This window comes from Thunnus thynnus, chromosome 5 (assembly GCF_963924715.1).
Source record: "Thunnus thynnus chromosome 5, fThuThy2.1, whole genome shotgun sequence".
Taxonomy (NCBI): domain Eukaryota; kingdom Metazoa; phylum Chordata; class Actinopteri; order Scombriformes; family Scombridae; genus Thunnus; species Thunnus thynnus.
Window position 1 is genome coordinate 32,759,225 of NC_089521.1, and position 107,848 is coordinate 32,867,072.

The window sequence follows — 107,848 nt, forward strand, 5'->3', positions numbered from 1 at the left end:
AGTTAAAGATTTACCATTATTATACTTTATTATTTTCTCTTTTTTTCAGTATATTTTTATTATTATTTTCCATTTCATCAAACTATCGATACTGTAAGCAGTGCAGTTCACACATTTCATCATTATTCATTATCTTTAATTCATCAAAATTCTGATTTGGTGTTGAATTAAATAAAATAAACAAGTATTTAATTGAATTTTAGTATCTAGCATTGATTTTGCTAGATACTGCTAGAACAAGAGCTTGTTCATCCCGACTGCTGTGACATAGTATTTATGAATTAATTTGAAATTAGCTTCTTCTTCTTCATTAATTTTATTGCTAGTAAAAGGGAAATGAACTCTGTTACATCCTTTACTATTTTCAATCCACCCTTTGAAGATTGTCTTTTGATCAGAGCTGCAACTAACGATGATTTTAATCATCGATGAATCTGCTGATCAGTTTTTTTTTGATCATTTTGTCTATAAAATGTCAGAAAATGTGGAAAAATACTTGTTATAATTTACCAGAGTTCAAGGTGACTTCTGACTAACAGCTGTTACCATCCTGTATGACAAAGAAAACTCACATTTATGGAGCTGAAACCAAAGAAAGTTTGGTTTTATAGTTTAAGAAGTGACTGAAACGATGAATCGATTATTAAATTAAATTAAATTCAATTAATCAACTAATCATTGCAGCTCTAGTTACATTGGATTTGATTTGGGTTTAATGTTGATGTTTTTCACTATAATGCTGTATAGATACATATAATAAAGTAAATGTCATTGTTATAAGGACACAGCGTGATCGTGATGATGAAGTCGGTCACGGCGAGCAAGGTCTGATCTTCTCTGACACTCTGATGATCTATTGATCACTCTGTGGTTATTCTTGTGACTCTGATCAATAATAAATGAGAGTCTGTGAACCATGAAACCACCAAACTGTTAGCAGACCTGCACGTAGAGTTCAGTGTGATTTGTTTTTTTACATCTGAACACATGAATGAAGTTCTCAGAGAAGCTCACTGATAAGACACTGATAGGAGGATTTATTCTTTATTCTTTATTTGGATCCTTGTTAGCTTCCATAAAGTGGTCGCTAGTCTTCCTGAGGTCCACAAAATGACCGCAACAATAAACACAAAACACAATTTCAATAAAATCAAACTGTTTCAAGTTCCTTCAGCCAACCTGGTGGAAACAATACATCACATACAACACCAGTGCAAACATACAGGAAGTAGCATGCAGTAGCCTACTCTGCTCCATGTACCCTACAATACAATTAGACCAAATTTAGTGTGTTCATCAGCTGCTTTGGGGAAGAAGCTCTGGGCGCTCAGTCGTGCCTCCTAGTGACCTTGTACCAGATGGGAGACGCTGAAAAAGATGGTGAGCTGGGTGGAGAGGGTCATCTGTGATCCTGATTGCTTGTGAGATGGTACGTTGTGTGTATATGTGAGTCCAGTGTGGGGAGTTATGATCTGGTGATAATTCTATCCATATTCTTTATCGTGTGCTTAGATGTGTTTCTATACCGGATACTAACTGATGAATAAAACAAGAAAAAGCTCAACAAGCCAAATACGTAAATATATGCTGAAAAGGTTGAAAATACAAACTTACAGGAAAAACAAAAAGAAAATTGTCAAGATTTAAACTAAAAGAATGGAAAAAATAATCAAAAAGGTTCCAAAACCACAATAATTAAAATTAACATCTATGATAAGATTCTTCAATCTTTGTTTTAATGATTTTTTGAAAGAAAATCTACTTGTGATGTGTCTCATAATGTCTATAAGGAGAATATTCCAGGCAGCAGATGCTCACCTGATGTGTATTATAGAGATACAAAAACCCAGTATGTGTTTCACAAAACAAGTGTGGTGCATTAATCCAAATGATATTTTGCATAAATAACAGAAGACTAGAGCTGTGTCTCAAATCACATACTAAAGTTCACTTTCATGTAGTACACTGTGTACTTACTGGCGTAATGTGCAAATTTCTACAGGGTAGTGTCGTCTCAAATCAAACACAGCCGTTGTGCACTTACCAGAAATGACGGTCGCAAATTAGCATTAGCTAGCATTAGCATTCACGCTACCAAATCATTACAGGCTGCTAAATTAACCCAAAAAACACACTGATGGCTTATATCCAACAACAGTATAGTGGTGCTCAGTGCTAAAAAACATATATATAAGTTACATTTGTATAATGTGGCGATGTTCACCGTAGTTACAACGTACTCGGCCGCCATTTCCAGTTTGAAAAGTGGTCCCTCCCCTTCCGCTACGTAGCCAAGATGGCGACCGTTGAGGGTGAGAAATGTCCATAGTTCCACACTCAGCTTTTTGACTGTTTTGAGTGCACCATCCGGGTACTCACAGTGCACTGCATTTCCCATAATTCTCAGTGTGAACGCACTTATGCGCTCAAAATGTTGAGTGTAAGTACAGAAGTACGCGATTTGAGACACAGCATAGATTTTAATTAATTTAGCCTCCACAGATAGACACACACTTTATTCAAACAGCATTTTGTCTCAGCTTGTGAGGACAGTCCTGCAGGTCGGATGTGTTTCTCTACTGTTGATGATGACACTGAGATGATGGTGAGCATTAACTGGTCAACAGTTTTGCCTCCAATTGAGTTTTTTTTTTATCAGATTAGATTTAAAATCCCAGATTGAAACCTGGTAATTTGAGTCTCATTGTAATTTTTAGCTTCATCACACAAAGTTCTGTTGTTTTTGGTTGCTGATTCGTTTACTTCCAAACTGTAAAAGGACACATTCTGCACATTTTTAGGGTCTATATTTGTACAATAGATGCTCTATTGGAGTATCTTTGCATGATTTACAGTTAAATTCCTTATTTATCTTATACTGGAACCTTTATGCAGCCTCTCTGCAGCCAACACTGAATGATGACGACGAGCGATATATACACGCATAGTCAGAGCTCAGATATAAATCAGATAAATAAACATGGAGGCGATCAATAACAGTGACGGATCAACGGAGAGACGAGGAAGTTTCAGATTTGTCTGACATTTATGGAGAAGCCAAAGTGGAGGGAACTTATCGTAACCGGGTTCTAACACATCATCCGTGTTTATGATTTGACTGTTGCACAAATGACTGTTTGTGCTTATTGTTGTTGTTATTGTTGTTATTCTTGTATGCATGCAGCTCATGTTTCAGTTAAATCTGCCTCCTGCCGCTGCCGCTGAGCCAGGCACCGACCTCAGATCCGGTGCTCCTCTGAGGGTCAGATGAGTCGAACACAGAGGACGAATCCCCCTGCAGGACTCAGTCATGTGTCATTAACATGTACACAGAGCTGTGTGTGTGTGCTCAGTTATTACCATGTGATTATTCAGCTTATTGCCTGAGTGTGTGTGTGTGTGTGTGTGTGTGTGTGTGTGTGTGTGTGTGTGTTCAGGCATCATGTCACTCTTGGCCGCTCTCCCTCTCTCTTTTTCTCTCTTTCAGCCAAACTGAACTTCAGGGTTTCGTTTTTTTTGTTTTTTTTTTCCTTTCGGCGGCTCTGATTGGTCACAGGAGAGTCTGTCTCCAGAAATCGCTCTAATCCTCTTAGATAAAACAGAGCTCTCGTCCAATCCCCTGCTCCAATCCCTCCCCTCCCTCCCCCCTTCTCTCTCTCTCTCTCTCTCTTCCTCTCTCTCTCTCTCTCCGTGGGGAAGAGGAGTTTTTAATCCAAGTGGATTACGTTGCAAATTGGGCAACAGTGGAGGCGAGCGGCTGCAAAATCTGCTGCAGACTGCCAGCGTTCTCTTCTCTTAAATATCTATGAGCTGGAGACATTAACCCACTTATTGGTCCTTGTTTCATGAGGAGCAGCCTGGAAAAACCTGGAGGAAACCTGGAGGAAACCTGGAGCAGGTGTAGAGGAAACTTTTGTCTGTCAACCTGCAGAGTTTCTTTCTCTTCTTGCGCCAAAACTAGATTTTTCATCTCCATCAGTTCCTCTTGAATGACTTAAAAGTCATGAAAGATCTTCAGGAGGATTCTCTGAGAAGGATGAGCAGCTAAAAACAGGAAGCGGTGAGAAGATGCCGGCAGCAGGACAGGTTTATCTGGACATGACTGAAAGCCTTCAGGGTCAAAAACTCACCGCCGTGAACATCATCATCATCATCTACTCGCTTTAGCCAACATGAGGAAGCCGTTTCCTACAAACTCTTTATGATCCTCTCGAACTGTCAGAGCTGATCACAGTTTTGTGGGACTGCCTCTTACAATCTGAGCTGCGAGGATCTGAGTTCAGGAGTTGGAAGCAGGATGGAGGGAAAGAGGAAGCTCCTGTGGATTGTGGGAATTTACTGCTTATGGATTACAGTTCAAGCTCAGATGAAGATCCCACCGGAGACGTAAGTGTCCTCCTTCTGTTCTTCTTCTTGGGCCTCAGCTCCGTCTGTCATCCATCTTCTCATATCCATAGAGAAAACGACAGTATAGGTCGTAAATTCAGTCGCCAAAAACGACCTATAGTTAGGTTTGAGTGACAGATGCTATCTAGCGTCAATAGTAATTATGACGCAGTTCAGATGACGTCAGTCTAAGGTGACTTCCTTCTTCAGAGGAGGTGGGTTGGGTGGATGATTAGATAGTTGGTTAGATGGCAAAAAGTGGACGTAGCATGGTGTTGGTGTTTACTGTTGCCATGACGACGAAGTTGCCTAACTTTAAGGAAGTACTAACCACGTTTCAAGTGATCATTTTAACCACAAACCATGATCTAATCACAAACCTGATGAAAAAATGAATCCAGAAATGTTTTATTCACATGAAAACCTTCAGCAGCTGTCGTTGTGATGTTCACTTATTCATTTCAGTCCATAACATGGAACAATGTGGAGCTATTCTTCTTTCAGGAGTCTGTTATGTTTCCGGTCTTGCAGTGGGCTTGTAGAACAGAAAGTGTTGGGTTCAAATCCCTGCAGCTGCTGGGCAAACTATTGTTGATGTGCTTTCGAGCAAGGCGGTGAACCTCCTGGAGAACTACGCAGCTCCCCGTTCAGTCTGTGTGGACGAGAAGCTTCCAGCCCAGACAGGCCTCGTTCCAGATAAATGAAGCTGCAACTTCCAGAGTGCACTGTGTATTCATGAACCTCCTGAGGGAATCAGTGTGTGTCAGCAGGCGGCGGTTTTCCCTCCGGACTCACTGAAATCTGCTCTCTTCTGTCTCTGTCCTTGAATCAGTTACTGGAATTATGTAAATAGTTATTATATGTTACAACACTGCTTCAAATGATCTAATATCTGCTCTCACTGTTAACTGTAACCATCACATCTCCATCACTACCTTCAACTCTAATCTTAAAGCGGCTATAATCGATATTTTTATAATATTAAGGTAAGAAATGAGAATTATCAGTGACTCTGCAGCTCCTCTCGGCTTTACGGAGCTTTATAGTGAGTTTCAGCTCATTGTTTAACTGTCCGGCTGCAACTTTACTGTTCTGGTTCACTCTCAGCGTCTCATAGTGTCGTTTTCAGAGAAAAAGCTGTAAAAAGCTACTGTACACTACCTGCTCAACACCAAACAGACACAGTTACTAGCTGGTGAACATAGTGGAGCATTTAGCAGCTAAAGAGCCAGATATTTCCCTCAGGAGTTGGTAGAGAGTAAAAACAGAGCTAAAAGAGAGTGAATATTGGACTTACATTCACCAGGTGGACAGAAACACGACTCCACATGAATGATAATGTTGCTCCGTAACTGCTGGATGTGGAAATAAGCAACTGTTTGCTAACAAGTTCAACACATCAACTTAAAAGCTGATGATGTGTCAGTTGTTTCTGATGAAAACTAGTGGTTTTAAATCCAAGTGAATTTCTTTTTCTTTTTGTCTACATATCTGCTCTCTTGTGTTCTCCTTTGAGAAAATATAAGAAACCAAAAGGGAAACCTTTGTTTTATAAGTTTCTTCACAGGAAGAAGGTCCTATCTGTCCAAATTTCAAGAAGGCAACTTACTTTGTTATTAGTCCAGGTCGGACCTCGGTTCATTCTCCGGCTAGTTGCTAACAACTGTTAATGCCGCTCATCCGCATCCCCTTTAGCTCAAACTTGCAGCCTTGCAGTCGGGTCGGATCACTTTCCCACCACAAACAACCTTCTCTAGAATTTGTATCTGAGCGGGATGAGACCACCTGTAAAAAAAACAGCCACTAATCACTTCTCTTAATACATCCATTGCTCAGACTGCATCTACTAAATTCTAAAATGCTGTTTTCAAGCATGAATGACGAAGTTCAGCTTGTTTCAGCAAAGAAGAAACTGTATACTATTTCCGTTTCTACAGCGGCTTCCTGACATTTAGTTTATTGAAGAGTTTGAGCAGAGAAAGGTGGTGGATAGCTACGTTTAACGCTAAAGAAGCTGTCAAAGTAGACAATAAAGAGAACAACACTTGCATGAAACCGTCCGCCATTGTTGTTGTTGTCATTGTGTTTCTCCCTCATCCAATAATATGCTGCACTACCATCTGTTTTGTCAGCGATATGACAACATTTCTACAAAGCTTTGTTTTCCCACACACTACAACATTTACACACTCTGGAGGTCTGGACGGAGGGCCAAAGCGGAGAGAAAAAGATGCGTTTACGATTTTAGCCGGCTTAGTGTGGACGTGGTGTCAGTCATGTTGCTGCTCATGCTAACGGCCTCATTAGCCTGAAGCAGCGGCGGTTCCCTGCAGCAGGACGTTCAGCAGTTCTGCAGCTTCCTGGAGGACACACGCTCTCCCTCCTCCATCAACCATCTGTGGTCCAGCATGGCTCGCTGGCCGCCGGCCACCGGCCACGCCCCGTTAGCCCGGTCACCTTCCCCCCATGACCCACATTCACCATCCGAGCGACCGCCACGGGCCTGGACAGAGACCGCCAGATCACCTGGATACAAAACCCCTGCAGAACAGCCTCATCTGCTCCGACACACCATAAAGAAAGATAGAAAAAGTGCGATGAACCTCCAATATTTCAAATAATAAATCTCTACATCAAATAGACATATTTACAGATACACTTTTAGACTTTAATCATATATATCACCAAGTTTGATTGACTAATATGTTATGACAGATGGAATATTAATAGAAACTGATCACTGAAGTTGATTTAGAGTCTCAAAAGAACAATGATGAGACCATGTTGTTGATCTGGTGTTATGGCCCTTTTTGACTAATTTTTATAAATACTGAGTCTATTTTAAACATATCTGTGACATTTTATTCACCAAAAGTTGTTTATATTTCTCTGAATCCATCTTTCCTAACTTGCATTATTAATGAGCGTCTTAATGAGACGTAAGATGGTCTGTAGTGGTCTATGAACCAGAGTCTGACCCTGAATGGGAAGGAGAGGAACCTCACTTTGGATCAAAGTGATGAAATGCAAAATGTAAATTTAATGTCATTTTTGTCATTTTTCAAGCAAAAATATGATTTTTAAACTTTTCTGTGTCGTACATGACAACAAACTGAATTTCACTGGATTTTAGCCTGTTGATCAAAGACAAAACAAGACATCTGAAGACGCCATCATGAGCAGCTTTCACTATTTTCTGACATTTTATAGATCAAACGATTAACCGATAATGAAAATAATCGTCAGTTGCAGCCCCGATGTTCACAAGAATCATATTTCTAAAGTGTTTCGGAAGGCTCTGATGAACAATGTGTATTTTTCCATGTAGTTTAGAGAACTTTTTGGTTTATATTCTGGTAAGTTTATAGTATATGTGGGAGCAAATGATGATATGACTTTATTTCTTCCGTCTGTTGGACAAAGAGCACAAACGTTGGTTAATCTAGTTTCCTCCTGGTAGATATTAATGATATAATCAAAGACACAAGAGCAGTTACCTTAAAATGAGTTTAATAACTGAAAGAAAATGGTGCTTTACTAGATTTTTCATCTTGATTAAGAAAAATAAAGACATAAGGATTGTCTTGATTGATCTTTTTGCATTCAATGGAGACTTTCTCTTCCCAAGATGGCTTCTCTAAACTCTGGACTTCTTCTTCTTCTTCTCGTCTGAACTTCCTGATGATGTTTGTCTTTCTTCACGTTTGAGCCTGCAGGTCACTTCCGTCTGCATGGACGACTGACTGTTTGACCTTCTTTCTGTCGGCGTTCATCATGTTTTGTGTCCACGTTATATAGATTTGGCTTCAATCTGTCGGACAGATCAGCCTTCAGCGCACAGAATCAGCTGATTAGATTTTAGAGGTGATCTTGATGGAGGATTTATTTTTGGTGCGTTTTTTTTTTTATTAAAGAGTTGGAATCGGAGACAGATGGAAGCAGGTATATATTTGTCGTAGGTCGACTTCCTGAGAGCTTAACTTAACATGAACAAAGTCTTTTAGTTTGTGACGTGAAAATTATTTTGAAGCTCTTTCTGCTGTTGAGCTCTTAAGATAAGAGCATGAGATAAAAGACTAAAATGTAAATCTGTAGAGAGCTGAAGGCCACACAGAGGGATTTGTGAGGGATTGTTGAGAGGTCGTCCTGAAACCGAGAGACAACGGGTTCGAGTCTCTTCATTGGCTCCGTGTACGTCGGCCTGCAAACAACACAGGAAGCCCCAGACTTACTTCTCTCTGCAAGTCAAACACCAACATCACTGATGTGTCCACTAGAGTTTTAAAAATGTAAAACATGAAACATTAACCCAACCGCTGCAGTCTTAAAGCAGCTAAATCTAATTAAATGTTTCAGTACGCAGCAGCTCTGAGTCAAAATGAACCCAGATCATATTTATATATTTCTCGTATTTAATTATGAGAGGAAATTAGCAAATTATGTTAAAGCAAAAAGGAAAAAAAATAGATTACTGGACATTTAAATGACAGTATTTCTGTCAGTGCTTTATATTTTAAAACTAACAGTTTTAAGGTTATTTTTCAAGATGTCCATGAATGATAAAATAATTTCAAAGATCTTTATTGTAAATAAAGTCGTAATAGTCTTTTGATTTGATTTATATTTGATGTTATTTTCTTCATTCATTGTAGGATCAGAAATGTGTCCAGAGTGAGACAACATGCAGCTATGTTGTTTTTGCATTTTTGAACAAAAAAATGAATCATTTTGTTTTAAGACTAATTTAAAATTCTCCTTTTAACAGCTGTTTACTGTCACGGCGATGATAAGACCCAACGTCTGTCATTTTATTGAAACCTGTTAAAACCCCACAATGTATTTTTAAACAGACATATACACATAGTGTGTGTGTGTGTGTGTGTGTGTGTGTGTGTGTGTGTGTGTGTGTGTGTGTGTGTACGTCTGCACTGAACTCAGGGGATTAATGTCCAGAACAGATGGACCAATAAACTCCTCCATTCTTCAACACATGCTGAGTGACACACACACACACACACACAGTCATGTTTCCATCACTTCAGAGGACATTATATTGACTTCCATTCATTTCCTGGCGACTTATTTTAACTTTAACCATGACCACCGCACCCCCCCTAATCCTAACCTTAATGTAACCCTAAACTAACCTTAACTTTAAACCAAGTCTTCACCTTAAAACTAATGATTTACATTGGATGGTTTTGCTTTTTGTCCCCATAAGGGAGGCGAGTCCCCACAACACACTTTAAATCGGCAGAGTGTGTGTATGTGTGTGACTTTCTGCTGACTTCACACAGTCTTCATCCTGTTTGTGTAATTATTTAAATTATTTACCACCTGGAACTAAATATTCTGATCATTGTGATCATATTCTGATATTTTAAAACAACAAAATGTTTTAAATGCAACTTGATATATTTTTCCCTGTATTTTATCTTCTTATGTTCTTATTTTTGTAGTTTGTACTTTTTATCAGCTGTGAAAACATTTAACCCATACGCTGTTTTATTTAAAGGATACGGCTGATGATTTTTCTTACTGTCAGCAAATCTCATGTTTGGATCCAAACTAACAATGAACCGATCTAATAACAAGTATTGTTTTGTGTATCAAAGCCTGATATATCTTATGGCTCCACAGATTAATGTTATGTCTCCAGTCTAAAAGAAACCTGGACACAACATGCTTAGAGCCCCCTGCTCTTCCCAATCCCAAGAACGGTCAACCCAACACCCATCAAAATTCACAAGGTAGCAGTTTATTTGCAAAAATTTTGGAGTAAACTTCCCTGACAAAAAAATAAAGTTGAAACAAAAGACAAAGCTCTAACCTAACTCCTAATGGAAAAAAACAGGAGAAAAAGAGTTTACAAAAAGAAAACGGCTTCTCACTCCTACTAACTGTGACTGATACCGAACTTTAATTATTTACAGTGTACAATGATCTACCATCTGATGGTAGGAGGAATATCTAACAAACCTGGCTGACATCTTAGCTGCAAAACGTATTTACGAACACACAGCTCCAGGGTTTAGCAGGAGGGCTGCCGTTGTTGGGAACGGGAGAGGAGTGAGGGGGGGTGGCAGCTGGTGTTTAAATCATCTGCTTTAGCCAATCAGCCGGCAGCTATCCCGTCACCTGAGCCAATCAGGGAGCACCACCTGCAACTCATCACACACAAACAGATTATACACACTAAAGAGAGGAGGAGAAGGAGAGAGAGAGGTTAATGCAGGAGCAGAAACAAATAAATGACACTAATAACAGCATCGAGTTTTCGCTCTCTGGAAAGTATTTTCGTGTTGGTAAGAGGCCACCGTGCATGTGTGAGGATGCGGTTCTCTTTACAGTAAACAAGCACAATTTTTTCACGTTCCTCATATTGATCAGACTAACCAGACATTATAAATTTCTCAAAAAAGTTTAGTACAAAGTCAAGACTTGATATGTCAGCCTGGTCGCCAGAATAAAACGTTGGCATTGTACCTTTCTGCAAACCACAGAAACGTTGAATATCTACGTTTCAACACGTGGAATACGTATCATATTAACATTTCAACAAAACGTATCATATCAACATTTGTGAAGTGACATAGTTCACATGCGATGTATATGAGCTGATCTTTCCTCTCTAGGAGGAGGAGCAGCAGGTGGATGGTTAGTAAATTGGAAATCAGCAGAAAACACAGTTCGAGACCACCTCGAAACCAAAACCAATGTCCGCTTCCCGTTTCAACTGACAAAAGTGGGTGTTTTTAGCGAGACGTCAGGACATTTGCAGCCATTTTACTGGCGAGAATCCGGCTTTTTTTTTAGTGAGACATCGGCCGTTTTTATTTTATTTTTTATTTTTATTTTAACCCAAACCATGATCTTTCCCCTAACCCTAACCCAGTGGACTTTGTGCCTAAACCTAACCAGATCTTAACCACAGCGTTGTCACACCATAAAACATCATTATTCAACAGGTAGAAATGTTAATATGCTACATTTGTAGAAATGTTGATATGATACATATTACACCTGTTGAAACGTAGATATTCAACGTTTCTGTGGTTTGCAGAAACGTTCAACGCCAACGTTTTCTTCTGGCGACTGGGTTGGATACGTAGCACAACAAGCTAGCAGAGTGGCGTCAACAGACCCACATCCTTGCACATGCACAGTGGCCTCTTCCTGACACACAAATACTTCCCAGAGAGTGAAAACTTGACGCTGTTATTAGTCTTTGGAGCCGTTTCTAAACAAACTAACGTGACTAAACTCTTCATAATGAAGGAACATGTCTCCCAGTGCAGCGTTGTGACTCACTGACATGTTGTTAATAGTTTCTGGACAACAACTGTGGTCTACGGCACAGAGGAATGAGATATATCAGGCTTTGATACACACATAATACTTGTTAGTAGATCAGTTCATTGTTGGTTTGGATCCAAACATGAGATTTGTTGACAATAACAGAAACATAGAAGATCACCAAACAAATGCAACATGCTTTTTTTCCCCTTATTTTTTCATCATTATATTATTTTTGTAGCTTTGTTCATAAATTTAAAAATATTAAACCCATAATCTGTTTTATTTAATATTCATGTAACCAGGATTATCTCTCTGTGCTGATGTCTCCTCATGTCTCACCTGAGCAGCTCAAACGCTCCTCTGATTTGACCTCGAAGCTGAACTCTGACCCCTGCACTTGGAGGATGTTCCATCTTTTATTGTCTTTATGTCATCCTGTAACCGTCATATTCAGCACTCAGTAAACAAAAAGCACCAGATCGTCTGCAGCTTCTCTGCTTCAACCACCAGAAGCGAAGACATTAACACGACCATAGCGTCCAGAATACAGTTCTTCATTCTATTATTTACTTACAGAGTGTTAAATGGATTAACTCTGAGCTATATCTCTGACCTACTGAACCCAAACGTACAGGAGCGACTCTGAGGTCAGCCGAAAAAAAAAAAAAGCTCTTCTCGCTGCTCCTGAATCTAGACCAGAACCATGACAGACCACATTTACTGTCACTGCTCCTAAACTGTGGAACGAGTTACTGCTCACAATCTGTTTTGTCTTTTAAACATCAGCGAAAAACTCCTTCATCAGGTGGGAGAAAGTGAAAGTGGAAAAGTTTATTTTCACTTTTATTTAAAGTCTCCCTCCACTCAAATATGTTGTTGTTCTTCTTCTGTTGTTTTCATTTATCTGCTGAAAGTGGAAAGTTTCTCTGAGCTCATAGAAAATCTGATTTTTAAGAGGGCAGGACTATGAACGGGATTTATGACATCACAACTATTTTTGAGCCAATCCTGGTCCAATATTAAACTTAACCAAGTTTGATGTGGAAACTTGAAGTGCACAAACACTGAGAATGAACTTTACATTGAAGGAGGATTGATTGATTTATTGATCGGGTCGGTGAAACATGACATAGTTACATGAAGATGCACCAGAGTTAGCTTGACGCTAGTTTGCATCTGTAGTCCCCAACAAAAAACATACAACAGCACAACAAACATTACAAAGCAAAAAAAATAAAAAAAACACACACAAAACACACCATACACCCACAATGTCAATTAGAACTTGTCCAATTTAAATCAAGACCATAGATGGAGTTTAGACTCACACAGCTGATTGGTCTTTAGTAGATTTTTTAATTTGGCCTTGAATGTATTGATTGAACTACAGTTCTTCATATCATCGGGTAAGGCGTTCCACTCAGTTGTGGCTGGTGTTTTGAAATGAAATATATATATAATAATGAGGGAGGAGGAGGAGGAGTAGATGACATTTTAAGGATTTTAATTATGGTAATTATACTTTTTTTGTGGAAAAAACACATACCAGACACACATTATTGTTCCAAGCAGAGTATTTTTATGTGTTACAACATGTCTGGAGGGAATCTTTAAGTTGTGCTGCTATGAAAACACACCTGTCATGTTTGATGATGTGTCAGTTTTTGTCATGATACAGCAAAACATAAACTTTTGTTGGTTTCAGTTCTTGAGACTTGACTTCCCTGTGATTCAAACACTGTCTGCAGCTCTGTGTAGTTGTGTAGTTGTGTAGTTGTGTTGTTGTGTTACAGTGTGTTGTGTTGTTGTGTAGTTGTGTCGTGTCGCGTTGTGTTGCGTTGTTGTGTGACTGTGAGTTTGTGCCGAGCAGACACCTGCAGCTCTGTGCTGTGACCCAGATGAAGAGCAGATTATCTAAAGCTCTTTCATCACTGTCATATTTAACGGCCTTTTTTCTGTCGTAACTAACCACCGTTGCAGAGCGTTACCACGGCAACAGACAGCCAAAAAATCACAGAAACACAGCCGACAAACAAGCTGTTTACATCCGACATACATACAGTACGCTGTGTATACAAGAGCTTCACCCTCAGTTTAATATCGGGTGACATCACTGCTACCACCAGTACTACTTTATACCTACTGTTGATAGTAAAACTACCATCATTACTACTGTACTGTTACTGCTACTACCATCACTTCTACTACTGTTGTCATGACTACAGCTGCCTTGACACAAATTGTAACTGCTGCTGCAAACATGATATTTTTTTTAACTGAACTTGCTTCCTCCATCTGCAGTTTCATGTTGAAAAAAATGTTTATTTGCAAACTTACAGTTTAAAGGACAAGTTCACAGTTTTTCAAGTGTGTCTTAAACCAGCAGTCAGGTGTCCACATGAACAGTGAAAGAGGTTTTCCTCGCTGTAATCATTCCTCCTGTTCATACTGGATATTAAAAGATCCTTCAAATGTGCTTTCAATGGAAGTGATGGAGGCCAAAATCAATCCACAGTGTGTCCACACAGTCATTTAAAAGTCTGTGTGAAGCTTATATTCAGCTTCATCAGTCTGAGTTAGTCATATCAAGTGGATATCCGACACATTTACAGTCTTTTTAGCATCAATTCCCTCTGGACTGTGGATTTTGTCCCCCATCACTTCCATTGTAAGGTCATATGAAGGGATCTTCTAATGGTCAGTATGAACAGGAGGAATGATTACAGCAGGAAAAACAGGTTTCACTGTTTATTTGGGCTCCTGACTGTTGTTTTAAAACAGATTTGAAAAACTGTGAACCCGTCCTTTAACCTCACAGTGTTTAATCCAATCCAGAGGCAGGAAAAGACTTCATGTTCCTGCTTGTTCTGCACAGCTGAGTCCAGATTTCAGTCCAGTGTTTGTTTGTGTGTCTCCATCATTGTTGTCCTTTGTTGTGCTCTAAAGGGAGGTGTTAGGTTGTAACTGGGTGGAGAAATAGTTTGTATTTTTGTTTAATATCATTCATACAGTATATTGGTGTCTTGTAACTCAATAGATCAACAGAAAATGAATCACTAACTATATCGCTTTGAGTCTTTTTGTCCAAATTCTCTGATTCCAGCTTTTTAAATGTGAATATTTTATGGTTTGTTTAGTTTCTATTACAGTAAACTAAATATCTTTGGGTTGTGGACTGTCGACATGGAAACAGACAGCAACTTTCATTGTGTTGCCGTCCACTGTTGTGTTTACATGTTTGCCATCACTACAGATAGTAACGATGTTGTCTGTCTGTGTTTCAGGGTGCAGCAGTGGGCGTCCGTGTTCTCTGTTCAGCTTCGAGAACTGACAACCAAATACTCCGGATCTCTGCTGCTGCAGAAGGTAAACGGACTTAAACGAAGTAAACTGGAGGTTTAAAAGGAAAATGAGAGGAGAGAACGTTCTCATCTGGCCTTTGTTGATGCATTTTGGTTCTCTTGAATTTTTTTCTGTGTGAAAAGAAACTGAATCAAGTTTACCAACTCATCTACTGAGACCAGAACAAACAAGCTTTAGGTTTGAAAAAGTCCTTAGTGAAGCTGCAACGATTAGTCGAGTGACAGAAAAATAATCAACTACTTTTAATCATTTAAGTCAATTTTAAGCAAAAAAGTCAAATATTTGATGGTTCCAGGTTCTCAAATGTCCTGAAATGTAAGAATTTCCTGCGTTTCTGGGTGTTCTGGTATAATAAATGGAATATTTTGGGGTTTCGGACTGTTGGTCAGACAAAATAAGACCTTTCAAGATGTCATATTGTGCCTCAGGAACTTCACAGTTTTCTAATGTTTCATAGATCAAAAGATTAATTGATTAATAGAGAAAATAATCATCGATATTTAAAATAATTGTTAGTTGCAGCCTTAGTCGTTAGTCTAGAAAAAGAGAAAGTTGCTTCTTACCCAAATCTCAACTTCTGCTGAAGCTTCTCATCATCAGTGGTGGAAAGTAACTGATAAGTTCTGTACTTAAGTACAATTTTGAGGTACTTGTACTTTACTTGAGTATTTCCATGTGATGCTACTTTATACTTGGGAAATATTGTACTTTCTACTCCACTACATTTATTACACAGCTTTAGTTACTAGTTATGTTTCAGATTAAAATTGACATAAAATAATAATAATTTATAATGACGCTGCTTTGTTAAAGATTAAACCAGTGGTTCCCAATGTTTCAGACGTCTCTGAGATGTTTGCAGATCCACCAAAGAGACATTTCCCCTCACATGGTTTCACATTAATAACTGTTTGAGGCCCAAAAAGGTAAAATTCTCCAATATTTCAAAGATTAAAGAAAAGTTCTGAATAATGAATCAAAATTTATGTAGCAGAACTTTGTTTTTTCTTCTTTCTTTCCCAATCTATCATCTGAAGACCTCTCAGATTTATCTTGTGACCCTCATAAAGCAGCTCAAACTGGCTCCACCTGAAGCAGCTACAGCTATAAAATGCTGCTGATGCATCAACTCATCAGTATTAGTAATGTACTTTGTTAAATGTATTTAACATATCAGTCCAATAACAGCCCAATTTTCTGTAAAACGAGCGCTTTTACTTCAGTACTTTAAGTAAATTTAGCTGGAAATGCTTCTGTACTTTTATTTAAGTATGGTTTTAAATGCAGGACTTTTACTTGTAGTGAAGTATTGTTACGTTGTGATGTGTGTGACACATTTCCTTCAGTAAAGGATCTGAGTACTTCTTCCACCACTGCTCGTCAGTTTGGTCAGAACGATGTTCATCTCTCCAGGAGAGTTCAGAGACTGTAGAATCAACAACAAGTCTGATGAACATCGTTCTTCATAAAGATATTCCCTCATCTGGTGTTGTGATGATGGTGGTGGAGAGTAAGGGTGTGCCCAATAAAAATATGTTATTCGGCAAAGCACAAATAGTGGGGGTTTTTTTTTACAAATATTTGTTTCATACAAATATTTTTAAAATTATTTGTTTTCTGGAAGAAAAAAAACATGTCAAATACCAGCGCACAGATCGGTTACATCACTATCTCTCCTCTGCTCCGCTGTGACGTCTATCAGCAGGTCTCAACGAGGGGAGTCACATCCACCTGCTACATGATGCACATTTCCTAATTTGGACATCACTCCTGGCGTTGGGGGTGTTCCCCAGAGATAAAGCTGAGCTACTGACAGAAGTGAAGTGCTCCCAAGGGAACACTTCATGAACACTTATTGTAACACTTAAATTTTCTGAAATTAAAAGCGTAATAAAAACAAAAACAGGATTTTTAAACCTCTTTCCACTTTGAATTCAATTACAAATACAAATAATTTTGCTGCCTCAACAAATACAGATACTTATACAAATACTGGGCCCTCTGCACATCCTTAGTGGAGAGCGCTGTCTAACACGTCAGTCCTAGATCCAGACTCTGAAGGTCGTAACATATGATTCACATCATTTCATACTCATCAAACCATTCAGTGACCCCTCGTGTCCTGTGAATTGGCGCATTGTCATCCTGGAAGAGACCACTCCTATCAGGATAGAAATGTTTCATCATAGGATAAAGCTTATCACTCAGAACAACTGTGTATTGATAAGCAGTGACCCTTCCCTCTAAGGGGACAAGTGGACCCAAACCATGCCAGCAAAATGCCCCCCAAAGCATAACAGAGCCCTCAGACCCCCTCACTGTAGGGGTCAAACATTCAGGCCTGTACATGCAGAGATTCCTTCCTTTAGTAGATAGATAACAGTAAAAGAAACCTCAAACTGGTTCTCCAGACTGGTTGGACTGGGAACAGAGAGTGCAAGGGAGTGTTTGTATGTTTTTGTGTGTGTTCTAATGTGTGTTTGTCTGCTTTTAACTGAGTGTGTGTGTGTGATAGTTTCTGCCTGTGTGGGTGTATTCATGTGTGTTTACCAGGGAACACACACACACACACATACACACACAGGCGCACACACACACACACACACACAGCCTTCAGACAGGGATCATGGTAATGCCCAGATTGAGGACCGAGCCTGCTTTACTGGCGTCAGGATTTGTGGCCTGTTCTGATTTTAGACATTCATCCATTTATCTGTCAGATTTAGATTTATCAGGGACAGTCTGCAGTTTGGCTGCTTTCAAACACACAACCACCTCCCTGTAGTTAGAACAAACAAGCCCACAACACGTCTGGACTGAAACTAAATCCTAAAACAGGGACGCTTTTTTGGTAATGACTTGTGATTGCGTAATTTTCTGCCTTTCTAGTTTTCATGTGGTTGTTTTCTCTCATGTGTCACAGGCAAAGTGACGGTAATGTTTGTCAGTATTTTTAGACCTGTGGACGGCTCTAAACAACATTAAACTGTACAATAAACCAGTAGCAACCAATATGCTTTAAAGGGGACAAATTCTGCACATTTCTACTGGAATATCTTTGCATGATTTACAGTTAAAAACTCCTTATTTATCTTCTACTGGTCCTTTATGCAGCCCCTCAGTTCAGCCTCTGTCTGAAACAGGCCGTTTTAGCTCCTGTCTCTTTAAGGCCCCGCCTCCTGATGAGCCCACTCTGCTCTGATTGGTCAGCTTCAGGAAGCCTCCTCTGGTTCTGGAGGCTACGTAAACAAACTATGGTAGCAGGATTTCACTTCTTTTTTTTACTTTTACTTTTACCATTTTACTTTTTTACACATTCTCTTCTTGAAATGTCAAATCAGATCTGAAATATGAGAGTCGACAACATGAACAACACATGGAAAAACCTTAGCAACAACTTTAGCAACCGAGGCTACAGAACGGACGGCTGTTTATAAGCATGTGTGATGAGCCAACGTCAGCTTGTCAGCAAGATAGAAAAAACTGACACGAACGAAGTATTCAGATCAAGTTGAAGCCCTGACTTTTGACTTACAGGCAGCATTTCTACATACGTTCACCTCAAGTTTTGAAACTTTGACCATGTTTAACATCATAACAGGATATAAATAACATAAAATCACAAAAAGTATATTACCCCTTTAAAGGAAACATAATACTGCCCAGATTATGTTTTCTGTCAACATAATATGAAAATGTTCATAATTAACGTATCTTATAAGTGACAACGTGTCATAATTATATCCAATCTTGCAGTAAAGTATTGGCTGGCTGCATTATTACACTTTTTTATGGTGATGCTTACATTCTGGCAGCACTTGGTTAAGGTTATGGAAAGATCATAGTTTTGGTTTAATACAGAAAAAAGTCTGCACTGTTTCTTACAACCAACTTTTTATTCCTGTTCTGTGTTTCAGCTGACAAATCTCCACACGGGGACAATAAAGTAAAAGTTAGCTCAGTCAGCCATGTTTTTTCAGTTTGAAAAAGTCTCATTTTATCCAGAATTAATGGCAAATTAGTCTTTCTCAGCAACTTTATTTCCTAGAAATTATGTTTATATACTACTGATGAGGAAATTAACATATTTGAATGTATCAGTTGTCACAAACTGGCTCAGAGTCAGTGACAAAGACGGGAATCACACATGAATAAAGCTTCTAAAACTTAATATAAAATATAATAATTTTAGTCAGTTAAATCAGTCATGAATGCAGTGTATGGATGAGTGAAGTATGTGATGCATGCAAGCAAAGCAAAACAAAACAAAACTAAAGTCTAACCCATCTGGCTGGTGGAGGCCTGGAAGGAAGAGAGAGAAAGAGGTTAACAAGAAGACACCTAAATAAGCTGAGATCCTAAACTATCCAGGTGCAGGTAGTTCCCTGACGTCCTCTCTAACCCCGCCCACTGGCTCCTGAGCCAGGAAGCCAAAAGCAACCACCAAAATATCTGATCTTAATACAATTCATAACAAACAAAAAAGGTCTAGAGAACACAGCTGCTCCCTGTGGAGGTCGGCCGCAGGGATTTTGTGGTCATATTAACCACTAAGCTGCTGAAAGACAAACCATCCGACAGGCTGTCAAGTCACTGGCAGAGGTTGCGGAGCAAAGCAGCAACTGACTTTGGCTGAAAAGAAACAACAAGGGGAGCAGGAGGGGTAAAAGCAGAGGGGGGTGCACCGGGACGCCCGAGGTCACCGTTGAGCCCTCTGAAGGTGTCGTGGGCCTGTTAAAGACACACCAAGGAAGGAGGGTTCCCACCTGATGACCCCAGTGAAGCTTCTACCCCTCCCCCCACTGAAGGAGTGATTACTGATTACAATACGGGATTTTAAACATTTTATTCATAGATTGCTTCTCAAGACACTCAAAGACACTTTACAAGACATCTGAATAGAAATTCATAACAAAGAAAAATAACTAAAGAAACTCACAAACAATTTTTTTTGTACAATATCAGCTCGTAGTGACTACAAACATTACACACAACATGCTCAGCCTTAAAGGAACCAAACAGGTCAGACAGAAAAAAACGTATAAATGGAAAGAAACAAAACAACAGAAAGAAAGAAATGTATTTAACATGAGCGACACAGGTTAACAGGACATTACCATAGACTGTATAAAAATATGGACGTAGTTACCGTGACGTCACCTGTTGGTTTCTGAAGAGCGGTTTTGAAGCTCAAAGCGAGCTGCTCCGGCCGTCGCCATCTTGGTAGTGCGTGATGCTGCCTAACTCCCAGCCAATCAAAAATGGGCAAAGAGGCGGGCCGAATGGCTAAATCAAGCCACCTAGCGGCTGGCGGACCTGTCACTCAAAGCAGCCATGTCCTTCATTATGCATAACTTTACGGCTTAATAAAACTTTAACGGGTGAGTTATAAAAAAATTCACCCCCGTACAGTTGCCATGAAAGAGGAAATTAGCTACAGAGACCAAAACCGTTGTTTGTACCAGGCTGTAAACATGTTTATTTCTGCTGTAAAGTTGGGCATTTTAACATGGGGGTCTATGGGGATTGACTCACTTTTGAAGCCTCAAGTGGCCATTCAAGGAACTGCAGTTTTTGGCACTTCTGCATTGGCTTCATTTTACAGCCCCAGAGGTTACTGCTTGGACATTACACAGTAAAATCACAGACATAGCAGCTGAATATCCGGCATTAATGGTGACTGATGCACTGTTGATACTGAACAAATGAGTAAAATGTTCAATGATGACGTATTTCATTTGTTTTGTTGCAGTACAATATCCAGCGATTTTAAACCTTTTGATGGTTATATTTAGGTGCTGGCAGCACTCTAATTACTTTAGAAATTAAATTTGAATTATGCAGAATGTTTCTGTTGTAAATGTGTATTTCTTCAGCAGCTTCAATCCACAAATATGTCAGATTTGTCAACCTGGAAAAAGCATCACTCACAGTCTGATGTGAAGTTTCAGGTGTTTTCTGTCTGAATGATGCAGGTCAGGTGAGACAGCAGAGATCCGCTGAGGTAACACTAAATGTTTGGCTCTGCTCATGTATTTGCCACAGTAATTGGGTTGCTTGGACTAATTGGAATTAGCGAATGACTTAATCGAGTGATTGAGAGTATAAATAACCAGACTGGGCCGTCCCTCCTCACTCTCAGCTGGCTGATCCACATCGAGCTTCTTGATCCAGAGAAAGTGATTACCTCAGAGAGACTCGCTGTGAAAAAAACAAACAAACAAAACAAAAAAAAAAAACCCCACATCCACATATAACAGCAGCTGATTTAATCTGAGAGTGAGTCTCACTGATAAAAAAACAAGCCAATCTGTCAACAGCATGAGATCAGATACACTGTCTCATCTGTTTCACTTTCTGGAAACATCCTGAAATAAAACAGGTCAGATCGAGATTACGAGTCTACATCAAAAGGATTCCAAAAATAACTTGAAAAATAACTTGAAAATTGATGCTTTAAACAAGAGATATCACCACTCACTTTGGCACATCTTCTAGTGACACCAGTTACTTTAGTTTGTGCGTTTGTGCTTTTTAAATGGGTCTAATGTGCACAAAATAATATGTAATGCATATAAGGTAATAGGGATGTGCAGAGATCCCAGTATTTGTATTTGTATCTGTACTGAAGCAGCAAAATTATTTGTATTTGTATTTGAATAAAAGTGGAAAGAGGCTTAAAAATCATGTTTTTGTTTTTATTACGTTTTAAATTTTAGAAAATTAAAGTGTTACAATAAGTGTTCATGAAGCGTGTGTCAGTAGTTCAGCTTCATCTCTGGGGAACACCCCCAACTCTGAGAGTGATGTCCAAATTAGGAAATGTGCATCATGTAGCAGGTGGATGTGACTCCCCTCGTTGAGACCTGCTGATAGACGTCACAGCGGAGCAGAGGAGAGACACTGAGATAGTGATGTAACCGACCTGCACTCTGGTATTTGACATGGTTTATTTTTCTTTTTTGAAATATTTGTATGAAACAAATATTCGTAAAAAAAACACAAAAAAAAACACACTATTTGTGCTTTGCCGAATAATGTATTTGTATTCGGGCACATCCCTACAAGATAATAATGAACTAACAAGATGGACTGAGTATCTTTTTTGCGTGAGATATGGATGTTAACTTGTGCGAACATGACCCATATAAATATTGCTGTGATAATACTTGAAAATATGAGCATACATGTGTCACATGATGTGAATGTGTTTATGTTTCATGTTAGCCTGACACCACATGTACAGTATAAACTGTCTTATATATTCAGGTATTATTGTTTCAATCAATCAATCTGGAAAATCAATAAGGAGGAAAGAATATTTTACAACATGAATACAATAAAATAAGTGATTTAAAGAAAGTAAATAATGTCTATAAGTTATTATTAATGAAAAACCAAGCTAAAGATTTTAAAGCATAAAAGTTATTTATCTCGGTTAGTAAGAGATTATAAGTAAAACCTCATGGTGGAAAACATGAAATAAAAGAAAGACTCATATATTGTGCATGTAAAATAATAAAATATTATTTTTAGGGACTTTGTGGGGCTTAAAAAAACTTTATCTCTAGTTCTGCTGCATCTATTTTGAACCTTATTTTTTTAGTAACTGTCCATCATGAATCTGATAAAGTTAAAGGAGTGAAAAGCTAAATTGAGTTCAGTTCTGCATATAAATATAGAAACACTAAAGAGACAAATGTGATACATTTCACTGACAAATGCAGCTTCTAACATCTGGTCAAGTGGATATAAAATGACACTATATTGTTGAAGTATGTGGACACACCTGCAAACACCGACTCACGTGGAGCAAATATACAAGTGAGTGAAGCTCACTGATCAATATCTGCTTTTGTCTCCTCTCAGAAACTGAAGGACGTGGAGTCCATCATTAAGATCGTGGAGCTGGACGGAGGCGACTTGGTGAAGGATTACTCCGACGAAATCGAGCGAATGTTGGGAAGCAAGATGAAGTCGGTGAAGGTGAGGATGAGGAAGCTCACTTTAGTCTAAATGTATGAAGTTCTGGTAAGAACTGCAGAGCATCCAGATGAAAATCAACATTTATAACTGCTGACTTTAATTATTTTCATTAGTGACTTATTAAATATAACTGCAGACCCTTTATTAATGATTCATAATCATTTATAACTGCAGGACTGATGAGCTGATGCAGTTATAAATGTTAATGAATTGTTAATAACTAGATTTCAGTCTGGATGCTCTGCAGCTCTTTCTGGTTGAACATCAGCTGTGTCGTCCTAAAGAATTAGATTAAGCAAATGTTATGGTGGTATTGAAAGAAAGGGTTTTCCCCCAAAATTATGCTTATTATTAATCTTTAATTAAGCCATTAATTAATATTTATAAACTCTTTATAATGGGTGCTTTATCAGAAGGGTAAATCTGAGAGGTCGAAAGATGATTTACAGATTTTCTCTCAGTTTTACCTCACCAAGCCTCAAATTAAACATTATAAAAACATTACAAGAAAAAAAATCACTTTGGTTTTACTGTTTTCAGCTCATGGTTTTACCTAAATCTTAGAGGACGACTTCACAATTTTTCAAGTGTGTCTTAAACCAGCAGTCAGGTGTCCATATGAACAGTGAAAGAGGTTTTCCTCGCTGTAATCATTCCTCCTGTTCATACTGGATATTAAAAGATCCTTCAAATGTGCTTTCAATGGAAGTGATGGAGGCCAAAATCCACAGTGTGTCCACACAGTCATTTAAAAGTAGATGTGAAGCTTATATTCAGCTTCAGCAGTCTGAGTTAGTCATATCAAGTGGATATCTGACACATTTACAGTCTTTTTAGCATCAAATTCCCTCTTTGTGTTTCCTCGGACAGTGTTTCCCTGTTGAGCTGCAGGTGGAAGTATAGTAACAAAAAGAGGAACTTTGGCACTAAAAAGACTGTAACGTTGAAAGATATCTACTTGATTTGACTCATTTGGACGCTGGAGCTTCATATTAGCTTCAGATAAACTTTTAAAGACATTTTTGTACAGAAGGAGGACTGTGGATTTTGTCCTCCATCACTTCCATTGTAAGGTCATTATGAAGGGATCTTCTAATGGTCAGTATGAACAGGAGGAATGATTACAGCAAGAAAAACATGTTTCACTGTTCATTTTGACTCCTGACTGTTGTTTTAAGACACAACTGAAAAATTGTGAACCCATCCTTTAAATCTGTGATGACACTGAAGTGCATTACCTACAGTAACACAATCCAGAAAGGTTGAGAACCATTAGTCAGAGGCTGCAGAACCTTTTGTGGATTATCTCTCACATGGTACTTACATGTTTTATAATTCTCCCCCAAAACATTTGAAACACTTTTATTTGTTGTGCTTGTGTGGCCTGTTTGGTTTATTATATTATTTTCTGTCTCTTGTCTCAGAGGTTAGCAGAATCAGCAGAAGACGCTGACCTGTACCACGAATTCAACGCTACTTTAGAGGTTGGTGCTTTTCTTATTTTTAAAGGACCGTTGCAGCTGTTTACAGTTATGTTGGTGTCACAGTCCAGCCAACCAGTAGTTTTATGTTCACATTACTGCACAATAAACCTGCAGAGAAACACAACAATGCATCATCACGGTTTTATCATGGTCTGTGTGATTTTTACAGTCTCAGCTGTGCTCTAAGCTGGATGCTAACGTTAGCGCGCTAACTGTGTGTGTGGGTCAGAGGTAACAGCCGGCCAGTCAGCAGAAGCTTTAAAGCTTCAGCTGACACCTGAAATTAGATCAGATCAAACTTCACTGATCCTATGAGGGAACTGGGTCGACGCTACGGCAAAGAAACGACACACAGGACGTACATACTGTAGCACATTAAGGTCATATGAGCAGTTACAGTGTGACATAGATGCGTAATTATGAGAAACTACACTCACCAATCACTTTATTAGGAACACTTGTGCAATCTAATGTAATCTGCCATAAATTCTACTTTTACAGAGCTTATAAATTTTCATTTTTTGTTGACATTTTGAGAAAGGTGGGAGTGGTGGCGTAGTGGGAGGTGGTGATGTACTGGAGTTCATTATATAATCTTATGCTTCGTCATACGCTGTAAATTCCTCCTCGATTTCAAAGACTGACATAACTACAAGTTAATACTGTGTTTGTGTTTCACTCTGTTGGTAACACATGACTAATAAGCTGGTTTCCAGTACCGACAACAAACAAACAGTGACTACCAGATTGTATCCCCTCCCATCTCTTACACTGTATTTACCCTCAGGGTCAGTGTGGAGAGTAGGAAGCGATGTTACAGCGATCAAGACCTATTTCCACCTACATAAAGGCATGTTAGTATTATATGAAGATAGACTTGAAAAAATCTGCACCTATTCTTTAATCATTAATTCTTCTTGTGTTTCCATTGAATGGAGAAACTTAAATCAGTTTACCAAACCTGCAGTTCTCCCTCTTCTGCTAATTAAACAACCTCACTTGTACCTTATCAATAGATTTTTCAAACAATTTGGACTTTGTACTGTTTTATTTTCCTGCTAAGATGTTGCAAACTTCCAGTCACTCTGAAAACCATCCAGTTTGTTTTTTGCAGTTTTAGATTATTCTGGCAATGCAAAGATTGTAATGTTATCATGTGTATACAACATAAAAGATCCCCTTCAGATATGTTTTAAGATGTATATAAAGTACTCTGAATATATAGTAATTTGTGTCTAAAATTCTTGAAATTACATCTACTCCTTCTACCTCATTAAAAATCATAGAATCTGTGAATATCGAAAGTTTTCCTTCAGGACACCAGACGTCTCCTCCTTCACTGTTAAGTCTGTTCTCAGTGTTTGTGCTCTGGAGGTTTGAAGTTTCCACATCACTCTTGTGTAATTTGGATACTGGACCACGATTGGCTTCCAAATAAATTGTGATGTCACAAATCATGACTTAATATCCGGTTTTCACTGAGCACAGAAAAACATTCCACTTTCAGCAGATGAATGTAAAAACAAACTCTGCCCAGAGAAGCTCAAACATCCAAACGAAGTAACACTAAAACACTAAAACACATGTTTGACCGGAGGTTATCTGTTCAACTGAATCAGTTGATGGATTCTTTTAGTTCAGAGGTTTTCGAAGTCCACCCCACTCCTCGACAAACTTGAGACTTCCCCCCCGCAACACCCCCCATCGTTTTAATATAAGAGTTTTTTTGTCTTTTTGTCGACTGGTTTCCAACGCAGGGTAAATATGTGTAGCTTATATGAATGGATGGAGGAGTGTCAGTGTTCCAGGAACATAAAAGTCTGAGCATTAATATTTGATATTGATAGTCTAACGTGAAAAAAGTTAACATTAATGTGTTTTGTCACCCCTATTATTATTTTTTGTTCCTTGACTTACTTTAATTAGGAGGGAAATCATGCTCTCAGTTTTGGAACTACATTTCCCGTAATGCTTTGGGGACCATAAAACGCTGCGGGCTACAGCTTGAGCGCCGTATTTTTAACCTATATTTGTTGATATTTCGGCGAAATGACACCATTTAAAGTTTGCCGAATTAGCTATTAGCACTTCCTGTCTGCGGTGTAACAACTATCACTGGATTAATTTGATACTGAAGAAAACTTAAAAACGAGACGATTCTCAGGCAAGTTCTGAATTAAAAGGAGCGTCTTTTTTTTAAGGATTTCGAAGCAGATTTATGGACTTATTTATTTGCAACGCACATCAGAGATGATGATATTCTCAGGTAGTGTGAGTCACACTGAATCTATAAATATTTATATCATGAGTGTCATGAATACAAGGTAGTTTCTGTTGTACAAACTACTTCTAATGTGCAGTAGAAGTCTCCACTGGAGTACTGTGATCCCAGTATGTGATACCTGAGTACTGCAGGGAGGTTTTCTGTTGGTCCAGTTTTATTTCTAAAGCTTAACCTGTTTTAATTTTTAAAAACTTAATGTAGAAGAAAAGGATGTTAAAGATCCAGTCTTTTCCCTGCTATGCTGTATAAAATCCACATTATTTGATTTGTTTGTTGTTCTTTGATGTCATTTCTTTTGAATCCTATTTTGGAAATGACACCTGTCTCATTCAGCTTTGGGGGTTTTCAGGTAATCCAGGTGGTTTCAGGTGGTAATGAGTGAGTGAGGGGAGATATAGACTCCAGATGATTCATGTCCTCTTCCTGTCTCTCCTCTCAGTTCGATTACTACAACTCCATGATGATCAACACGGCGGACGAGGACGGGAACTATGTGGAGCTGGGCGGAGAGTTTCCCCTGGAGGAGAACGAACACTTCAACAACCTGCTGGTGAACACGCAGCAGAGCAACATCCAGGTTCCCACCAACGTCTACAACAAAGGTCAGAGGTCGACCTTTACACCTCTGTGTGTTTGCAGAATCAGTGTCTTTGTTATAATCCACAAACCTCACAGTAAAAATACTCCATTACAAGTAAAAGTCCTGCATGTAAAATCCTACTGCAGTAAAAGTACATAAGTATTATGAGCTTGATGTAGTTACAGTATTGCAGTAAAAGTACATAAGTATTATGAGCTTGATGTAGTTAAAGTATTGCAGTAAAAGTACATAAGTATTATGATCTTGATGTAGTTACAGTATTGCAGTAAAAGTACATAAGTATTATGAGCTTGATGTAGTTAAAGTATTGCAGTAAAAGTAGTGGTTTGGTCCCTCTGACTGATATATTATTATATATGACATCATTAGATTATTAATAGTGAAGCATCAGTGTTAGAGCAGCATGTTACTGTTGTAGCTGCTGGAGGTGGAGCTAGTTTACACTACTTTATATACAGTTAGCTAGTTTAGTCCAGTGGTTCCCAACCTAGGGGTCGGGCCCCTCCAAAGGGTCAGCAGATAAATGTGAGGGGTGGTGAGATGATTAATGGGAGAGGAAAGAAGAAAAAACAAAGTTCTGATACACAAATCTGTTTTCAGTTTTTGGACTTTTTCTCTAATCTTTGATTTTTGCTGAAATATTGGATCATTTGAACATTTATTGAAATGAAAGCATGTGAGAAGTTTAGAGGGAAAAGTGTGTGAATGGGTACAAATGGAAACATTGCAGTCCATTCTGTTTACTTAAATACAGTACTTGAGTAAATGTACTTAATTACTTTCCAACACTGCACTGGGACTTGTTTGTTGGTGAAGGTCTGATGTTTCCTTCGTGTCCTCTGTGTGCAGATCCCAACATCCTTAATGCCATTTACAACTCAGAGGCGTTAAACGACGTCTTCATCAGTAACTTCCAGAAGGATCCGACGCTCACCTGGCAGTACTTCGGCAGTTCCACCGGCTTCTTCAGGATCTACCCCGGTGAGCTCACGCTGGTTGAAGCTGGACGCCATCTTCATTCTGTTTACAAATTCTGTGAATTTAAAGTCCAACTGAAATTAAATCCCATATTTTTTTTCTGTTACTGCATTCATAGACGCTTTAAGTCGCATGTCATGTGTTTTCCTCTGAGAAAAAAACAGAAGCCAAAATGATGAAATGTATATTTAGTGGTTTTATTACAGAGTCCTTTAATATAACATTAGATGGAGACTTCAGCAAATCAAATTATTTTACTTTAAATAGCTGCAACCAATGCTTATTTTCATTAACTGGTGATTACTTTATTGATAAATCAATTAATCACTTGATCTATGAAATGCCAGGAAACAAAGCAAGAACCAACAGTCAAAGATCTGAAAATATTTATTTATGATCACATGAGGCCAAGAATAGAAGCAAATGAACAGCTGGAACTTGGGAATGTTTGTCATTTTTGCATTAAAAATAACATGAATTGACGATGAATTGATAATCAAAATAGTTGCTATAGTTATTATTGATTATTTTACTGTCTTACTCTCAGGGCTCAGTCTGCTTCTGTTCATTCCTCACATAATAAACACATAAAAGGGCAAAATCACAGTACTATTGATATCTGTGGGAGGTTAAAGTGGTTTTACTTCATGTATTTTATCATGTTTTGTCAAATGTTTTATCATGATCAGTAAAAGTGTCTATCAATGAGTCCAATATAACCACGTGTTTCCTCTGATTATGAGATAATCAGGATGTGGTTTGAAGAGGGTTAGGTTATCGTTTTGTGGACTGACTCCATGTTTTTTTTCTCTGTCAGGTATTAAATGGACTCCAGACACCAACGGCGTGGCAGCTTTCGACTGCAGGAACAGAAACTGGTGAGTTCAGTCAAACAACCGAATCTGAACAATAAAACAGGTTGTTGTTGACTCATTCAACTGTTTTCTGTTCTGACACCTCTATGAGAAAGATCTGAGCAAATAAGGTTAAAACAAATAAATCCTACAGAAGGATGATGGTAAAGTTTTCTATGTTTTTCTTATTGTCATCAAATCTCATATTTGGATCCAAACCAACACTGAACTGATCTACTAACAAGTATTGTGTGTTTATCCAACGCCTGAACTTTCCACCGCTGCAAATTACAAACTAAAACCTCAAACATGACCATTGAGTTGAGTCATTCCCTCTGACGTTAAGAGCTTCATTAAACTGATATTTTACTGCGGAGAGAAAACATTACAACACCCTCTCTGAGTTTCAGTCAGATGGAGACCGTCGAGCCGCTGGCCGTGTGTCGGCTGAGATCCCTGATCCTCTGGAAAAGACGATAAGCTGCTCCTTAGCCGGGTCACTGCAGCCCACATGGCACCATATGCGACTGTTCATGCATTTCTAAATAATACCAGAGCGCTGCATATGTCCCTGAACGCCTCGTCATGCTGCGTTACTGCAGCTGAGCTGGAAAAGCTGCTGCATGCATCTGCTGGGAAACACAAAAAAAAACAACAACTGCAACTCAGAGTGACGCATTTAGACTGTTTAGAGTAACGAGGGAGTTTATTTTTGTTTACATGAGTAATGGATGTGATCTGTACGGGAACATGAGTCTGTACTTTAAATTCTGATCAGTTTAGAAACACAAAATGATCCTTTTTTATCATGAAGTTCTTCTTAAACTTAGCTCAAATGTATTTAAAAATGAAGGAGTGGGCCTTTAAATATAAGTATCTGATGTTGGATTTTTGTTTAATGAATGTTCCGTAATATCAGCAACTACACACTGATCCTTAATATAAGAGTAAAGGTTGAAACATGCTCAATGTAAACAGTAGAAATACGCTGTTATAAATAATAAACCAGGGATGTGTTTGCATGTATTTGATCGGTTTGCATCACAGTAAAAGTTGAGCCTTGTTCAATGCAGATAATAATAAGAATAATAACCTTTAAATATATAACATTGTTCAGAAACAAGTGTACAAAGGGCTTCAGAGACAAATAAAGAACAATGAGAAAACAAAGCACATAAAATACATATGAAATAATTAAAACAATAACTAAATAAATTAAAATAACTACATTAAAAGCCTGTTTAAAATGAATTCAAGGTCAATCTATAAAAACTGTGTGCAGGTACATCCAGGCCGCCACGTCTCCGAAGGACATCATCATCATGGTGGACATCAGCGGCAGCATGAAGGGGCTGAAGATGACCATCGCCAAACACACCATCAACACCATCCTGGACACGCTGGGAGAGAACGACTTTGTCAACGTCATCGCTGTGAGACGATTAACCGTTTGATTCTAGATTTCAAGATGTCAGAAAATAATGTAAAATGACCGTTACGGTTTCCCAGAGTCACAGGTGACGTCTTCAGATGTCTGGTTTTGTCCTAAACGCCAAAAAGATTCAGTTTACTGTCATTCATGACAAAGAAAAGCATTAAATCATCACATCTGAGAAGCTGAAACCAGCTGATTTGACTAAAATGATTATTGGATCATCAGAATAGTTAATCGTCTAATCGTTGTAGCTCTAACACACATATTCTGTATGACAGAGAAAGATGTTTCACTATCCAAATACATGTTATGTTTATGGCTTCAACTAAGGATTATTTACATTATTGATTAATGTGTCAATTATTTTTATGATTAGTCCTTTGGTCCATAAAATGTGAGAGGATGGTGAAAGATGTCGATCACTGTCACCCAAAATCTGAGATGACGTCTTAAAATGTTGTTTTGCTGCAGCCAACAGTCCAAAAAACCTAAAGATAATCAATTAATTATCATTGATGACTGAAGAAACCAGCAAATATTCACATTTGAGAAGCTGGAATCAGAATTTTTGTGTTTTTTTTTCTCAAATTGATTATGAAAATAGTTGCAGCTGTAGTGAAATGACAGTAGCGCTCTGCATGTGATCAGCTAGATTAAAGTGAAACAAACTGACCCCCGGTGTGAAGGATCAGGGGTTTGAACCTGCGCTGTGTGTCTCCTCTTGTCCGCAGTACACGGACTACGTTCGCTACGTGGAGCCGTGTTTCAGAGGCACTCTGGTCCAGGCCGACTTGGACAACAGAGAGGTAAAACCATTATCTGCTTCATGGAGGCTTAAAGAGCTGAAGAGATGTCTTAGCAGCCAACACACACACACACACACACACACACACACGCAGAGGGAATACCCTCAGCGTCATCATCAGATCAACCTCTTGGCCTACTTCTTGGAACGACATCAGAAACCACCGAGTCAACCTGGAGCTCCGTGTGTGTGTGTGTGTGTGTGTGTTTGTATTTATATCTCTGTGAGGACCAGTTTGACGACATTTCAAACCTAGTTTTAAAAGCCTCACCAGGAAAAAGTGCTTAGCTAGACGCCCTACATATGTTGCATCTTACATCCTTATATCATATGTTGCATTCTGTATGTAACAATGTTTATCTTTATGGTTCCTGTTAAATTATGTAAATAAATAAATACATTTTTGGAAAGAGAGGACGTTCTATCTGTCTCTCGGGTCTTAAAAGGGCTGCTGAAGGGATAAAATCCAACTGAAATTACATTTAATCTTTCTTTTAGCAGTCAAAAATAATGTCAACATGTGTTTTTTTTTAATTTAATGTTAACAGTTTTAACAGCTGGACGGCGTGTCGGTGTCTGTGTTTGATTGACAGCAGCTGACAGGCTGAGTGTCGGCGTTACAGTGGAGGGAACGAGAGGATGAGATCAGGGGTTGTGATGTAGTTGTGATGGTTGACGTAAAGGGAAGTTGCTAGGGAACATAACATGCATACATCACACTGTGGGGACAACAACCTGTTCAAACTCTCGTATTGTTGGAATTTACCTCCCATATGGGGACACAAATTCAGTCTCCAACTTTTTAAAAAGACACGTTTTTGTGCTTTTTTGTGCTACATATGTACTTGGTTAGATGGTAAATAACAGATAAATGAACATAAGTGTCTTCAGAGAACAATCTGCTGATATAAAACACTCATCTCTCTCTCTCTCTCTCTCTCTCTCTCTCTCTCTCTCTCTCTCTCTCTCTCTCTCTCAGCACTTTAAGGTGTTGGTGGAGGAGCTGCATGTTAAAGGAGAAGCGAAGATCAAGAACGCCATGAAGGAATCCTTCAAAATCCTCAATGAGGTAACGTGTCGCTCCGAGGTCAGAGGTCAACTCTCCTGCTGAACAAAAGCACGTTTAAGTGTGTGTGAATGACTTCCCATCCTAAACAAAATAAAAGTCGGTTTGCTTGGTTTTGTTCGATTGTTGCTCCTCTATGAAATAAACCCTCAGTTGACTGTCAGTGTGTGTGTGTGTGTGTGTGTGTGTGTGTGTGTGTGTGTGTGTGTGTGTGTGTGTGTTTGCAGGCGAGGGTGAACGGTCAGGGCAGCATGTGTAACCAGGCCATCATGCTGATCACAGACGGAGCCATGGAGGACTTTGAGTCAGTCTTTGAGGAATTCAACTGGCCTGATCGCAGGGTGAGACTCATCCTTTTCCAGTTACTCACCAAAAATAACCAAGAAAATTGTCTATTTTTGAGCCTTTATGTCTGCGTGTGCTGAGAACCGCTGTATGTTTTACTGAGGAACTTTCCCTCTTTGGGCCTCAAACAGTTTGAAACTACACACTGATGTTTTATAAAAGGCCACAAGCCAAAAAGTTTTAAAGTTTAAATTTTAACGAAGCAGCATCATTTATAAGCTCATCAGTTACATTCCACCGTCGGGGAAACGTGAAGCAAATTTCACAGCAAACCATTTAAGAATAATTTCATAAAAGAATTAAAAAGTCAACCTGATGGTGGCGCTAGAGGAAAAGTCACCAAAGTCAGAAGGATTCATCATCTGGAATCCATGAATGTCTGTATTTAAGATTTTATAGCAATCCATTAAATAGATGTTAAGATATTATAAGGCTGCAACCAACAATTATTCTCATTAACGATTAATCTGTTCATTATTTTCTTGATTAAGTGAGTTTCCCAAAGCCCAGGATGACGTCATCAAATGTGTTATTTTGTCCACAACACAAAGATATTCAGTTTACTGTCATGGACAACTAAAAAAAACAGAAAATTTACATTTGAGAAGCTGGAATCAGAGAGTTTGGACTTTTTTTTTTTTCTTAAAAATGACTCCAAACAATTAACAGATTATCAAAGCAGTTGGCGATTAATATTTGACAACTAATCGATTAATCGACTAATTTTGCAGCTCAAGAGATATTTCAATCTGGTCCGAAGTGGTCCAGCGACTGACCGACAGACCCGCAGCGCTGAGCTCAAAGAAATCACCTTAAATTAAGACCATTTCCTGAAAAATTATCTGCAATTCTGTGTAAGTAATTATTTGAAGGCTAATGAGCGCAAGAGGGCCAAATACGCTGAGCTGGTGACAGAGTGCAGGAGCAAAAGGCTGGAAAGCCCGCGGTGAACCAGTTGAGGTGGGGTGCCGGGGTTTCGCTGGCCAGTCATTACACCGAACCCTCAAACTCCTCGGAGTAAAAGGCCAGCTGTGCAAAAGAGCCATGGCGAGGGTGTCTGATGATCTAAGACCTGAAACACCCTATGACCTCAGGTTCATCACTGATGATGTGTCCAAGTAGCACCTAGAAGTGTATTCTAGAGCGAACACAACAACAACAAAAACCCGTCAGATCTAGAGTGAAGCACAGAAACACGTCAGATGAGGTAAACAGGTGTGTTTCTCTGTTCAGGTGCGAGTCTTCACCTACCTGATCGGCAGAGAGATGACCTTCGCCCAGAACACCAAGTGGATCGCCTGCAACAACAAAGGTCAGCGGCCTGTGTGTGTGTCTGTGTGTGTGTCTGTGTGTGTGTGTTTGTGTGCATGCATACATATATCTACTGCATGCTCCGTTGTGTTTTCTCAGGTTACTACACACACATCTCCACGCTGGCCGACGTGCAGGAGAACGTCATGGAGTACCTGCACGTGCTCAGCCGGCCGATGGTCATCAACCACGACCATGACATCATCTGGACCGAAGCCTACATGGACACCGTGGTGAGCCGGGCGGGGCCAATCAGAGAGCTTAAAGGAGCGATTCAACATATATATATATATATATATATATACTAGAGATTCATATTTTAAGCATCTATCATGTATTTAAGTCATTTTCTACATTTACATTTGGGGTCAACTGCTTCTACATCATCATCATCATCATCATCACTTCATCTTCATCTGTGTGTCTGTTTCCTCCCTCATTCTCGCCTCACTCTCCCATGATCCTCTGGGCCTCCCCATTCATCACTCTGGCAGCTTCCCAACACCAAAGAGGTAAAGAAGAAGAAGTTGTAGTTCTAGATGAATAGTCTGTTTTAGCAGCTGCAAATACAGAAACATTTGTTGGAATTACAGAGTTTAGTTCTTAAGTTAAAGATAAGAGTAAAAACTTGTATAGTTAAGTATTGTTTGGCTCCATCTCTTTTAAATAAAAGTGACTTCATGACCTGCTGGTGTGACCCAACAGTCAAGCTGGGAGCCGCTGGCCTACATAGTAGTGATTGTAGTATTTATACTTTACCATCACTGTGGTTTTAAACTCTCTAAGATATTAAACAGTTGTACATCGCCACCTGCAGTTCAACTTCAGAGCTGCAACATACACTGATAATATGTATAATGATTATATTTAGACAACGCACAACATCTTCAGTTTTATTATGTTTAATAAGAAAATATGGACAAAGTCACAAACACCAGACAGTAAAACCTGATATAACACCAAGACAAACTACAGCCTCAATCCTCTAGTGTCAAACTCTGCACACAGTGATGATCAAACATCTGAGTGAGAAAACAAGAAGTAAAACACATGTTTGAGTGGAGGAGGACTTTAAATAAAAGGCAGCGGCAAAACATGAGACCTGACAGGTTTCTGGGAGTTTGTTCCAGATATGTGGAGCATAAAAACTGAACGATGCTGCTTCATGTTTAGTTCTGACTCTAATCTGAGAGGTGTGAATGGTTTATGACATCATATTCATTCATTCATTTACTCCTCTGTGACGACATCTAAACAATCATAGTACTTTGTCTTCACACATTAACACTTGGTAGCAGGAATGAACCTTCAGTAAAGTACATTTACACAAGTACTTCACTTCAGTACAATTTTGAAGTAGTTGTACTTTACTTGAGTATTTCCATTTTATGCTACTTTATACACTTCACCACATTTAAGTTATTGTACTTTTTAATCTTCTACATTTCACAGCTGCAGCACATTTCATTATCGATTAATCTGTTGATCATTTTCTTAATTAATCGATTATTTGTTTGGTCTATAAAATATCAGAAAACAGTGACAAATGTTGATCAGTGTTTCCCAAAACCCAAGATGACGTCATCAAATATCTCATTTTGTTCACAACCCAAAAAAATATTCAGTTTACTGACAAAGAGACTAAATAAACCAGAAAATATTCACATTTTGACATCTCTTTCTTTAAAAATGACTCCAAATGATTAATCGATTATCAAAATAGTTGGCAACTAATCGATTAATTGATTGATCGTTGCAGCTCTACTACATTTGTTTCATAGCTGTAGTTACTAGTTAGTTTTCAGATGTTTGTATTTTATATTTGTAGTTAATTTAGATCACTTTGTAGAGGTCTGTTGTCACATTTAAGCGTCTGTTTCTGTTGATCAGAGTAAAAAAAAAGTCACATTAAATCTTTAATTTCATGTTTTTAAAACAATAAAACATGAAAACATTGAAGAGAGTTGAATACTTTATATTTGTATAGACAGCAGATATAAATACATTTTGCATAAAAAGTCTTTTCACTTTTGATACTTTAAGTAAACTTTGCATTTAATTATCCTACTTTTAAGTAAATGCAAACATTTTTACTTTTGTTATTGCTAATTTTACTTCAGTCTCAATACTTCTTCTACTACTTTATATCAGCGGAGGTTAATGTGAAGAGAAACACTATTTGCAGACATTCTCACACTGAACGTCTCAACTTGAACTTCTTTTATGTTGGATGTATTTTTTTTAAATAATCACACCGTGTGTTAATTGTGTTTCTGCGTCTCAGCTCTTCACCACCAAAGCTCAGAGTCTCCTCCTGATGACGTCAGTGGCCATGCCGGTGTTCAGCAAGAAGAAGGAGACGGTACATTCACTCCCCGCGCGCTTTATTAGGAACATCTGTCAATCTGATGTTATCCAATACAATAGATCTGCTATAAATTCTACTTTTACGAAGCGTATTAAGGCTTATATTTCATAACATTAACTTACATGATAGTAAAAGGATGTTTTCAGCCTTTCAGACGTCTGAACTGAGTTAAATGTTGCTGCCTGTCTCTCCAGTTGTCCCATGGGATCCTGCTGGGCGTAGTCGGCTCTGATATTCCGCTGATGGAGGTGATGAAACTGGCGCCCAGATACATGGTGAGTTCAGTTTAGTTTAAATAAATGTTTAAATCTACATCCTTTTTTTTTAAAGATCTTTTTAAGAGTTTTTACAGTACAAGCTTCATCGTCGAGATGTTCTTCCTCCTCAGCTGGGAGCTCACGGCTACGCCTTCCTCATCACCAACAACGGTTACATCCTGGCTCACCCTGACCTTCGACCTCTGGTGAGTTCTTTGCACCCTTTATTTATCTAAAACCTGTCATGTTTTCCCAGGCGTTCGTTATTTCACATACAGTTGTGCTCATAAGTTGACATACCCTGGCAGAATCTGTAAGATGTGTACCATTCATGGTGTCTATAGTTGTGATGATAAAACTCAGTTTTGGTCTCATCGCTCCAAATAACTTTGTTCCAGCAGTTTTGAGGCTTGTCTCGGTGCTGTTTGACATATTGTTAGCAGGCTTTTTTGTGGCGTTGGCACAGTAACGGCTTTTTTCTGGCAACTTGACTGCGCAGCCCATTTTTGTTCAAGTACCTCCTTATTATGCATCTTCAAACAGCCACATGCAACTTTCAGCTGAAGTTGTATGTGGGTTTTTCTTTGCAATCTGAAGAATTTTCCTGGCACTTGTGGCTGAAATCTTTGTTGTTCTACCTGATTGTGGTTTGGTATCAACAGAACCCTTCATTTTCCACTTCTTCATCAGAGCTTGAACACTACTGATTGGCATTTTCAAATCTCTGGATATCTTTTTATATCCTTTTCCTGATTTATAAAGTTCAACTCCCTTTTCTCGCAGGTCCTTTGACAGTTCTTTTGCTTTCCTCATGGCTCAGTATCCAGTGGATGAAATGTGCAGGAGTCTCTCAAGAGCTGAGAAACTCATTGACTATTAATACATAAACACTAATTACAATCAAACCAGTCACAGGTGTGGAAACTTACCCTTCACAGCCATTTAAACCTGTGTGTGTCAACTTGTTTGTTTATTATCAGGCCAAACATTCAAGGGTATGTAAACTTTTGATCAGCACCATTTTGGTGATTTCAGTTATCATTATGATTTAAAAAGGGAAAACACAATAATGTGAAAATAAATGGCTTCACCTGACCTCCATCCCTAAATAAAAAAAAAAAGTTTTCAGCATCATGAGTCATATTTTCCAAAAAATGGCAAATATTTCACAAATTCTACCAGGGTGTGTAAACTTATGAGTGCAACTGTATATAACAAAACACAATGTGACACCAAACAACAGAACAAAATACTACAAACATAAATTACATCAGACAGAAAGTAGCTGCAGTGCAAATTGATAAATTTAGAGCCCTGCAGCAGCTCTGATTTACTAGATAATGTACTGTCACAATATAGCAGAAGTCCTGAAGGGTACATTAAGGGGATATAGGTATTAAATATTTATAACACACACACACACTCAGTAACAGCGTCTCCTTTGCCCAACAGTACAAAGATGGAAAGAAACTGAAGCCAAAGCCAAACTACAACAGTGTGGATCTGTCTGAGGTGGAGTGGGAGGATACGGAGGAGATGGTAAGAAGTCAGAACCTTCACATGTTTTAACCCCTTCATGCATAGTGGTCACTACAGTGGAAAGCCGTTTTCTTATATATGCATGGGGTTTTGATGGTATAGTTGCACATCAGTCAACACAGTGGACTCTAGTGTGTCATCCCATACACTGCCATCCATTGGCCAGCCTTTGTAAGTGCAACACAAATTTCTCAAAACCAAGATGGCCGCCGGCCGGCTGGAAATGCTCCACAGCTCAGGAACATCTTGCCAATCCTTCTATAGTAATAGACCCTTGCAGGTAAATAAAATTTGTAACATCTAAGGAGTAATAAAATTGTTAAAATGTCCAAGTATTGATTTTATGTTGGGAGAAAATGACGATTAATCATCTGTCCACTAAGTTTGACAAACTCCTTGAAAAATGTGTGTTTTATAATTTTTTTTTCATGCCTAAAGAGGAATAAAAACACTCCTGACTGAGGTTATCATAATTCATGCATGAAAGGGTTAAACAAATGTTATAATATAAGAGAAAAGTATTTTGATTCTGTATCTTGTCTTAATCTTCCAGCTGAGGACAGCGATGGTGAAGGGAGAGACGGGCCGCATCAGTCTGAACATCAGAGCATCAGTGGATAAGGGGGTGAGGAATCAACACAAATCTAATTAATCATATTAATCATAATTGTTTTTATTTAAAGGTTTTACTCCTCTCCATCACATTCGTCAATTTTGATAAAATCTTGGGATGATTCTCTTAATATTGGTTTAATTTTAAATAAGAGTTTTATTACTGGCCTCATTGGATGCTGTGGTTCAACATTTAAACACTCAGTGGTGGAAGAAGTACTGAGAAACTAATGTGTGGGGAAATTATGTTGAAATATATCTCTATACTCTCAGAAACTTGTTTCTGTAAGGCCACTTTCATATCTGCTTCAAAATAACATGACGTCACATAAGAGAGAGTGATCAATAAAGGTCCAGTTTAAAGACATTGCTCAAACTTTTCCCTCTGAATGTCTGCATGTTCGTCTTATATCACTAATAAAATCCTCCATTAACAATAAATCCAGTAAGAAATTCAACCAGGAAGTTGCTCAAGTAACCGTAGCGACACCATAATTAAAAAATACACCGTTACACGTAAAAGTCCTGCACTCCAAATCCTACTTAAGTAAAAGCACCTTTTTTTTGCATACTGTATAATTATAAGCAGAAAAATGTACAGCATGTATTTAAAAGTTTATCTGAAGCTAATATGAATCTTCAGCGTCCAAATGAGTCAAATCAAGTAGATATCTTTCAACGTTACAGTCTTTTTAGTGCCAAAGTTCCTCTTTTTGTTACTATACTTCCACCTGCAGCTCAACAGGGAAACACAAAAAGGGAATTTTACACTAATGTTCAGTATAAACAGGAGGAATGATTACGGCAAGAAAAAGTTTCAGTGTTCATTTGGGCTTCTGACTGTTGTTTAAACACTGACTTGAAAAATAGTGAAGTCGTCCTTTAATGTCTGGACTGTTAAAGGCTCGACTCTGATCATAACATGTTTCTCTTCTCCTCCAACAGAAAAGACCTCTGTACCTCATCAATGACTATTTCTACACAAACATTGATGAGACGCCTTTCAGGTAAATATTATGTTTTTTCTTCAAGTCTTTTTTAACATTTTTAAATTCTCTTTCTAAGAAGAAAGACAACACAGACACAAAAAAGATCCTTCATGTGTCCCGGATGCATCTTTAAAAGAAACAAATTCAAAAAATCTAAATTAATTCTGATGTTAGAGGTGAAAGTTGTATTTTCTCAGAGAATTTCTTTCTTGGGTTGTACTAAAAATCCAAAAGGTTTTCTGTCTATATCATAAGATAAAAGAGCATCTAAAGTACGAGACAGTAACATTTGACATTTTAAGGAAGATTCAGATTAGCGAGATTTATTCAATTCAGAAAAACAACATGTTGAAGTACAAGACAGACAGATTTTAGACACGGAGGTAAAGAAAAACTGGTGATGATCATAAATCAGTTCAGTCAAATCCAAAGTCGAGAACATGTGACGAAGCCAGTTTTTTCCCCTCAGACTGACTGTCAGTGCAGCAGGAGACCGACTCTAAACTCTGGTGATTTAGGAAAAGTTTAACTCACATTATTCTTTTACGCAACAGTAACTCATCGATGAAAACAGGCAGTTCACGTTAATAATAGTCAGTTTTTGTCAATAAAATAATGAGCAACTTGATTTTCCTAATAATGTTAATAGTTGATAACAATTTAATTGGACTTGTGGGGTATTTATCAGCACTCTGAGGCATCACAGAAAGTGAGAACTACTAGTCAGTTAAACATTATACTGTTAACTCAAATTGGCACAGCAGTGATTTGGATTAATGGTATAATGTTGACTATTAGCATGGTAGCATGCTAACATTTGCTAATTAGCACCAAACATAAAGTAGGAGGCTGATGGGGATGTCATTAGTTTAGCAGGTATTTAGTTATAAACCAGAGTTTTGGATGAATTCCTCATCACATGATGGTGACGCTAGATGAAAAAGTCAGAGGAACATCGAAGTTATTACATGAATGTCTTCACCAAATGTCAATTCATCCAATAGTTGTTTCGCTCTGGACCAAAAAGTGATGACCATCTGTTACAGCTAGCATAGCATAGCAAAAAACAAAAACAAAAACACAAATGTAAAGTGTTCTCAGTTTTTTAAGTCTGTCTTAAAACAGCAGTCAGGTGTCCATATGTGTGTGAGGCCAAAATCCACAGTGTGTCCACATTAGGGATGTGCAGAGATCTCAGTATTTGTATTTGTATCTGTATTTGTTGAGGCAGCAAAATTATTTGTATCTGTATTTGTATTCGAATAAAAGTGGAAAGAGGCTTAAAAATCCTGTTTTTGTTTTTATGACACTTTTAATTTTAGAAAATCAAAGTGTCACAATAAGTATTCATGAATAAACTACCTATGAAGGAGGTCCCCACATCGGGTCTTGAACTGGAGTCTCCCAGATCATAGACGACTGCTCTGATTACTGAGCTAAAACTTTACTCATCACCTCATTGCAGACAGACCTCTACCTATTTATACACCCATAACACACAGACAGCACACCATGTAACGTGTAGGGAGGAACTTCAAAGGTGATTCTTGCTTTGCACTTTTCATGTATTACCTATTTTTTACAACCTAACTTTGTGGAAAGGAGAAGAGGAACAACAGGTTATGAAGAGTCCCTTTGGAGCACTTCGCTTGTGTCAGTAGCTCAACTTTATCTCTGGGGAACACCCCCAACAAATTATTTTTAAAATATTTGTATGAAACAAATATTCGTATAAAACCCACTATTTGTGCTTTGCCGAATAATATATTTGTATTCGGGCACACTACTAGTCCACACAGTCACAAACAGACTTGAAAATGTTCATCAAAAATGTTTGTTTATGTTATAAAAAAATAAAATAATATTAGATGGTATTTATCAGATTTTGTAATTGTTTATATATCAGTATTAATATCAGCCTCAAAAATCCAGTTTGTATCAGACTCTTTCATCATCACTTAATAGTGAATTTCACTAAAAGGACACGATAGTTGATGGTTTTTGTTTTCTCTGGTGATACATCCAGTTGTGTCTGTGTGGTTTGACCACTAGAGGGCAGCATGTTTGTTACACAGTATGATTCAGTCTCTCCTCTCTGTGGCTCTGCAGCTTCGGCATGGCGCTGACGAAGGGTCACGGGAGTCTGATGTTTATCGGAAATGTGTCTGTGGAGGAAGGTAGGATTTCCCACAATCCCCTGCATGAGTTTTACTTATTCAGCTATATCACTCACTACACTTCCCTATAATTAACCTACTTTTTCTCTGATGATTTCTGCAGCTTTGATATTGTTTTTTGTTTTGTTGTAAACCTGTGGTCACGTGCCCTCTGAGAGCCATGTGCACATTGGTTTTATACCCACAATGCATCACAGAGCTTCACCAAGCTGCCGTGATAGATGTATTTAGCCCCATTTTGATCAAAAAGTTCCAGGAACCAGAGGAACTAACCTCAGGAACTAACCTCAGGAACTAAACTTGGAACTAAAAGTCACTGTTGTGCATCCTGTTCGTGTTTCCACCACATCTGAAGAACCAGTTAGATCCTGCAGATCAGACCCATGAGGAATTAAAAATGCAATATTAACACATAAGAAAACAACTGTCGTCCTGTTTGCATAATTCTGATGTTTTGAGTTATAGATGTAATGAATGAATGAAAACGCAGAGGAGGAAAAGACTGAAAACTCCACAGTGAATCATCTGTTGAGTGTTTGACGGTTATTTATTTCTGCTCTAGAACGTAACTGCTATGAAGTGATCACCTCTCTCTCTCATTCACTTCCTACCTTTGGAGGCCGACAGCAAAGTCAAACTTTACTCTTACGTCTTAACAAAGAGGATTTTTTTCTCCTCGTCCTAAATCGATACTAGAGCACTTCCTTGGTTTATGAATAAGCGGTACACCAATTACAACTACACCAATCAGTGATGGTCACCCCTGCAAACCCCACCTTCCCCTCTGAGCAGGGACTTTTTTGGGGAGTAAAACAATCTCCCAGGAACTACATTTAGACCCTGGTTCCTCCGGTGGAAACACTGCTGTTGATTGGCAGAAGTAAAAGAACTTCATACACCTGACCTGACAGCTGTAAAAAGGCTTTTTACTCTTAATCTTATATGTTTTCAATTTGAACAGACTTCATTGTGTTTTTTGCTTTCCTCCGCAGGGCTGCATGATCTCACCTCTCCAGACCTCTTCATCGCCTCCGAGTGGTACGTCTGAAACCAGAACACATCATTATGAAACGTGATTTAAGACGTTTAGATTTCATCAGGATGCAGCAATTTGACCTTTAATCTGTTTATTTGTGCAGAAGACACAAATGAATGAGTCGAATAGATCAGCAAATGACAAATAATATTATAATATCGGTCTGTTATCTACAAAGCTTAATTACATAAATCATATATGTGTGATGGGCGTCCAGGTAGTAGAATGGAAGAAGATGAGAGCCATGTGAATAAAGTGAGATTCAGGATTTGCACAATTTTAAATCTCTAAAATCAGTTTTTAATAAACCTTTTTAATAAACCTCTTTTCTTCAGGACTTACTGTGAGACAGACATCGACCCCGCTCACCGAAAGTACTCTCAGCTGCAGGCCGCCATCCGCTACCTGCTGGGGAAGGAACCCGACCTCGAGTGTACGTTTTTGAATTTAGTTCCAACAAAAAAAAACGTATTAAAAAGTCTTAAATTTCCTGATCAAAGGTGATTAACGTCGTCTCTTTCCTGCTGTAACATTAGTTCCATTAGTCTTGGACCCGACAACATTTGAGAGGGTCTGATTTAAAAGTGATCAGTGTGTGGTTGACCTTCATTTGACCAAGCCTTTCCGTTACCTAGGTGACGAGTTGTTGCTGCAGCAGACGCTGTTTGACGCCGTGGTAACGGCTCCGCTGGAAGCCTACTGGAACGCCCTGATGCTCAACGACAGGTGAGACAGGAGACACACTCACACTTATGTTTGACCCAGAAAACAACTGGGAGATATTTTCTACTAAAGATACAAATATTTTCAATATTCAGAGGTTTGAGTACGATAAACTAAATTCAGTTCATCTTTATGATATGGCAGCAGAGACGTAAGAGATCCAAAAAACCTGGACAAATAAATACACAACTATCTGCTCGGCTAGATAACAGTAGACGTAAAGTGGAAAATATGTTTTTTGGCTTAGATATTTTTATTTTGCAAAATCACTGATTTATATATGGTAATTATTTCTGTTATAAAGCTGCAAATCACCTTTCACCGTTCGCGCGTGTGTGTGTCGCACAGGGTGGAGCCAGGGATTGAGACGGCCTTCCTCGGTACTCGTGCCGGCCTGATGAGGATCATGAGATACGCAGGAGTGGAAACCAGAGTGGCAAAGTAAGTAATGTTCACTCACAGCTTGGCAGACGCTGTACGGATTAAAGGACGGATTCACACTTTTCAAGTTAAAGTCCCTCTTTTTGTTACTATACTTCCACCTGCAGCTCAACAGGGAAACACTGTCCGAGGAAACACAAAGAGGGAATTTGATGCTAAAAAGACTGTAAATGTGTCAGATATCCACTTGATATGACTAACTCAGACTGATGAAGCTGAATATAAGCTCCACACAGACTTTTAAATGACTGTGTGGACACACTGTGATTTTATCCTCCATCACTTCCATTGAAAGCACATTTGAAGGATCTTTTAATATCCAGTATGAACAGGAGGAATGATTACAGCGAGGAAAACCTCTTTCACTGTTCATATGGACACCTGACTGCTGGTTTAAGACACACTTGAAAAATAGTGAACCTGTCCTTTAAGACGGATTCTTAACCCCAGATTGTAAATTTTAAAAATGGAGCCTTATTTCTGCCAGAATGGTTGTCTTGTTCTAACAATTTTCAGTTAACTGGCAGGTCAGAAAGTTCCTTAATCTGATTTCCACCATGGCTGCTGTCAAAAGATGCATTTTAAACTATACTGAGCTGGTTTTGATATTTTTGTTCATGTTGAGGCTAAAACTACAGTCTGCTGAACAGACCTTCCAGCCAACTGTAGCTCCAAAAGCCTGGAAGCCCACACTGAGGGGGGAAAATCGCTGAAGTCACATTTCAGTAGTTTGGTGCTCTTTCAGCACATTAAACAAAGGTTGACACGTCTTCAAAGGAAAATGTTGTCTGATGTTGAACTTAAACTCAACAGGAGGTTCCTGACTCCAGCTGATAAAGACAACCTGTTCACCATCGATCACTTCCCGCTGTGGTACCGCCTGGCTGTGGAAAATACTCCTGGAAGCTTCTACTACTACCCCGTCAACGACAAAGGTCCGTCTCCGACCATCTCCTTAGCCCTCATTTATTATTTCTATTAGTATATTTTTTGTGGGAAGATTATTATCATCGTCATTAAATGTATCTCTAATCAGCTCGTCTATAGTAAAGTAAATTCTCTGTCAACAGGAGTGAAGTACGTCATGGCGACGACAGCGGTGACGGTGTCATCTGAAGGAAGGACCGCCATGGCTGGAGGTGAGTTTCAAACTCTCCTTTTCTTAAAAAAGCAGAAAAGCTGTGATTTTCACCTCATCTGTAGGACATCTAAGATATGTTGTGAGTTGCTGTTTTTATTGATTTTGCTTATTGATTTTGTTCTGCACTGTTTCCTTAATTGGTCACATTTTTTATCAACTCATGGGTGGTAAAAGACCAGATACTGTACATGGTATACAGTGTAATCTTTCTAAATTGACAAAAAAACATCCTTTAAACAAGAAAAAAAGATTTTTCATTAAATAAAAAGGGTTTTTCAGGTATCAGACAACTTTAAAGGTGTATAAATTAAGATTTTAGACGTTTACTTTTGATCAAATGAACATCTGATATGTATAATGAGCAGTACTATCACTCTCAGCCACACTGTGCTGCCTGCAGCCTTTCTGTTGTTATCTTGGCCCTGTGTGCCCGCTGTTGTCAAAGTACGGTGCGTAACTCTGCCCGCAATCTAACAGAGGTTATAAAGTGGCGTGATTTAAACGGCGGCCAGACAGACTGTTCCGCAGGTGATGGATGATCCTTCAGCCACTAGACCGAATCCCAAACAATACTGATTAAACTGAAAAGACGATGTTCCTGTGCAAAAAGAGAGCAGGGCGGAGAAAGAACTGAAACAAGGATAAACGGGTTTGGCATTTGGGAAATGGAGAGCATTAAAGGAAGCCAAAGGACTGAAACTAGAGGGCGATGTGATGTCGTCTGCCTCTCCTTCCTCTCCCTCTGCCGGCTCCACCTTGCTGTCTTCCAGCTCCTCTTTGTCTCCTAGAAGTTGTATGTTGTGATGTTGTGTTGTATCCAGGCGTCTGTAGTTAGGAGGGGCTCAGGAAACAGGAGGGGAGGGGTGAGAAGTGACTGATGCTGAGTTTGTTTTGGAGTCTCACTTACCCTCTAGCGGCCAGAAAAAGTTAGTTATAGTCGCTTTAACGTGATTTTAAAAGCATCCAATTCTCCATCCCCATCATAACGCACAGTAGAGGTTACTTTTTTCATATTTTAATAATCTTATTTGCTAATATAACTCCCAAGGTTAGAGTGTATTGATGATATAGAGTGATATTCTTCACTGAGTCTTAGTTAAGTGGGTAGCTCCAGTAGCTCCCAGTCTGAAAAGTGAAGTTTCAAGTCTTCTCGAATACAGCATGATGTTCATTTTGTAAATTACGGTCCCGTTTGGAGTAAAATAGACAATAAAGCTTGCTTTAGGGTGTGGCTACCTTGTGATTGACAAGTTGCTAGCATTGATTATGTAATGTAGCCATGATGTAACCCCAGATTCACAGAGTAAAGGCGTAGCTGCTAATATTTTACAGCGTGTTTTCAGTCTGTGAAAGTTAATTGTAACATTTTGGTCGCCTAAAAAAAGTCTTGTTCAGTGTTTGGTTGTACTAAAAGACCCTATAAGGAGTCAGCTGTTTAGTTTTTCTGGTAAGTACATTGTGTTTTAATGTATTTAAGCCTGTTTTTCACTACCGAAAATTAGCATTAGCATTATAAGAGTTAAAGGTTCTGTATACAACTTTTTGTATCAACCGTGTTTACTAAACACCGGTAGGCTCAGTGAGCTGTGGTCGGGCAGCAACGCGCTATGGTTTTGTTGTGAAATGTGTGCTTATTACAACCTTTGGACTACCAACAGGAAAAACAAAAGCGGTAAGCTATGTTCTGCTATCGCTCTGGAGCTTGTTTTATGCTCCTTTGTTGAGGCGACTTGTTATTGCGGGGATGTTTCATTGTGAAATGTGTAGTGGTTAAGGGAGGCAGCTAGCTGTTTCATTAGCTGGAGAGCTAATATCTGAAGGGTGTTTTTAGTCAGATAGCACCATTTTTGTTATGTCATTATGTCAATCATTTGTTGACGTTAGCAGGAGAGAGGCAAAGCACTCTGGAGCACGCAAAAAAGTCACTTCCGTTGGACTTCTGCAGAAAATTCGGCGCAGATCCTCTATATAGAAATCAGTCCACAGGTTGTTACAGACAACAGAGAAAGTCGGGGAAGGTCTAATTTTTTACGTTACATTACTACCTGTTGACTCATTGGCAATAAAAAACTATTAATACAAGTAAATTTCACAATTCTACCTTTAACCATAGACTGTAAATTCACCATGCTAACCAAGCTAGCAGCTAGCGCTAGGGTCAGCTCCACCCTCTCGTCCAACTATGGTGACTTCTGCCTCAAAAAAATCAAAGATGGCGATGGTCAAATCCGATGATGACAACCGTCAAATCTCCAAACCTAAAGCTTAAAAATGGCCGTCCACAAACCAATGGGTGATGTCACCATGACTACGTCCATATTGTTTCACAGTCTATGGTCTTGGTGTGAGACTGTGATGATCATAGAATTCACCAGGGAGTTGATGAATTTCATCAGTATGGTTCAACGCCAAGGAATAATATATTGTTTTGTCTCAATCCCAAAACATTCACCATTTCATCCCAAGTGTGGACACCTTGTCTGCTTTGGATCCAGTTTATTTTTTTGTTGGTTTGATCCATGTTTTATTGATTTCCCAGCTGCTGTTGTATTATCTGGTTTGGATTTTGTGAAAAAGTCTGAATTTGGGATCATATGAACTTTCTTTTTTGTGTGGCTGGTTGTCAGATTTTGGTGAAGATAAGAAAAAATACAGTTTAGATAAATATAGAGTTTATTATTTTAGGCATGATTAACAGTCCTCAAATTTGAGACCATTTTTCATGTGCTCCTCACAGAAAATGTGGACAAAATAAATTAAAACACACATTTGGAGGTTACACTACATGTTGACCAATAGCCTCACATCTGCATTTATAGCAGCAACATTGTTGTTCAGTTTCTACTTTGCTATGTTGGGACTATAGTTGTTCTCTTAACTGTTTGCCGTTGAGCTTGAGAGTTTGTGCTGGATTGTAAGCTGTTGTAGGTCAAAGCTTGCCCTGTAGGTGGCGGTACAGCTCTAGTATTTGTTTGAATGCAGTTTACCTCAGTGATGAAGCTTAAAGCAGCATTTCCCTGACTGCTGATATAACTTAAAGAGTGCTATTTGGAGAGAATTCAACAGGGCATCCACCTAACAGAGGAACAAAGACTTAATTCTCAAAGTGGGAATATTAAAGGTAACAAAAATACAAGTCACTGATCAAGAGAAAATACATTTTGTGCAGCAAACATCAGGAGAAGTCTCACATTTCACAGATTCACAGACATTTGTACTTTTGGAGCTTGTGCTTGTTGGGCTCAGATACAAAGACAGACAGCTTGAACAGAAACATAGACTCATATTACTAAAGAAGAAATGAAAACACATATGAAGGGAAGTCAAGGTGCAGAAGTGCAAAACAGCAGCTTCAGAGGAGTTTAAAAGCTGGCTGAGAGATGCAGCGCAGGGAATAACAATTCACAGAGCATCCATACATTAAAAGAAGTGCTGCAGCATTCGACTTTCACTGAATTAAGTCCAGTCCATTAGATGTACAATCAGTCCCCGCCCAGAGATTTCCTGCACAATCACAGAGCTGCAGGGTTTCCCCAGGCATTCTTTCATCAATGATGAGAGTGGAGGAGAGCAGAAGCAGCCAGAACGCTCTGGAAGGATCTAAAATCAGCGGCGGGTCAGAAGCTGCTGATTCGATACCCGTGGACGATGCCGCAGGCCTCTTTAGGTGGCGTCTCCTCTGGTGAGGTCGGGGATTGCCCGTCCTCCAGGTCAGTGTCGGCTCCGGACTCGGCCATCAGAGGCTGGCCGCGGCTCTTCATCTCCCTCTGGTAACGCGCCATCAGCGAGGCGTAGACGCAGCCGTAAGTTGCCGCAACCACCATCATGACACACACTGTGCCGCAAACTACGCCCGCAACAATTTGCGTGCCGTGTGCCCGGCGAACGCTGATGGGCCGGTAGCGCTGGCGAACACATTCCTCATTGCTGCTGACCCGGCCGGGCGGGCAGGGAGGCCGGGTGGCGTAACCTGATGAGCCCTCCTTGGTCGGGCTCTGCAGGCAGTAGTTGAACATCTCTGCTGGCACGCTGCGGATGTCCCTGCCCTTCAAATCCCCCGGGAGACTGCACTGCATCGCATCTACCTGCCCATCTATAAAACAGACGGGGAGAGGGGAAACAATAAAAGAGAGGGGGAAAAAGAACAGGGAGGGTGAAGATGAAGTGGAGGATACGAGAAAGAAAGAAACAGGGAAGAAAGGGGAGGATTGAAAGAGATAGAGGTCATTATATTCTTAGATGTCTGTGCTCAGCATACATCTATCCTGCAGAGCAGAGATTAATTGCTTCGATTAGGCAGCTTTTGAAGTACAGACTGGAAATACAAAGTGATTTGCTCTAGTACGATCTTACACTGTAAGCCGGCTGCCAAAACTATCAACTTCAGAGTACTTGAGATTTGAAGAGGCAGGCTAACAACCCCGCTCACCCCTGTAAATCAACCACTCCATCCAGTGCTTGAAGTCCCTCAGCTTGCAGTCGCACTCCCAGGGGTTTCCCGCCAGCTGGAGCTGCTGTAGCCCCACCAGGGGCTCGAAGGTGACTCTGTCCAGAGCTGCGAGCTGGTTGCTGGCCAGGGACAGCCAGACCAGTCTGTGAAGCCCATCCAGCAGGCCCTTAGGCAGCCACAGTAGGCCATTGGAGGACAGGTCAAGCCCTCGCAGCCGCCTCAACCCCTTGAAAACCTCCTTGCTCAGGCCAGTGCTCCCTTGACTTCCATTCAAGCCCTGGGCAGCCTCTGAGCTGTTGTTGGGGTCAGAGGGGGCCAGGCGCGCCCCGAGGTAGTTGGTGGAGAGGTTGAGCCAGCGCAGGCCGCTCAGTCCTGAGAACGCTCCAGGCTGCAGGGTGGAAAAGTGGTTCTGGGAAAGATCCAGGAGCTCCAGGCTGCTGAGATTGGACAGCTCCACTGTGCCCAGCGAGGAGAGGTTGTTCTGGGGTAGGCGGAGGATCAGGGAGTCCTGGTCCAGCAGTGCCAGGACCGGTGTCAGAGAGAGGAGGCCGACAGCAGAGCAGTCAGTGGTATTACCATAGCAGGTGCATCCACCGGGACAGCCGTGGACCGAGCCCAGCAGTCCCAGTAGAACCAACAACAGACTGGACAGGGCTGCACAGACTGGAAGACACGAGAAACATTTAACAAGCATTTAATTTGCATCCTTAAAACTTCCAAAACTCAATACCTCCTTGTTTTTAATGCTTAATGCTTTAATGAATTAATCTATCACTGCACTTTTTCATCTGTGGACTCAAACCGGCTTCCGTCTGTTGCCTGAATTTGGCTTTTAATTGAAGTCTGGAGATTTTTGTCTTATGTAACCAGACGTCTGACTCATCAGCAACTCAAGCTTAAAAGTCAGCAAGATACAGAGCTAATAACTCGTCTGTACCCAGACAGCAACCAACCAAATGTGCTGTTAATGGAAGTGTCCCATTTTGAAGACATGGTTAAATTGCTACCTCAAATTTTCAATAAGTCTTGTTTCCTGATGATTCTTTGTATCCAATTTTTCTTGGAGTAGAAGGACAGCACACAGACCTGCTCTTTTCATAAACCTCTTTATTCAAACAGTTCAGTGTTTTGACTTACATCTTCCTGAGATTTTTCTACAAATTTCATTGAGCTTTGAGAGAAAGAAGTCAGAACAGCACTGCAACACCAAATGGAAAATAGAAATAAGGAAGAAAAACAGGTTACTGTCTGCTTCTTAAACACCTGTGGAGACTATGGAAGCAGATCAACATTTTTTGGACTACAGATGGAATAATGATCTATTTCTGTCTATATGAGAAAGATGAAGGATGAAGCATCCGTCCAGACTCACACAGACTCTCCAGGTGATTTCGTCCATACTGGTCCAGGTTCTTCATGTCTGTCACATCAACACTGCTGCAGCTTCAGGCTGGCATCCAGCTGTCCTCGCTCTCTGCCGGTTCACACTAACGTCCAGCTGTGGAGAGCTTCCTGAAAAACAGAAAAGACAGAAAGAAAGGAGAAGATGTTATTTGGGGTCGTGTTGTGGAAAAGCACAGCTGGTTGTTGAGTTATTTTTCCTGACTGCCACTTGACATTTTAAAGATTCCTTTTAATGATAATCTCTGTGTTTCTCAACATAGAAATAAAAAGTAAAAGTAACAGAGATTTTAAAAAAAACAAAAAAAAAAACATAAGTATATCTTGGCCATTGATACATTTTAAAAAAAGATCCCTTAAATTTGATCAAGATATGTATCGAGCATGTCATTTTACAGCTGTAAAATAATCTTGATTTGTGCAGACAAATCAATTGCAACATTTCATACTCAAACAAAATTGCTTGCCAGACGACAATTTGAAGGGGACCTATTATGCTCATTTTCAGCTCTACATTTTTATTCTAGTAACTCCTTATTTGTCTTATACTGGCCATTTATGCAACTCCTCAGTTCAGCCTCTGTCTCTCAGGCAGTTTTAGTTCCTGTCTCTTTAAAGCCCCCCCTCCCGATGAGCCCACTCTGTTCTGATTGGCCAGCTTTTCGGAAGCCTTCTAAGGGGCAGCCGTATCGGAGTCGTGTTAAGTTACTGCTGATGAAAACCCAACATTTCCTGCTTTTGCTGCTTCATATTAAAAGCTTTTAAATGACTTTTATTGTGAAGAATTTACAGTAAAAGATACATGTTCCTCACTGAGCCTCGTTTATGGCGCTAAAAACTGGTCGACACAACAAGGTATGGAGATATTTGGAGCTGTTTGTTGAGCAGATAAGTTAGAAATAATACAGGGAGGAATAATACAAGCAGAAACAGCCACAGTGATGATGACTGATAAAGAGCTGCAGACGACCAGCACAGCTTTAACAAGTAAACAACTTATTTTACTTTGCTGTGCTGTGTAATGGAGTCATGGTCAATGTGACAACCCCCAAAACAATGGAAAAACACCATAATGTTAGCGGAGCGGAGCAGTGAAGTGGCGTGTTATGCTTGGAGCAAACGACCATATAAAGAAATCCTCACAAATCGACGTCGGCTCGGGCTGAAAGTAGGAAAACACATTGGACACTTTGGCCACATTTAACATGAACATCCGACATTTTAACAATATATATATATGTTTGAAAATAAGGAAAACCATAATAGGTCCCCTTTAAGCTCTGTGATTGGATGTTTCTTACTGAAATGCTGGCAGTTTTTATGTCCACAGGCTTGTACCTTTTTGAGTTTTTATCAAAAAACAGATATTTCCAGTTTGTTTATGATGAGTCAACCAGCAGTTTCATTTCCTCTCAACCTTGAAGAGCTCCAACTGTCAGTCACCTAACATTGTCTATGAGACATGAGAAAATGCACTGGAGTTTCATTCTTGATCCCTGCATGACTGAAATAATTCATCCCACTTCACTGCTCTACTGTAAACGATAATCCTTTGTGAGCTTTGTTTAGATTTACTTTGCTCTCTTTCAGCTCTGTGTGTTGTTACTTTCACTCATCTTGTTGGTAGGAGATGAGAGATTTACTCGTTCACCCTCCATGCTCTGCACTTTCCAGCTGGTCCAAAGATTCAGACTGCTGATTTTCATGTCACAAGCCTGTTTCTCAAACCTCTCAGCCACCACAAAGAGTGCAACTCGCAATATGCAAGATTAAGTGGAGTACGTAGATTAAAAAAACATCAACAGCTTAGTCTCTAGCAGAGCTGGTCTACAGTATATTGGCATTACAGGCTAGAGTTGTGCTTTAATTCACAGCATTTCACTTGTCCTCAATCCTTTTCATTCTTTCTTGCTCAGAGAGAACACACAAGGAGCTTCATGATGAAGTGAAATAATCCTCTGTGTTTTCATCCAACATCACCAAAACAGGAGAAAAAGTCAATGCCAACTTCTGTCTTCTTAACGCCCCCTCGCAATTCCTGTACGCCACAGATACAGCTCAATGTCAGCATTGTTTCACTTATACAATCAAGAATTTGTTTGTTTTTTCCACTTTTCCCTTTCTTGATATGTGGCAGTTTTGGGCGCTCAGATACACAGTGGGGGGAAGTGTGCACGAGAGATAAAGCCGCAGAGGAAAAGAAAAGTGCTGTCACTCCATCATCCGTCTATAGCTGCTATAAAGAGCCAGAAAAACGCTGCCTCAAGGTCCTTCTTTTGTTGCAGGTGTTTCTTTTGTTAAGTTGGCACAAAGATGCCAGTCACTCTGCTGCAGAGTGCGTGAGGCAGTAAGGTGCCTTCAGGCCACAACTGACATTACAGAACAAGAGGAATTACAATGCAGGTAGAGGAGTGAGACACTGGGAGGACATATATGGAGAGACACCAACGTGACTCCCAAAGAATATTTGACGTCAGTTTACGTCATCAAGAGAGTAAAAATTAGAAGTGCAAACGTCAGAGCCTTCGTTCCTGGATGATATTCACAAGCAAATCCTCTACATATGTATAGAGCATAAGTGCTGATGTGATGCTCAGGGTATCTGGAGGTTTAGACTGCTCTCACCACAACATTGGTCGTTTGCTTAAAAGCTTAAAATGACAAAGTTTAGGGACGTGACCTCTTCGTCCTGTCGAAGCAACCGAGGGCGAAGCAGCGTGATATTATAATACCGCAAAACCTCTTATGGAGGAGATCGGGGGTTAGTTTGAGACTGCAGTTTGCATCGACTTTGCACAAAAGGGCTCGAAAATGCTTTCAGTTTGTTTGATTGGTCGATCCACAGTGAGCTGCTGCTGCAAGCTGAGTTGTAAGATTTGGGTGGTATGCAGAGTCATTTTTGTTTTTTGGGGGTTTTTTTTGCAGAAGTTTAGCTCTCACTTGGGCATTTAAGTGTTAGATTTCTGGCGCACATACAATCATTGTCCCAACAGATTCTGATGACTATATTTCAGTGTGTAGCAAGGACCAGCTTTGCGTTGAAATGTACTAATTTAAATGTCACTGAAGCAATTTTCGCCTGGTTTTATCTTAGTTACCTCAACGTCTTTGTAACGAGTGCCTACAGTGCCGTAGGAGCCATATTTATATTATTTATGTTTAAACCTCCGACCACCAGACGCCGCTTCATTGTTTTGGATAATTGACAGTTTTACTAATGGAAGAAGAGTTTGATCAGCTTCAGGTGTTATATGGGTCATTTAAGAAAGCATGGACACTAATGTTCCTTGTCCTATAAGTATATAGGTGCAGCATTAACTAACAGGCTGTGAAAGAAAATAAAAAAAGAAGAAGAAGTGAGATGAGGGACAGCTGTCAGTCATATTAGATCTACTACAGCAGTTCGTAAGAGGATGAGCGGGGTCGTTATTAGACCCCAGAGTATCTTAAAGAGAAGATGACCTCTGACCCCTCTCTGTGTCCGATGGTTGTAACAACAGATGGACGTTGAGAATCATGTCAGAAGAAGGATTTACAGACGAACATGATCTCGCTTTACATAAATCCTTCAGACGAATAATAAACACAGAGTCCAGTGATGTCTTCATCCTAGAGAGTTTTACTTTGGGATTAATGTACACCATCTCACTGTTACTTACACACACACATACAGCCGCAAGCGGAGAACCAAAAACAAAATCAAACGTAGAGGGGGGCTGGTATGTCATCTTCCGTTCATCAAGAACTGAAGTCGCTCTGGGCTGCTTTCCCGCGATCCACCATCTCTCTTCTCATTCGGTCGTCTCTTGGAGCTTCCCCTCCTCTCTCTGTGCCCCGCTCGGCGTCTCTTTCTTTGGATTGGTGACTTTTAAGAACACCGCGAGCGCCAAGGCTGCCGGATGGAGGTCGAAGACGTCAGATCCACCTAAACTCAAACTTTACCCGGCAGGTTTATCTGTAAAGTACAGTCTACCAACCTTTCAAGGCCAAGAACGATCTTTGACGGGTGTCTTTTATATAGATTGTATTTGTTTTATTTTAGGATGTAAGTGACGCTCTTATCTTGAGTAACTTATAAGATGTAACTTAAGTAATGATTAGTTGATTGACAGAAAATTCATCGGCAACTATTTTGATAATCGGATAATTGTTTTAGTCATTTCTTTAAGCAAATATGTCAAGAATTTGCTGGTTTTAGCATCTCAGATGTGATGATTTAATGCTTTTCTTAGTCATAGATGACAGTAAACTGAATAACTTTGGGTTTTGGGCTGTTGTTCAGACAAAATAAGACATTTAAAGATGTAACTTTTGACTCTGGGAAATTATAACAGACATTTTCACTGTTTTCTGACATTTTATAGACAAAAAATTGGCAGATAAATCATTAATGACAGTAATCGTTAAGTGCAAGCCCTAAACTTAGATGATAGTGATTGATTGGTTACCAGCCTACTCACTAGGTTTGGTTTAAAAAATGTTGATACCGTACCTGACTTTCAGTACTGATACCAACGTTTTTTTCAATTCCTCATAAATAGAAATATAAAAACGTTTTTCCTTAAAACCTTTTCTAGCCATGCTAGCGACGAGTCTTTGTCGGTCGTTCGGTTCACTTTGGTTGAGAGTGAAATGTCTCAACAACCATTTGATGGATCTCCATAAAAGTTTTTACACTCATGAATCCTAATAGCTTACAGAGACATTTGAGTTCACTTGGATTTTTCCCTGTATGAACAATAACTGAACCAGACCGGAGTGAACCAACTATAGGTTTGGCCCTGACTTTTATATCTAGCAGGTTTCCAATTATTCTGTGACATATCTCAACATCTGCTGGATGGATTAGCACCAAGATCATCATGGTTGCCAGATGCATCGTACTGACTTCGGTGATCACCTGACTTTTCTTCTTGTGCCACCAAAACATCAGCTGGATTGTGATATTCATGTCCCCCGCAGGATGAATTGTAAAAACTTTGGTGACCCAACTTTCTGTCAGGAGGCGGGATCAGAACCATAAGAAGGAAAAAAGATCTTCGTGTGGCTGCTACTTTTATACTTTTTCCGAATGACACCTGTGAACTTCCGCTTAGATGCAGCCAGGAGAGGCTTGTCCCAGTTTTAAAAGCTCTACCAATCACACAAAGATTCCTCCTTAAAGCACATCACCTTGATTAAAGCTCTTCATTTTCTGTTCCCCAGATTCTATTTAAAATAATCAAATTAGTGTAGTGACTTCCAACGCAGATTTTATGTTGCTCCATGTCTCCTTCTCCAAGAGAACACCTGATTTTGTAGCACACTTCCAGTTGTCCAAAGTGAAGAGAGTAATTTCTTCAGTACCTTTAGAAGTTACTTTTACGGATGTTTTGGGACCAATCGGCTTGTCAAAAGCACCATCAGCCAGATTAAATGCCGCCCACATAGTAGTGACGGGTCACAGATTAAAAACTGTGATTTCAATCCCTGAGCAGGACAGACGCCTGTTCTGGAGTCCAGATGGTGTTGGAACAACTGGTCCCAGAGTGGCCCTCCCTTCCAGCCATCACCAACCTGCTCACTCTTTTTTTTCTGTTTTTACTGTCGTGTCATCATCACACATCTGCTGTTTTGTTGGAGATTTCATTCAAAGGAATTTAAACAAGACCAGTAGTAGTAAATACACTTGCCAGCCACTTTATTAGCAACACCTGTGCAGTCCAATACAACAGTTCTGCCATAAATTCTACTTTTATGAAGCTTTTACATTTTCAGTTTTTGTCGACATTGTCAGAAAGGTGATAATTCTACTTTACGTTGATTACTGAGGTCGTAGGGTCGAGAGTGGTGCTGGTGTACTGGAGCTTTATATTAAAAAGTGTTCCTAATATTTTGCCCCGTCATGTATGTTAATGATGTGGACAAAATATTAGGAACACCATTACATCATACAGCACGTCCTTCATGTGTTATCTGATAACCATCGTAGTATGACGCACTCTCTGGCGGCCATAATTGGAGGTCCAGCAGTGGCTCTGAACAGCCTAACTAACTAACTCTGATGCTCTTTTGTTTGTCCATATTGGCGATATACTGTAGGCAGGATTGAGAAGAAGGGGAACGACACAAGTTGCAAATACAACACTACACATCGTCAGCTTTTAAGTTGACATGTTGAACAGTTACGGAGCAACATTATCATTCATTAGGAGTCATGTTTCTGTCCACCTGGTGAATGTAAGTCCAATATTCACTCTCTGTTTTTGCTCTCTACCAACTCCTGAGGGAAATATCTGGCTCTTTAGCTGCTAAATGCTCCACTATGTTCACCAGCTAGTCTACAGCTAACTGTATCTGTTTGCCGTTTGGTGCTGAGCAGGTAGTGTACAGTGGCTTTTACAGCTTTTTCTCTGAAAACGACGCTATGAGAGCCCTGAGAGTGAACCAGAACAGTAAAACTTGCAGCCGGACACATAAACAATGACCTGAAACTCACTATAAAGCTCCGTAAAGCCGAGAGGAGCTGCAGAGTCACTGATAATTCTCTGTAGGTTCATCACTACGAGCCATGACCAACACATTACACACTGACATCTCAGACAGTGTTGTAAAAATATCGATTATAGCTGCTTTAAGTTAACTGTTCCAAACAACATCTTCCACAACTTCTGTGTTGGCTGAAAATAATGTTCATGGGACAAATACGACTGATCAGTCAGACCAATCCCCCTGTGGGTTAAACTAACTCAGTGGTGAACAGTAACGCCACCTACCTACCCGGTTTCTCTCTTTGCGTTTTCCAAACAGCTACTATCACATGATGTGAGCCAGCATTTTTTTGCTAGCACCTTAATCTGCAGCTCCTCTGATGCCCACTAGCTGCTGCTGCTGAAGAAGTTACTGTCGTCTTCTATTGAAGTGAATGGGGAAACTAATTTCACTTCTTTTAATCTTTGGTTTGTTGTTGGATCTCTCTTCGATCAAATCAGGTTTTTCTTGCTGTAGTAACTGATCAGGATGACCGTAAATCAGCTCATAACATTTTTATTGGTTTTCCAGATGGTTCAGGGATTCAAACCAAGTTTTCATCCTCCTGGTTCCTGTATGTAGGTTGACACTGTGATATAAAAAGCAGCAAAACAGCCATGTGTTTATGTGGAAAAATGTTGGACTATTATCTCGATTTTCAAACTCTGCCGTTTGGATTTTGTCATTGAAGTCCTGCCGACGTGATGTTCCCTGCTTCATCTGCACTGCATCGCTCCAGTTTTCTGGGCTTTAACGTAGCTTCCCGCTAGCTGCTTAATGGCCTCTGACAGGCAGGCTTTCCCCCCCCCTGTGGCTGCACTTTTCCTGCAAACAGCCTGAGAACGAGGCAGCCGAGCGTTCGGTCCAAAAGGCCGAGAGCACAAACACACTGCAGCATCCACGGTGGAGGTAGGACGAGCAAATAAACAACCGACACACACACACAAGCTCACTCCCACATGCTTTTAGAGTCTCTATTTTAAAAGCATACACACACACACACTCTCTCCTTGTACACTACATGGCCAAAAGTATGTGGACAACCATCCGTATGTCGTTTAACATGTTATTGCTGCTATAACAGCCTCCACTCGTTAAGGTTTCATTCTCTCCAGCAGATGTTGGATCCTCTCATTCAGCCACAAGAGCATCAGTGAGGTCCAACACTGATGTTGGCTGATGAGGCCTAGCTCCGACTTAGTGTCCCAGTTCAGCCCAAAGGTGTTGGATCGGTTCTTTATGGAGCATTGTCATGTTAAAACAGGAAAGACACAAACATAAGCTGTTAACACAATATTGTGGAAGCACACTATTGTCTAAAATCTCAGCCGATTAGTTGATTGAAAGAAGATTAACGAACAACTGCTTTGATAATCAATTTATTAAGTAGGTCATTTTAAAGCAATTTTGGACTGTTGGCTGAACAAAACGACATTTTCACTATTTTCTGACATATTATAGACAAATCCTTTCATTGTTTTGATTGAATTGATAATGAAAATAATCATTAGTTGCAGGTTTAGTATGTTCTAGCATTAATTTCCCTTCATTTGAACCAACGGACCCAAAAAAGGAAAAACAGACTCACTCAGACTGACCAAAAGTACACTAATGTAGACAAGGGTGTCCACTTACTTCTGGCCATATAGTTTACATGCACACATATACAGGTGAACAGATGAAAGCAAACACTCTCTCACTTTCACATGCATGTTACTGTACATACAGTATTTACACACACACACACACACTCGCCGCTCACCATCTGCTCTGCTGCTTCAGCCTCCAAACAGAGAAAGAGGAGAGAAACTGTTCTTCTTCTCCTTCATCTGCAGAACAGAAGCTGAAAATCCAGATTTTGTCTGTAAAACCACAGAGTCCTCTTATCAAACCACAATCTGGATTTGTTGTTCAAATCTGAGCCCAGAAACACACAGGTTTTGTCTTCAAGGACAGAAATTGATCTCGACTTAAAAATAAAGCCCAAAATCAAATCCTCGATTCCTCTCTGAAGGTTGGATCTGGAAGCTTCGTGTTGAACCAGAAACCAGAAGCTGGACTGGAGTTTTATTCCGGATTAAACACCGCTTGTTGTCGTCCTCCTCTTCCTCCACATCGCTGCTCTCTCAGCTCCCTCTCATCATCATCTGAGCGCTCAGTCCAACACACACACACCCAGCCACCAACTGAGGGCGAGCGAGCCTCTGTGTATGTCTGAGAGAGAGAGAGAGAGAGAGAGAGGGAGAGAGAGAGCACTAGAGAAGCCACATGCTGCCACTAATGGTGTGTGTATGTGTGTGTGTGTGTTTTGAATGTGTGTGTGCCAGCCCATCCTCTCTGTGTTGTACTGAGTGTGTAATGTGCATTAAAGCGGAGTTTGACAGAAATAGTAACAGAGTGTGATGCAGCTGCAGGCTGAGCTCTGAATGAATGAAGAGGCTGTGTGCACTCCTCTTTCTTTGCAGTATTGTACTTAACTGTGCACACGCCAACAGAGCAAATATGAATTAGACAAAAAGAAAAAACATATGAAAGAGGGACTAAGAAATTTGATTTGCCAAAGGGTAAAACAGTTTTATCAATACAAGCTGGATGTCAGGGTGGGGTTACATGTGTAACTCCGCCCCTGGTGGAAATATACTCACCGTGTTTGCCGCCACCCTGTGGTGTAAACATACCACTGCAGCTTCCAAAGATGTTTTAGTGTTTTTTCTGTCGACCAAATCTAAAATGTGTACAGAATACGTATCATCAAATATAAAGAACCAGCTTCAAAATCATAAAAAAGTATTTTGATCGGGACACAGAAGTGACTCCAGGCAATAAGATATTAGTCAAATTCAGCATTCAGTTAATTCTTAAAACATGTTAAAGAGGACATATGCTGCACATTTCCAGGTGTGTATTTATATTCTACTGGAATATCTTTGCATGATTTCCAGTTAAAAACTTCTTATTTATCTTTTACTGGTCCTTTATGCAGCCCCTCAGTTCAGCCTCTGTCTGAAACAGGCCGTTTTAGTTCCTGTCTCTTTAAGGCCCGCCCTCCTGATGAGCCCACTCTGTTCTGATTGGTCAGCTTCAGGAAGCTTCCTGCAGCTCCAGAGGCTACAGAAACAAACTATAGTAGCAGGATTTCACTATTTTTTATTGTTCTTTGCTCCACATATGAACTTCTCAAATACATCAAACATGTTTGAGCTGAAATCTGATCCAAAATACAAACATGGACAATGCAAATAACACATGGGGAAACCTTAGCAACAACCTTAGCAGCAACGACTATGGAACAGACTGCCGTTTATTGGCATCTGCAAATAATCTGATGTCATCTTGAGGAGGAAGTAGAGGTAACTTTGCAAACAAAGCGTCCAGAGCAGGTTGAAGCCCTGACTTTTGACTTGAAGGTGCCATTTTTAGTTACGTTTACCTCCAAGTTGTGGAACTGTGACCATGTTTAATATAGACATCCTGCATCATAACAGTATATAAATGGCAGAAAATCACAAAAAACATGTTATGTCCCCTTTATGATTAAGATCTCATAGGATACCAGGGAAAATTAGATAGTAGTGACAGAAAAAAACCCAACAACATTTTTCTAACAATAACAATCCTCCCAGCAACACTTCCAGTCTACTCAGTCATGCTGACTACCAACAGCAACACCGCCAGCAAACACATTAAGTTACTGATCAGTTGATCTTTCCAGAATCACCAGGATCTCTGAGATTTTTTTTATTGCTGAGAAACTATTTATAGATGTTTTTAGTGGTGAGTAGTACAACATGTTTAACGCCAGCCCAACATCCAGCTCAAAGTGAGGAGCTGCTGCGTTTCTCCGTTAAGTGAACAACCTGTGCAGCTGCATCAGTCAACCTCATCTACACTTGCATTTTTATGACTTTGGCACAAAATGCAGTCCCCACAGAGCACAACACTAGATCTATTTGGATCTCTGGTTCAGAAGTCTGGAACCAGGCCAAACAAATCCCATGATGAGACCAAAACCAACATGTCTCTCAATACTTCTGACTTCCCTTCTCTGTCTGTGCTCATCAGTTCCTAAAACAGCTCAGTACTGTAGTTTTTAGTGAATGTTACTCAAACAGGAATGAGTGGTGCATTTGTTGGGGACTATTTTCAGCAGCGGATGAATCCACATTTGGTGATCTAGTGAGTATTTCTGGCAGCAGGACGATGTGTGTATTCATGGTGATGAAGGAACATGTCATCCAGAGCAGCGGTGTGTCTCACTGACGTGTTTTTAATAGTTTCTGGACAACAACAGAGGAATAAGAAATATATTACAGACAATACTTGTGGTTGGGATCAATTCCTTACTGGTTTTAGGCTTCTCATCAGATTGGTAGACAATAAGATGTAGAATGTCAGCAGCCTTATCCTTTAATCCCGAATCTCAGGGAATAAGATGAAAGTAGAAAGCAGATTCTATGTGCAGCATATATAGAGACACAATATGTGACCGAGCACAGACAGAACATCCCTAATAATCCTAAACTTGATTTAATCCTCTGCAGCCATCAATTTTACTTTCTGACTGTAAGTTTTATTGTTTTTGGTTTTTTTTGCTAACTGGAATATTATCTGTTTATCTTAAATGTATCTAATGTTTCTCCTCAAAGTGATTGTTTCATTTACTAATGTAAGCATTTTGTATTGTCAGAAATAGCATCTTGTGTTTCCTTCACTTGTGAGATATTTCAGGCCAAATTCAGTCACTCCGGGTTTGGCAAAATACGATTGACTCCAACGCTAACAAATCTGTTATCAAATCTTTTATCTCTCATCTTTTTTAGCATCGCTGTCAATTTCAAGACAACAGACAGATACTGTATACAGAGACCAGAACATCAGAGTCCAAACACCTAACCCATAACCCTAAGCCATAACCCATAACCCTAACCCATAACCCTAACTCCTAACCCTAACCACTAACCCTAACCCTACTTGTGATGTAGAAATGAAAATATAGATCAGTGAGAGCTGCAGGTACAACAACACACACACAGAGAGAAAATAGACATAAAATATACAACACCTTCTCAGTGGTGCACTCAGTTTTGCAGCTTAAAGATCTGACTTCAGCACTCTCACACAGTCGCATCATGTGGGAGAAGTTAAAATAAAATTCACACTGAGACTAATAATGCAGCTGCAGGATCTCTTCGTTTCTAATCATTAATTCCTCATGCACAAAGCAAACCCTGAGAGTGTGCAAATACCCTCCCGTGAATAACTTGCAGGCTGAAAAGTAGAATAAATGTGTCGGACGTGTTTTTGTCCTGTCATGGACTCTGCAGACTGCAGCAGAAGCAGTGCGGCTGCAGCGCTGAAGGGCGGCGATAAGGACGCTGCTGACAGGAAAGGAGAAAAACACAGAAATGAAATCAAACAGCAGAGCAAAGCTGCAGACCACTGGGTCTGCAGAGGCTATTTTAATGGAGTGAAGGAGAGCGATGCCTTAAGAAGTTTAAAGGACCCAAAGGTCATGTCGCATCGTTTCCCTCTCGTGCTTCAGTCTGTAGAGGTGTCCCACTTTCAAACTTGACTCCTAAATGACTGTTTAACCTTTTTCTCCATACTAACAGATATGTCTCACTACACTTGACATCAAGAACAACACATAACGAGTGTTGAACTCTTAAACGTGAAACCGTTAAAACCTGCTATATTGATTTTTGCAGCAGAAACAAGACACATCATCAGCTTTTAAGTTTATATGCTGAACTTGTTAGCAAACAGTTGCTTATTCCCACATCCAGCAATTACGGAGCAACATTATCATTCATGTGGAGTCGTGTTTCTGTCCACCTGGTGAATGTAAGTCCAATATTCACTCTCTTTTAGCTCTGTTTTTGCTCTCTACCAACTCCTGAGGGAAATATCTGGCTCTTTAGCTGCTAAATGCTCCACTATGTTCACCAGCTAGTCTACAGCTAACTGTGTCTGTTTGGTGCTGAGCAGGTAGTGTACAGTGGCTTTTTACAGCTTTTTCAAATCAGAAACAAAGTTCAAATAATTGAAAATGATGGCTTAAATATAAATCTATAGGATTGTTATATTATCCAGGAGAGTCTTGTGTTTCTGTGTTCAGTAATATTGAGGATCTTGTTTGAAATGTGAATATAAAATGTGCTCTCAGCTCTGTTCGGTTACTGAAAGATGGCCGCCTCTTCAGAGTGTGTTTAGAGTGATTACACTCTGTAGTCATGGTGTCATCCAACACTGTTTAGACAAAAATTGTTTCCAGTGTTTTGACCTCAAGTTGAGACAAATCTCAGAGGGACAAATCAAATTCTTTATGTTTGCCAATAAAGAAAATTTAACATTTCAGGCTTTGATGAAGATAAAAAGGCTCAAAACGTTTGATCGAGGTAATGAAGTTAATATCTTTGTTTTGGTGAAACTCAGCAGACAGCGGTGTGTTTTTTTTTTGTTCTGCAGCTTCAGAGGAGAATCTGCAGTCAGTGAAAATCTCATAACATGAAATGACCAGAAATAAAACGTTTTACAACTGCTCTGTTTTTCCAATAACACCAGTACACAAGAGGCTCAACATGTTGCCTCGTATCACTCATCTGTGTGTGTGTGTGTGTGTGTGTGTGTGTGTGTGTGTGTGTGCAGACCAACTACCTGTGTGAAGAAGAGTTTTCATTACTGTAGTGACAAACACGGTTGCAGATATTATGATGTTCTGGGTGGAATGACCCCCGCTGGGCCTCTAACGCTGCCGTCACTAACCAGCAGCTCTGACTGGATCTTAGTATCTCTGCAGGCAGATCCTGTTTTTTGTTGCTCTCATAGTGACTCTTTGTATGTTAATGTACCTAAAAGGTGCTAGATATTTGTTTTTTTACATTTTTATTGTCGTCTTGAATAAAAACAGAAACAAAAGAATTCTTTGTGATGAAACATTTATGAAGAAAGAAATGTTAGGATGAGAAAGAAAAGAAACAACATACCAATAAATAAATCATATAAACAAAAAAACAATAAAAAAAAATGAATATTCAGTACTGTGCAAACGTTTTAGGCACTAAAAGTAAAGTGAGGATGCTTACAAACATAATAAAATAGTTATTATTTATCAATTAACTTGATCCAAAGTTGAATAAACAGCAGAAACCTTAAAGTAAATCAATATTCTGTCTTTAAATCAGCAGCAGTTCTCCTCTTCACAGTGTTTCAGGTACTCGGCAGGTCAGTTGTTCCTGCATCTTGGAGATGTCGCCACAGTTCTTCTTCTTCTGTGGATTTCGGCGTCTCAGCTGCCTCTGTCTCATCATGTTAATCCCAGACTGACTCCATGATGTTGAGATCAGAGACCATCTGTTGCAGGACTCCTTGTTCTTCTGGTTGATGAAGATGGATCTTTATGACTTTATAACTGGATGTTCGGGCTCGTTGTCATGCTGCAGATGGTCAGACGCCTCCCTGATGCTGCTGCATTATAGATAAGAATCTAAACATCTGAAGGGCCTAAAACTGTTGCATAGCACTGTGTATATATATCACCAGAATCGTCATTCTTTTCAGTTAGCATTATATCCAATAATACAAACTCTACTTCAAAAGACTTTACCATCATTCTCCCAGAATGTCTTCAATATTGGGTGATACCAAAAAATATGACTGAAAGAGGGTTTCATTACATCTTCTGCAACGTTTTAGTGTTGCAGTTAAACTTTATTGAGCTTGTTGAATTAGTGCATCTATATTTTCCATGTGTTGTGCAGCTGGATGCTGTAGTTATGTGTGTTGTTCTACATGTTTCCCCCCATTGTTGATTATTCCAGCATATTCCTAACTCTCACTACACCCCCATGAATGCTGCTTCAACATGCTATTGCTGCTCACGTTAGGGGTTTTAACCAACAGTCTGTTAGACAGTAGTGAGTAAAATCTAAAACCCAGCAGTGATGGATCGGATCGGATTTCACACAGCGGTTTGAACTATTTACTGTTCAACATCTCTCTAAACGCTCGCTGTGTACTTCCCTCTGATACTCGCAGTAATAAAGCTGCTACAGTGCATTACCGAACAACGTGTCATTACACAGTCTGCAGGGAGCGAACGCGCCATCAGGCTCATCAGTGTTTACATCCCTTCATTAGCATCGGGACACAACAGAGGTGAACTCAGGGTTGAATTGATTTCCTGTCATCCTCCCTTTTTTTTCCTCCACAAACTCAGCAAACTGTTCAGCTCCGCCTCTGCAGTCCATCTTGTCCTGCGTCTGTCTTAATGCTGCCTGTGTGTGTGTGTTTTCTATTTTTAGCTATCGGGTTGCAGATGTCCTTGGATTTGCTGGAAAAAAGGTTCTGGGCCATCGCCAAGCAGGTGAGCGGAGGAATCACTCATACTCATGCTGATGTCATTTTTGGGGATGTTTCCTTGTTATATGTTTATGCCCAAGAGGCTAAAGTTGACCTTGACCTTAGCTGATTAGTATCAAACTGTTTGACCTTAACCTCTGACCTTAACTTAAAAACATTACTCCATAGTGCTACTAGTGGTTTAAAAACTTCACAGGATACCTTTAAGTTTCTGCAATTTAAACCGGGGACATGAACTTTATCAGTTTTTGCAACCAGAGTTCAACTAATTTTAGCTTTTACCTTAAATATGCTGACGTCCAAAAACATACTGTAGAGAAGAACAAAGGAAATGTTGGAAATCTGAATTCTTAATTCCTCGAGTATGCACCTCTGCTATCTGATCTTCTATTGGAGATGAGGATGCAGGGTTAGAAAATTAATATTGTGATTATGACGCAGCATTTTGCATCTACGCTGCACAAACTATTTGCTTTTTCAGTTTGGTCTTGAAGTCCTGCGACAGTGCCGACCTTTATGGGAACAGAAAGTCCAAAATGGCGGACGCTATCATATTATCTGCGTCATAACGGAATAATGGAGGCAGCCTGGTGTGCAGTCAGTCATCAGACAGGAGTCAGTTGAATGAATGTGTCAGTACATAATCCTCTGGAGTCAGAGGTCATTGTTTCTTTATGTTCATTAGGGAATGGATCCAATTAATTATATGCATTAAGTCTCTTAGACTTTTCATCTTAAGATTAAAGTGGAAACGTTGGACAATCAGGTCCCATTAAGAAGTAAAACAATGGGATTTGACAGTTAATAGACCAAAGTAAAGCTGAATATATTTCTTGTTCTCTTCACCCCGCTCTCATTTTCATGAGTTTTCATAATTTAATTTAAGTGGCCTCTTCTCTAATACTGACAGTTATAGGAAAGCTGAGACATTAAATTCAGACATTTAAAGGTGCAATCAATAATCTAAATCTAAATGAATCAGCCTCTGTTATAAAGAAAGAAAACATCGTGATACCTGTACTCTGTGAAGGCTGAATGGAGAAGAGTAGGACGCTTTATAAATAAGTCTTAAAGGTGCGATATACAACACTCAGCCTCACTAGATGTCAGCAAACAATTATTTTCTAGTGAAGTAAATGGCGTCCTGAGCAGAGAATGAAGTCACACTCCCTCTGTGTGTATTGTTATCTGAGCTTCTCTGTTCTTTGTCCAGCGAATCCCTCCGTTTCCTCCCCACGTCCGTCTTCAACATGGTGGCTGTGTCACAAACTTTTATCATATAACAGCTAAACTGCAACTAAAATATGTTTCTGGAAACATTTGAGGTGAGAAATAGTCGACACAGTAACAGAATCTTGATCCGTCTTTGGTCAGTACTGCCTAGTTTGACAGTTTGATCTGAGTTTCGGGAGCTGTCAGTTAGGGAGCCTCTTTCTTTTTCTTTCTTTTTTTTCCGATGTCATTGAGTAAACGATGCACACAGTTGTTTTGATCTGAGATGCTGGTGCTATAATGTGACATCTAGTGGCTGGATGTCCTATATTGCGCCTTTAAGTCCTACTCTGAGGGTCCTGGGTATTTATCAAACTTCTCAGAATCACTCCTAAGAACAGCACTGAAAGTTAAGTTAAACTAAAAATACTCCAACCTTAGTCGGACTTAAGACTCATTTATGAAGCGTCCTATTCTTACTTTCAAGAATATCTCTGCCTTAATGTGTCTCCTGGAAACTCTTAACCATAGACAGTATAAAAATATGGATGTAGTTGTAGGTGACATCACCCGTTGGTTTCTGAAGAGTGGCCGTCGCCATCTTGGCAGTGCGTGACGCTGCCTAACTCCCAGCCAATCAAAAATGGGCAAAGAGGCGGGCCGAATGGTTGAAACAAGCCACTTAGCGGCTGGCGGACCTGTCACTCAAAGCAGCCATGTCCTTCATTATGCATAACTTTACAGCTTAATAAAACTTAAACGGGTGAGTTATAAAAATATTCACCCCCCGTACAGTTGTCATGAAAGAGGAAATTAGCTACAGAGACCAAAACTGTTGTTTGTACCAGGCTGTAAACATGTTTATTTCTGCTGTAAAGTTGGACATTTTAACATGGGGGTCTATGGGGATTGACTCACTTTTGAAGCCTCAAGTGGTCATTCAAGGAACTGCAGTTTTTGGCACTTCCTCATTGGCTTCATTTTACAACCCCAGAGGTTACCGCTTGCTCTTAACAGGTTAGGACACCTCTGGAGCTCCTAAATATTGGCCAAGATAGTGAGTGAAATTCTTTTACTCTTTGATCTAAAAGGAAAAAAAATCATCTCTGAGAATTTTTGGCCACTTACGAGTGATTTTGTATTCTGGGAAGCTTGATAAATACAACCCCTGATCTTGTTACAAAATGTGTCCCCACATATGACGTAAGGCGGACCAACACTCACACACACAAACACACTCTATACAGGTCTTTGACCTTGTGATTGTGTCCTGTAGTTCAGTGAAACAGACGCAGAGCTGCAGCTGAATGTGTGCAGATGTCCTGTAGAGGATGATGCTGCAGATAATGTTTTTAATATGAGCTGACAGCTGTGACAGGCTGGATTAATGCTTTCACAAGACTGCCTCACTGATGACATTAACTCATGTGACTTCAGAGTCATCCGCTGAACACATTTACATCCTGTCGCCACTGATTTACACTTTCAGACGTTTATAAAATGAAAAATGAGACCTTGAAACTGGATTCAAGTATATTTATCTTCTGTATATGTGTCCCGTTGTATTTGTTTCATTAACTGAGGAAAATGAAGCTGTCGGAGGTCATAAAGTGCTATTTAATGCAGATGAATCGTTTTTTGAAAATATGACCACACTTCTCTGTGACCATTTAAACCAAGTTAAATCCTTAAAGCGACCCGAGTTATATGCATTGTCTGTAAAATAGCACAAAACTGAACTGAAAAAGATGATATAGCGACACATTTGGATTTCAACAGCATAAAGTCTTTTTACATCATTTTATTTCTCATGTTGTTATTTGACATTGAGTGCAGAGGGCTTTAATTCAGCTTTAACTGTCAGAGAGTAATCCTACTTTCACACGGTGTGCTTTTATTTTGAAACACATATATGCCATCTTTAGTTTCCTCAGGTGACAGATCACACCTGGTAGGACACAAACATGGTCCTGTTTTGAAGCTGAGGAAATTGGGAAATTGAGAATGATTTTTGTGATGTTTTTACAGTAATTAAATGTTTCTATTAATTTGTGGTTTAATGATAATCATACAATTATTTTTATTTTGAAATTTATTATTCTTTTCTCTCCAACTTTCTCGACTCTTGTTGCTTCCAGCCCAGCGACACAGACGTAAGTAAATACCAATTATTGATTATAATCAAATAATAACTTTAATCTTTTTTTTTTTTAAAAAACAAAAATGCTAAAAATTTGCTGGTTGCAGATTCACAAATGTGAGGATTTGAAGCTTTTTACAGTTATTTTGTACAAGGTGTTAAAATTATACATCATAGTTTATTCATCGTTTTTGAATTTATAATCATTTTTCAATAATTTCGTTAATAATATATTATTTTTGTTATAATTATATTAGTAAAAATATACAATTATCATATACAAAAATACACAGATATCATCTTTCTTTGTTTGATAAAAACATTTCCTCCTGTGTGCAGTGAACTGGTTTTGGTTTAAACTGGACTTTAAAGCAGCTTCGATGAGTGACTCAGCTTGTTTATGTTGTTTGTGATGATGTCATACATCCTGTTGATGATCTCGCCTCTCAAAGCTCACCACCTCGTCTTCTCTGTCTTCCTCTCAGTGTTCAAACATCGAAGGAGTGTGTCCTCTGAGCTGTGAGAGTGCTGTAAGTATCCAACAGCTCAACTATCAACACTGAAAAAAAAACCTTAACAGACACTAATTCCTGCTGCTTCCTGTTCAGGATCTGAACTGTTTCCTGGTCGATAACAACGGCTTCATCCTGCTGTCGAAAGAGAGAAACGAGGTGAGATCCACAACCTGATCCCGCTCCCCCGCCCCCACATTATATGATGGTTCCGCGTTCGGAAATGTGAGAATTTGCCGCTTTTCTTGGTCTTACATTATAGTAAATTGAATATTTTGGGGTTTTGGACTCAGACAAAAGAGAGATAGAATAGAGATCATAATCACAAAACTTAGTTTAAGTTAGTCTGACATTTTGAGAGATACTTAGGTGAGAAGATATACCGAGACATACCGCTCTCATATCTTGCAGTAAATATGAAGCTTGATCAATATAGATCAGCCTGTTAGCTTAGCTTAGCGTAAAGAATGAAAACGGGGGGAAACTGCTAGCCTGATTCTGTCCTACAAGAGGTGTCTAATCTTTTCATGAAACCAGATTTACTTATTTACACAACTGAATAAAAACATACTGACAACATGTCAGCAACACTTAAGGAACATAGGAAACATGACCTGCATCCTTTAAAATAAAAATCCCAGATTGGCACATCCAGGCTACTGTAGCTTGACTATTTTTCTGTCTGTATGATGCGTCTGCTGCGCGCTACATTCTGACGTCATGACTATTTAAAGGATCAGACTGCTGATTTTGTGTTATTAACTACACTTACAGCACTTTATGTGTTCTCTACATTGCTGAACATTCTCCAAATCATCCATAAATTTTTAGATTGATTTCCGTTCTCCCAGGAAGTCATTACCGTATTTCATCAAATAAAAGACAGTAGCTTCTGATAATGGCCGGAGATGTGGTCAACACGAACAGATAAAGGCCCCTAAAACAGGCCGGAGAAAAAACAAGGATAGATAAACTCCTGGTGCCTGTTTAAATACGGGGATGATGGTGCATATTTTAATAATAATGAAAACAGCGACACTACATGAGCACAGGTAACCAGGGTAACTTGGCTAAACCGGCGAGGATACATCCATGAGCATGCTACCCGCGTGCTATAGCGAAGTGGTGCACTGCCAAAACGTTCCAGGTGGAACTCAAGCGCCAGAATTATTGTACTGCACGTTGGAGTCGGTGGATTACCAGTAATGCAGTAACAACAATGTACCAAAGCAAACGAAAGCGGATCAGAAAACAAGGAGACTTCGTACTAAAATATGAACAAATATACTTATCAAACAGAGGGAATTAGAAATAAAGGTCTCTCTCTAATATCAGCCTGCTTCCAATAAAGCCCTGGCACCCTCTCATATTGAGGCACCGGCCACTATTAGAGGAAATATGGTAATTTCAACATTTAGTGACCTTCATGTTTTCTAGCTAAAAGTTATGTTGTTTTTTTGAAACTTCACCTTTATAGATATCAGCAGCCAGAAAGCTCTACATCCATTATCAGAAGACAAACAAAACAAATAAACATGAATGTTTTCAAAGGAATCGTGTGAATTTAGCAAATTTTATATTAAAAAGAAGTTGGCAACTGAAAAGAAAGTTTCCTTGACGACACCAACAAAAAGAATCCATCCTCCCGACTCCATTACCACACTGCGATAACCAAATTATGACCCCTTGTGACATGTGACAGCTGATTTCTCTTTGAGTTGATTTACATCGTTAATTGAAATTACCTGAAAACTGAAACCTGTTTGTCCTGAAGGAGGGAAACCAGTCTGAAACCTGATGAGATGATTCGGGAAACACATGCAACATTGCACATAAGTTCCTGTAAGTCCTCGGCTGATTAAATGAAAACACTCAGGCTTCTCGGTTTAACTACTCGGAGTCAGGGAGTTTATTCCTTGAACAATCAGGATGAGGTTTCGGTGTCGTGTTGTGGACGAGGAGGTGACTTCTCAGCTTCACTGCAGCTTTCTGGATCATTTAACGTGCTCATAAACAACATCTGGATGGCTCACAGGATTTCAGGACATTTTCAGTATTAATCTGTGTGCATTAGCAGTCAGACGTAGCAGCAGCTGCTGCACCTGCTGACCTCTGCTGACCGTGGGCGGAGCCTAACCGGAATGGAGCGAGCTGCCAAATGCACGCCACATTTGACACGTACAAGCTGAGGTCATACAAATCTGCACCTCCTCGAGGCACGAAACTGTCAAAACTGTAATATCTGCGATTTTTTAATGTATTTTTCTTCATGTCAACAAATCTCATGTTTGGATCCAAAGCAACGATGAACTGATCTACTAACAAGTATTATGTGTGTATCTAAAGCCTGATATATCTTATTGCTCCATTGTTGTCCAAAAACTATTAAAAACACATCAGTGAGTCACACCGCTGCATCAGGTCCCTGAAGATTATGGTCAAATTGTTAAGAAACGTTTCAAAAGACTAATAACAGCAATAAGATTGTAACTCCTGCACATGCTCAGTGCTGTCTGCCGTACAAGGAACTTCTCTCTTGAGAGTTACAGTCTTATTGCTGTTATTAGTCTTTGGAGCCGTTTCTAAACAAATTACCGTGACTGTAATCTTCAGGGTGAAGGAACAGAGGTCTACGGCACAGAGGAATGAGATATATCAGGCTTTGGATACAATACTTGTTAGTAGATCAGTTCATTGTTTTGTTTTGGATCCAAACATGAGATTTGTTGAAAATAAGATAAATATAGAAAATCATCATATCCTTTAATTCATGGAACGTCTGAACAGCAGCAACAAATCATGTTTTTGCTGACCTGTGATCAGTGGTTTCCTCACTACAATCAAAGAAATGTTTTGGTTTATTAAATGTTATGTCATAGTGATGAACCTACAGAGAATTATCTGCAGCTCCTCTCGGCTTTACGGAGCTTTATAGTGAGTTTCAGCTCATTTTGTTTATCTGTCCGGCTGCAACTTTTACTGTTTCAGTTCACTCTCAGCGCTCTCATAGCGTCGTTTTCATAGAAAAAGCTGTAAAAAGCCGCTGTACACTACCTGCTCAGCACCAAACAGACACAGTTAGCTGTAGATTAGCTGGTGAACATAGTGGAGCATTTAGCAGCTAAAGAGCCAGATATTTCCCTCAGGAGTTGGTAGAGAGTAAAAACAGAACTAAAAGAGAGTGAATATTGGACTTAAATTCACCAGGTGGACAGAAACACGACTCCACATGAATGATAATGTTGCTCTGTAACTGCTGGATGTGGAAATAAACAACTGTTTGCTAACAAGTTCAACACATCAACTCAAAAGCTGATGATGTGTCAGAGTTCACAAGTTGTTTCCACTGAGCCCAAGTGCTGAAAAAATCACAACAACCTTTATGTCTCTAAATCAAAATTAAGATTAGTATCTCTTTTTTTTTTACTTAAATCTAAAATCTGACTCATTGCTTCATGACGATCTATCTGAACTATCTGAACATTTTTACAGTCTCATTCAACATATTAACATCAACTCTTCCTGGTGGAAACAGGCCTCCAAACATTGCAGATGAAATTTGTTTTTATGTGTGTAGAGACGAGCAGACTGCGAGCCTGCTGTCCGCCTGACAGCTGCTCGTTAGCTCTGGATTAACTCGGCCTGTTAAGAGCCATATTACCGAGGATTAATCCTGAGTTCGCCACGGTACCCTAAACACACACACACACACACACACACACACACACACTCACACACTCAGCTGAGCAACCACACTCATTTCTTACCCCAAATCATCTCCTCCGCTGAGACGTTCAAGTCCATTTAAGTCCATTTAAGTCACTCTAGAGCTCCAGCATGTTGTTTAGTTCAGAACATAACACGAGGGCAGGATATGGGGGTCAGACTTGTGAAGTTTGTGTTACAGGACATGTTTAGTGACCATGCATAGTGCTGCTGCTGGCTCTGCTGTGGTCAGATAACAGCTTCAAAGCTGATCTACACCAGGGGGCGGATTTAGTGATTTGGAGGCCTCTGAGAAACTCTTGCTTTATTTTCACCTTTTCACTAACTGGGAATGTTGGTATTGCCAGTGGTAGAAGAAGTACTCAAAGCTTTTTCTTAAGTTAAATTATTAATACCACACAGTAAAAGTCCTACTTTCAAATTTTTACTGAGCAGTGAAGAGTGAAAGAGACGAATCATCAGCATAATGCACTTAAATTTACTTTAAGTCTCTTCAGGGTGGAGCTTTTAATGTTATATAATGCTGGATAGTTTAATTAATAATAATGCATCATATTTTAATTGTTATATTTGTGAGTAGAATCTGCAAACATAACCAGTATCTGTCAGGTGAATGTAAGTAATTTTGGTGTATAATGAGTTACAATAATAACATAATTCAATATGTTTCATATCTAAACATCATAGTAAATCTATAGCTGTTCGGGGCCCTTGTAATTGGGGCCCCAGGCAGTTGCCTTCTTTGCCTTTAATGGTAAATTTTTCCCCAGGAGAAAAAAAAACAGCCCATAAATGTACATGTCTGCTCAATAAAATGAACTGAAACAGAAGGGACTACAAATATGGCTGCCAGAGGGGAGCACTATGTCACCTGAAAGTCTGTATTTAATTGACTTTTCATTGTAAAACTAAGAAATCTCACAGCATGAGGAGAATTTCTGTGGAAAAACTCTGATGAGAAGAGGAAACAGCAGCAGTAAACTGTGCTGTAGAGTGACTCTAAACCAGGAATCATTTACTGTAGAAGCTCATTTTTCATTATTTGCATGTCTGCTGCGTTCCCAGTGGCCTTACTAAGCAGATATGATGAAGTGCTTCCTCCGGCGTTTTGCTGAGCTCTGGACTTTATAGGAAGTTTGCGGAAACACCCAGAATCCTCGCCGGTGTTAACGCCGCTGTGGTGTGAAGTTGCAGCTCGCGGTGCGTTGCGAGGCATGGTAAATATTTAATCAGCAGAGAAATCAAGTCAGTGCTGACTAAAAGAAATGGGTCAGACGGGGGGGAAAGTGTAGTGTGCAGAGTGACCAAGCAAAACACAGGGCTTGTTATTGGTTGCTGTGTGCAGAGGAAACGTCTGTTTGATCAATGATGCTGCTGCAGGAGTCCGTTGTTCATCCTCAGGGCTGTAAACAGGTTAGAGTGATGAACATGGATAATAATGTCCTGAAATTAACTAAACTTACAGGATGTAGAGACACTAGCAGCCATGTGAGGCTGTGATGTTCATTACACAGTAAAAAATGACACTAGTGGATGGAGAGACAACTTCACTGTTCTCAGATTTTTGCCACTAGTGGAGTAAAAAGTCTGAAAATAAAGTTTTCCCAGAGAAAAGACATTGTTGTTTACAAAATTAAAAGGTTTTATCCTCTATATGCTGGTCATTTTAGGACATGGTGGACAGATTAGTGGTGGAAAGTAACTAAGTACTGTATTTAAGTACAGTTTAGAGGTACTTGTACTTTACTTGAGTATTTCCATGTGATGCTACTTTCTACATTTCAGAGGGAAATATTGTACTTTCTACTCCACTACATTTATTTGACAGCTTTAGTTACTTTTCAGATGAAGATTTGACACAATGGATAATATAACAAGCTTTTAAAATACAACACATTGTTAAAGATGAAACCAGTGGTTTCCAACCTTTTTGTCTTTTGACGTCTTACAAAAAGCAGTGTGTAGTCGGGGTCACATTTCACATGTCTATGAGTTGTTAACAGCTCCACCAAATAGTGATTTTTCCCTCTAAACTTCTCACATGCTTTCATTTCAATAAATGTTCAAATGATCCAATATTTCAGCAAAAATCAAAGATTAGAGAAAAAGTCCAAAAACTGAAAACAGATTTGTGTATCAGAACTTTGTTTTTTCTTCTTTCCTCTCCCATTAATCATCTCACCACCCCTCAGATTTATCTGCTGACCCTTTGGAGGGGCCCGACCCCTAGGTTGGGAACCACTGGACTAAACTAGCTAACTGTATATAAAGTAGTGGAAACTAGCTCCACCTCCAGCAGCTACAACAGTAACATGCTGCTCTAACACTGATGCTTCACTATTAATAATCTAATGATGTCATATATAATAATATATCAGTCAGAGGGACCAAACCACTACTTTTACTGCAATACTTTAACTACATCAAGCTCATAATACTTATGTACTTTTACTGCAATACTTTAACTACATCAAGCTCATAATACTTATGTACTTTTACTGCAATACTTTAACTACATCAAGCTCATAATACTTATGTACTTTTACTGCAATACTTTAACTACATCAAGCTCATAATACTTATGTACTTTTACTGCAGTAGGATCTGTGTACTTCCTCTGTATTGGTACTTTTACATAATTAAAGGATCTGAGTACTTCTTCCACCACTGTACTTAGGCTCAGCTGTGCTTTAATTATGCTAAAATGCCTGCAGGATGTTAATAATCTCCATGTTAGGATTTATCTTGAGGCACCTGAGGCTGACAGGAGTTCAGTCAATAGTTTTAATGGTGTGCTGATGATTTTGGGGGCATCTCAGACTCAGTCAGTTTAACATCGGCATTATTTTGGATATTGATCTCAATTTTGAAAATCACATTATCATTATCAAAACTTAAGAGCATTTATATCCCAAACTGACTGAGAAAACTGGTTCATGCATTCATCTCTAGCAGGTTAGACTACTGTAACGCTCTATTTGCAGGATTACTCAAACTGTCAGTGGGACGGCTCCAGCTCATTCAAAATGCAGCAGCTTAGAGTCCTTACGAGTACATTAAAATTTCAACATATTACTGCGGAACTGAAATCACTTGGCAATTGGCTCCCGGTACAACACAGAACCACCTTCAAAATCCTGCTAATAGTCTATAAAGCGCTTACTTTAATGGTTCTGGCTCCTCAGTATATTCCCATCAGGTCATCTCAGGTCATCAGGTGGACGTCTTCCAGCTTTACCTTCAGTTACTGTGGTCCTGCTGACCTGCAGTCCATCACAACTGTACTCACTCAAAGCTCTCCTTTTCTCCCAGGCTTATAGTTAATTACTGGATGTGTGTGTGTGTGTGTGTGTGTGTGTGTGTGTGTCCCTGTGTGGTAGCACTTGTTTCTTGTACAGCTGCTTACATGTGCGGCTGTGTGATAGGGCAGAGGTTTCTATTTAATCGGGTTGATGTTTTGGGGTTTTTAATTGCTGTGTGGTATGCTTCATGCTATGTTCTCATGTCTATGCCCATATTTTTATATTTTTCTTTTCAATGTAAAGCCCACTCAGCTTACTTGTAATGAAATGTGCTATATAAATAACATTGCCACTATTAAACTTTCAACTTTTTAAGATAAACTCGCGCTGCACTTGCGCTTTGAGCTGGTAATGTAAGCTTGCTAACATGTTTACAATATGCATGTGTTGACTGTACATCTTGACAACAAATGGATGTTAGCATAATAAATGCTAACATCATGTTAAATGTCATGTTATGTAATGTCATGTTATGTAATGGTTGGCATTTTGGTATGTTAGTATTTAGCATGTTAGCTAGCTATGTTGGGATTATTGGACATCTCAGACTCAGTTTGTCAGGTTCAACCCTTCATTGTTTCCATCAGTCCCACATGTTGACATATTGGTTGTTGGTATAGTAACGTTATGCTTTTTGTGACTAAATATGGTTTCAAAACCTGAGTTGAACGTATGTAGAAATGCTGCCTGTAAGTCAAAAGTCAGGGCTTCAACCTGCTCTGAACGCTTCAGTTGCGGCGTATTTTTCTACCTTGCTGACGAGCTGACGTCGGCTCGTCACGCATGCTCATAAACAGCCGTCCGTCTGTAGCCTTGGTTGCTAAGGTGGTTGCTGAGGTGGTTGCTAAGGTGTTTCTATGTGTTGTCCACTCTCATATTTCAGATCTGCTTCAGCTCCAACATGTTCGGATGGATTTGAGAAGTTGACATTTGGAGTAAAGAACAAGAAAAAGTACAGAAATCCTGCTACTATAGTTTGTTTACGTAGCTTCCGGAGCCGGAGAAAGCTTCCTGAAGCTGACCAATCAGAACAGAGTGGGCTCATCAGGAGGCGGGCCTTAAAGAGACAGGAGCTAAAACGGCCTGTTTCAGACAGAGGCTGAACTGAGGGGCTGCATAAAGGACCAGTAGAAGATAAATAAGGAGTTTTTAACTGTGAATCATGCAAAGATATTCCAGTAGAGCCCCAGAATATAAATATACACCTGGAAACATGCAGAATATGTCCTCTTTAACAAGTTTACCATGCTAGCATTTACTGTAGCATGTTGGTGTAGCATGCTAATTTGTCAGGGATTATCAACGTCATTAAGATTGATCTTCTTGAGATCGTAACTATCAGAGCTAAATCTCCGTCCATCCAGTTGTTGGTGAGATATTTTCATCTGTTGTTCAGACAGACATTTCCATTTGTTTTGTTTTTCCATTTCTTAGCTCGACTGAGTGTCAGGCTGTTAGTGTATCTCTGAATATAATGACCCCTCTCTGGTCGAAGCCTTTCAGAGATTATAAGCAGAGCTGAACCTGTGTGTCGCTCCCTGCTCGTTGCTCCTGGCAGCAGTTTGACTCTCACACTTTTAGTGCTCTTATTTTTTGTTTATTGCAGCGTGTTTAGCCTCTGCTGCTGCTTCTGCTGACAGGTAAACAGAAGGTCAAGTGTTAAGTGTGAACAGCGTCCAACTGCTAACGCTCAGCAACCTGCGAGTCCTCCGAGGCTGCTGGGAAAATCCCGTCCAGACGGAGACAAACTGTGGCCAGAGAGCAGCTTGTAAACCTGAACAAAGCTGCTGAGACAAAACGATCTGAATAATTCAGAGACTGCTGCTACTGAGGGCCAGAGAGGACACTGAACACACACACGCACACACACACACACACACACACACACACACACACACATACTCACACACACACACGCAGTCATGTTTCCATCACTTCAGAGGACATTATATCGACTTATATTCATATAACCATAAACTAACCTCAACTTTAAACCAAGTTTTCACCCTAAAACTAATGATTTACATTAAGAGAATGTGCTTTTTGTCCCCACAACGTGAGGAATACACACACACACACACACTGACTTAAAATCATTGTTAACTTCACATCATCTGTTTTATTCATCCTGCAACTTCCTGGTATTTTTACTCTGATGCAACACTTTTTACTTTCTCTTTAAGTCAAAATGTTGTGATTCTAATGTTACACCTCTAATGTAACATCTTTTCTGTGGGCGGAAGACCAGAGGAGACTTTCAGAAAACATGTTTCCTGCAGACATTAAGCAACAGATTCACAATTTTTCAAGTTTGTCTTAAACCAGCAGTCAGGAGCCCAAACGAACATTGAGACTGTGGATGACCATGGAGAGGCTGAAGTGTCTTAAAAACACAGTTTCAGATTTGTGCAAAACCTTTATTGTATTTGTGAAAATGCAAAAAAGTGGGATATCACTTCTTTTTTCACATCCAGACCACATTAGACCAGGTCTAGATCAGAAACCACTGTACTTCGACCTGATTTGTGAAACCTTTATTTAAGACACCATAAAATCCATATTCCAGTAGAGCCCCAGAATATAAATATAAAGCTGGAAATGTGCAGAATATGTGTCCTTTAAGAAGCTCCTTTCACTGACATGACAAGCGCTGCTGCGACTGTCAGCCGGACAGATACATCCGTCACTGCTGATTGACAGATGACGCTGTGCTGTGATTATGTCGCTGGACTGGAATAACAAATATCCACCTTCATCTTGTCTTTCCAGATTGGTCGTTTCTTCGGCGCGGTGGATGGCTCCGTCATGGCGTCGCTGATAAAGATGGGAATGTTCAAAAAGTACGACTGACTGCTGCTTTTACTGTTCTCTGCTCTGTTTTCTTTCTGTTAAAGGAACAGCCGACATCTGACAAAAGTACTTTTTTTAGGTTTGCTGTTTAGAAAGCTTGTTAGGTAATCAGTAATAATCAGTTTTCTCAAGAGAAGTGTCATCAAAAAAAAACAAAAAAAACACTTGATTTGAATCTGCTCACACTCACATATTTCAAGTGTCTTATTTCAACAGTCAGGAGCCCAAATGATCAGTGAAACATGTTTTTCTTGCTGTAATCATTCCTCCTGTTCATACTGACCATTAGAAGATCCCTTCATAATGACCTTACAATGGAAGTGATGGGAGACAAACTGCAAAAATGTATTTAAAAGTTTATCTGAAGCTAATATGAAGCTCCAGCTGTCTGAGTTATATATCTGAGTTATAATGCCAGTCTGAGAGATATCCTTCCCTTTTGTTCCCTGGACAGTGTTTCTTTAATGAGCTGCAGTGAAGGGATAAAAACACAAAGAGCGAATTTATTTAAAGAGCTGTGGATTATATCCTCCATCACTTACTTTGAAACTGCATCATGAAGGAATCTCTCAATGGTCAGTATGATCAGGAGCAATTATTACAGCCAGCAAATTCCCTTTTAAGTGTTCATTTGGGCACCTGGCTGTTGTTTTAAGACAGACTTGACAAATTTTGTCACAGTGTGTGTTTGAGGGTTTGAAACACGTTGATGCCATCTGGTGGTCGTATAAAGGACACTGCTATGTGTCAGACAGCAGTTTGTGTGTCCTGTCTCTACTCTGTCAACTTGATGATGTGCAGAGTTAATGATGCACATACTCTGTTTATGCTCTTATAACAGATGCTTTATGCTCTTCACTGTCAGATCTTCCTCATCGATCACCACTTTTAAATCCCAGCTAAAGACTCGAGCCTTTATACAGCTGCCTTTGAGTCCCTTAAATTTTAATATAATTATGAAATAGTTTGTCTGTTACAGTCACTTTTCTATCATTTTTTTCTCTGGTTGGTTTTCTGTTGGTTTTAAACATTTGACCAACAAACACTTTACATAGAGAAAACAAGCACAAAAAAAAAAAAACGACATGAATCAAAAGCTTGGCTAAAATGATAAGTCTTAAAGGATATGTCTGGTGATTTTCTATATTTTTGGGTCACGTTATTTTGTTCAGGAACGGCTCCAAAGACTGATAACAGCGATGAGATCGTAACTCTCAGGAGAGTAGTTCTGTGTACGACAGACGTCACCCAAGTTCTTTGAGAAATTTATAATATAGAACAAAGTCAAGAGGTTGTGATATGTAGCTCAACAAGCTAGTGAAGCTGTAAACAGAACCGTGTTCCTGCACATGCTCAGTGGCGTCTGTCTTACAAAGAACTACTCTCCAGGGAGTGAAAACTTAACGCTGTTATTAGTGTTTGGAACCGTTTCTAAACAAGCTAACATGACTAAACTCTTCATGATGAAGGAACATGTCACCCAGTGCAGCGTTGTGACTCACTGACATGTTTTTAATAGTTTTGGTCAACAACGGAGGAATAAGATATATCAGGTAGTAGATCAGTTCATTGTTGGTTGGATCCAAACATGAGATTTGTTGACAAGAAGAAAAACATAGAAAATCACCAGACTTTATGGACTCACTTTATATTCTGGATGAATGTGTCAACTGAAAACATCTGTAAGAAATCCAACGTCAGCATCATAATTATTATTGTATTTAAACTTACGAGATGTTACCGAAGTTAATCTGAATGTTTGTTTGTTTTGTTTACAGAGTGTCGTTGTTCGACTACCAGGCGATGTGTAAGAACAGTCATCATCACGCCAACAGCGCTCGACCTCTGCTCAGCGTGAGTCTCATCACTGCAGATCAACACGTTACACTTAACTGCTTTATGTGTGTTTGTTTAACTGGTGCGAAACAGCAAAAAAGTGAGTTTACAGGTATAAAAACTAAAACTAAAATCCATTTACACAAAAAAAGTCAGCTTTCAGAGTTTCAAACACATTCTTATAAAATAATTTACAACAGATAAATAAAGCTCAATACTCTGGTGTCCTTCAGTAACTCGTTAAGTGCGTAATTAATCTTGATTGTACGTGTTTTAGCAGCTTGTATAAGATGTTTTTCTCTACTCATGAAGAAAAAAAGATTGAGTCTCAATGATTCAGTTCTCATTATTTTCACTGCTCTGTTTTTCCTCCTGCAGCCGTTCTACGGCATCGCGGCGTTAATAAGATGGTTCTTCTCCAACGCGCTGATGTAAGTATCCACCGCTCATTTATCTGAAGGAAATAATGTGACTCTGTTTATCTTGTCTTGACTTTTGTGAGCTCGTCGGCAAGATGGAAAAAAAACTGTTCTGAAGGAACAAGAAGACAGATTTCAGAAAACAAAGAGGTTAAAACTCCAACTGCAACACTTGTAAAATACTTTAAATATATCAACTTTATTGTTAGACCAACAGATTTGGTTTGTGGCCTTAAACAGGGTCATCATAAAACACATTAGAAAAAGGTAAAAACATATAAAAAAACAACCAATCATGTAAATCCAGACACATATCAGCCAACAGGGAATCTACAAAGATTGGTTGTATTTTATATTTTTTTACCTTTTTGTTTTCATACCAAACCTATTCTATTTCAATGTAGTTTGTAATGTGTTTTATGATGACTAATAGCAATAAAGTTATTCTATATACTACAAGTGTTGCTGGAGTTTGAGCTCTTTAGATTTCTTTCCCTTCTCTGTGGAAGTAGGTGAAGTTGTGCCAGAAACCCCGACTCTCTCTGTCACTGCAGAAAATGAAGAGATTTCAGATGTTTTACAGTTCGTTCTGTTTGTTTCTCCCGTTCAGGTTCTTGCTGGACTTTAACTTCTGTGGTCTCTGGCACTCTGATTACTTTGTGGACGGTAAGACGAGTTTAGATCAGATCATCTGCTCACTGCACAAGTGTGAAGGTCAAACCACTCAGTCAGTACATTTATGCTTGTGAGAAAATTTGAATTTTTCTGCCAAGTAAAGCGCTGAGTCATGTATTCATCCTCAGTCCTCTGCTGGTTTTTCTTTTTGCTTTTGTGTTTTGATGTTTTGGTGTCATATCATCATATTTCAGCAGTTTGAGATTTTATTTAAATATATCATTGAGGACATGAACACAGACTTCAGCTCTGTACAGACTCCTTCCTCATGATAAAACAGTTCTGCAGAGCATGAATTCACATCACACATAGTAAACAAACTTTACAACAACCTGACGTGATACATTTACTGAAAAATCCCAGCAGCAGCCTTCAAAATAAGATCCCAGAGAACAGCAGCAGCCTTCAAAATAAGATCCCAGAGAACAGCAGCAGCCTTCAAAATAAGATACAAAACATAAAAGCCAGAACAGCTGTGAACAGACAGACAGACAGGTGTTGTGTTTGTTTCCTCCATCACTCATGTCATCACTGCCTTCTGTCTCATTTACAAACATCTGTCTTCAAAATGATGACATCATCATCTTCATCCCCATCTTCACCGTCATCACCTCGTTCTGTTCTTCATCCTCTGTGATCCATCTTCATCCGTTCAGCCAAGGCTGGCTACCACACATGTGAGTCCACCAAACATCTCGATGTTCGTTTTCTCTTTACTGAATGAGATCAGATGAAAATGAGTTTTAGTTCCTGCAGGTTTTAATAACGTGTGTGTGTGTGTGTGTGTGTGTGTGTGTGTGTGTGTGTGTGTCTCAGCTCATAAGCAGAAGAAGATAGAGGCGCTGCTACCTTGCGACACGGCGTATCCCGGTTTCATGTACGACTCGTCTGTCAGAGAAGCCAACAGCCTCATCAAGTGTGGACGCTGCCAGAAGTACGACAAACACACACACACACACACACACACACACACATAATACATTCCTTTGCCACTAACCTGAACCCTAAAACCAAGTCTTAACCATCAAACATCTCATTGAAGAAGTGAGAACTGGACAAAGGATTTAGGCAGTAAAAGTAAAGTGAGGATGTTTCAAAATAAATCCATGAATAGTTTTTATTGATCAGATAACTTCATACAAAGTTGAGTAAACCTCCCTATGCCTCCCTGATTGTGTTGTATTATAGATAAGAAACATCTAGAGCACCTAAAACCTTTTGCACAGTACTGTATATATATAGATAGATATACAGATCTGGGGTGGATGTTTTATTGAGCATTTTGGTTCATATACAGATGGCAATGAGTCACTTCCTGCTCAGTTTAACAGTTAGAATAGAGCCAAAAGATGTGTTATATACAAATACTCATTCACTTGAATAAGAATGTGTCTAAACTTTTGACCTGTACTGTTTTTATCAACTTGACTAATGACTAAAAGAAAGAAAAACAGGAAGAAGCACATAAGATGCAGATAAGATTACATATTGAATGTGGGAGAGACGGATGTGTGTGGGTGAAGATAACAGAATCTGTGAATATTATTTATATTATAAACTGAACAAGATGGAAAACAAAATTAATTTAATTCTCTGTTTTCCTCATTTACAACACACGTTGTAAAAAGTTCATGTTACAGATTTAGATGAAGCTCTAAATCAATACCATTTTGATAATTGTGTCATAATATATTTCTAAAGCTTGAATAGGAAGAGAAATATCACTCATGATAAATAAAATCCTCATATTTTACTTTATATGTAGGATATAAAGTAAATACAGTGTTTTAACTGACATGGACTGATGATGTTATGTTTGTACTGTGTGTATATTTATCTCCTGGGACATTATAAGCTATTCATATTCATATGAGGTCATTATATTGTGCTGTTAGACGCTGGCGGGTTAGTCGACAGGTTATTGTTGAACTGTTAATGTGTATGTTGATCAGTAGTGAGTGTTATGTGTATGATACAGTTCATTGATGATTGATGGATTGTTGTTGTTGTGTTTCAGGATGTTCGTGGTGCAGCAGATTCCTGACAGTAATCTGGTTCTGGTTGTGACTCAGGCCGACTGCGACTGTTCTCGTCAGTACGGACCCATTCTGCTGGACCCCAAAGAGATCAAATATATCCTTTTATTTACTGGAAAACAACCAACTCTGTCCCTCTTTATCTGGTCTGATGCTGATACGGATCAGTATAGTTCAGGGTCGTGTTCTAGTCACTGCAGCGCAGAGAGTCACTCATGAAGCACAGTTAAGTCTGTTTGTCTCTTGAAAGGGTTTTAAACTTCAAAACCTTTTTTTTATAGTGGTCAAAAAATGTTTTGTAGCACCAATCTGACAGTATTAAGTACTAAAAGCAGTTATAATCGTATTGTTAGGTCAGATAGTTCCTGATATGACCTAAAACTTAAATACAAGGTATCTGAAGGTCTTGAAAAGTCTTTAAAAAGCATTGAATGGAGTTACCTGGAAAAAAAAGCCTTACAGGTATTAAGAAGATATAAATCTCATGTGCAAAATCTTGAATATTTTGTCTTTCCTGCCGTAGACAGTAACATTAGTTGGAAGGTTTTTTTTATGTGTTTGCGGCTGTCAGGAGACGTTTTACATCTATAAACTACAGCGAGACAGTAGGTTAATCCATTCATCCATTTCCTGCCACATCTCGGTCTCAACTCAACTCAAATTTAATTATAAAGCACATTTTAAAAACAACAAGTTGACCAAAGTGCTTTACAATCAAAATAACAAAAGCCATAAAACAACACAATAAAAGCACAAAGACCAATTTAACAGACAAAAAGACAAACACAATGTGATTCTCATACGGAGTTAAAAGAAATAAAAATGTGTTTTAAGACGGGATTTAAAAAGTCAACATGCAGACGCAACTCATTCCAGACTTTGGGGGCCACAACCTGAGTGACCTTGATGGGACTTGTGGTTGTAAAAGGTCAGAGAGGTTGGAGGTTGGAGCTAACCCATTTAATGACTTGTAGGAAAATAATAAAATCTTAAAATCAATCCTGAAACATACAGAGAGCCAGTGCTTTAATCTTCCTCTGGACCAGCTGTAGGCGTGAGATGAAGGCCTGGTTAACACCAATATAAAGAGCATTACAGCAGTCAAGTCAGGACGAGATGAAAGCATGTATAACCCTCTCAGAATCATTAAATGATAAAAAATAAAGGACTTGGACTCAGATAAAGGCCTCAGCTGGAAAAAGCTCCATTTGACCACTGAGTTTATCTGTTTGTCTAATGAGCTTCCAACGAGGGTCCAAGTCTCATTAATTTGATGAATTATATCATCAGCAGTTATTGTTATACACTGCTGGGAAGGAATGAAAGAATGTGTTGTAATAAATACTTCTAGGTCATATCATCCCTGCTGGTTTTCCATCATATTTTCATACTTTGGCACTAAATTTTTACTCTATGTTGTATTAAAACCTGTAGAAACATCCTGCTTCTGTTTAAAAATTTAACAACTCTGACGTTCGGTATCAAAAACATTATCCAAACAATATCCAGTTATCGTCTCCAGCAGCGAGCGCTCTGTTTTCCTTAACGGCAGTGAACATAACGCCACAGTGAAGTGCAACAGGATGAAATCCCAGAAGGTGCGGCGGCGTCCCGAGTCCTGCCACGCCTACCATCCCAAGGTCAGTGCTGAGACCGCCAACACACACACACTCAGGACGTAGTAAAAATATACATATCAATGTCTGAGAACAGGAGGCTCACGGTCAATCAATTAAATCTGATAAAATCATTTAATTATAACCAAAAGGAGGAGGAGAGAGGAGCTCAGTGCATCATGGGAAGTCCCCCAGCAGTCTAGGCCTACAGCAGCATAACTAAGGGCTGATATAACTATAAGCTTTATCAAAAAGGAAAGTTTTAAGCCTACTCTTAAACATAGAGAGGGTGTCTGCACCCCGGACTGAATCTGGAAGATGGTTCCACAAGAAAGGAGCCTGATAGCTGAAGGCTCTGCCTCCCATTCTACTTTTAAAGACTGTAGGAACCACCAGTAAGCTGCATACTGGGAGCGCAGTGTTCTAGTGGGATAATACGGTACTATGAGCTCTTCAAGATATGATGGTGCCTGACCATTAAGGGCTTTGTAAGTTAATAAGTTTAAATTCTATTCTGGATTTTATTTCTTTTTTTATCATTCTGGACCAGCTGGAGAGTCTTTAGAGACTTGTTAGGGCAGCCTGATAAGAAGGAATTGCAATAATTCAGCCTAGAAGTAACAGATGCGTGGACTAGTTTTTCTGCATCTTTGGCAATGTTACGTCAGTGAGAAAAGGCAGTCTTTGAAATTTGATTCATGTGGGAGTTAAAGGATTTATCCTGATCAAAGATAACTTCCCAGATTCCTTACGGTGGTGCTGGAGGCCAGGGTAATGCCATCCAGAGTAGTTATATCATTAGATAATGTGTTTCTCAGGTGTTTAGGGCCAAGCACAATAACTTTATCTGAGTTTAGTTGTAGAAAATTGCAGGTCATCCAGGTCTTTATCTCCTTGCTTGGAGTTTGTTTAACTGATTGGTTTCATCAGGCTTCATTGATAAATATAATTGGGTATCATCTGCATAACAATGAAAGTTTACGGAGTGTTTCCTAATAATATTACCTAAAGGAAGCATATACAAGGTGAACAGTGATACAACAACTTCCAATAATGATAATAATGTATTTTTTCTGTCTTGTTTTTGACGCTGATATGTTATATTTGTCCAACAGGAAGATGCGAAGGACTGCGGCGGCGCGGCGGCCATTTCCCTGTCGCTCTCTCTCTTCTCGGCCTCTCTAGTCGTCTCATTGGTCCTCCAGCACTGGACGTAAACCGACGCTCCAATCAGGATCCTCTGAGGGAGGCAGCAGCAGAGATGCGAAGCAGGAAGTAGAATTCTTTCCAAAAAAAAGCATCGAGCAGTAGCCAAAGGATGTTTTTTTTTTGTTTTTTAAAACTTGCGACGAGAGACAGCAGAAGTCGGAGAGAACGATTCGTGTCGGACTTTCTTTCCTGCTGTTCAGACGAGCTTCAGCTCCCTCTGCAGTGGAGATAAAGGGCTATTTTACTTTTTTTTTGTTTTTTAAAAAAAACTGACCCTGAAATAAACTGAACGGGGAGCAAAGTTTTGAAGAGCAGCAGACTCTAAACGGGAACCCGGCGCCCCCCGGTGGAGCAGAGGGAGAAACGTTGCCATTACACTCGGACAAGAATGTAGCTTCTTTATAGCTTTTTTGATACAGAAATATTGTATACAAGTAGAGTTTTACATTTCAAATGATTTACCAAAACTGTTTTAAAACGTAGGGAAGAAAAAGGTTGAGCTTTAAACACTGAAAGGACAGATAAGAGATAAGAGTAGCGACAGTAGCGGAGGAAATTATCCAACGATTTCTTTTCTACGTCTGATGGTTTTTGGTTTTTATAGGTTAAAAAGATGTGAAAACTGTCCTGAATCCAAAACAAACAAAAAAAAAAAAATCAATAAACATTTTTCACTTCTACATGTTGGTACATTTGTGTTTCATTCAGTTTATTATCAATTTAAACACATTTGCTGCCAGCAGATCAGATCAATGACTTTATTGATAAAACACTTAAATGCAAAAGGTAACAGGTGCAAGAAAGTCACTTCAATGGTCGCTATGACAACTGCTGCTGTTTAAATGGCAAACTGTGGCTTATGTGATTTTTTTTTTTACCATGAATGTATTGACAGTACTGATGATTAAAATGATGTTTTCTATATTTTATGTCCCGCCAGACGTACATAGATATTAATAGTTAACAAGATCCTGAGACTGTCACTGTTTGTTGTGCACAAGAGCTGCAACTAACCTTTATTTTCATTATCGATTCATCATTTTGTCTATAAAATGTTAGAAAATAGTACTGAAAAAAAAGATGTTATCATTTATCAGAGACCAGGGTGACGTGTCTTGTTTTGTATGATCAGATGATATTTAGTTTAATATCATAAAGGACAGAAAAGCTTCAAATCTTCACAATCGAGAAGCTGAAACCAGAACATTTTCTGGCATTTTTGCTTTAAAAAAAAAACCAAAAGACAAATGATTATTCGATTATAAAAATAGCTGCCAGTTAATTTTCTGTCAATTAGCTGATCAAGTAATCGACTAAAGCTACGTTCACATCACAGGCCTTAACACTCAACTCAGATTTTTTTAGTCATATCGGTTCTTTACATGTACCGTCTAAACTGTGCTCGCATCCAGTTAAATTCATTCCAGTTTGGCTTCTCCGTAAATATCCAACAAATATGAAACGTTAAAAAAATGAAAGGAAAATCTGATGCATGTAATGTGAACTCAGCTGAATTGTTGCAGCTCTATTGTGCATCTACATTTACACACTACACATGCTGTAGGACATAATATGGACTTGAGTAGTATTCAAGTCGTTCTGTGGACCCTTATAATTTTAAATGTATTTTTTAATAAATAAAACATGAAGAGTGTCTTTACTATCTTTGTCGTATCTCATGTAACGACACCTGTTTACCTGAACATTTAATAACCTGCTCTCTGCTGCTAAGTGATGGTTCACACTCTGCTTTTTAACCAAAAGAAGAAGATGAAGACGACGTTTCAGGGACTAAAGACACAACAACTCGTGATGTGTGACGTTTACAGACACAACAATACGTCTCATATGTGTTTATAATAGATTTAGGACGATAAGAGTCGTCATGGAGGCATAAATGATATTAGTATGTGTTAGAATACGACTTATTTATAAGTTAAATTGGTTTTATTCTCTTCGGGGCAAACTGCTGATATAAGACAGAGAGATCAGAGAGTTTTGAGGCTGAACTTTTTAAAAAGAAAGAAGCCTGCAGTTGTCAGAAACGACTTTTTGTTTTAATGTTTTAAGAGGATTTTTAGTCCTTTAAAATGAGCAGAAATCTGCAGCAGCTTCCTGTCAAAGTCATAATTACACAGACGTCATACAATCATCAACACATACAGGAGATTATCTGACACTTTTTTTTTTTACAGCATCGAGGTGTTTGTAGAAAATAAATCCAGACTCTGTGAAGCTCAAACTAACAGTCGTCGAGATGTTACAGACGCGCGTGTCGGCGTCTGAAATAACTGTAGGAAACCAAAAAAAAAAAAAACTTCACATCAAGTCTTAAAATATTTAAACCTGTAAAATTGTTCTTTTTCCTCCTCGTCATCAGGAAGGCGGGTGTCAGTCAGGAAGCAGAAATCCCGTTTTATTGAATAAATACGACACAAGAAAAAAAAAAAAAATCAGTCTGTTCACACATTCGGAGCATCATTTACACTCAGAGTTCAGGAATAATATGAGAGAGAGAGAGAGAGAGTGAGAGAGAGAGAGAGAGAGAGAGTCTGCTGTTTGTTGGTCTCCTGTTCGGTGACTGTTAAGGCGTTTCGGAGCTTCTTCCTTCCTGCAGCCTCAGATAAGCTTCTCTGGATAAATATGTTTAGAATAAATTCTGTACAGAGCCTGGTAGAGGTCAGAGGTGAACATAACTGATAAAACATTACCTTCATTGTACTTATTCTGCTCTTGAATTATCTCTTTATCCTCTTATATCTTATCTGTAGTGAATCCATGAGGTCTGGTGTAGCGGAGGACATACTGCAGGTGATTTCATCATATTGAATTATTAACCTGAGTTTATTACAAATTTATGGAAACTTTTAATAAAATCTCCTCCCGGCTCTGTAACACTGAGTCAGCACTGAGGGCTTTTTTTTTGCAGCTGTGGTTTATGAAGTGTTCGGTGTTTTTTTTTTTTTTCTTATCTGAGGTTTTTTCGGGGACGCTACGCGGCCTGCTGTTTGTCCCGAGTCTCGCTCGTCTCCTCGGCCTCCGCTCCTCTCTCCTGGTTCCAGTCCCGGAGGCCCTCCGGCAGGCTGGTGTCCTCCTCGAAGCTCCCCGTCCCCTCCACGAACTCCTCGTACGTGGACTTCTCCTCGAAAGGCCGCGGGCCCAGCAGCTCCAGCATGTCGGCTTTGTCCAGGACCTCCTTCTCCAGCAGACGCTTCCCCACCTGAGGATGAAATCAGGGTTTAAAACTGGAAATGTGCAAACTTTTCCTGCAGGAAGCCAAGATTTTTATTCTAGCATTTCGCCTGAATCAATAAATCGGTTATCAAAATAGCTGCCAGTGAATTTCCTGTTGAAGCCCGCATGTCGTATTTGAGCGTCTCACCATCTCCACCAGGTCCTTCTTCTCCTGGATGAGCTGCAGCGTGCGCTCGTACGCTCGCTCCACCAGCCCTCGCACCTCCTCGTCGATCAGCTCGGCCGTGGCTTCGCTGTACGGCTTCTCCAGAACCATCTCGCCCTGCCGCGGCAGGTCGAACGACACCTGTCCCACCCTGTCGCTCATCCCAAACTGCACCACCTGAGAGTCAAGGAGGAGGGCACAGTCACACAGGAGTGTTTGACAGAAACAGTCAAAGTGCAAAGTCACCGAAACTGAAGAATCAGCGCTGACTCGTTTTTATAAAACCTTAAATCAACCGTCAGCAGAACCTGAGCCAGCAGGCGTGCGTGTGTGTGCGTGTGTGTGTGTGTGTGTGTGTGTGTGCGTGTGTACCTGAGCGTAGGCGGACTGTGTGACCTTCTTCAGGTCGTCCTGAGCTCCGGTGGTGATCCTGCCGAAGAACACTTGCTCGGCCACGCGGCCTCCCAGCATCATGCACATCCTGTCGAACAGCTGCTCTCTGCTGTACAGGTACTGCTCTCTGGGCAGGTACTGAGCGTAACCCAGACCCTTCCCCCGCGGGATGATCGACACCTGCACACAAACAAACAAACAAACGACGTCTCGCTGTAATAATTTGTCCCTTTTATCTGACTTTTAAAAGGAACAATTTGGTTATTTTATGAATAATTCTAATAAACTATGAACATTTTTGTGTCATTTCTTGGTGAACGTTCTGCAGCAGAACAGTTTGCAGTTTTATAAATCTGAATACATCATGATATTAACACTAATATAAGAGTTTAAGATCAAATAACTGGTTCAGGAAATCAATCTGTAACTAATTTACTTTGGTTTAATTATCAGTGTTTGGATGTGATGATCAGTATAATTGTGTATCTCAGCAAAAGAATACAAACGGATGAAATATACTTTTAGTTGATATTGTAGTTTTTTATTGCAGTAACCAGCAATAACCACCAGGGGGAGCTGCTCCTTCACTGCAGTCTAACAGACGGATTAAAAGCATTTATGAAGGCAGAAGATGGAGAATTAGTTTTACTTTGCATATTTATGTGAAAAAGGCTTTTAACTCTTCCTGTTAAAATAAAATAAACATTTTAAGAGCATGTTTTGAGTTACTGTTGGGACAGATTTATATTTCATACAAAGAAACTGTGGAAAAGCCTCCTTGATGTGGATGTTTATTCTTAATAATCATTCATCAGTCAAAGACAATTAGACTGAACATTTCCTGGACTGGTAGTTCACTGAGGTGTCTGTGTGAGGTCGTTAACGAGCAGCTGTTAACGAGCAGCAGGAAGCTGCTTGTTGCTGTTGTGTGTGTGCAGATATTTATTATTGCCAGAGTTTCCTGTTAGTAATTATGTGTTAATGTGTTTCTGGAAGGCCGACAACGTTTATTATGCTGCTTCTCACAGGTTGCTATTGTAGAAAACACATATTGAATATTTTTCCATTGCTGCTAATTAAAGACGTGCTGGAACATCGTGTCTACTATAAACACAACGGTGAAACATTCTGACTGTATCAACACCGCCAACCGTTTCCTCTACCATCATTACTGTCAGAGTGTCCTGTAAGAGCTCAGTTTAACTGTTATTATGATTTATCTGCCTTTTAAAAATGAATTGAACTGTTAACATCCAGCAGATACACTTAACACAAAGTTCTTGTTCTCTAGAAATCAGTTTCATGGATTATCAGGATGTGTTGACTGATGTTGATCAAATCTGAGGCGATCGTAGTGTGAAGTCATCGTTCGTACCTTCAGCAGAGGGTCGGCGTGCTGCAGGAACCAGCCCACGATGGCGTGACCGGCCTCGTGATACGCCACCGTCTTCTTCTCTGTGGGCTGCAGGACCTGAGTCTTCTTCTCCAGACCTGAAACCACGAAGAACCAGGAAGTGAGACTCAGCTAACAGCAGCGAACAATGATAACTATCGGGCACTGTAACGCTGTCTGTCGGTTAATATTCTGCACAAAAAAAAGGCATAAAAACAAGAAAAGTTAAAGAGGTAAATAAAAGTGAGAGAGGTTCCACTTGTGATGTCACACTGACCTCCGATGACCCTGTCGATGGCCTGTTCGAAGTGTTTGCCGTTGACGGACGGGTTCAGGTGTCTGGCGGCGATCAGCGCCGCCTCGTTGCAGACGTTAGCGATGTCGGCTCCTGATTCAATCACAGCCAGAAAGAAATATACATGAGAGGTTTTTATTCAACAATAAACACCTTCACTTTGGTTTCTGTTAGTGCAGTATGTCCTCAACTTCCTCCCAACATCTACCTGTGTATGTTTACTGCACATTTGCACTTTAAAAGTCTTATTTTTAATGTTTTTCTTCTGTTTACATCACCTTGAGTTACAACCGCTGTATGAAAACTGTTATACAAGTAAATAAACTTATTGTCTGAAGAACATTAAACGGTGATAAATGACACAGCTGTGACGTACCGGTGAATCCTGGTGTGGCGGCGGCCATCTTCCTGGCCAGAGCGTCTTTGTCCATACTGGGATCCAGTTTGATTGGTCTCAGGTGGACTTTAAAGATGGACGCCCTTCCTTTAATGTCCGGAGGACCTGAGAGGAGACAAAACACATTTATATACAGCAAAGAAGAGACTCAGTCATAGAGGAGATGTTAAATACTCTTTAGAGAAGAAAGTAGGCTGATAAGATAAGATAAGATATTTATTTGATATTATTGGATCATGTGCACGTTGTTCTAGCAGGTTTCTGCTCTGTTCACCACATTTTAAGACCTTTTTCGTACCAAAAAGGATAAAATTTAACATATTTTTCACCATCATAACGGAAAAAGAACAACAGGAAACCAGTCGGGACAATAAGACCTACAATTGTTTATTAAGTATGAATTTATTGATATATATATATTTTTTTTTTTGTCTGTGCTTCCCAGCTGCATATAACATTTATTCCAAGTAATATAATTAATCAGTTGAAGTGATCTGGAGCTGGATAAGTGGAAGTAAAACTGATGGATGATGGAAGTTTTTAGTAAATCTGACACACAGCAGCACAAACCATCGTCTGTCTCGCTGTAGTTAATAGACGTGAAACGTCTCCCGACTCACTACTAACGTTACTGTTTACAGCAGGAACGAGACGATATTCAACACCTTTATATATAAAATGTGAGACTTTTTAATACCGTTCTAAGGCCTTCTTTGTGGGAAGTGAATTCACTGCTTTTCAAGACTTGAAGGCTGATTTGCTGAAGTATTTTATTACTTATGAAAACATCAACGTGTTCATAAATTATACAGCATTTAAGAAGCAAAGATGAGATCTGCTGTTTTATTAGATTTTAATGTTAAAAGTGAAGATTTGTCAGAGCAGGTTTGTGCCACTTCAGTGATAAAAACAATCAGATTCTTTACTGGAAACTTTTGTTTAAAATGAAAAATGATTTTGTTGATACGGATGATAAACAAAGACTGATCTGGCTGTTTATATCTAAACATTTAAATTAGACAGTTACTGAGAGAAAATCTGGGAAAAGAATTAGTTTCTCAATGAATCAATCCATTGTTTGGTCTTTAAAACGTCTTTTTTTGTTCGACCAACAATCTAAAACTCAGATATTTTGTTTTAAATATAAACAACAAAGAAAAGCAGAAAAGAGAGACACTGGAAACAAAAAATGTTGATATAAAAGATTAATTTTCTGTCGTTTCACCTCCATAAACATGTTTTTTTCTTTGGGTTTTGTATAAATATGTTAACAGAAAATAATACATATATATACAGTTTCTCTCTGTGTTGGACTCTACCTATGTGGATCTGTCGGTCGAAGCGTCCCGGTCTCATCAGTGCAGGATCAAGGATGTCGGGTCTGTTGGTTCCAGCCAGGACCACCACGTTAGTAGCCGTGTTGAAACCTACAAAAAAAAAACCAGACGATCATCACGTCAAACGTCACATAAACCTTAAAGTTTAAGACTTGTTACTGCAGACCCACCGTCCATCTCCACCAGCAGCTGGTTCAGAGTGTTCTCCTGCTCGCTCTGACCGCCGAAGTTCCCTCCTCCTCTCTTCCGCCCCACGGCGTCGATCTCGTCGATGAAGAGGATGCAGGGGGCGTTCTTCCTCGCCATGGCGAACATGTCTCTCACCTGTGGAGGGAAAACGGTGTCATGTTTCTCCTAGATTATCAAACACACGCTGTTGATCTGTCGGAGGTTTTATTTCACTCACCCTGGCGGGACCGACGCCCACAAACATCTCCAGAAACTCAGAGCCGTTGACGGTGATGAAGGGGACGTTGGCCTCTCCGGCCGTGGCTTTAGCCAGCAGGGTCTTACCCGTACCCGGGGGTCCGGACAGCACGGCACCCTGGGATACCACACACACACACACACACACACACACACACACACACACACACACACAATTTAACTTTTCTGGAGAGTTAACTCGACTTAAGAGCTGAAACTATTAGTTGACAGATAAAGAATCAGCAACTATTTTCATAATAATTAATTGTTTAAGTAATTTTTCAAGCAAAAACATCTGATTTGATGAAGATTTGTTGCTTTTCTTTGTCTTATACATCATAGCAGATTTAATCATTTGGGATTGTGGACTCAACACAAGACTTGAATGAATTTCCCTTCATGCTTTTTAGCAAATTTAGCTCCTATAACATCATCAGACTGTTTTTTATTTGAAAAAAGGATCCGAATCGGTGCAGCAGAACCAAAACATGGCGCCTACATTACCCACAATCCAACTCAACTGCTGACAGTTCAGCCGGAGATCATTTTTCAAGGAAAATACCCAAAAAGTAAACGAAAGAAACGGCTGCAACTGAAGAGTTGATCCAGTTTAGAGCTGCAACCCTCCTACAAGCTGTCCTCTAACCCTGTGTGTGTGTGTGTGTGTGTGTGCGTGTGCACGTGCGTGCTGTACCTTGGGGATCTTGGCTCCCAGGTCCTGGTACTGCTGCGGGTTCTTCAGGAAGTTAACGAACTCCAGGATCTCCAGCTTGGCTTCCTCGCAGCCGGCCACGTCTTTGAACTTCACCTCGATGTTGTCTTTCATCATCTTTGCCGTGGACTCGCTCATGCTGAAGGGCCCGCCCCTCCCGCCGCCGGGGCCTCCTCCCATCGGCCCTCGCCGCAGGGTGAAGAGCAGGAAGCCGATCAGCAGCAGAGTGGGGATCATGCTCAACAGGAAAGAGCTGCAGGGACGGAGAGGGAGGATTATTAGTGGCGAAGTTTGACTTAGATAGATTCTGCTCTCAGATTTTTTTTGTGCAACAACCCCGTCAAAATCCCCCGACCAATAGAAGGCCAGGTTTAGTGCGTAGACACACACATGATGATAAGAAAAGCAGACGTGTCTTCGTGTTGAACTCACCCGTCGCTCTCGGTGCTGTAGATGACGGCGGGTCGGTGCGACGGCTCCTGACCCAGCTCCATGTGCGCCGCCTCCAGGTTCCTCTCGAACGTGTCGACGCTGCCGATGTTGAACCAGGCGTAGCTCTGCAGGAAGTCCCAGAATACATTTCACTCAGCACATACATTTAAAAAAAAAAACATGCAGGACATGCAGCTACCGAGTCCAATGAGAAGAACTTCAGCTGCTGGTTTAAAGGAGACAGGTTTGATTTTTAGGAGACGTTTATGTTTCTTCTCACCGATTCCGTGTCGGCTCCCGGCACCAGGATGACTCTGACGTACTGTTTGTTGACGACCTCCAACCGGTCCACCTGCACACAAACAAACAACAAAAAACACCAACAGGTTGAGTTCAAATATCTTCACTGTTCATCGTCTTGTCAAGATGTTAACTAAAGCTGCTGCAACTACTGATTATTTTCATTATTATAATCAAACTTTTGGTCTACAAAACATTACAGAAACACTATAAAATCACTATTTTCTAGACCTCAAAGTGTCACCGATTCTTCATTTTGGTCAACCAACAATCCACAACTGACAGACATTCAGTTTACTACAATATCAGACAAAGAAAAGCAGGAAATTATCATATTTGAGAACCTGAAATCATCAAATATTAATTTCCCAGCGTTCATATACGAGCCGATGCCCCAGTCTAAACTTCCCAGAATGCTCCTCACCATGCCTCTGCCCAGGTAGCGGTGGACGAAGTCCTTCCAGCTGATCTCTTTGCCGCCGTCTCTGAAGTAGTAGTAGAGCACAGCTGAGCTGACTCCCGCCACCGTGATCGCCATGTAGCGGAAATCCTTCTCGTCCCAGGGGAAGTCACCCTGAAGAGCAGCAGACACACAGCTGCATGTTTCTACACTAGAGACACTTTATTATCACCACATACACACTGTGTGGTTCATTGAGTCAGATTAAAAAAAGAAACAAATCTACAAGAAAATTCATTTACAGTTAGTTAAAAAATTTGAGTTAAACATTTAAAAAAACAGAAGCACAGTCTGAGAGATATTATATTATTATAACAGTTATTTACAGAACTAATAGTGAAGCACTGGAGCAACAGTAACGTTATCAGACATTAAAGCAGACATATATAATCATTTTTGTCATTTTCTGTTATTTATATACTATTATGAGGTTTGATATCTCGGCTAAACATGCTTCAAAGTTCCAGAACTTGATGTTAACGTATGTACAAATGCTTCCTGTAAGTCAAAAGTCAAGACTTCAACTAGTGGTGGATCATAGTTGATCCCGATGGTTCAGCATGCATGTGAACTGCAGATTAACTGTAAACTTTAATGTCTCATTGGAGACAAAGTAAACAAACTGCTGCAGCTACAAGTCACAGACAGACAGCGTGTAACAGAGGTTTAGAAGAGCAAACGACCAAACTAACATCTAACAGGTCTGAAGTGACGTCTGCAGGTATGTTTACATGATGTTTGATGTGCTGCAGCTGAGCAGCTGATTAGCATCTAGCTGCTAACTGATGTTAGCGGTGATTGTTTGTTTGGAGGCTCGTTCAACGAGTTGCAGGACAAGACGTGTGTTCATGTTTGTAAGTTATTATCAAGCTGTTGTTTCATTCACTACCATGTTTACAGGAAGAAGCTATCAGACCTCATACTGCACTTTGATTTAACAAGTGAATATTGAATATTTTATATATTGTAAGATGTTATTTAAACATTGGACATCTTGAATGTTTTAAGTGTTTAACAGAATAAATGGAAAAGTTTTATTTGTCTCCGTTTTTTTTTTTTGCAGATCTGAAAACTGATCCGTTGCAGCTCAAACTTCAACTCTTCATTTACAACGGTTTACTCTACCCTGCAGACGAGCTGATGTTTTTATTCTTCTATGTGTTGATTGAATCACTGCCAGCAAACATCTGGTCTGTGTTCAGGTTTGTTTTCTGTGACAAATATTTCTGTCACACTTTTCCAGATTCAGATTTACCATAAAGAAACTGACCATGTATTAAATCAGCTTTATATCACAACAGTGAAAAACAAAAAGTAGATGTTCAGATGTTTTTCAGAAGACAGCAGCTGAATCTTTGGACTCAACATCACCTACATACAGAACGACATTTATAATGAACCATCATCAAAATGTAAGAACAAGAGTTAAAACTTCTGTCTTTAATTTTTCCATTTTAGCTGAATCACACAGAAAAAGTCACTTTGTTCACCAAACCAGACTTGGAACATCTTATACTGTTAAAATACGTCTGCATCCATTAATTTATATTCATACTGAAATTATGAACATTCTTCATGATTTGAATGTGATGTTATATCATTTTTGGCTTTGACTTCAAACACGCCACAAACCTCTGATCCGGTTCCACCAGTCTTTCCTCCTCCTCCTCCTCTCTTCCCTCCGCCACGCCTGACCTTCCTCCTCCTCCTCCTCCTCCTGCTCCGCCTTTTCCATCTGAAACAGATGATTGGTCAGATCAAACATCTGTAAGCGTTTCTTCTCTCGCTTCCATTCCAGTATCAGATGTCATTCCATGTTTTCAGTGACATGATCATTTATTATTATTGTTTTCTGGTTTAAATACTATTAATCCTCTTAGACTCAGGCTGAAAACACTGATTAGGAATCAACAGACACACAAAACAATATCAACATATGATATTTTTTTTAGAACAGTGCTCACATTTCTAGACTGGTTTATCAGTGTTTCTCCTCTAATCATACAGGTCTGGTGGGTCACCGCTGCCAAAAATAACACAAACATCCATTCATTTGGAAATCAATAATCATATGTATTTGAGAGCTTCTGTGCGACACTGTTCCAAAACATGAGACAACCTTTGTGTCGTTGCCTAGGAAACTGTTGATGTGATGCGAGTGCCACTGCCATCAGAGTCCCTTTAATTTACTGCAGAGCGCGAGCATACAGGATGCAGGTTAGCTAATGTGAACATGTTGCCGCCTAAAAAGAGAAAAAGTTCTAACGCGGCTGACAGACAAACAAATATATTAATCTGGAGCCGAGTAAAAACACTGATGGGGAAGAAGGGAGAGGAGCAGCTTATTAAGTCATCCCGTCCTTGTGATCGCTTTGTTTTAAGTCTTGAATATACTGAGAAAACAAAAGTTTGAATGAAAATATAAATTACAGACGGCCTGCTGCAGCACCTGACTGTGTAAATATGCCGTCCTGCATCTCGACTCTTTAGGGATTTTTCGGTGCGAATCACCAGGCCTGAAAATAATTCTAGGGGAAACACTGAACATCACATAATTTCAAGTTTTATTTCTCTGCAGGTGAGTAATTCCTCACCTGCAGTTGTTTCCGCTGCTGTCTGGAATTAAATGTGAGTGAATGAACCTGCTGAACTGAGTCACATGTATATCTAATGTTGGTGAATGCAGGTAAAAACAACAAGAATTTACATTAAAGGGATTGGAAAGATGAAAATGAGTGAATTATCGTCCATTTATTGCTCAGCTGTTTATGTGTCGTGCAGCAGCTCTCACCTTTGGGTTCAGTGGAGTAAAGTCGTCTCTGAACTGACTGGAACCTGCGACAGGACAGGAAGTTAACTGGAGTCCGACAGACATTCTGGAAAAGACCAAAGAGCCGCTGTTAGTGCACTGAAAACCAGTGGTGGAAAGTAACTAAGTACATTTATTCAAGTACTGCACTTTGAGTATTTCCATGTGATGCTACTTTCTACATTTCAGAGGGAAATATTGTACTTTCTACTCCACTACATTTATTTGACAGCTTTAGTTACTTTTCAGATGAAGATTTGACACAATGGATAATATAACAAGCTTTTAAAATACAACACATTGTTAAAGATGAAACCAGTGGTTTCCAACCTTTTTGTCTTTTGACGTCTTACAAAAAGCAGTGTGTAGTCGGGGTCACATTTCACATGTCTATGAGTTGTTAACAGCTCCACCAAATAGTGATTTTTCCCTCTAAACTTCTCACATGCTTTCATTTCAATAAATGTTCAAATGATCCAATATTTCAGCAAAAATCAAAGATTAGAGAAAAAGTCCAAAAACTGAGAACAGATTTGTGTATCAGAACTTTGTTTTTTCTTCTTTCCTCTCCCATTAATCATCTCACCACCCCTCAGATTTATCTGCTGACCCTTTGGAGGGGCCCGACCCCTAGGTTGGGAACCACTGGACTAAACTAGCTAACTGTATATAAAGTAGTGTAAACTAGCTCCACCTCCAGCAGCTACAACAGTAACATGCTGCTCTAACACTGATGCTTCACTATTAATAATCTAATGATGTCATATATAATAATATATCAGTCAGAGGGACCAAACCACTACTTTTACTGCAATACTTTAACTACATCAAGCTCATAATACTTATGTACTTTTACTGCAATACTTTAACTACATCAAGCTCATAATACTTATGTACTTTTACTGCAATACTTTAACTACATCAAGCTCATAATACTTATGTACTTTTACTGCAATACTTTAACTACATCAAGCTCATAATACTTATGTACTTTTACTGTAGGAGGACCTGTGTACTTCTTCTGTATTGGTACTTTTACATAATTAAAGGATCTGAGTATTACTCCTTTCTAAACTTTCAGTCAATGCTAATGAAGAAAAACATCGTTTTGATATCAAATCCAGACTAAGATGCTGGTATAAGTATCGTTACAGATACATGATAGCGATATTTCACCTAAAGGCATTTTCCAGATGAGCTAGCGGTTAGCTGTTGTATGTTAACGTTACTTACATAAACCTGAGTTTCAGGTACGGGTAACAAACTAAACACCGATACGGTTGTTACTAATTGCTTTGTGAGAAGATGAGTCTCATTCAGAACTTTAGCAAGTATTTCTATTAAATGAATGTCTTGTCATATCAACATTGACAGAATTTACCTGGTTGTAGGACAAACATCTCAATGTGATGTAAATAGGACTCTTTACCTGTTATTCCCCCCAAAAATCTTCAAATATATTATCTTTGCTGGATTAGATATATGCCGAATGTAATATTAGATTATAATCAGGCACATGCGGCATCAAATAGAGTTTTAAAAGATAAGATATCTTGATGTTTAACAAAACACCCTTGAACTGAATGATTTTTGAATGGGCTTTGGCTAGCAGTCGGGTTAGCTAAATGTTACTGCCTCTAGATAATCAAATTAAAAGGTTTAATCTAATTTAAGAACCATGTGGGTTAGCTAATTCGAGTCTTTTAGTCACTGACCGCCTGGTACATTTTATACACAGCATTTAATCCAGAGACGCTACCGCAGAAACTCACCGGGGCAGCGAAGCTCCGGAGTCCGGCTGTGAAGAGTCGACCTGCCGCTACGGCGGAGAGCCGAGTCCGGGCACCTCCAGCCCGGCAGAGAGGCAGAGCGGCCGCCGAGAGAAGCCTCAGCAGCTGAGACATCCTCCCTGTGCCGCCTGCTCAGTCTTTTAGTAAAAATATATAATAATAAACACACTTGAAAATCGTGTTTAGTTCCTTCCTCTAAACCTCAACATGCTGGAAGTGTTATTGAATAAGTGCTGCGGCGAGAATGTCAACGGGAGGATGATGTAAAGGTCCGAAAGTCTTTGTCTTCGATCGCCTGCCGGAAATTATTCTATAAAAAACTGGTGTATTAAATAATATTGCTCACTGTTTATCAGTCTAAAGTCTCTATACTACAAGAGAAAATGACTGACTAATTTAATACAAGTAGACGGGTTTATTTGGTTTTATGATCACTTTATTACGTTCAGGCACCAGAAAGGCCCACAACGAGGACGTCACAGCGCACCTTCTCTCTGATTGGCGGAGACAGGAAGGCACTTTTCTTCAACCTCATGTAACTTTTATCAAAACATGACTGTGCGTTTTTACACTTTACGCAAGAAAACACGGCTAATTAAATTTAACAAGACGAGAACATTGAAATGCAGCTCTTTGTAAGAGGAAATAAAAGTCACAACAACATTAGAAACAAATATATAGAATTAAAAAACAAAAGAATAAACAAAGAAAGTGTTTTTTTTTTAACATTTTCAGTTTAGGCTGCAATTGATAAGTATTTTCATTGTCGATTTATCTGTCTATTATTTTCTCAATCAATCAATTAATTGGTGGAATATAACTAAGTACATTTACTCAAGTACTGTACATTTTTGAGGTACTTGTACTTTACTTAAGTATTTCCATTTCATGCTACTTTATACTTCCACTCCACTTCATTTCAGGGACTCGATTGATGTATTGGTACTTTTACTTAGCACAGGATCTGAATACTTTTTCCTCTCCTTCAATTAATTGTTTGTTTGGTCACCAGAAAATAGTGTAAATACCCATCACACCCTCCCAAAGCCTGTGGTTGATTGGTTTTATATTGCATATCTTTTGCTTTGTCTTTTAACAGCTTGGGACCATGTTGGAAATAACTTTAAAGGACGGGTTCACATTTTTTCAAGTGTGTCTTAAAACAACAGTCAGGTGTCCATATGAGCAGTGAAAGAGGTTTTCCTCGCTGTAATCATTCCTCCTGTTCATAGTGGCTATTAAAAGATCCTTCAACTGTGCTTTCAATGTCAGTGATGGAGGCCAAAATCCACAGTGTGTCCACACAGTCATTTAAAAGTTGATGTGAAGCTTATATGAGGCTTCAGCAGTCTGAGTTAGTCATACCAAGTGGATATCTGACACATTTACAGTCTTTTTAGCATCAACTACTGTTGTTTTAAGACACTTGAAAAATTGTGAATCCATCCTTTAAGCAATAAAACATCACTTGATCTTTAGTGGACAAAAGTGAAATCTTAAATATTTGCTTATGCTACTCAATCTACAGTTACATTAATAATAATGATGATGATGACAAGATGCTCATGTCACACCAGCTGTACATATATAAAAACACATTGTATTCTCTGTCTGTCAGTCAGTAAATGTAACAAAAATGTACAACTGGACTCTCAGAAACTGCCATGATAAAGACCAGTGGATGAGTTCACGTCATAAAATCTACTTCAGGACAGAGGAAACGTCTCTATCTGTGGTCACAGTGTGTTGAAGCCGCTCTTCCTCTGAGCTCTCAGCTTCCTCTGTAGGTGCTGTAGGAGAACCGACTCATTAACAGAGGGAGGTGGAACTTCTGACCCGGGTCACTGATGGTGAACACAACCTGGACATACAAAAACACACAAACACACAGAGAGGAGCTGATGGTGAAAAAAAAGTACTGACCGTCCAATCACAGGACAGATTCTTTCAGTCTTAAAATAGCAAACATGCCACGGCAGCGACAAACAGACAAAACCTGCTGATGTCCACAAACCCGATGACGCGTTTTTATTAGTGTTGGTTCTGGTTGCTATGCTGTGAAAACTCCCCTGCTAGAAATATTCTTTGAACTTTGATCATTCAAGCAAGAAAAGCTGCCAATGGGGTAAGAAAAAATGACTAAATAAGTTTTCTTTAAACTAGCATAATAATCTAGCCACTCTCAAACACGATCTAACCTTAAAACTAGTTAAAAAAAAAAAGACTTTTGGCTTCAAATGAACTGTCAGAAATTCAAAATAAAGATGCTTGAAACTAGATTATTTGTCTTTAAAGTCACCTCAGTTTATGAGTTTATGAGTTTTGGCGTATATCTTAATCAGCAGGCTACCAGGGCTTAAACCTTTTAATTCGGCTCAGTTTACGGATTAATATCTCCAAACACTTTAGTTGTGGTCTGATTTTTGAAATAAGCAAAGCAACTTGTTTTCTCATAATATAGATACGTGAGAAATAAATCAAATTTAATGTTTATTATCTGTCAGTAGAATCATGTTATAGTGATGTAATGATACAGAGATATGGTGATACAGGAAATGTTGTCTAAACTGCTGATAACAAGCAGTTTTGTTTTTTTTGAGGGTTTCATTCTGAAGATCTTCTGCTTTGTCAGATTTTGGTGAATCATTTCTGAAGTGTTTTCAAAAGTCGCTGTAGAGAGCAGCAACACACCGTTAAGCATCTTATTAGGGGGAAAAAAACACATCTTATAAAAGGAAATTACAGAGCCCAGGAGGGGCCGCGGAGGAAAAAAAACAAATTTGTGCTCTCGATTTAACTATCTGACCTTTTCCTCTCTTGTAGAGAACGCCAAACATATTCAGTCAGCCGGAAGTTTGAAGAAAATAACAAAGAAAACATTTGACTGTGACGTCAGCTACTGATCCAATCAAAAACCACTTCATAATTACTCTGTATTTCACTTTAATGCACAGTAAACCTGTTCACATTGAACTCTTCCAGTTTCCAGTGTGTTCTTTTGAGTCTTTTTCATAACAAATGGTGAATTAATTCCTAAGTTGTGGGTGATCTGAAGATCTCTGGCTCATCTGAAGATTTCCCACAACAGATTACTACAACAAGGAGATTTATGTTTGTTTGACTGCAGATTTACCAGCAACACATGTCTAAATACAATGAACATCATTTCTTTTGTATATGTAAGTGATATCCTGATACAGATCAAATATGCTTCTTGAACTCTGAAGCTCACCTCTACATACGGGTAGAAGGAGTTCTGACCCAGACTCTCCCAGTATGAACCCGTCTCAAAGCGTAACTTGTACATGCCGGGAGTGAAAGCTTCTCTGCTGATGAGTCCTGGGCAGCGGCCATCTTCGTTCGTAGTCCTAAACACATGAAACTGCTGAGTTGAGGATGTTCATTAAAGCTTATTAAAGGACTTAAGGTTTTAAACCATTAACTTAAGTCTCTACTCTTTCTACTTTTATCTCATTAAGCTTTTCCTGGCAGTTTTAATCTTCTTGATCTTCTCTGACAAAGAACACATCGTGAAGCAGGCTCATCACACATTTTCAATATCAAAATTCAGCATCTCTTCTCACAAATTTGGCCATGTGGTGTCGAGAATATTTAAAATGAGTTCAATCATCCTCATCAGGCTTTATTAGCTTTTTTATTATATTAGCTATTTATTAACACCTGTGCAGTGTAATTCAATCCAATACAAAACCTTTATTAAATACTTCAAAACTATTCTGTAAATCACTCTGATGGGTTCAAACCTACCCGACGGTCAGCATGTTCCAGATCATCAGCTTGGAGTCGAGTCGGTGCAGGCTGAGAGCCATCCTGGCTGCCGGGACGCCATCGCCGGTGTTCAGCACGTGAGTGGTAAGAGGGCAGGCCGCCATGATCTGCTGGATGGGTGTTGGACACGTTAAGCATCACCTGATTTCTTTTACAGTCACAGTCTCAACTAGATTATGAAGAAACCTTCCTCAGTATCAGTTAATCTTTGGCAAACATACGCTGTACCATCACAATCACAGCATCTTTAATTAACCTAATTTAAAGCATCATTTGAAGATTAATGATCTTTACTGAACTCTTAAGGCAACACAGATATGACAACGACCGACAGAAACAGGAATGGATGATTGTGTTTGGCTGCTTAAATGATCACAAATCTCATGTTTGGATCCAAACCAACAATGAACTGATCTACTAACAAGTATTGTGTGTGTATCAAAAGCCTGATGTATCTTATTCCTCCGTTGTTGTCCAGAAACTATTAAAAACACATCAATGACTCACGTGTTCCTTGTCCCTGAAGAGTACGGTTACTTTAATATATTGGATCAGAAGCCAATGAACTGGCACCGTTGTAAAAATTTATTAAACTTTGAGAATTTTATAAATCTCTCACTCATTTATAAAATTGATTGTAAGTGTGTGAATGACCTTGCCCCAGAACAAGTCAGTCAAATGGTTTTAAAATATAATATCAAAGGAAGCCGCTGTGAGGGGAGCAGTTAGTGGAGACTGAAAACCAGCAAAACAACCTCTTCAATCCTCTTATCCACAGATACGGAATACCCTGCCATCAGAAATAAAACAATAGCTGATTTTAAAGTTTTCAATACTACAGCAAAACTATGAGCAATGAGATACGTGGGTTTATATAGCATACATTCTTTCTCTCCCTTTGTTGTTCTTAACTGTCATCTGTAGTCTTTGTTGTCTCAGTTACTGATTGTAGTGGTTGTTTGTCTGTTTTATTGTGAGTCTCTATGTCTTTATTAGAGTTGTATTATGTGTTTTATCCCTTAAAAGCCTAACCAGAAGACAAGGACTGCAAATTAGCGATGGTTAGAAGTCTTATACATTGCATCAGTCACATTTTATTTAAATATAACAATGCTTACATGCATCGTCCCTGTCAAATAAATAAATTCAGTTTGTTTAGAACCAATAACAGCGTCAAGTTTTCACTCTCTGCTAACTTGTTGAAAAAATGATCCACAGAAAAAAATATATTAAAACACATTTAATTCATGTCACGGGGAAGAAGAAATCTAATATTCAATCTATTCAGTGAATTCCAAAAGGAAGTAAATCGATGGTGGACTAGCAGATAAAGCTCTGTGCTTCTCAGACAAACTGAACTTTCAGCCACTATTTGACCGTTGACCCTCTTTTTTTTTTTGGCCCAAAAACTCACAATCTCCCACAATTAGAGATGTCGAGCTGTCATGTGAATGTCTGGCATTTTTGTACGTTCTATTTAAGAAGATAGTTACTTTATATGAAAAACGTAAACAAATATCAATATATTTGTCTCAGAAATCTCTTCTGTCTCTCATTTTCTGCATATTGAGAGACAACAATAGGGGTCCAGAGAGTGAGAAACTGAAGAGTAATGAGGGTCACAAACTGACATGTACACTAAAAACTACAGAAAACGGGAATGAAAAGCCGAAACAAAACAGAAAAAAATCACATTATGAGCTTTAAAAAGGTAGGAGATAAAGCTTAAATGTTTTAAATCAACTGTCTACAAAACACTCATGTACTGGAGATACTTTGTAAATCTTAATAAAGTTAAGATGCATCAGTCTGAAACCTGGAAAGCTGGTGTCTCGCTGTGTTTCAGTGTTATGGTTGGTTGTAAGAGAAGCCTTACCTCTGTGTGAACGTTTCACTCTCTCTCTGCTGCAGCAAGTTGATTCAGCTCCCAAAACCCACCCAACCAGTTGTGGTGTCACTTCACACACCCACTGCTCACTTACCCACTTACCCAGCATGCACTACAAACCGACCTGGTGTCAAAGGTCGTCTTGGGCTCTAATGAATCACTAAAACGGGCTGAGAGAGAGAGCAGCTTTCCTTCAGTCAACAACATGTGATTTAGTGTTTGTGCTTGTTCCTACATGATAAGGTTCTGCTGATTTAATTAAAACAGTTTAATAAAGCCTGGATGGAAAGTT

General features: G+C 39.4%; 4 protein-coding genes across 4 annotated transcripts; 1 reads left to right on the plus strand and 3 right to left on the minus strand.

The window, feature by feature from the left end:
- Window positions 1-3,437: 3,437 nt before the first annotated feature.
- On the plus strand, window positions 3,438-89,366 carry LOC137183651 (voltage-dependent calcium channel subunit alpha-2/delta-4-like). The gene is made up of 40 exons (XM_067590844.1): window positions 3,438-4,386; window positions 14,970-15,051; window positions 22,918-23,034; window positions 24,459-24,518; window positions 27,242-27,404; window positions 28,253-28,384; window positions 29,199-29,259; window positions 30,518-30,668; window positions 31,402-31,476; window positions 32,455-32,544; window positions 32,769-32,882; window positions 34,120-34,198; window positions 34,297-34,430; window positions 34,692-34,709; window positions 36,482-36,559; window positions 36,760-36,840; window positions 36,954-37,028; window positions 38,275-38,361; window positions 38,915-38,986; window positions 39,919-39,980; window positions 42,072-42,139; window positions 43,132-43,177; window positions 43,511-43,608; window positions 43,811-43,901; window positions 44,247-44,339; window positions 45,153-45,274; window positions 45,410-45,478; window positions 66,145-66,206; window positions 69,553-69,567; window positions 70,040-70,084; window positions 70,163-70,225; window positions 79,864-79,934; window positions 81,723-81,798; window positions 82,159-82,211; window positions 82,810-82,865; window positions 83,531-83,551; window positions 83,691-83,808; window positions 84,892-85,007; window positions 86,468-86,550; window positions 87,642-89,366. The coding sequence occupies exons 1-40, from the start codon at window positions 4,298-4,300 to the stop codon at window positions 87,741-87,743; spliced, it is 3,288 nt and encodes a 1,095-aa protein (XP_067446945.1). The 5' UTR covers window positions 3,438-4,297; the 3' UTR covers window positions 87,744-89,366.
- On the minus strand, window positions 48,158-60,050 carry LOC137183647 (leucine-rich repeat and transmembrane domain-containing protein 2-like). The gene is made up of 4 exons (XM_067590841.1): window positions 59,604-60,050; window positions 51,303-51,442; window positions 49,910-50,593; window positions 48,158-49,573 (listed from the first exon to the last, which is right to left on the minus strand). The coding sequence occupies exons 2-4, from the start codon at window positions 51,346-51,348 to the stop codon at window positions 49,098-49,100; spliced, it is 1,206 nt and encodes a 401-aa protein (XP_067446942.1). The 5' UTR covers window positions 51,349-51,442; window positions 59,604-60,050; the 3' UTR covers window positions 48,158-49,097.
- afg3l1 (AFG3-like AAA ATPase 1) lies at window positions 88,424-102,107 on the minus strand. Its single transcript, XM_067590845.1, is given in 18 exon segments — window positions 88,424-90,955; window positions 91,118-91,312; window positions 91,508-91,708; window positions 92,904-93,019; window positions 93,199-93,309; window positions 93,593-93,718; window positions 94,933-95,040; window positions 95,121-95,274; window positions 95,357-95,494; window positions 96,071-96,341; window positions 96,521-96,645; window positions 96,801-96,872; window positions 97,245-97,394; window positions 98,902-98,940; window positions 98,943-98,966; window positions 98,969-99,015; window positions 100,072-100,156; window positions 101,862-102,107. Coding segments are annotated over 18 exon segments (2,322 nt in total). The 5' UTR covers window positions 101,994-102,107; the 3' UTR covers window positions 88,424-90,727.
- Window positions 102,108-102,314: 207 nt separating this feature from the next.
- LOC137183649 (5-hydroxyisourate hydrolase-like) lies at window positions 102,315-105,778 on the minus strand. Its single transcript, XM_067590843.1, has 3 exons — window positions 105,648-105,778; window positions 105,112-105,247; window positions 102,315-103,740 (listed from the first exon to the last, which is right to left on the minus strand). Exons 1-3 carry the CDS (start codon window positions 105,770-105,772, stop codon window positions 103,651-103,653), a joined length of 351 nt encoding a protein of 116 aa, XP_067446944.1. The 5' UTR covers window positions 105,773-105,778; the 3' UTR covers window positions 102,315-103,650.
- Between the last annotated feature and the right edge of the window lie 2,070 nt (window positions 105,779-107,848).

What these genes read in the sequence shown, in the direction of transcription:
- LOC137183649 (XM_067590843.1), bottom strand. Translation starts at nt 105,772, where the DNA reads ATGGCGGCCTGCCCTCTTACCACTCACGTGCTGAACACCGGCGATGGC. An exon ending in TGGAACATGCTGACCGTCGG is followed by an intron (nt 105,248 to 105,647) that starts GTAGGTTTGAAC and finishes TCATGTGTTTAG; the next exon opens with GACTACGAACGAAGATGGCC. An exon ending in CCTTCTACCCGTATGTAGAG is followed by an intron (nt 103,741 to 105,111) that starts GTGAGCTTCAGA and finishes TTGTATGTCCAG; the next exon opens with GTTGTGTTCACCATCAGTGA.
- LOC137183651 (XM_067590844.1), top strand. Translation starts at nt 4,298, where the DNA reads ATGGAGGGAAAGAGGAAGCTCCTGTGGATTGTGGGAATTTACTGCTTA. An exon ending in CTCTGAGCTGTGAGAGTGCT is followed by an intron (nt 70,085 to 70,162) that starts GTAAGTATCCAA and finishes CTTCCTGTTCAG; the next exon opens with GATCTGAACTGTTTCCTGGT. An exon ending in CAAGGCTGGCTACCACACAT is followed by an intron (nt 83,552 to 83,690) that starts GTGAGTCCACCA and finishes TGTGTGTCTCAG; the next exon opens with CTCATAAGCAGAAGAAGATA.
- LOC137183647 (XM_067590841.1), bottom strand. Translation starts at nt 51,348, where the DNA reads ATGAAGAACCTGGACCAGTATGGACGAAATCACCTGGAGAGTCTGT. An exon ending in AAATCACCTGGAGAGTCTGT is followed by an intron (nt 50,594 to 51,302) that starts GTGAGTCTGGAC and finishes CGTGTCTTCCAG; the next exon opens with TCTGTGCAGCCCTGTCCAGT. An exon ending in GGAGTGGTTGATTTACAGGG is followed by an intron (nt 49,574 to 49,909) that starts GTGAGCGGGGTT and finishes TCTGTTTTATAG; the next exon opens with ATGGGCAGGTAGATGCGATG.